General features: G+C 47.3%; 3 protein-coding genes, 1 long non-coding RNA gene and 1 pseudogene across 4 annotated transcripts; 2 read left to right on the top strand and 3 right to left on the bottom strand.

The window, feature by feature from the left end:
* Positions 1–15274: 15274 nt before the first annotated feature.
* Positions 15275–16216, bottom strand: LOC142428909 (small ribosomal subunit protein uS5 pseudogene; annotated as a pseudogene).
* Positions 16217–19346: 3130 nt separating this feature from the next.
* On the bottom strand, positions 19347–41050 carry CUTC (cutC copper transporter). The gene is made up of 9 exons (XM_075535105.1): positions 40891–41050; positions 39091–39162; positions 35722–35781; positions 32992–33201; positions 32305–32340; positions 29534–29667; positions 24263–24290; positions 20459–20564; positions 19347–19812 (listed from the first exon to the last, which is right to left on the bottom strand). The coding sequence occupies exons 1-9, from the start codon at positions 40949–40951 to the stop codon at positions 19698–19700; spliced, it is 822 nt and encodes a 273-aa protein (XP_075391220.1). The 5' UTR covers positions 40952–41050; the 3' UTR covers positions 19347–19697.
* A 66-nt stretch (positions 41051–41116) lies between these two features.
* On the top strand, positions 41117–56420 carry COX15 (cytochrome c oxidase assembly factor COX15). Its single transcript, XM_075535104.1, has 9 exons — positions 41117–41351; positions 42586–42776; positions 46313–46435; positions 46882–47068; positions 50432–50599; positions 50916–50997; positions 52089–52243; positions 53441–53554; positions 54420–56420. Exons 1-9 carry the CDS (start codon positions 41262–41264, stop codon positions 54549–54551), a joined length of 1242 nt encoding a protein of 413 aa, XP_075391219.1. The 5' UTR covers positions 41117–41261; the 3' UTR covers positions 54552–56420.
* A 4457-nt stretch (positions 56421–60877) lies between these two features.
* ENTPD7 (ectonucleoside triphosphate diphosphohydrolase 7) lies at positions 60878–101316 on the bottom strand. Its single transcript, XM_075535103.1, has 13 exons — positions 101198–101316; positions 100811–100913; positions 98548–98730; positions 81343–81548; positions 80953–81103; positions 74752–74855; positions 72637–72693; positions 68254–68387; positions 66430–66596; positions 64957–65281; positions 63495–63580; positions 63174–63335; positions 60878–62173 (listed from the first exon to the last, which is right to left on the bottom strand). Exons 2-13 carry the CDS (start codon positions 100816–100818, stop codon positions 61942–61944), a joined length of 1815 nt encoding a protein of 604 aa, XP_075391218.1. The 5' UTR covers positions 100819–100913; positions 101198–101316; the 3' UTR covers positions 60878–61941.
* Positions 101317–101458: 142 nt separating this feature from the next.
* Positions 101459–102947, top strand: LOC142428926 (uncharacterized). The gene is made up of 2 exons (XR_012780406.1): positions 101459–101809; positions 102036–102947. It is a non-coding gene; the product is annotated as an uncharacterized LOC142428926 (long non-coding RNA).
* The last annotated feature ends 11232 nt before the right edge of the window (positions 102948–114179 follow it).

Below are 114179 nucleotides of genomic sequence, written 5' to 3'. Positions count from 1 at the left end.
TAAAACAGGATTCACAACAGTGTCGCCGCCTCTGCTGCTGCTGCTGCTGTGTTGTGCGAAGCCACTCAAGTCGGGTCAGAGTCACAGTGGTCCTCTGTACAACAGCAAGAAACACTGCGCGGTCCTGCACCAGCCTCCCAGTCTTTCCTATGTTTGAGTCCAACGAGGCAGCCAGTGTCCTTCCAGCTTGTCACCACCACCAACAAAGTCTTCCTCTGTTTTCCCTGTCCTTCCCCAGGGACTGGTCTCTCCTGGCAAATCCAAAGCACAGGAGGCGAAGTCCAGCCATCCTTGCCACTAAGAAGCACTCTCTCAGGCGGATCTGTTTGTTTTGTGGGCAGCCTGTGGCACTTCCTACATTCTTTGCCAGCAAACGTAATTCGAACACCTAGATTCTTCTTGGGTCTTCCTGTGCTTTTCGGAAGGCAGGTTTTGCTTTGGTTTCTGGTCTTTGGGCAGTCTAAGATCAAACAAAACGAACCAAATTCACGGCCATAGAGCTGCTTCTGATCCATAATGACTCCATCGGACAGGGTCGCAAGATTGTAACAGTGTGCAGGAATAGAAAGCCTCTTCGTTCTCCCTCAGAGAAGCCGGTGCTTTTCAAACTCCCGGTCTTCTGGTAGCGGCCCAACAAGGAACCACTACGCAACCAAGCCTCTCCCAAAGTCCTTTCAGCATTCTTCACCGACCCCGTGATCCAAACGCACCAGGTCTTCTGACCTTCCTTACTCCTTGTCTGACGGCCACACACATAGGAGACCGTTGAAAATATCAGGTCTTTCGGGCAAATGTACCAATACTTAAAGTGGTCTTGTGCTGCAGATTTCCCCAATACAGCATCTCAGTTGATCTCTCGACTGCTGCTTCCATAACATTGACTGTGGCTGTTAGGTAGCTAGCATAGAGACTGGGGCATCCATTACGCATACTCAGAGGTTTGAGCTCTGGCCAGGGAGGGGTGGTACACCCAGGTGGGCGTTACACCTGGATTGGCCCATCTAAGTCAGGTGAATTTGATTCAACCCATGGGGTCCACCAATATTGTTGACCACGCCCCCCAAGGGGGCCCCTGAAAAAGCCAGAGGTTTTGCTCTGGGCTCTCTTACCCAGCGGCTATTACACAATGCAGCACAGTCGGGCTGCGGTCCAGAGCGCCGAGCCACAGTCCTGAAACTGTGCCATGGACTGTCTGGCTTGTGTTCCATTTACTGTAGAACCAGAAATTGCTACTATTCTCTATACACCTATTTGGATCACAACCCAGGCTTCAGTGCGAATTCTTTCCCGCATGGAGCCAAGGACCAAGGCATATCTCTCCCCCTAGAGATCTAACATAATTTGGTCCCATGTGACTCGGATATATAAGTGATGCTGTTTCCAGCACTTTTGGGGACAGCTCTTAATACAGCCCCGCAGCCATGATCCTCCAGCCAGAAATTCCAGTTTCCCTACAGGTTCCCCGAGCTGCCAGATAGACGTCCCTTCCCTTCAGAGATTTGAGAGTCTGCTCCTGCCAGCAGGCGTCTTTGAAGGCCATGGGGCCACACAAAGCAGTGGCCCTCCTAGCTTGTGGTCTAGAAAATGGTCCGACCCAATGTCAGCTGCAGTGACTGATCTTTGACCCCCTCCCTTGGGCAGAGACACTTGCCTGAGGCCTCAGATTCATAACACCCCAAAGGTGCATGCTGAAGCTGCAGTTATTGACCTTGAGCATCAAGCTCTCAATAGATTCCTTGTTGTGTGTTTTCTAGATGGGATTTACCAGCTCGACACCCAGGAATTTCCCCCTTGGATGTATCCTGTCCAATTGGGATAGATTTGATCCGGAGAGGCTAGACAAACAGAAGCTGATTTTGCTTTGCAACGCTATTTAGCCACAATATCTTTTAGAACAGGAGACTCATGGCCAGCAAATGGTACACTCTTCCTTCCAACCCTGATTCAGCTAGAACATTTTTGTGGAATGATGGGGAAGTGAGCGGAGATGCCATAGTTAGAGCATTTTTCCTCTTGAGGAGCAGGAGAGAGACCTTCGCTCCCAGTGCACCCAGGACCCCCTAAGGGACCCTGGATTTAGGTGCCAGGAAGTTTGCAGAGCAGTTACGTGTGATGAATGACATGTATCCCATAGGGGAAACTGCTGTACCTTTAACTGGCTCTGCTTGGAATCATAGTGAGCCTCAGGACAAGTGGGCATGGGAACATTTCCTGATGTGTATCACAGGTGGACTAAAGTCAGGTAGGCAAAAGGCCATTAATTATGCAAAAGTGACAGCGATTCACCAGAGACCTACAGACTCTCCTGTAAGCTTTTCAGAGTGGCTAAAGGAGGCCCTGAAGAATCATACTGCTGTAGATATAGAATCCTACGAGGGGCAAGTCAAAATCAGGGACAAGTTTCTCACGGGCCGCACCAGACATTTGCAAGAAGTTCCAAAAACTAGTGCAGAAACCTGAAGGAGCTACCCTAGAGGAGATGGTTGCTTGTGCTAATACGGACTTTTACAAGGGGGAGCAGGAAGAGGAGTCTCGGGTCCGGGAAAAGGAGAAAAGAAAGGACGTCCGGCATGCCCAGGTATTGGCTGCACTTAATAACTGACGCCCATCGAATGCTTCCCAGGTTTCTCGGACCTTCGAATCAGATACCAAGTGCTGCATTTGTTGGTAACCGGGTCACTGGGCTAGGAACTGCCTAACCAGAACAAGCTTCCTCGAGCACCATGTTTCCATTATAAGCAGACCAGCCACTGGACTGGCCTCTGTCTTAAGGCCAAAAACCTGGAGGAGGGGCACCCCCAGGCCAATGTGCAGCTGCTAAAAGAGGATGATTGAAGGAGTCCGGTCTGGACGGCCCAGCAGCAAGAAATAGCTGTTACTGGTCTGGAGCCTAGGGTGAGCATCGATGTAGCAGGTAGGTCAGTAAATTTCCTTTTAGATACTGGGGCCACCTATTCTGTCCTTACTTCCTTCCCCAGACTCCTGGCACCCTGCACCTGCTCCATTCTGGGAGTGTCAGGAAACCCTGTAGTTAAACATTTTACTGAACCCCTCAGATGCCCTTGGGATAACTTCTATTTCTCTCATAGCTTCCTAGTGATCCCTGAATGTCCAGCTCCTCTCCTAGGCCGAGATACACTGTCCAAGCTACACACCTGCATAGTCATCAGGCCTCATCCTCGTCCCTCTACAGCTTTCCAAATATCCCTCACAGTGGAAGAGCTGCAGATTCCCCCACGGGAACTGTGGGAACAAGCCATAACCCCTGAAGTTTGGGACACAAGAGTCCCAGGCAAAGCTAAATATGCTACCCCTGTAAAGATTTTCCTAAAAGATCCTACCCAGTTCCCCATCAGCAACAGTCTCCTTTGAAACCTGAAGCCATCAAAGGATTACAACCCCCTATTAAGGTCTGTCTAAATAAGACAGGCTGGATGAACTATCTGGAGGAAAAACAACAGGACCAACAGTTCGGGGGGATTTGGGATAGGGGGAGGTAGGGGGGTAAGGAAGTGGTGTTAACAAACCCAGGAACAAGGGAACAACATGGGATCCAAATTGGTGGGGTGAGGGGGCAGTGGCAGGCCTGGTAGGGAATGATCAAGGGTAAGGTTACATAAAGAAGAGGTATAGCTGTAACCCAGGTGGGGACGGAGCATGATAGTGGGGCAGGAGGAAAATCAAGGGAAATAGAGGAAAGAGCTAGGAGGCCAAGGGCATTTATAGAGGTCTAGTCAAAGACATGTACATGCAAATATATATATGAGGATGGGGAAATAGATCTATGTGTCTATATTTATAGGTTTAGTATTAAGGTGGCAGAAGGACCTTGGGCCTCTACTCAAGCATGCCCTCAATGCATGAATACTTTCTTCTATTAAATTGGCATTCAATGATGCTCACCCTCCCGACACAATTGCTGAAGCCAAAGCGGGTGAACAAGTAAATGTGGTGAAGAAAGCTGATGGTGCCTGGCTATCAAAAGAGATAGTGTCTGGGGTCTTAAAGGCTTGATCACGTGGTCCCAAAGGGATCAGTTATCAGGCATCAAAGAACAAAAAATTCTATCATTGGCTGCACACCTCCATGATACGATTGCTGAGGACAAATGGGTACATATGCAAATGTGGCGAAGAAAACTGATGGTGCCCAGCTATCAAAAGAGATAGTGTCTAGGGTCTTAAAGGCTTGAAGGTGAACAAGCTGCTATCTAGCTCAGAAGCAACAAAGCCCACATGGAAGAAGCACACCAGCCTGTGTGATCACGAGGTGTCAAAGGGATCAGGGATAAGGTATCATCAAAAGAAAAAAAAGTCTTACCATAGTGAATGAAGGGGGAAGTGCAGTGTGGAGACCCAAAGCCCATTTGTTGGCCACTGGAGATCCCCTCACAGAGAGGTCTAGGTGAGGAGATGAATCAGTCAGGGTGCAATGTAGCACTGATGAAGAATACAGCTTTCCCCCAGATCCTGGATGCTTCCTTCCCCCCAACTACCATGATCCGAATTCTACCTTGCAAGTCTGGATAGAGCAGAGGTTGTACACTGGTGCATATAGGAGATGAGGCACAGGGAATCCACGGTGGATGATACCTTCAGGACCAGGGGTGTGAGGGGCGATACTGGGACAGTAGAGGGTGAGTGGGTTGGAAAGGGGGAACTGATTACAAGGATCTACATGTGACCTCCTCCCTGGGGGACGGACAACAGAGAAGGGGGTGAAGGGAGACGCCGGATAGGGCAAGATATGACAAAATAACAATCTATAAATTATCAAGGGTTCATGAGGGTGGGGGAAGCGAGGAGGGAGGGGAAAAAGAAAAGAGGACCTGATACAAGGGGCTTAAGTGGAGAGCAAATGCTTTGAAAATGATTAGGGCAAAGAATGTACGGATGTGCTTTATACAATTGATGTATGTATATGTATGGATTGTGATAAGAGTTGCATGAGCCCCTAATAAAATATTAAAAAAAAAAAAAAGAATCTGTAGAAGAATCTTGATCAAAAAAGGGGGAAATGCAGAACAGAACTTCAAATTTCCAGGAGCTCCAGATTTCTAGAGCCACCCACACGGGCTGGATCAACTCCTGAAACTACTGCCCAGAGGCAGTCTTCAAACCTTAAACAAAAAAGAACCTCTGACGGCTTCTTAACGTCAAAGGTGACCTTAGCTTGAATGGTGAAAAACAGCTGCCTTAAAAGCACTAGGCCTTTTGGAAAACTATCCATATATGGGATCACATGGACAAGAGAAACTTGAAAGATTAGATTGGAACCTTAGGTGGAAGGAAAAACTCAGAAAAAGAGCGTGAGAACAGTGGCACAACTTCAAGGTCAATGTAAATGACTTGTGCCCGAAGAACTGGTTGACTTTGGTGTTTGTTTACCCCTGCATATCCCCAACAGCAAAAACAAACAAAACTAATTTTAAAAAGATAAAGCCGTAGGAGAGAGTTATACTCCAGAGACAGGATCACCATGAAGTAGATCGGATTATACAAGCACTGGTTTGGTTTGGTTTTGTTTGGTGGTTTGGTTTGGTTTGGCTTGGTTTGGTTTGGTTCATATGGCAAGTTCCCATGGCTTTCTTAAATAGAAAAAACAAAACCCATCAAATAAAAACTCCTATCTTAAGCATTCTAAAATTTATTGTCTCATTTAATCCTCAAAACAACCCTGCAAGTTGGGTATTCTTATTCTAATTCTACCACTTGGGAAAGCAGCGTTAAGTATGATACGTCACACAACTTACACAGAGTAAGTGCTCCTGTCAGCATGGCAGAAACACCAACAGATGTACTCGTGCTACGTGCTGGGTAGGGCACATTGAAGAAAGAATTTCTCCTGTGGAGAAGAGGTTGAGTTAGCAGACCTCTAAGATTCTATGAGTCAATATTCACAAAATGTGCACAAAAGACAAAAATGACTTGATAGTTCCCTTTACCTAAGGATTGACCATGAAGAGCCCTGATGTCATAGTGATTACCTTTTGGGCTGCTCATGGCAAGGTCAACAGTTCAAAACCATCAGGGGCTCCACAGGACAAAGAGGAGGTTCTCTATTCTCATAAAAAGTTAGTCTCAGAAGCCCACAGGCGTAGTTCTACTCTCTCCCATAGGGTTGCTGTCAATCAGAACTGCCTTGATGGCAGTGAGTTGGAGTTGGGAAGGATTCACTATAAGATTTCCTTAATCACAAACTTTCCTAGCCCTGAAGATGTGATCTAAATTCATAATCAAATGTATATTAATACTCAGGAATGCTCCCGTGCGATCCCATAAGGCACACTTGGAATTCCTCCTTTTAAGTCTTGGAGGAATTCAGACAGAATGCTTCTTAGGAGCAATGGTGCTGAGACTTCATCTGACTTGTGTCAGACATGTTATCAGGAAGAGCCAGTCCCTGACGAGGGACATCATGCTTGGGAAAGTCTAGGGTCAATGAAAAAAGAGGGAAACCTTCAATAAAAGGGATTGGCACCAGGGCTGCAGTAGTGAGTGACCTCAAACACAGGAACAACTGTGAGGATGCTGCAGGACTGGACAGGGCTCTGTTCTGTTGTACCTAGCGGCACTGTGCGTTTCACACAGGAAACACCTGTAGAAGACTGAAAACTAAAAAGGAGTCGGAAAACCTGGATTCTGGCCTTAGGTCTGCTGTCGTGGGCTCCTCTTATGTCTCCAAAGCCTTTCAAAACCTTCTTACTGGCTCAGTGTGCGGGTGCTAGAAGTAATCAACTATGTAGACATGATTCAGGAGGAAGAAATGGTGGATGGGGATGACTCGGCCACAAGAAATGTGCTGTGTCATTTCTACTTACCAAGTAGATGTTGACTAATCAGTGGTTGTACATCAATAAACTGAAACTCTATGAGAGCTCAACGTTCAAGATAACTAGAGTTATATCCTTGTAGTTAATGATTAGAGATTGGGTTCATTAAAGTTTTCTTTCTTGGGAAACATTTAAAAAGAGATGTCCAGATGTAAGTGGTAATACAGAAAAATGTGTTTGCCTTCATGTCGTCCATTTATGTTCCTAAAGAAAACCTTTAAACCTGTAAATATGAAACAATAAAAACAGTTGCTACCAAATTCCCCCACCAATGAGAATCTGAACATTTTTGGACTCTGAAAAATAGTTTTAGAATACCCAGCAACCAACAAAGATATACAGATAATTAAATTAGCATGAACTTTTAATATTTCCTTTTATTGTAAACCTAACCCCAAACCAAACCTGTAACCCTCAGCTGATTCTGACTATCAGTGCCCTATAGGAGAGAGTAGTACTGTCCCCCAGGGTCCCAAGGAAGAGGCAGCCGCATCTTTCTCCCGCAGAGCGGCTGGTGGGTTGGGACCACTCATGTTTTGACTGGCAACCAAGCCCTTCACCCCCTGCCTCCCCTCTTTTTATTATTAAAACCTACTACATCGTGAAATTCTTCTGGAACTGCAAAGAATAGGATTAAATAAAGAGTCACTGAGGAGCTGATACCAACGGCTCAAGTTAGAAAGAAAATGTTTTGGAAATGATGGTGGCAACATATGTACACATGTGCTTGATACAATTGATGTGTGGATTTTTGTAAGAGCCCCCAGTAAAATGATCTTTAAAAAAATGACAATAAAAAGAAGGGGCCAGAGGGGGATGAACAAGAGAAATGTGGGTTAAAGAAGAGAGCGCACAGTGTAAAATATGAAAATTAAAATAATGTATAAATTATCAAGGGTTCACGAGGGTGGGAGGGGACAAAAGAGGAGCTGATACCAAGGACTCAAGTAGAAAGAAAATGCTTTGGAAATGATGATGGCAAAAAATGTACAAATGGGCTTGATACAATTAATGTATGGATTGTTATAAGAGCCATAAGAACCCCTAATAAAATGATTTATTAAAATTAAAAAAAAAAAGAAGGGGCCAGAAATAAGAGTCACTGTCCAATAAATATGGAGCCTCTGACAGATAACCAACTCGATACCCTGGGTCCATAGGCAGCTTTCCTTGGTAGTCCCTTAATACTGAATTCTTGTGTGTGTGTGTGTGTGTGTGTGTATGTGTGTGTGTGTGAGATTTTTATATAAAGGCTAATTTTACAATACTGAATTCTTTTTCAAATAAACCTATTTTGTCTGATCCTATAATTTGTGAGCCTAAATTATTCTCATCTTTAAAAAATAGAAGGAAAATAAATAAAAGTAGAATGATAAATTAATAAATCATACAACTTAATAGCTGAAAATACAGTAACACATTATATGGAAGAAACTAGAGGTGATGTGGTCTAAGGGAATTGTCTAAATCAGCGCCCCCCCAAGACTCGAAGAACAGGCCTAAAACTGAAAACATCAAGACAAAAAAAACTGTTGGGCTGTGACATCGTCAAGCTTCTGCATATTTGCCTGTGTGTTTACACACACTCACATGTATACCTCGACATTTGGGGCAAGTGCTTTTAATTAAAACTTGACCTTTTTTTGCTGTCTATTTAGGGATGGATCAGAGAGGGATTGCAAGTGGCAATTTGCAAACAGCATTTGAGGTAAGAGGCTTGTCGTTCATTGCAAACAGACCTACAACTCGGAGTCCTCGAGCAGTGGAGGCTGCGTCCCTGCAGCATCAAGCACGTCTCAAGCACATGGGTCTGCACTAAGCCATTTGCATCCCTTTACACTTTAGTTTAGGGCCATATTCTCAACGTGACACAGATGTTTGCTCATTTTTTCTTAAAGAAAAGTGTTTTCATAATAATCAATGATTAAATAGGCTTTACGTCAAAGTCCCTTATGAGAGGCAAAGAAGGACATATACTGGTGAAAGGGTCAATGTACCAAGAGGACATAACAGTAACAAATATTTATGTACTTAGCGACGGAATTCCAAGATATGTACACAAACTAGTAGAAATGAAAAGAGAAATAGATAGTTCTACAATAATAGATGAATACTTTAACACCAACTTCAATGATAAACAGAACAATTAGAAAGAAACTTAACAAAGATACAGAAGATCTACATAACAAAAAAGTAAACCAATTTGAATTCGATATACACAGGCCACACTACTCTACAGCTGCACAGTGCACAATCGTTTCCAGTATAAATGGATCAGCTTTCAGAAGCAATCATTTTTTAGGACACAAAGCAAGCCTCCCAATTAACAAGCATTGAAATAATTCAAAGCATCTTTTCTCAAAACACTCTTAAGAAATAAATAACAGAAAGACAAGAAATAAATGACTATGTGAACATTGAATGTTACCTTTTAAAAAAAATACTTTTATCAGGGGCTCTTACATCTCTTATCACAAGCCATACATTCCTCCAGTGTGTCAAGCACATTTGCACATAGGCCGCCATCATCATTTTCAAAGCATTCTCTTACCACTTGAGCGCCTGATATCTGCTCCCCATTTGTTCCCCCTCCCTCCTCTATCCACCCTCCCTGGTGAACCCTTGATAAGTTATAGATTATTTTTTCCATATCTTACATCGTCCTCTGTCGCCCCTCACCTACTTTTCCATTATTTGTCCCCCTGGGAGGGGGTTATAGATTGATCCTTGTGGTTGATTCCCCCTTTCTCCCCCCACCCTCCCCTAATCCTCCTGGTATCTCTACTCTCCTTTTTGGCCCTGAGGGGTTTATCTATCCTGGACTGCCGGTGGTGCCCTTATCTGTAGCAGTGTGCATACTTTGGTCTAATCCAATTTGTAAGGTAGGATAGAGGTCATGATAGTGGGGTGAAGGAAGCAGCAACGAACTAGAGGAAAGTTGTGTGTTTCATTGGTGCTATACTGCACCCTGACTGACTGATCTCTTCCCTTGACCCCTCTGAGGGGATGTCCAATTGTTTACAGATGGGCATTGGGTCTCCACTCCACGGCCCCCCGCCACAATTCACCTTGGATATGGTTTTATTCTGGGTCTTAGATGCCTGATACCTGATCCCATCAACATCTCATGATCACACAGGCTGGTGTGCTTCTTCCATGTGGGCTTTGTTGCTTCTCAGATAGATAGCCGCTTATTTATCTTCAAGCCTTTAAGACCTAAGACCCTATATCTGGGAGATATATATATACACACACATACACACACACACACACATATATACATATATGTACACATATATATATATACACATATATATACATAATCACCATCAGCTTTCTTCACCATATTTGCTTATGCACCCATTTTGTCTTCAGCCATCATGTTGGGAAGGTGAGCATCACAGAATTCCAGATCATTAGAACAAAGTGTTCTTGTGTTGAGGGAGTACTTGAGTCAAGGCCCAATGTCCATCTGCAATCTTAATTCTTAACATATAGATATGAGTACATAGTTCTATTCCCATTATATATAATATATATATTTTTACATATGTACATGCCTATATTTAGGCCTCCATAAATGTCTTTGCCTCCTGGTTCTTTCCTCTATTTCCTTTTTACTTCCCTCTTGTCCCACCATCACGTTCGGCCTTCATTCAGGTTTAGTGATTCCTCACTGCTACATTGCCCTTGATTGAGCCCCACTAGGCATCTATGACATTCTTTGCATTGATTTTGGTTCACTTGTTGTTCCCTTGTCCTTGGGTTGGCTTCCCCTCCCCTTCCTTTATCCCACTTCCCCTTCTTCCATATGCCCCTCCCCCCCAACCATTGGTCTTTTTATCTCCAAATTATTTATACCACCTATCTTATCTAGATAGACGTGCAGATACATCAATAAGTGCAAAAACCAGGCAAATCCAAATAAAACAACAAAGAACGTCAAAACCAACAAAACAATAACAACAGCAGCAAAAAACAAACACAACAACAAAAAGAAAATCACTGACAAAACTGGAAAAGCCTATAAATAGTTCAAGGTCTGCTGATTGGTCTGGGGGTTTCATCAGTCTGCTCCCCCTGATGCCCTGCTGCACGCCCTCAGTGCCTCGCCCCAGCGTGATGGGGCCAGACCGTGCACTCCTCCCGCACTGTGTCTCCAGGGCTGTCCCCCTCAGCACCATGGTTCAGTGCAGGATGCCGTGTGCCATGGTAGGGCAAGCCCTAAGGTCCCCAGAGACAGATGTTTTATGTGGTTGATCTAAGAGAAAGAGAAAGATTGCTGCTGCTGCTGCTTCTTCTTCTTCTCCCTCCTCTTCCTCCTCCTCTTCCTCCTCCTCCTCTTCTTCTTCTTTTTTGTATCCAAAATGGGTTTATTGAGATGGCTCCTCGCTCATCCTGAATCAGGGTCTTTTAGTGCTTCTTCTGAAGGCACATCCTTCTGGAAGCCTTGCTTTTCCTCCTGTAGACTGACAGAGAACAGCAGAGCACCCAACACATAAAACTACTGTTTGTGCATGCCTGTGTTAGTCAGGGTAGTCTAGAGAAACAAATTCATAGACATACATATGTGTATAAGAAAGAGATTTATATGCAAGAGCAATTGAACATTGAGAAAACATCCCAGCCCAGTCCAGATCACGTCCATAAGTCTAATATTAGCCCATATGTCCAATACCAATCTATAAAGTCCTCTTCAGGCTCATGAAACACATGAAATGACACCGAATGTAGAAGATCACAGGCCAGTGAGCAGAAAGTCTTTGGATCCAGTGGCATTGGAAACATCTCAGCGCAGGCAGAGGTCGCTGCTTGGCTTCTCCAGCACCCAGGGCTGCATCAGGATGCGTCCATGTATCTTGTCAGCTGCAGTGTCTCCCGGGGTGTGACCAGAGAGAGTGTCTCTCCTGCCTCCCAGGAGGAAGTACTGGATTTCCCAGGAGAAGGCCACGCCCACACAGAGGCCTCAGTGGCTATGATCTGATTGACAAGCAAGACTCCACCCCTACACTCTTAATCCTCAAATTGACAAATGGTTATATATCTCCCACAATGACTGAAGACCGCGGTGATTTTATAGCAGCCTGCACATTTGACATCCATGAAGTAGGAATTGGGGCTCTGCACCAGGTGGTGCTTCTTGTGTTTCCTCTTCGGGAGAGGGATGGAGGCGATCCTTTGTAAGAGGCAAGGTCACGTGGGGAGGTCGTCACCGCAGGAAAGCAGAGAAAGAAGGGAAGGGGGGGCGTCTCTTTTTATGAGTATTTTACGAGTGGAGCCTGGTGGATAGGTTGAAAACGCTCCTTGGCTCATTTACAGGTGCCCTATCTCCACAGAGACGACAGTCAATACTTGGGCAAGCTCAAGGTTTAAAGTACATTCTCTAAATTAGATGTCTTTAGGTTGGTTGGACTCTGACTGGCTTCAGCTAGTTGTATGGGTGCTGAAGGGCCGTGAGCCCGAACAAGCAGTGCCAGCGCAAATAGGCAACGCAGCACTTTCTGGACTCGTATCCACACAGGACATGTAGAAAACGAGAGAAAGTTGTGATCAAAGGATCTTCCAGACAAAGAAGCCACCGGCAATCTTCTGGCGTCTTACCGGCCCAAATTCCTGACAAGGAAAACAAGGTTACCTTCAGATGCATCACGTCTGCCTAGAAGCTGTGGGTGTCAGTCAGCCTTCCCGAAAGAACATGGTTGCCTGACAAAGGGTGACTTCCGCAGTACAGTTAAGGGCGGGAAGAGAGGAGCAAAGGAAGCTGAAGTAGGAAGGCAAAGCTGACCACTCAGAACAAACCCTTAGTTTGCTGGGGGGGGTCTTCCAGTCCAGACTCGGGATAGTAAAGGAAGCAATGGCTACTACTTATTGCCTATTATAAAAAGGATTTGAACCAGCTGACAAAAATACACAAAATAATGCAAAGTCCGAGTAAAGGAAAAAAAAATAGGGAGCAGATGGCACAGGGTCCAACCCGTTCACCAGAGGCTATTTTGTGAGATCGTATGTATGTACGCGCTAACGGCAGGTTGCAAACTTGACTTGGAGTGGACTGCCTTTCAGTGCAAGGATGGGCACCTGTCACTCAGCTCAGTCATGTCACTTTTGCTTGCAAGTGATAGAAGCTCAGAACTGACTTAAAACAAAGGGGGGGGGTGGATTTAACAGAAAAATTGGTCAATTGGCCTTTTTAAACATTTTTAAATTCTTTTTTTCCTAAATCACTTCATTGGGGGCTCGTACAACTCCCATCACAATCCACATGTATCCATTGGGTCAAGCCCACCCGTATATTTGTCGCCATCATCATTTTCAAAACATTTTCTTTCTATTTGAGCCCTTAGTATCAGCTCCTCACCATTTTTCCTCCTCCCTCCCGAGCTCTTGACAACCCACCAACTATTATTTCTCCCTGTCCCACACTGATAGATGTCTCCCTTCACCCACCCCACTGCTGTCCAAACCCCAGAGAGAGGGCCACATGAAGATCACTGCGATTGACTCCCACCCTCTCCCTACCCTCCTGGCATCACCACTCAACATCAGTCCCGGGGGGTTCATCTGTCCCAGCCCCCATCTGCACCCGTGTACAAGCTCTGGTCCAGCTGGACCTGCAAGGCAGAACTGGGGTCACAACAGGGGAGTTGGGGGGAAGCACCAAAGAACCAGAGGAAAGCTGCATGCCCCAACTGCCACACTGCACCCCAACTGACTTGCCTGCCCTCTACGACCCCTCCATAGGGAATGCCAAATTGTCTACAGATGGGCTTTCCACCCCGCACTCCCCCCCTCCCCCTCCCGCCCATTCACAATGATGTGATTTTTTGGTTTTGGGTCTTTGACACCATTGGCCGGTCTTTAGGCACAATTCGATCTCTGGATCTCCAGAGACTAAACAATGTGCTCAAGACATGTGCCTCTGTGCCGCCTTCCTTCTCAAGGAGCCTCTTCCCACTGGGTGGCAAACATGGTCGCATAGCGCTAGGCCTGTAGTCTTTATTGTCAGTAACTCCAGCAAAAAGAAAAGAAAATGTGTTGTTAGCGCTCCAGTGGACAATACCTTGGTTCTTGGCTCCATACACGGAAAGAATGCACGCCAAAGCCCGTTTCGTAATCCCAGTGGGTTTTTCTGAAGGACAGGACAGGTTTCAGGTCTTCCAGCCTCACAGGATACCTGCTCTCCCTGGGAAGTGTATCAAGTCACGCCGAAGCCGAGCTGGGCTTCACGACTGGCTACCAACAACCACGTGGTACAGAGCGCCCACACATGTGGGACGAAGGGGATCCTGAGTGGCCAGAAGCCCAAGAGTCCCAGAGGCTTAGCGCATGTGGGCCAAAAGTAGGCCCGGAGCGGGTGCATGTGGGCCTGGAGTGGGCCCTGAGGAGGCTCACCCAGGTGGCACATGTGTCCCTCACTCTCTGACCACTAACCAGGAGCAGGGTAAGAGAGCAGCCTTCCCACAGCCAGGATATTGCAAGCCTCCAGCTGGGGAGCCGTGATTGATGACATGGGTTGACCCCATTGGCTGGGTTAAGCCCACCTGGGTGATGGCATGAGCCTGAGCCTAGTTTGGCCCACCCAGGTGTATCTGCCACCTGGCTCGGGGGCTTGAGTAAGAGCATGCTCAGTTTGGGGTCTTCATAGGTGTCTGATGGCTGCCTGATTTCTTTCCAACCTCCTCTATGGGGGTCTTTGCAGGCAAGAACAGTCCCCGTGCCTAAATCTAGCGACCTAACAATGTTTCCCCAGGGAAAAACAAAACATCTTTATTAGGATTCTGAATAGGCCTTGAGTTCCCATCTCTGGACCAGTAAATGTGGATAAAGAACCGAGGCGTTCCGCCTGGCTAGCTTGCCTCGGGATCCCTCCGCTGGGCTGGGGACGTGGGGCTACGTGATTGATACCCACCTCCTCTTTTAGGGTCCGCTTCAGGAAGGGACGGGTGGATTGCTTATTCTTCGGGTACTTTAGTTATAACTCTGGGTTTCAGACAACAGATAATCAGTTCATTGAGAGATAGAAACTAAATAAGAAAGCAAATGTCTTGCTTCGCGTCATTCTAAAGCCTCCTCATACAAAATAAAAAGCTTCCAGAAATGTGGAAAGAGGCTTCAGAGTTCTGTTACCTGTTCATTGTGTTTTCCCACAAGCTTTTCGAAGTCCACTGGCATTTGCCTCCTCTTTGTGAAAATGCGTTTCCTTATTTTTTCTTGGAAGTGTACACAGCAAAACAGCTTCCTGCTCCACATTCCCCGTCGGCTGTTTCGTGAGGCCGCTTGCACTCCTCCCATCACGCCAGTGTTCTCAACATTTCTTTCTAGCTGTTACACTCCCATTGCCTCGTCTCAAGCTCCCCAGCTTTTTCATGTATGCCTTTTCTTCACCGTCTGTTTGCATGTATATATATATTTAAAAACGGATTGAAGTACTCACGGGTGAGATTATTTTATTTTATTTTTGGCAGGCTCAATTCACATTATTACATTTTGTATAAAATTGACTATGTGGTAGCCACAGCTGGAGCCTGGGTCCTCTGCATGGAGACTCTGGTGTGGGTCTTCACAAGATGGTCAGTGAATTCCTGGTAGGGAGACTTGGTGAACACGGTCTCTTTCCAGAGGTCAGGGGTCAGATAGCTGTAGGTCTTGGAGATGGCATCAAAGGTGGCTTTGGCAAAGTTGCCCAGGGTGGCTGTGCAGCCCCTGGCCGACGTGTAGCAGTCATCAATCCCTGCCATCAGCAGCAGTTTCTTGGGCACAGGGGCTGAGACGATGCCCGTGCCCCTGGGGGCAGGGATGAGTCGCACCAGCACAGACCCACAGCGGCTGATCACCTCGCAGGGGACCGTGTGGGGCTTGCCGATCTTGTTGCCCCAGTAGCCTCGCTGCACAGGGACAATGGACAGCTTGGCCAGGATGATGGCCCCTCGGATGGCGGTGGCGACTTCCTTGGAGCACTTGACACCCAGGCCAACGTGCCCATTGTAGTTCTCGATGGCAACGAAGGCCTTGAACCTGGTGCGCTGGCCGGCTCGGGTCTGCTTCTGCACAGGCAGGATCTTCAGGACCTCGTCCTTGAGAGCCATCCCAGGAAGAAGGCAGTAATCTCAGACTCCTTGATGGGCAGGGAGAACAGATAGATCTCCTCCAGGGACTTGATCTTCATGTCCTTGACCAGACGACCCAGCTTGGTGACAGGGAGCCACTCCTTGTCTTCGGCTTTGCCCCCGCGAGCTCCGCGGCCTCGTCCACGCTCCGACCCCAGGCCACGACCCGCGTCCTCGCAAGCCACTGCCGAAGCCGCCGCAGAAGTCGCCGCGAGCTCCGGCTCCCCGGGCCCCCTGGTCCTCCAGGCCCTCCCGCTGCACCGGTGTCATCCGCCATTTGGTGTTTTCTCGGAGAAGAAGGCGGGTGATATTATTTTATGAGTTAACTTATTTTGCTAAAAGGTGACTTGAGGTGACAGTTTTGGTTCAATGCTTAAAGATCATCTCTGGATGCTTAAAGACCATCTCAGGAATTCCTGCTGTCTCAGAGGGGCCATTAAGTATAGATTTCTTTTTAATTTGGTAATTTGAAGTTCTCATTCACATTTCCCACTTCCTAATCGAGTCTGCCTTGTTCCTGATAAGAACCTTCAGTAGGGATAGGCGAGCACCATCTAGTGTTTCTCAGGACAGAGACAGCTGTGGTTCATGAGTCCTCTAGATAGGTTCCTTCTCCTATAGGATCTTTTGTTTTGCGGTGGAGTAGGGTGTCAGTGTGTCACCTTCAGGTATTAGAAGATCCAGGCCAATCTAATCTAAAACTTCTCTTTCACCCAATTAAAAAAAATCATTTTATTGGGGGCTTGTACAACTCATCACAATCCATACATCAATTAAATCAAGCATGTTTGTACATATCTTGCCTTCATTCTTTTCTAGACATTTACTTTCTATTGAGTCCTTGGTATCAGCTTTCCCCCCCTCCTTCCCCCCTCATAACCCTGATAGATTGTATATTGTTATTGATTTCAACTCTTAACACCGACTACTGTCTCCCTTCCCCCATGTTTTCTGTTGTTGTGTCGTTCATTGTAATCGGTTCCCCCTTTCTCACTTCCCTCTTCCCCCTACCCTTCTGGTATCACTGTTCCCCCTGTCCTGAGCTCCCACCCCTTTCTATACCTGTGTATATGTTCATATCCAATTTTTTATATCAACTTTCAGATGTAATTTGCCCATTGAAAGTGTGTAATCAATGGTTTTTAGTATATTTGAAGAGTTGTACACACACTATCACAATCCGTTTCAGAATATTTTGATCACCCCAAAGGAACTCACCTATGTAAAGTCTCACTCTTGGTTCGGGAACCAGCTGCTCCTTGAGGAAGGAAGTCAGTCTTCCTTTCTGTCTCTCGTTGCTGGGCTCCTCCTCCTCTAATTCAGGTTTTCCAGGATTGAGGCAGGAAGGGGAGCACCAAGGGAAAAGACCCATTTTACTGGGACAAACCTGGCCAATTTGTCCCGGACTGAGGGACTTCCGGGAGCATGGGCTTCCAATTCGAAAACTAGAAAAGTCCAAAGCAAATGGATACTGGCCAATGGGGTCATTTTGTGTTTCCCAGAAGACACAAAAGAATGGCATGCAGTGAGAGAGCATAGGTGGCAAGTAAAAATATTATCAGGTGTGTTGCTCTCCTCGATCACTTTTTAGTCAGTCAGCTGGACTATTTAGAAAAAAGAACAAATTGCTTGCTCATTAACAGGCCCATAGAGCATGGGCTTCTCTTCAGCATCTGGGGAAGACTATGTCTCAGCTAAGTAAAATATATTGAAAACATTCCTGGGGAAAAACTGAAATCATTTTGAGAGAGATCTGTGCAATATCCTTTTAATGTTTAAATAATTCTAATAAAATGGGATATATATAGGCTGCATGATTCCTTTTAACATCGTTATCAATGACATAGCTTCCAGCATCATAGCAACAGACAGGCCACCACGGTATGCCAAACTTCTTGCAAATGCTAAACTGCATTAAGTTGCAGACGGCAGAGAGGCAATTGTAACATCGAATATCCCCTTATCAGTTTGTTGTGCTGCGGTGGCTTGCCGGTTGCTATGCTGCTGGAAGCTCTGTCAATGGCATTTCAAATACCAGCAGGGTCCCCCACGGGGAACAGGTTCAGACTTAGACTATGAAGAAGGCATCGCTGTCCGCTTCTGAGGGGACACTGGCACTGGGACTGAAACAACCGGCCTAAATGTAACATTTGTGAGGATGGTGGGGGAGCAAGTCGTGCTTTGTTCTGACCTACCTGGTGGTGCAGTGAGTTCAGACTGACTTGATGGCACCTACCAACATGGGCAAAACAGGGAAGGAATCTTCAAGGGAAGATGGTGGAAACACACAATCACTGCACTAAAAATAACTCAACATTCAACCATTTCAGAAAGTAGCACACGGTCAAGAACCAGTGCTACTGAAAGGTCGGAGCTGCATTGAAAGCACTGGTGATAAGCAAGGCCCCGGGGAGTGATGGAATATACATGGTGTTTAAACAATGGCCACAATGCTGGGGGTGCTTGTTAAATAAAATAGGGATGACATCATGGCCTGTTCTTAATCATTCCTGGAGGATCGTATCGTGAAGGCCATGCAGGAGCAAAAGTTAGGCGAAAATACAAAATATGATTATGCGTTATATTTTGTGTATTTGTGCCTGGATTTCAAAACCAATAATTAAATGAAAAAGAAACAAAGATCTAAAGGTGAGGAGAGGGACAGATTTAAATAAAAGCAAGAGTCTTCAGAGGCACATCTGTTAGGACCCTAATCTGCGCATACCATGCATGGAGGCTCCATGGCCTCCCTGGGAGAGCTCTTCACAGTGAGCTTCGCAAACCCGCCCAACCTTTGAGAACCAGCCCTGCTGACAGTGTGTGCTCGATTTAAAGTGAGATTGTAAGCAGAAGAGTTACAGATACAAAGCTAATGACAAACTTATAGGAAATGCATGTTCTAGTACTACAATCGAGCCCAGCGTTCTCAACCTTCCTGTGACCCTTTAATACAGTTCATGTTGTGGTGATCCCACCAACCATAAAATTATTTTCATTGCTATTTCATCACTGTCATTTTGCTACTGTTATGACTCGGGTGCGCCCTATGAAAGGGTCGTTCAAGTCCCAACGGGGTCATGACCCACAGGTTGAGAACCGCTGGTCCGGCCTGTGACCTGTTAGAAGAAATGACTACTTTGAGAACACCCGTCTCCCAGCTCTTACTGTAGGTCTTGAGAGATTGGCAAAGGGGTCTTGAATCACACTGAACTCCAGAGATCACTTTTCCTGTCTAATCTAGGAACGTTCACATCCTGCTCTGACGCTGACACCTCAGCACCTTGCCCAGAACCACGTACCCAATGGATAGATGATAAGAGAAAAGGAGAAAACAAGACATCATCCCCTTCATACTTGGCTGCAGACTGTACTTAAGGTAAGAAAAACACACGAGACAAAACGAGAATGGAAAGTTTTATTTTACAAATGAAAAAGCAAGATACTACTGTTGAATTGACCTTGAAGCTACACTCTGAATTCATAGGTTGCTCTTAACTTTTTCCAGTTCCCCAAGTAACTCTGTCACCATCAGCAGACGAGGCGCCTGTCTGGGAATTGAACCCTGGAGACGGTGGCTGGCAAAGGGACTGACTACAGCTGTTTCAGGGTATTTTTCTTCTTCTGAAGCATTCTCCGCGGCATGTGAGACTTAGAACAAAGACTATGACTGTCCTGGCCACAAAAGTTATGTCATGGTCAACTCTAGACAATACTTCTACCTTCACTCTGTAATATCCATGCTGCTCAGGGAGGCCTGGCTACACCAGGCTATTCCTTGCAATAGCATTCAGAGTCCTGACTTTGGTCACATCTGCTACCTTTAGAGAATACTCTGAGTTTGAAATTGAGGCTCCCATGGAAACACAGGCATTTCTGCAATAGAAAGAAGAAAGGACCAAATAATTATCAAAGTAGTTAGAAAAAGCTTTCGCTAAATGAATTTCCTAGTAGTACATTTCATGTTACAGGTTAGATGACCGCTCAAGCAATATGCTTCTTTAACATATTGCTATTTCCCAATTCATAAGTAAAAATAATCAACTACCAAGGAACTCAAGTATAATAAAAAACATATACAATCATTTCAAGTCCTTAACAGTGGTATCTTTTTAAAGAACTGACGATGGGTGGAGAGCAGCGGGCAGGGCAGGCTGACTGGAGAGAAAAGGCAGGAGGGATGCGGATGAAGGGGACGTCCTCCTCCTCACAGCACGGCCCTTTCTTTGCGAAGGGAAAGCACAGGCAACTCTGACACTCAGCTGCTATAAAACTCACGAACCGGTCTCGGTTCGGAAATACCTTCCGGAGATAAAGGTTCAATGTGTTTAGAAAAGTGCCCCTGCTTAAGGCAAGGCAAGAAGCATGGCAGGGATGTTTTTCGATGGCATAAATGACTGCAGTACTCCGCCACTCATCCCAACATTCCATTACTAATCATGCCATTAATTAAGGTGTCCCGATTTGGGCAGGAAAGAGTAATCTCACCCCTTCGTGTATGAGTCAAAGAACACATTTTTACCGAAACTTCATTCCAGAGTCTCTTGCAGACCGAGCAGAACAGTGGAACTCTGTAGCACCGGAGCCTTCAAGGATCCTTTGCAGGTTTCTGTCCGTTATGCCACCCCCTATTGGAAAGCATGGGTAATGCAGTAAGCCGGCAGATTTTGGATAAGACTTAATGGATAGTCACTGCTTGTTCTAATGCAAGTTCTCGCGAATTCAAGAGTAACTGTCTCCCTAACGATGCTAGAATGAGTTAAGAATGATAAAGGACATGGGCTGTAGACGAGGGCTCTGGAGAAGAACTGTTTAAGTCACAGACCCCATATAACAGAATCTTCTTTGCCCATTGGTTGACATAGCAACGCTATGCACTGTCATGACTCTGAATCAAGTAACTATTCTGTGGCAAGGATTCCAGCAGGCACGAAGAAAATCACTGCGAGCTCCATCTCTGTTCTCCCCTCTGCGAAAGCAAAATCAAACCACACAAAAGAACACGCTTGAGGCAACCAGAAGAGACAACCTTGCGGCCATCAAATCCCTGCTGACTCCTAGCCACCCTGCAGGACAGGGGAGGACTGACTGCCCGCTGTGACTTTCCCACACTGGAACTCTCACGACAGTGACCAGCCCTGTCTCTCTCCTCGGAGAGGCTGGTGGTTTGGAACTGCTGAACTGGCAGCTAGCAGCCCAGGGCACAAGCACAGCCTGGAGGCAAGTGACTGCGAGGGGGGGGGGGTGCTGGAGGTCCAGGATTCGAGTGGGCTCATCTCTTTAGAAATATGGACAAGGCAGGGCGTTATCACGATTATTTATTACTGCATGGTGCCATCTTTTACTTCACAAAGAAGCCGATTCTACTCCATTAGCACTGCACCACCAAGTCCCTCATGATGCGTCATTTGTTCTGCTGGCCAGCCACACACGGTTACATGCTCTCAGCCATTAGAATTAAACCATCACTTGAATTATAACATGATATTAGAAACATGACAGTCCTTTACTCGTCCCTATATTCTTCTCACCTAATGAAGGGATGTACTCAGTAAATATATTTAAGTTACTAAACATTTACTTCGTAACTCAGGCTATGCAGGTGCTGAAGTAACGAGTCGGATTCATTAACTTGGAGTTCTTTTCTCCCTTAGTGCCGCAGCATCACTGACCTGAAGAAGTACAGGGCCACAGACGATGACGGCAGCTCCAGACTAGCAAGCTTAGTCTCCCAATGCAGCTCTTCATAGCTCAAGAGTGATCTTAAATTACTTCTTAACTCCATTTTCCACCAATAAAAAGGGGGACTACTGTCTATCAAGCACTTGGTGAGGATTAAAATGAGAGAAATACCGTAGATTGTTTCCCCAAACATATAACAAAATAACTGGCCCCTGAAACACACTTTGCTTGGTTATCAGCAGCTTGAGAATCAAGGTAGTACATTTCCCAAACACAGACTAGTAGAGCGTAAGAGTTGAAAAGGACCACATAGGACCACTGGTTCCATACCGATAATGACACTGAAGCCCAAGGATGCTGCACGTTTCGTTATGGAAGCCCCAGCGGGCAGCTACTATGTCCCATTCATCTTACTATTGCCAGCGATAACCATAGGTTAAGCAGTCAAGCTGACTTGTCTAGGACTCTTTCACCTGCATGGACATATTTCTCAGAAACTGCAATTATTTGTCTATTCTGTGAATGCTTCGGTAAAAGGATTATTTCATATTTGTTTCTGCGTTTTCCTATTTGGCACATAACGGCATATAACTAGCATTCTCCTTGCAAAGTTGTTAAAGAAATTAATCCCAAATATTTTTGTACATCACATTTCCCATTTTAATATTAGAAGCCTATGGAGGAAGTTTGTTGTATAATCCTGCCCAAAGCAACTCCTTGTACATAGGAGTTATCGTAATTACATATTAAGCTAACTCTTTATATTAACTGTCTAAATGTGGTTATTAGCTGTCAACGTGGGAAAGAACAAAGGAACTGACATCTAGTCTTTAACAGACCCATACCAGATGCAGCTCTCTCTCGTGTTCCCTGATTAAAAGACGTTGCTATTGTGTGCTTTTGAGCCCATACCGACTCACCGAAACCCTCGGAGCGAGCGGATCGCCGTGGCCTTTCTACTGGGGTTCTGCTGCGGGGTTGAGCTGGCAGCCTTCCTGGCTGGCAGCCGGGCACTTAACTACTGTGCCGCCAAGCCCTCTCGATTGAGTTTCACAGAGAGTGCGTGTTTTCAAGCTGCTCAGGATTCAGGGACTTGCTATGGGTCAAAGACTTTCTAAATCTCTGACAATATACTTCGTCTTGGTCTCTCCTTTTCTAAGTTGCCTTTTATCTGACTGTCCCCATTTACACTCCACAGTCATTCTTCACATCACTGATAAATGAGATGCCTGGTGACATGATGTAAAATAAAATACACAGAATAACCACAAAATATTCTGACCAAAAACATTTAACCAAATGTGATCTTATGATCTAACCATGATCTTATACATAATAAAAAGACAAGAAGATCCAGTTCAATAGTAGCAAAAGCAAACTATCTGATAAATCCAGCAAGTAGGATGTTCTGTAGGAGAAGTGGCCCAGTTTCTATTGATGTCATTTTTCTTAAGCAAGAAAAAGAATGTCAAGAAAGAAGAGTATCTTCTCTACTAAACACACTAGGCATCTCTGGGATGTACTTGCGAGCGGGACTCGCATCCAACGGTCACTCTGTGTTCACCTTTGGAGGAAGCACTAGTGACTGACTGGAAAGAGGGGGACATTAAGAGTGGTAACGATCCAAAGCAATGCTTGTGGTCTGATGGCATGACAGTCTGAACACAGGGCTGTAAACAAGCATTCTGGGAGAAACTGAAGAGAGTGAATGAATATGGACTGAGCATGAAGCAGTTCTTTTTGAAAAAAATCAGTAAGTAAAAGCAAACCCACTGCCATCAAGTTGATTCTGACTAAGCCACCCTGCCTGCAGGTGTCCAAGGCTGTCCCCCTTGGTGGGCGCAGGCGGCCTCACGCTCTCATGTGGCATGGCTGGTGGGTTTGGATCACCGACCTGCTGGTTAGTAAGCCAACACTTACTTACCTGGCAGCATTAGTCGGGCTCTTCGTTAAATGATATTAAGAATCAGCATTTTATAGTAAAGTGGTTATATAGAACAATGATCTTATGTTTTGAGAGCTGTTTAGGGATAATATATCAATTATGCCTTTGGTTCAGTTGAAAAATACCTCAAGAGAAAATGATGACGGAAATATAACCAAATGGTACATGAATCATGTTCTTTTTACTCTTTGTTTGAAAAATATAATAACAGAGGGAAAAAATATCTTCTGTATTTGTCCCACTGATTTCTGGCCACTTTGTCTGTTTCTTTAAAAACTGTTCATTTCTAATAAGAGATAAAAAGGTGTTCATTTCTAATGAGCCGCTATGTAGCTGATAAAGTTTCGCCCTCCAGCACACCAGCACCACCATCCAATGCCGTAGCGTTGACTTCAACTTGAGGAACGCCTGTGTCTCGGTGGCTAATTTTATGGAACTAGAGGAACTAGATCACCAGGCCATTCTTCCGAAGCACTTCAGGGTGTACTTGAACCTCTAACCTTTGGGTTAGCAGCCAAATGTATTAATCATATGTACTACTCAGGAATTCCAGTTCCATCAGAGATCCCAATATTATACATTTTACTCAATGTCCTCTCCAAGAACCATGTACTAATAGTTTCTCCCATATTTCCCTGTCTCCTTTGTTGTTCCTCCACTACAAGGTCAGTGTTATGGCTAGTGATTGTAAATAAATACCTGGCATTATCACAATCCTGCCTTTTGCCTGAAAAAAAAAAAGGAAAATTTAATAACCTTTTCTTGAACGGGATAATAAGGCAGTGACAACAGAAACATGAGACAGTATATTAAAGTTTTAGAATTACTAAGAATATCCAATTTTCAACCGATCTCTTTTTGAGCCTTGGGCAATCAAGATGTACAATATAATAGTAGCTCTTTCTAGCCAGAAAGTTTATTATATTGCTTTAAAGACTTGCACTACTATAAACAGAAATAGAAGAATCAATATAAGTAGTAGATAATCACATAACTTCCAAAAAAGTAATTTGTTAAAGATGATACTAATTTAAATTTGGAGTTTTTGGTATTCAGTGGGATGATAGTAGTGAAATTTAAATTAGGATTTTCTTGAAGAGAAAAAACGTAGGCTAATTCTAAATTAATAGGTGGTTGGGAGACAAAAATTAAAACTCAAATCTTGTTAACTATATTTCCTCTAAGTATGAGGATCTTATCAATTAAATAAAGCTATGAGTCCATTTAACTGGGTGCTAAGCACCCAGTCTGTTTTTTAAGTCTCTTTTAAAAAACTTTCTAATTTTAATAAAATTAAGTATATAAAAGCATATAATTGTTGATAATTCTAGAAGATTCTAAAATCTCTTTACTTTTATTAAAATTTTAATCCAAACTTTAATTACTTAAATGAATTTTACAGGAGAAAGATGAGGCTGTCAGCTCCTGTAAAGATTTACCATCTCAAAATCGTTACACAGGATTACTATGAGTCAGAATTGATTTGGGAACGGGGGCAGAAGTTCGATTTAAATAAGCTTTGGGAACACAGACTGAAAGACAAAAGGAAATCACCCCATTGTAAAATACTTACTTGATGGAACTATTAGAAAGCAAGTAGGTTACAATGACAGATAAAAATTACATATTATGTCAAGCTCATTCATTTATAGAATAAACTCGATCAAAGTATACATCAATGAAAAATGTTCATGTTTGTATTCCCTGACAGGTATTTTTAATGCCGGATCAACCACTCCCGCCACTCGTCAAAATTCGAAGTCGCCCGCCTCACCTGCTCAGCCTGTACCTGTACTCATGGGTGGAGATAAAATCTTTCATTGAGTGCTACTGAACATTTTTTTGGTGTTGTTGCTATTTTATAGCAAAAGTTCTACCAATCACACAAAACTTCCACACAAAAATGAAACATTCAACTCTAATGTATTCAATAAATATAATAAATGCTGAAAAGATACTAAGTTCTACATTATATCCACTTAAGATAAATGCAGAAATGGAAAGATTGGCTGAGTGTGGGAGGAGAAAATCGGCGGGAGGGTGGCGTGGGGGGGTTATGGCAGTGTACAGAGTGAGAAGTGGGGCAGAAGAGGTCAGAAGAAAACAGAAACAGACAGAGGAATGATGCAAACATTAACTCGCACAAGACACAACCAACGCAAAGAAGGAAGAGGAGCAGTGACATAAGCAGAAGCCGTGAAGAGGAGATACACTAATGGGAGGGAAGGTCACGAGGAGAAGAAAGAACCTTCTCCTACTTTTCAAATGCGGTCTAGCGTCTTTTAACACGCTCCACTTACCTATGTGTGTAACCCTAAGGTATGCACTCAATACGGGTGTCTGTTCAGTGTCATTCTGTAGCAGCAAAAACTCTGGGAAACCAACCCAACACTCCCTGCCATGGAGTCGACTCCAATTCACAGCGATCCCGTGGCACCAGGTGGAACTGCCCCTGGGGGTATCTGGGACTATAACCCTTCACAGGAGCAATAGACCTCATCTTTTTCCTAGGGAGCAGCTGGTGGCTTCGAACTGCTGACCTAGGAGTTAGGAGTCCAATGTACAGCCCACGATACCACCAGGCTCCTCACAAAAGCTAGACAGATTGGAGAAGCCATCCTGCAAAACAGAATTCCATTTTTCCCCTTGGTTATAACAAAATGAGGACAAGAAATAATACACGTGGAAGGAAAAAAGAGAACCAGAGATAAATGAGTGACTTGTAGTAAGTTGTGGTAGGCGCTATCAAGTTGGCTTCAAGCCACACCACCCATGTGCAGCACAGCACACTTCCCTGCCCGGCACTGCCCTCCGTGAACGCGTGTTGCAGTCACTGTATTAATCCATCGGGTTCTCCCTCGTTTGTGGCGGACCCTTGACTTTGCATGTCCTTCTCTAGGAACTGGACACTCCTGTTAACAAATCCAAAATCCATGAGACAAAGTCTCTTTATTCTCTTTTCTAAGAAGCATTCTTCCAAGACAGATTTTTAGACAGCTCATGTTACATTTGATGATATTCTTTGGCAACACCAAAGGCATCAATTCTCTCGTGGCCGTTCTTACTAATTTCCCGGCTCTCACATGCAGATGAGCTGACTAAATGCACCATAGCTTGGCTCCGGAACCCCTAAGTTCTCAAAGTGGCATCTTTAGCTTCTACCACTTTAATGAGGTCTTTTGTAGCAGATTGCCCAGAGAAATATGTCATTCAAAAATCAATGATGAAGTGCTATTTCAAGATGCGTATTATATCAAAGTGTAAAAATGCATATTATACCAAGGTGTTAAAAATCTTTATGTACAGTATGAGTCAACAACATAATTATATTTTTCACTGAACAAAATTAGAACTCCTGAGATGAGCAATTAAATGACAGGGATTTCAGGAAATGATCAAAAGTGACCTCAAATTCTAACTTCTGGTATATTTGTCACTGAAAACTGCACAGTATTTCATGCAAACTGGGTTACATGCCATGCTTGGAACAGCAGTTCCAAAGTTACTCTACCCCCAAACACACCATGTCTAGCTTTTGCGATGCATAAATCTGCTGCACAAGGTCTCTGCACCATGTTAGAGCGCAAAGATGTCACACAAGTCATGTATTTTCTGTCACCTCTTACACCTATCAGAATTAGATAATAAATAAGAAAGATTGCAGAAGACTTGATGCATCTGCATTATGGTTTGGTGAAAAATGTTGAAAAGTACCATGGAATACCAGAAAAATAAACAGATTTGTCTTGGGCGCAGTATTTCAGAATGCTCATTAGAAGCATGGATAGCAAAATTTCATCTCATGTTCTCTATGCATATTCTCAGAAAAATGCCTGTCCCTGGGAAAGGACATCATGTGCGGTAGAGGGTCAGTGAAAGAGTCAGGCCCTTAATGAGGTGAACACAGTCGTGGCAACATTGGGATCAAAGCTAACGGTGAGCTTGCCGCCGGCCTAGAGAGTGTGCGTCCTGTTGTGGTAGGGTCACGATGAGTCAGAACTAATCCGATGGCGTCTAACAATTTCTCACGTATCGACTCATTATCTAACACTTTACATTTAGGACAATAATACAAAATCTGCTACGTGACTCTTTTGCTCAATGAAGAAGGCCAATATACTAGTAACACTGGCCGGGGTGGTTAATACCAGGCGTCCATTTAGCTGGGCCCTTAGTCTCAGTGGGTTGACAGTTAAGTAATGATATAAGTTGACAGCTGGCTAATCATGTATTTTGATAGTTGTGGGATAACATAATTTCAAGTTACACAATGGTGTAATCATCCTCTATTTTGTGATCCGATGCAGAAATTCTCCATTTTCATATAATGACCTAGTCTTTGGAACTTAATCATGTTGAAGTGCTTTGAAAATTCTGTAGACAGTCATTTTGTAAATTTTTCAGAAAATCTTCGTCTGAATAATTTTTTAAACTTCATCAAACTGATCTACCATGGAAGTATCAAGTGCTACTGTCCTGAGCACTGGTTTTAAAAGTGCTAGACACTGTGCTGTTAGATATCTGATGTGTTCTCCCTCATTTCTCTAGGAGGGAGGAACCATGATTACTCTGACTTTGCAGGGGAAGAAACTAAAGGCGAGCTGGCTACATGTGTCGCTCCACATCCCTGTCAAGCAACGATAAAGCCAGGATTCAAACCAGCCCTGTTCAATCCAGAAGCCTGGGCTTTTCCTCAAATATATCATGCTGGTAATTACCTCAAGAAGTTAATAAATGGGAATATTTATAGCCCAGTACTTCTGCCAACCAATGATTAACCTACAAAACACACACAATGTTCTGAAATGTAATACAAGGCTGTGGCAATTTTAGCTACTCTATGCTCAACTCTATAATAAGTAACCTTTTAAAAATAGAAGTCTAATTCATCAACAATTCTATTTTAAAACACTCCAGGCTTCCCCACTGAAACAAGGAGAACATATAGGCTGTTTAACAAGATTTTCAGGGTCTAGCAGACACACATACACATACATCTTTGTCACTACCATAGTAAAAATGACCTATACCTATCCACTTAATAAAAACGTACGATCGTTAAGTCTTAAGTTAGGGAAACCACATCATATCCTTAAGCAAAATTTCTGAAAATTATTTTCAGGACTATAGAGAAGTAGAAGTAAAATTATTTTCCAATAATTAATTAAAATAATTTTCACATAATCGGATAGCAACACAAAAGAAATATTATTACTAAAACAGTAATAATAATATAAACTAACATGACTAAGATCTCTATGCCAAGCACTGGCTGTCTTACATACTTTATCTCATCAACCTGCTCAGCAACCACACAACGAGTGATTAAAGTGTTCTCTGTTTCACACATGAGGAAATAGGCTTAAAGGTTAGTAACCTACTCACTTTCTTACAATAAATAAGTGCTAAATCTGAGTCTCAAACCAGAACTCCCTGATCTCAATCTACATATTGTAGATAATTTAGAACCTCAAGAAACATACACATTAGTCATCCTTTGCTCTACAAATGGAAGTAAGGTTCGTCACTTACTTAGGAACAAGAGAACAAAATTGTTTCCTTCTATTTTAAGAGACACAGAGAGATAAAAGAAGAGTATTATTTTGGTTTTGGAGTATCCCTCCAAACAACAATTATCTCATATGGGATCTTGAGTGTACATAGGCTGACAGTGGGAAGACATGGTATAACATTGTGCTGAACTAGATAGCAAGAGAGAAGGAAAAATCTGCTGGGATTATTGTACAAGTTAAGTCAGACACTTAGGCACAATCTATAATTTGTAGAGCCTTGGTTACTACAAAGCACTCACAAGAAAGAAGTAAGGATTGTAGAACTATATTACCGCCTACTTGTTTGTCTGTTTGTTTTCCTAGAGAATAATCATGAAATCAGTAATTACTTTCACAACTTCGCTGAACAGCAGAATGTCAGGAAGGACCACAGAGGAAGGAAAGAAGCTGTGTGTACCTGGTCCATGAGTCGCTTTATCATGGGTAGCCCTTCTAGAGCGGAACTGTCACACCCACTGGTCAACACCCGTTCAAATCCCAAGCTTAAGAGGGTCTCTAGAGCTGCCACTGGATCACAAACCATGTCAAAGGCTGAAATACATAAAATTAATTTGAATTTTGAACATATAAACTAGACCTGATTTATACTAGTTCACAAGAGCCAATTGTTCAAAAACTGTTCATCGGTTGGTTGCTTAAAATCAGTCAAGATGGCATATTTGTGCTACAGAAATAAGCATATCACATACCATTTTAAATGCCACATGCCATTTTATACATGATCATTTTAGATGATAGACATTTTAATATGTAAATGTAGGCTAGCAATAGAAATTTTATTATTTTCAGTAGTTAGACATTCCTCTTTATTATTTATTTACTTTAAAAAATCATTTTATTGGGGGTTCTCAGAGCTCTTATAATATTCCAGACACCAATTGTATGAAGCATATTTGAACATATGTTGCCATCATTTCCAAAACATTTTCTACTTGAGTCCTTGGTATAAGTTCCTCTTTTCTCTACCTTTTCCCACTCTCGTGAATCCTTGATCAATTATATATTGTTATTATTATTTTCATATAATATGCTGTTGTCTCCCTTCACACACAATTCTGTTATTTGGGGGCTATATATCCAGCCTTGTGATGGGTTCCCCCTTCTCCCCTCTCCCTCCTACCCTCGTGATATTGCTACTCCCACTACTACTGTTCCTAAGGAGATTCTCAAAAATTCCTCTTTAAAAGAAATCTACTTAAGAGACTATTTAGATAAAAGGAAATAAGTGAACATAGGTATCACTCTGGATGGTAAAAGTATACATGTGATATGGAAATGACTCCAATTTGAGAAACCTCCATCGACAGCTTCCGGCAAGCTAGACAAAGCCGAATAAAGCGAGTTCTAGGAAAGACCTAGATCCATTTTCACTCTTATTCTTAACAAGTATTTTACACTAATCTACTTCACACACTCAAGGCTCCTAGTTCGGGGACAACTGTACAACAGATGACAGGAGGACTCAGGTGCAGTCGACTTGCTAAAAAGACCTCGTTCCCTTCTCAGAATCATCAAAGCACAGAGACCACTCCTGAGGTGGTGTTCAGCACAGTCCAGGTCCTGGAAGTACTAATCTCTGGCCAGACTGCACAGGTCCTGGCGGTCCTCTGGAACAGACTTGCTAGGGCATGGGGGGGGGGGGCTACATCTGCTACTGAGGATTTTCCTTCTGGGGTGGTGGCACTTTATTATCAGCCACCCCACTACCATATGCTCTTGTTTATGGATAGGGGAAAAATAGTGCCCAGGACAATGTAAAATTGATACAAAATTTAAAAACATTAAAATCCTTTTGTTAAATTTATAATGGGAAGAAAAAGGAAAGGACAGAAACTAAAGGCACTCCTTGGTTTAAGAAAAATAAAATTATATTAAAAATAATAATTTTTGAATTATTTAGCAAGTCAGAATCTCAACTATAGTTTCTATTTTTGTGAATTATGTTCAAGCTTCCAAACTTTGGACAGGAGGCTTAGGGATGGTGCCTCAAGGTACTGACTCTTCAGCAATCTACTCTCTTATAGTTACTGGTAGTTTAAATATTAAGTCAAAGAAAATGGTTTTCTGACAATGTCAACCACTATGTAAAGAAACAAGTGTAACAAGACTATCCCTAATATCTATGGTTAGATGCAAATGCAGATAACCAACCTTATCTGAATCTTTCAATGCTTATTCAGAAGGTAAAATTGACTCTTTTACCCATGCTTGGCCTTAGTATATAAGAATCATAATTACCTTATTTGCATAGAGGAAGTATCTTTTTCATTTGAAATGAACAGCTATTGCGCATTAGAGTGGGCATCTGTGTATCATTTACCCAGAACCTACAGCTCCTTTCCCTCTTCCTGGTAATACGCTTGGTAAAGTAGAGGGTCCGAGAAAAAGAGGAAGGTCCCCAGTGAGCTGGACTGACATAGTGGCCGCAACAATGGGTTCAAACGTAACAATTGTGAAGATGGGGCAGGACCGGGTACTGTTTCATCCTGTTGTAGGTAAGACTGTTAAGAGTTGGTACCTATGGCATTGAATAAAAACAACAGAAATATCCAATTCTCTTCTTCGGGTATTTCAGGCACCTCCAGGGAATCTGTACTTATCTGGGAAAGCTGACCTTACACGAGCTCCAGTAATGACTGTCTGCTGAGACTGCACACCTCGTCCCACCTGGCTTATTCCTCTTGGGGTTACAGACACGCTAAGGCAGTGGTTCTCAACCTGTGGGTCGCGACCCCTTAGAGTGGTCGAACAACCCTTTCACAGGGGTCGTCCAATTCATAACAGTAACACATGACAGTTATGAAGTAGCAACGAAAATAATTGTATGGTTGTGGGTCCCCACCACATGAGGAACGGTATTGAGGGGCCTCGGCCTGAGGAAGGTGGAGCACCGCTGCTCTAAGGCGATCTCAGGAATCTTGCTTGCAATGATGGACAGGTACACGCACTTGCAGGCATGCAGTGTCCACTTTCCGCAACTTTACATAAATTTTATCATTTCCCAAAACTGTGCTTCTCTAAATTTACTACTCTTAATCCTGAAACCAGTCTCAGAGACACTGACCAGAAGCACTGCAGATCTACGGAATGGTATTGTGTAAAAGGTAGCCTTTGGAGAAATTAGAAAACCGATACTCCCGCGAATCCTCTGAAATGGAAATGACTCACCTCGGTGGAAAGTGACTGGAAGAGGACGGCAAATGGCTGTTAAAAAAAGAGCAACATGAATGAGGACGTACGGAATTCTCCAACCTAGATGGGATTCAAAAGAAGGTTCGCGCCCTGTGATGTGAAGAAAATGAATTAAAATACTCAAAACACTCACACGACTTCTACCTTCCCCTAGTCTCTGATTTCCATATTGGGGGTGGGGCGCTGTCCAGTTCTTAGAGACACTAAACAAAAACGAGAGGATCTGGCGACTACAGCGTGCAACCTGTCACATGTTCCTTTGAGAAGCTTCAAGACACCCTTCAGCCTAGTTGCATAGCTTGCTTTGGTGCTCTCCACACCCCTCTGCCTCCCCAGCTCTAACAGCTTTGGAAGTGTGGGGTGTACAGGGTAAAAGGAATCCAGGCAGACCCCCTAAGACCCTTGAGAAACACTAGTGGAACCTGAACGGAGTAGAAACGAAGGAAATTTTAGATAGCTCTGCCACATCTATCCTCCACCCCAAGCATCCAAACAAACCACTACTTTTCAAAATGGGCAGGCTCGTGTGCACAGCAAAGCCCATCTTTGATCATGTTTCACACACGCGCGCCGCACACACACATGCACCGCACATGCACACACAGGGCATATAAATTCAACCACCATTAGAGGTTCTTTGGTCTCAAGACACGAAATTCTCACCCATAAGGGACACACAGAGTTCTTTATCAATGTGTCCATCTTCAGTCAGTGCCCCAAATACCACACCATCGGCACCGTACAGCTTGGAGAGACGGATGTCAGTCTTCATCACCTCAATCTCACGGTCTGAATATAAAAAATCCCCTCCTCGTGGCCGAATCATCACAAACACTGGGATCTGGACACATTGCTTCACGACTTGAAGGACGCCTACAAGATTAGAATGCACCTGTGAGCTAGAAGCACAAGGATGTGATTGGTCTTCTAAATCCCCTTTGGCATACCACTGCCAAAAGAAAAGGTGGGATGACTGAAGAACCCCCCAGAAAGATGGCTCTACAGGGAAGGGAGACAGTGAGAGAAGAGAAACATGCATGTGGTGGAAGTTAAGTGAAAGGAAAACCAAGGGTTGAAAAACAAGAGTAATCGGGAAAACAGACTGGAGATATCACATGTTAAAAACATGTGTTAGTTAACTCAATACAAACCTAATGGCTCAAAACCCTTTGACTAGCATGTGGCATCTGAAAGTGTAACAGCTCCCAGGCTCAGTCGGCTGTGTACCAGTGGATTCCCTGCCATCGAGTTGCTGCTTTTAATCGGCGGCAGCAGCTCTGTTTTAAAAACTACAACAGAGATCTTTGGAGCCTGAGTGGTGAAAGTGGTGTGCAGTCAGCTGCCAATTTATAGGCTGGCGACCCGACCTAGAGAAGAAAGGCTTGGCATCTACTTCCGTGGGGACCACAGCCAGGTCTCTTGTGGAGCAGTTCTGCTGGGCCGCACGGGACTGCCATGGAAGGAAGTGACTGGATTTTAGTTTTACAGTATTGTTAAATTGGTCCAAAGGTTATGACCCTTAAATACACAACAAAATCTAGCAAAGACTTCTTTTGGAAAGATATATGTAAAAGGGAGCAAAGTTTTATTTATTTATGATTTTATTCAAAATGTCTGAGTCCACAAAACCAAACTCACTGCCATCGAGCCCATGCCAACTCAATGCGACCCTGGAGGACAGGGTAGAGCTGCCCCTGTGAGAGTCCTAACGGAGGAGAAAGCTTTCTCCGGGTCAGTATGGAGAGAAGCACTGGTGTCTGCCCCAGAGACCCAGGAAGACCCATGACAAGCGCTACTAGTTGCTTGCATCCTAGTTGCTAAAAGAACGCAAATGTTGCATGGGATAGCAACAGTTCCACCCCAAGAAATAGGTCACCATTGGACCTGCAGAAACAAAAATGGTACTGGTTACAGACCCAGTTTAGAAAGTTTACAGTGGCCAGGGAATGCTCCTTCATGCTAAAAGACTGCTGTGTAAACGAGTATACGTCTATGGCAAAAAAAATGCATCAATCTCAGAGTAGTATATTTTAGGACTCAGAACATTCTTAATAGTAATGTCTGTTTGTAGCCAAGGCAGAATAACAGAGACTACATTTACGTGCACATATGCACATGGGCGCACCCCACCCCCAACCCTGCCTATAACACCCAATGGATAGTTACCATGTATGTAGCAGTGGTTTGCAAGACACGGGACCTCACACAACCAAGGGCAGTGATTTCTGAAAGATGTGAATCAAATGGGGTGAGTCTTATAATTGACTTACAATACAGCACTGGGAGTTCCCAGGTTGCAATGCAGGGATAGAGAACGCAGGTAGAGCCCAGAGAATCCTCTGAATTGAGGAGACAGAACTGAGATTTCTGAGAGTCCAAAGGAGCTAGAGTTTGCAGGAGTGTCCCAAGCAGGAGGAAAGAATTCGAGAGATCTCGAATATCCAGCTAAGTCGATGAGCGCATGCGTGCAAGGAGTCGAAGGAACAGTGTCTGGCCCTCATAACTGCCTGTTCCCACCAGCCAGACAAATCATCAAGGTCCGTGGGAAAAGTGGTAGAGTACACAGAAGAGTCTTACCTCAGTGGTGGGGAAAAATTAGTTCTAAACTGAGCCTAGCAAATCTTAAAAGCAAGACCAAGATGATGAAATTGTTTCCAACCTCACTGCATCCCAGAATAAAGATCAAAAACATTCAGAGGGGAAAAATAACTCTAGTCGCTCATGAACTTAAATTCACAATGCCCAGCATCAAAAAAATGACCAGACAGGAAAACACGATATACCGAGCAAGCAAAAGCAACTACAGCTGATACAAATATTCCAACTAAGCGATAAAGGTCATTAAACAAGCTTTTATAATGATACCTTATGCTCAACAAGTTCAGAGGGACAGGGGAAATATTTTTCTAAAGACTCGAGTCAAACTTCTAGAAATGAAAACTATGTTATGTAATATTGAGGAAAAAATCTAGATGGCATTAGCAGCAGGTTCGACACTGCAGAAAAACAAGTAAACCTGAAAACACAGCAATAAAGACTCCACAATGAAACAGAGAAAAGACACGGAAAGGGGAACACAAGAAAAGCAGCTCATCAGTGAGCTGCGGGACGACTTGAAGCGGCCTTTAATATAAATGAAGCTGGAGTCTCTGAAGGAGGACGAGGAAGACAGGAGAAATATTTGGATGTTGAAATATTCAAAACATAAGGAAAACCGCCAGAGCCAATGTTAACAACTTTGTGATAGGTGAGGAGAACAGAATCTATTTTATCAAGATTTTGATAGACAGATGTTCCATTATTTACAACTGTAAGCATGCCAAACTGATCATGTAAAGGACCTCACAGAAACAGAGTATCAACAAATGCTCTTACCCAATGCTGGAGACTTACCCATGCTGGGCGTGGTTCCTCCCTCCAGTAACCCAGAGCATAATTCAATCCGACCGGCACCTGTGATGAAAGCAGGACTCAAAAATTACTTGTCTAGAAGAAGTTTGTACGAAATGGCAAATTATTTACATTTTCCTCTCAAACGCAAAACAAAGTGTCTTAGAAATGTCTGAGAGAAACTGAATTGTAAAACTAACCCAAGTACATTTTGTTACCCACATTAGTACTGAGAGCCAAATGTGAAAAGTTAACTCAAGCTAAGCTAAAAACAAAAAAAAACAAACCTGCTACCTTTGAGTCAATTTCAACTCATAATACTACACCGAGATTGTATACTGAGGCTATAAATCTTTACGGGAATACAGAACCTCATCTTTCTTCCGCCGAGCAGCTGGGACGTTTGAGCGCCCCCTTGCAGTAAGCACTCCAATGCCTACCTCACAGTGTCACCAGGCTCCCAAACGAGTCCCTGAAAATCTGTCTCTCCAAGGGGGAGCCGATCACAAGGATCTATAAGTAGCCCCCTCCCTGGGGGGTGGACAACAGAAAAGTGGGTGAAAGGAGACATCGGACAGTGTAAGACGTGAAAAAATAATAATTTATAAATTGTCAAGGGTTAGTGTGGGAGAGAGGTGGGAGAGGGAGGGGGGAAATGAGGAGCTGATACCAAGGGCTCAAGTAGAAAGCAAATACTTTGAGAATGATGAGGGGAACAAATGTACAAATGTGCTTGACACAATGGATGGATGGATGGATGGATTGTGATAGAGTTGTACGAGCCCCCAATAAAATGATTGTTTTTTTAAAAAATCTGTCTCTCCTTCCAATGAGAAGTGGCTTAAATACATGAAGCTCTAAATAAAAGAGAAGTTTCTGGATTGACCAGAGTGGACTCTCACTCTTTGTTGATACAGAAATACATTCACCGTTCCCAGGGAATCTTTACTATTCTCAATTTCAAGAAACAGGTGAGCTACTTTTAACTTGTTTAAATAAAAATATTTATAAGAAAATGCTAGAAGCCAAAGAACCATCAGTCTACTTGGGTCCTATCAAAAGTTTCAAGAACCAACTTGAAGAAACTCCTGCCTCTTCAAGTCTTACAGCATCAACCAGGAGAGTAACCACAATGTTACAAATCACGTCTTGGATCAAATATATTATTAGCTTCAAAATAATCTGGAGTGGAGGGGACTAAAAGTAGCAATATAAATCAGAAGTCTGTGGACCGGCCAAAGGCCACTCAAAGCTTGTTTTCCATAGAGGCTACAAGCTAAGGATGCTCTGCTGTTTTTTAAAAATAGCTTTACTGAGATATAATTCACACACTATACAATGCACTCATTTAACGTGTTCAACGCCTTTATTGTATGCACAGAAAAAGCAACAAACATCACCACAACTGATTATGCTGTCAATTTCATCGCTGCCCCCCAAGAAACCGTATATGCTGTAGCGGTCCCCTCCCCCTCGCCCATGCCTGAGACCTAGGCAATCCCTAACTGACTTCCTGTCTCCAGCCATTCGCCTGTTCCAGGTATTTCCTATGACTGGAACTGTACAATATGTGGTATTCTCAAACTGATCTCTTTCACTCAGCATGTTTTCGGGTTATAGCATGTATCAGTACTTCATTCCTTTTAACGGCCAAATTAAAAAGTGTTTATATATACATATATAGTTAAAGATTGTTTATTTTTTTTAAAAAGCAACTAAGACCAAATGTGGACAGCAAAGCAAATTTTGTGTTTCAAAGTTTGGGGGGAACTCCATTATCTTGTAATTCCATTTTTCCATGAACTTTTGGAAACATAGCAGAAGCAGGGAACTGTTTAATGGGCTCTTCTAGCCAAAGTCTGTAACTCCCACCAAACAACCTTTTCCTGCATGGGTCTGGTAAGAAGGTGGGGAAGATACTGATAGAATGTACCTGTAATTGTGAACAGGGGTGGAGTGAGTCCTCTGGACCCTGAGATACCTGCACGAACCTCTTGGGTCCGGGAGGTAGCTGTACCATCAGAACCAGGAACCAGAGCATGGACCAGAGGGGTGGCCTTCCCAACCCACGAGCAAGTAAAGCGGAGTTCTTCCGTGCAGGAGGGGGTACCTCGGGCACATAAACCAGGGAGTGGGGTTTGCCGCCCAAGGAGCTGGAGGGGAACGCCTACAGTGGAGTGGGATGCGCCGTGGGCATGTGCTAGCAGGTCTGAAAGAGCTCTGTGACATGCCTGATGATAAGCCCACTCCGAGCATTTCTCACTGGCACCACAACATTCCTCGCAGAAGGGTCACAGGAATCGGTGAGCCAGACCGTATAGCACCGATGAAACACACGACTTTCCTCCAGTTCTTTAATGTTTCCTCCCCACCACTACCACCACCCCCACTATCAGGACCCCAATTCTACCTTACAAATCTGGCTAGACCAGAGCTTGTACACAGGTACAGGTAAGAGCTTGCAACACAGGGAATCCGGGACAGACAAACCCTCCAGACCAATAATGAGAGTAGTGATACCAGGAGGTTAGGGGGAAGGTGCGGGAAGAAAGGGGGGACCGATCACAATGATCGATGTATTAAACCTCTCACCCCCAGGGGGGCAAACAACAGAAAAGTGGGTGAAGGGAGACAGCGGTCAATATAAGACATGAAAAAAATTATAAATTATCAAGGGTTCATGAGGGAGTGAGAAAAGTAAGCTGACACTAAGAGCTCGAATCGAAAGAAAATGGTTTGAAAATGATGATGGCAACATATGTAAAATGTGCTTGACGCAATGGGTGTATGTGTGAGTGTTATAAGAGCACCCAATAAAAAAGATTAAAAATAACCTTTAATCATAAATTTTGCCCATGAGTTCTATATAGCCATTGCCATGGATATTAGAAACTAGAGGGGTAAGATAAAGAACACCGATTAGGCCAACACACAAATGTTCAAATTCTACATAATTAGATTATGTGTATACGCACCTACACACAGTGCTAAAAGTCCTGATGAAAATGGCAACCAGTCTCTGAAATCCTTAAATCAACGATCATGCGAAAAGTTACATCTTTGCAAAGTAAACAGTAAATGGAATTAGTGATTACGATCACGATAGCAGACACTTGACTCAAAATGAGATCTCTCAGGGGAGATCAAGTAGGTTCCCAACAGTGTGACCCTGTGCACACACAGACTGAAACACTGCTCCATGCTGTGCCATGCAACATGCTGCTTCTCATCAGGTTCACTAGCTGTTTGTTTTTGAAAGGGCTACTAGGAGCCTCAGAAATCACAGGGGTTCCCAAGGTCTGAAGTTCACAGGGTTCATTTGAAGACTCTGAAAGGGATTGCGGCTAACTCATCTCTCTAAAGTTCTCTTACCTCCTCTTTCTGCATTCACAGCTGACTCCACTGAATCAACACACACTTCCATGAGAAATCCACTCTCCGCTCCTAGAACACATGGAGAACCATGAAAATTCACGAAAGCACTGCCCACCCAGAACAAGCTAATACGTTTACATTTTGCTGCCAAAATGCAAATGTCCAATAATAACATGACAAACACCCTGGAACCCAAGGAAGCAGTGAAGTACTAAGTTCATTATTAAACTGATAAGGTGAAGCTACACACAAAGACACCCGAGGCTTCCAAAAGTTCGTGGAAAATGAAGAGACAAAATTTTTCCATGGACTTTTTGACGGGCCCCTCATCTGTTCAAGCAATACTGAGAAAGATATACAATGAGTGGCCAATCTTCCTTCTCAGATTCCTTCCGTGCTTCTTAAAACTTGACAACATATGGCCAGGAGTCAGCCCTTATGTCCACCGTGCTGATGGGCACGGTTTCAAACAGCCATTAGATTAACAGCTGCGTGCAGACCATCAGTACATACTAAGGCCAGAGGTCGCTAGGTGTTGAAATCCACTAGATAATAGTGAGTTTGGGTTTTTTTGTGTGTGAGTTTTCCTTTAAAGATTTGTCTATTTCAGCCCTCTCACAAGCAGAGTGGCATGGTGAGTTAAGCAGTGGGTCCCAGTTCAAACCCACCCGTGTCTCCACAGTAGAAAGGCGAGATGGAGACCAGACCGATCTACTCTGCCCTCCAGCGTCACTGCTGACTCTGCCACAGAGTCCATTCGAGTCATAGTGACTCCAGCGGACAGGGAAGTGTCGTGGGAGTAGCCAGGCCCGTTTCCGAAGCTGTAACTCATTGCTGTAACTCATTACGGGAGCAGAAAGCCTCGTGTTTCTCCCACAGCGCCACTGTTAAAGAATTTACTTACAGGGGATGAGTTATCTGCCATGTCAGACGGAACTGCAGACACAAGCAAGTATGGGAATCCCTGTCCTCCAAGAAGCCAGAGAGCAAAAAGATTGCAAAAACATTGCCACTTTTCTTGTTTTTAGAAAATAGAGTCATTTTCGTTTTTCTTTAAAGTTATTTTAAATGTTTACATGTGTCGTACTGGGGGTTATTTTCTAACAAATATATTTTTTAGATTCCTGAGTTTTCATTTCTAACACAACTCAATCCCCGTCAATACAAGCTTTGATGGGCTCCTCCGTGAAACCAGGAGGGTAAGGCGGCCGAAGAGGCAGGCGCGTGAGGACCGCTAGTGTGGAGGAACCAGGAGGAGGAGGAGGAGGAACTTGGAGGAGGGAGGAAGATGGGGGAGGAGGAGGAGGAAGAGGAGGAGGAACTTGGAAAAGGGAGGAGGGAGGAGGAGGAGGAAGAGGAAGGGGAGAAGGAAGGACGAAGGAAGGAAGAAGGGTTTCACAAGCTAGCTTGGTGCAGCCACCAGCCCTCCCGCTGGGGTGGCTGGGCGGCGTTGGGAACCACCCCGACCCTGTCCTCGCAGCGGTCACCACGAGCTAGTCACTGCACTCAGCGCCTGACACTGAACTGTGGCAACAAGACCCGGACTGGCATCCCCAAAGATCAGGAGGCGGAGGGAAGTCGGCAACTCGCGGGAGCGCCGGGGCTCGAACGCACGTCAGGTGGCGGCGCCGTGGGCCACTCCCGCGACAGAGCCCTTTTCCCGGGCCCCGTGTCCGCCCGCTTGAGGCCGGAAGGAAAGCCGAGGGCACTTGGCGGGGCGGCCGCAGGCCAGGGTCCTCGCCGGCCCGCGCCACGGAGCCGAGTCCGGGGGTGCCCCCGCCCCGCCCCCTTCCGCACCGGCTGTCCCCAGCGGGATCCGCGCTCGTTTCCGCTCCGAGGAGCCCCTCTGCCTCTTCATGCTCGTCCGTCGTTCTAGCTGGTTGCCACGCCGTCCCAGCGTAGGCGCGCGCGCCCCGACAAGCGCGTCCTCAACGGCCGCGCGCGCCCCGACAAGCGCGGCCCCGACGCCCGCGCCCCAGCAGCCCCCGCGCGGGCGCAGCGCGCGCGCAGGCGCAGTCCGTGCTCCGCGCCGGCGCGGCCTCGGGAGAAGAGCGGGCGCTCGTGCGGCGTGCCGGGAAGGTGCTCTTCCCTTCGGCGGCGGCGGCGGCGGAGGAGAGGAGGCCGCAGAGGGCCAGGGGGTGGAGGTGGCTTCGCGCGCCGCCCTTAGCATGCAGCGGTTGCTCTGGCCACCCCTGAAGGCCTGGGCCGGGAGCCCGAGTCTCCGGCTCCTGGTGCCCGGGGCGACGCCTAGGGCCCAGGTACTGCGCAGCACCCCGACTGCGATTCGCGGCCGTGGGGAGGAGGGGGAGGAGGGAGTGGATCGCCCCGCCTCACACACCTGGGGCCCCAGATGCCGTGGATTCAATCCGGCCGTATCACTTTCCCGCTGTGCGATAACGTCCACGTGCCTTGTCTGGGCCTCACATTTTCCCCTCTGTAAAATGGGGTAACAGTACCGACTTCGTAAGGTCCTTGCGACGATTAAAAGGTTGCAATCAACCAGCGCTTAGTATAAAACGAGCACGATCATTTTTACCTGTATATTTGATTTTTGCTATTAAAATTAAAAAGCCCTCCAAATACTCAGGGTCCGAACGGAAACCTCCATTCCACAAAGAAATTGGACACATGTCACTCACGGGTCAGGTTAGGAAGGCGCTTTAGAAGCAGAGGAAGAATCGGAACACGGGTCTTTGGACTCAGACGGTGTATATTCATTAAATTAATAATTACTGAGTGGTTATTACGGATTAGGAATGGGAATAAAAATACGACAAAGTTCCTGTCCTGGAGAAGATCAGAATTCATTCACTTAGTAAATTAATTGGCCAGTTGTTTACTAAGGCCTTGTGGGGCGAGCACACTGACAAACGAAGGCAGCAGGAGGGAAAGGGCCAGATTGGCCAGACTATCTCCAGCCTCTTAGCTTAGTAGGAAATACAACAACAGACAGGAACCTGAAGGTGTCTGGGGAGGCCAGAAAGTTTGCGAGTAAGTTCTGTTATCCTTTAACTTCACCTAGCACTGTGTTAGGTGCAGTTATAGGATAACTGATTGGGGCACGTCCAGGTGCTTTGGGAGAGTAGCTGAGAGCACTTGGTGCAGACCTGGGAAGGACTGGGAACATTGTCAGGGGAGGTTACCCTTAGGCTGAGCTCTGTGGTCGGAATTCTCAGTCAAGGGACCAGGCAGGAGTGTTCCAGTCAAACATCGGGTTTAAAAATCTAGAGAAGAAAGAAAACAACCCTGATTTCGTGTGTGAAGTTAAGTTCAAGCTAAGGATGCAGAGATTCGGTGTACTCCTTAGTGTGGGGGATGGATTGGAGAGAATGGGAACAGACCAGGGAAACCAGTTGGGTGGTAGATGCAGGAATCTACAGAAGACGTTTACCTGAGAAATAGTGTAAGGACCAGGTGGGGGTGGACCGGTGTGCATATGAACAGAGCGCGGCCTTTCCCCTGCTGCTGTAATTTGTCTGTCTTGATTCTCAGTGTGGTTGCACCTGTGGGTTCAGGCGCCCTTTGAGGCCAGGACAATACAGCACCATCTCAGAAGTAGCCTTGCAGTCTGGAAGGGGCTCAGTGTCCCTTCCCTCAAAGGCTGCCGAGCGAGTGGTGGGCCGATGGCTCCTGATCTGCAGCGGAACAGTGGCTGGAGCAGTCATTCTTGGTGGAGTAACTAGGTGAGTAACTGCCAAGAAGTCATGTGGTCATGAATAGAATCAGGATGCTTAAGGGAGAGGGGACCATAGAGATCGTCTAGCCTTGCACACACATTTTATAGATAGAGAAACAGTTCCCAAAAGGAACATGTTCTTTTTTTAAAAATCATTTTATTGGGGGCTCATACAACTCTTATCACAGTCCACACATACCTCAATTGCATAAAGCACATTTGTACATTCGTTGCCTTCATCATTCCCAAAACATTTGCTCTCCACGAAAGCCCCTGCCATCAGCTCCTCATTTTTCACCCTCCCTTCCTGCTCCCCCTCCCTCATGAAGCCTTGATCATTTATGAATTATTATTTTGTCATATCTTACACTGTTCGACGTCTCCCTTCACCCTCTTTTCTGTTACCCATCCCCCATGGAGGAGATATATATACATCCCTGTAATTGGTTCCCCCTTTCCACTCCACCCTCCCGGTATCGCCACTCTGACCACTTGCCCTGAAGGGATCATCCATCCTCGATTCCCTGTGTTTCCAGTTCCTATCTGTACCAGTGTTCATCCTCTGGTCTAGCTAGATTTGTAAAGTAGAATTGGGATCATGATAGTGGTGAGGGAGGAAGCATTTAGGAACTAGAGGAAAGTTGTATGTTTCATCGTTGCTACACTGCACCCTGACTGGCTTGTCTCCTCCCCGCGACCCTTCTGTAAGGGGATGTCCAGTTGCCCACAGATGGGCTTTGGGTCCCCACTCAGCACTCTCCTTCATTCACAATGATATGATTTCTTGTTCTTTGATGCCTGATGACTGATCTCTTTGACACCTCGTGGGCTTTGTTGCTTCTGAGCTAGATGGCCGCTTGTTTACCTTCAAGCCTTTAAGACCCCAGACTCTATATCTTTTGATAGCTGGGCTCCATCAGCTTTCTTCACATTTGTTTATGTACCCGCTTTGTCTTCAGTGATCGTGGTGGGAAGGTAAGCATCATGGAATGCCAGTTTAATAGAAGAAAGTGTTCTTGCATTGAGGGAGTACGTGAGTGGAGGCCCAATGTCCATCTGCTATCTTATTACTAACCCTATAAATATATGCATATAGATCTATTTCCCCATCCTCACATATAAATATATTTACATATGTACATGCCTTTATTTAGACCTCTATAAATGTCCTTTGCCTCCTAGCTCTTTCCTGTTTCCTTTTACTTTCCTCTTATCTCACCATCATGCTCAGCCTTCATTTGGATTTCAGTAATTCCTCTCGGTTACATTACCCTTGGTCATGCCCTACCAGGCCTCCTACACCCTCCTCATCACCAATTTGGATCACTTGTTGCTTCCTCGTCCCTGGGTTTGTTAACACCACTTCCTTTCCCCCCACCTCTCCCTCTCCCAAAGGAGCATGTTCTTGATGGCTTGCCTTGCCACAGAACAGTTTAGAGTTGGCTTATTCCCTCTGCTGCTTCTTCTTTTTCTTCTTTTTAACGCTTGTTTGAATTAAACCCGAGTATAAATTTTACTCATCACGATCATTTCATGTCTCGTAGGTTACAGATCATAAATCATGGTCCCCTCCTCTCCCCCTCCCTCCCCTCCTCTCTCTGCAGTTTGTTGCTGTTTGTTGTTGTTGTTGAACTCCAAGTCATTTCCCCTTGTGGGTGGTCCACATCTGGATTTTGTTGATTGCAACCCATGGCCTGGTGGGACATGCCCTGTTTAGTCTAGTCCTTGTTGACTGGGAGTGGCTAGATCAAATTCCTCGCGGGGGTGGGGTCAAAATACTTCAGAGGTGATGTCCTGTAACCTTCATCTTGTCTAAGGTTAGCAGCAGCCACAGGTGACAGTTCCTAAGAACCCGTTGTTTCATTGTGTTCTTGTTAGTTGCGGGTCGGCTCCACCTACCACAGGACAGAATGGCAGTCCTGCCCCACCTTCTGGTATGCGGGCACGCGGAGCCCACAGATGCGCTGGCTGTGTGCTTGGAGTCCCTCCAGCCTCGGGCTTGTCTCCCACATGACAGCAGGCAGTGTTCAGTTGTGATTCTGGAGGTTTTCATGGTCTCGTTTTTGGAAGTAGATCGCCAGGCTTTCTGCTTAGCGCATCTCAATCTGGAAGCTCCACTGAACCTGTCGGCCAGGCACACGCCTGCACGCGCTTATTTCAAGTACCAGTAGCCTTGCTTTGGGCATCGTCGCTGTCAGGCTATCACCGTAAAACGAACCGACAGATGAGTGGGGATTATTTCACTAGAGTTGCACGTTGTCATTTAATTTTTATTTTTTATTGGTTTGGTGTTAAAGAGCAAGTCTCCTTATATCAGCCATTTGGTACAACTTGATTATTTCCCAGTTTTCAAAATAATAAGTTCCCTCCAATCCGAGCCCCTCCCCAAGGGACCGATGAGGTGTTTGTGTTTTCAGAGATCATTGTACACCTTCCATATGGAGAGCACGTTCATTGTTGGCCCATGCACCTCATGTGCGCCATTGCCCCAGGAGACTTGACTGTTGCTATGCTGCTGAACCAGTGTCAGGAAGCTTCCAGGATAAAATGAACTCAGAGTAGAGACCTGGTCTCTGACTTCTGAAAATCGGCCCTTGAAAACCCTGTGGGTCATAAGCCACTGTGCGAGGAGTGGCCCGGGGGGAGGGGATGCGGAGGGGGCACAAGCTAACAAGCAGGAGCTCGGAGGTTTAAGTGTCGGGTCGGTTTTACTCCCTTGCGGTGATGGTGATTTCCTCAAAGGGTTTCATTTTTGTCGGGAAGCCTTCTAGGTCGCCTCCGGGGCCTTGCTGACAGGACCCCAGTCACCTTTGACAGCTCCTGTGCTGTCCAGTCGCATGAGCTGGTCCAGGCTCATCTTACACGCTTCCTGCCCCGGCCTAAAGGCAGCCTTTTCTTTGAGAAGCCCAAGCTCTTTTTGGTGAAAACACTTTTGGTTTTAACAAAGCACTTATTCCTCAGATCCCCACCACAGGCCTTGCACTCCTTACTTCTTTTTAGGATACTTTGAGATTACCTTTTTATAGGTTTTGTGGGCTGTTCTGGGGAAATGAAGCAAATGGGAGTTTGTTCTTCCTGTAACCTCTCTTCCTCGTGCAGGGGATGTCGGCTGTGCAGGTAGGAAGCATTCCTTTCGTCGAAGGGTGGGTTTTTGCCCATCAAGGAATGCTCAAGAAGGAAGTGGGGAGAACGTGAGAAAGGATGGAGAAACAACTCGGGCAAAGAAATGTGGGCTCAAGGGCCCCTGTTTTTGACAAAATTATAAGCAATAATACGGAGAGCAGATTTGGGGAGCTGATATCAAGGAGTTCAAGAAGAAAGAAAATGTTTTGGAACTGATTCTGGTAGTAACTGTATAATACTGCTTGATGTGATTGAACTATCCGTAAGAGCTCCCAATAAAAGGATTTTTAAAAAACCAAAGGAAGCCACGATGTACTTACCTTTGGACAGTTCTGTTCAGATCCACATGGCACTGTTAACGCTGCTTATGAATAATCCAGCCTGGTGGGCACACTCTTAAAATGTCTTTTCCACCCTCAGGTTGACAGAGTCTGGCCTCTCAATGGTAGACTGGCATTTAATAAAGGAGATGAAGCCTCCTTCCAGCCCAGAGGAATGGGAAGCAGAATTCCAAAAATACCAGCAATTTCCAGAATTTAAAATGTAAGTCCAGTCTTTGCAAAAATCAAGTTGACCATCCCAGTCTTTTGCAACTTAAATATACCAGATGGGTGGTGGTGCCGGCAAGTTGGTTTCAGCTCCTAGCTAACCTGTTTACAGCAGAGCCAGACACTGCCAGTCAGTCCTGCACTCTCCTCACACCGGCTCTGTTCTAGCTGTTCCACTGCCGTAACCGCCGTGTCAGCCCCGCTCATTGAGGGTCTTCCACTGTTTCTCTGCCCTTCTCTTCTTGCCGCTCCCCTTCTATAGTCAGATGTCTTTATTCCTTGATATTTGCTAAATACTTTTTCGTGAGGTCCTCCCTCTAAACCCCAATTGCAAAGTGGTCCTGACGTCCCTGAGGAGGAAAGAACAAATTACCAAATCACATGGCCAAGAATCTCTGTGTTGATGTTGGCTCTTCTCTTGTGACTGCCCTCTTCACCCAGCTTGAATCATGATATGACGTTGGCAGAATTCAAGTTCATCTGGTACATGGAGTACTCCCACCGAATGTGGGGGCGCCTGGTAGGCCTCACGTACATCCTGCCTGCTGCCTACTTTTGGAGAAAGGGCTGGCTCAGCCGTGGCATGAAAGGACGTGTTCTTGCTCTCTGTGGCTTAGTCTGTTTCCAGGTGAGAATGACTCAAGTTTGGGAACGCAGGGGTACTCCCTGGGGTTTGACGTTCACCTTATTGGTAAGGAATTAGTGACAGCATAACAGTAGGGAAGAGCATGACTTTGAGTGTCCCCGTGGGGCAAGTTAGCTAACGTCTGTAAACTGTAGTTCTCTTTCCTGTAAATGGGGGTCATGATGTTGTTTTGGCGCCATTGAGTCAGTTCCAGCTCTTAACAACCCAGCTCAGAACAAAAAACACCCAATCCGGTGCCATCCGCACGATTGATATCCCTTAGTGCCTACCATTTAGGGGGTGTGACTAATGAATGAGATGTGTATAAAGTGTGCAGCACCTAGAGCAGTGGTCCTCAACCTTCCTGACGCCACGACCCTTTCATACAGTTCCTCATGTTGGAGTGACACCCCCCCCCCAACCATAAAATTATTTTATTTTTTAAATCATTTTATTGGGGGCTTGTACAGCTCTTATCACAATCCATACATCCATCCATTGTGTCAAGCACATTTGTACATTTGTTGACATCATCATTCGCAAAATATTTTCTTTCTACTTGAGCCCTTAATATCAGCTCCTCATCTTAAAATTATTTTCATTGCTACTTTATAACTGTAATTTTGCTACTCATGAATCGGGGGACCCCTGTGAAAGGGTCATTTGACTCCCCCCCTCCCCCCACCCAGCCCAAAAAAGGGGTCGCTATCCACAGGTTGAGAACCACTGGCCTAGAGCCTAACTAGTCAGCACTCAGCTGATTTCTATTCCTGGGCCTCGAGAACTGGATCATCTCTCCCATCACACTGCCCTGCTGGGCTCTCATGGCCTCCTGTTTTCTACCTGCCTGCCGTGTGGAGAGGTGGGATCCTGATGCTAGAACGACTCCACAAGCAAACAGGAAAATTCCCAAAGAAAAGATGCAGCCTGGGACCTTGGCGGGCTGGAGGGTATGGGTTGGAATTGGAATCTGCCCTCCCACCTGCAGCTTACATCATGTGGTTAGTAACCGCCCTGATGTCACCCAGGAAAAAAACCAGCGTTGCTGGAAATCCACGCTGCTATTCCACCAACGGCCACTGGAGGGCCACAGCTTCCTATCAGTCATACTAGTCTGGTGCCCAGTAGACCCACTGACCACGACACCCTCACTTCCGGGGCATTGCCTCTGCTTGGTGGGACAACAGAAAGCGGTTTTCGTGCTCACCAGAAACATAATCGCCGACAGCAGACAAGTCATTCAAGTTGAAAATCGCCACTTCCAACTTTCCACACCTAACCTGTGAGAGTCCACAGTCTTCCAGTTCAGAGACATTGGAGTGTCCCAATCAACCAGAGCATGACATTTCCACAGGGCTTTTCATTCCAACACTCAGTCCCCAAAGCTGTGAGGATCTGTCAGTATGGGCATCTCAAAGCGCAGGTTACGCATTCATTCCAAAAGAGATTCACACCCGGTCACTGCCTGAAAAGGAAGAAGCCATTCCCTCTGATCAGAGGGAAAGGGGCCAGCCAGGCTAGACTCCCTTCATACTGTCCTTCCCAGCACCCAGCGCCAGGCCTGTTCTGGTCAAAGACACTCCTGAGGACAGGTGTGGGGAAGTCACCTGGAGGAGACTGCATCATCTGCTGGCTTGCCTCAGGGAGAGAGGGAGGCTGACACCGCAAAAGAAACGCGAAATGGACCACTGGGCTCCCGAGAGTTGCCAAAGTCACTTCTGGCTCACCGAGTCCATCCATAGAGTAAGCTGGAGTTTACACCGACAGGGAAAAGGCATTGGAACTAGAGCCCTGGAGTCATCGGGAGTTTGGTTTCCTGATTTGCTTTTTAAAATATCTGATGTCATCAGCCATTGAGCTAAGCGTTATTTAAACAGTTCTTTGTATTTTCTTGTATTGACAAGTTTTTTTTAATGTTCTTGTACTCATAAAATGTATGTAAATAAATGGTTAATAGGGAAGAAAAATCACATAACTGGAACAATTCTTAAGGAAGAGAGTTTTGAAAGTCTGAGAACCAAGCAAAGGAATCTGAGAAACGACACGGAGGTATGGGACTCATGATGGCAAGGTCCCAGAGCAAGGCTGCAGCCTCAGAGGAACCACACTGTGACCAGGAGGAAGCTAGTGAGTTCACGTCACTCAGAAAGAATCGAGTCAGTTACAAAGGATTAAGAAGGGAGAGAGGAGAAAGAAATGGAAGCAACAGAAACAACAAGGAGTTAAGACATTAACACAAGCCTAAGGTTGCCAGTTTGAACCTAGCAGCCGCCGTGTGGGAGGTGGATGGGGTAGTCTGTGCCCATGAAGATTTATGGCTCTGAAAATCCTGTGGAGCAGCCATGCTTTCCCCTACAGAGTCGCGAGGAGTCAGAACCAGCAGTGCGTTCAGTTGGGGTTCACAGTAACAACAGGAGTGAGTCCCTAGGTGGCACACTGTCAAAGTGCTCCGACACTAAGCAAAAGGTTGGCAGTTTGAACCCACTCAGAATCACCTTGCAAGAGAGGCCTGGCATTCTGCTTCCTACAGGTTAGAACCCTGGAGGGCCAGCTCGACTGAAGCGTGTGGGGTCATTGTGAATTGAAATCAACTTGAAGACAGCTGTTGGTGGTGACTAGAGGAGGGTAGGCGGAACAAAAGGAGGGTTAATTCGAGTAAAATAGAACCCCAAAGAGAACAGAGCGAGCTACAGAAGGAAGAAAGCTGGGGCTAAGGAGTCACACGGTATTGTATGGCCTTTCCATGACCTGTGCCTTTGAAATTCAGGTGATTTGAACGCCCAGGGTAATCTTGAAGCCAGGGCACAAAAGCTCAAAAAGATTTCCTGAAGATGTCTGTGTGTGCTGTTCTCTATCTGGATTATACTTCATCAGAAAGTTAATCTAAACGACTGGGAACTGGAACATTTGAACGACGGTGCTGGCAAAGAATGTGGAACGTACCTAGGACTGCCAGAAGAGCCAAAGTGCAGCCAGAATGCGCCGTCATCTCACATCCTCGCATTTGGGTGCGTTCTCAGGAAACACTAGCTCCTGGCAGAGGACACCATGCATGGTAAAGTAGAGGGTCCAAGACAAAGAGGAAGACCCCCCCGCGGGTTGGACTGACACAATGGCTGCAACAATGGGCTCAAACAATTGTTACGGTCAGAACAGAACCAGGCAGTGTTTCGTGCATAGCAACACTGGGGTTGCTATGAGTTGGAGCCAACTGGACAACACCTAAGCTGTAGAAATGTGGCTTGGGATGCAGAGACACAGGAGGATCTAGACAAGAAGGGGCGGGGATGGAGTACTCCCTTCCCCTGAGCGAGTCGTTAAGCAGTCAGTCTCACTCTGCTTCACTGGCCTCTCCTCTGGTCCTAGGGTCTGTTGGGATGGTACATGGTGAAGAGCGGATTGGAGGAAAAGCCCGACTCCCACGACATCCCTCGAGTCAGCCAGTACCGCCTGGCGGCACACCTGGGATCAGCCCTTGTGCTGTACTGCGCCAGCCTGTGGACCTCGCTTTCGCTGCTGCTGCCTCAGCACAAGGTAAGAGTCAGGCTGAACACTGTTGCCATAACTGCAGGGACACTGATGGCCTCAAGGACATGGAAGTGCTGGTTCTAACGGGAAGGTAGGTCTAGGCCAAAACCCAGGGATTCCCTGCAAGGAACGTCTGTCAGTGTACAGAAACTAGACATGTGCAAAGCTTCGGGAAATACTGGCCTTTAAAACTGGGGAAAGGTTGTAGACTGCAGAGAGAAATGTGCAGATGTTCTCCTGAGCCGCTGACTACAGCACATCTCTGCCAGGCCCCGTTGGTCCTGCAGGTCAGCCCATCTGAGGAATTTTCTTTCTTGCTTAGTTGCCAGAAACTCGTCAGCTGCTTTGGCTGAGGCGGTGCGCTCACGGAACGGCGGGGTTGGTGTTCCTGACCGCGCTCTCAGGTACGTCCTCGGCCAGCGTGGCCTGGCTCTTCCTCACCCCCTGTCCTTTGGCAGATGCTTTGCCCCTTCCTTCTCCGCCCTGCGTGTCATTTCACAGCTGCCTCCCTCGTACCCACCATCTTCACTCTCTGCTCTCTAGTCAGGGAGCAGAAACACTGAGCATCCCCTTGAATCCAGACTATCGTGGTTCAACTCCTGGCTTTGCCACCTCGGAACTCCATGACCTGCAGGATGTTTCTGGGCCCTGATAACCTCATCTATGAAATGACGATGATGACAATAGTCTGAGTAATAGATGTGAAGTCTCAAGAACAGTACCTGGGCAAAGACTACCGTGTGCACGCTGTTGTGATTACCTGACACCAGGATGTGCCAGACAGAGGCCTGCTCTCAGGGTGGGGCGCAGGAAGGCAGAAAGACCAGCATAGGTCTTTCCCAATCTTCAGCCACACCGTGGCTTCAACCTCTGATGCTGGAACTGTGCTAATATAGTAACCACTGGCCTTGTGTTGCTATTTAATACGGTATTCAAAATGAAATGCTTTAATTATAGGAGTTAGTCCTGTGGTCACCCTAATCACATTTCAGGTGCTCCGTAGCTACCTGTGGTTAATGTGGTTTGTTACCAGGATGTGGAACAGGACAGAACATTTCCATCACTGCATGACTGGGAGCAGTGGCTCGTGTAGCATCATGAGTGACAATCTGTTTGCAAAAGTGGCCTGGGATCGGAGTCCTAAAGAAGTAAGGGAGTAGATTGTGCAGGCTGTTCGGATTTCCAGAATCGGTCAGTAGTTTTCAGTCGAGACGAGAGGGGCATCCACATCACAAAGCATGTTTTTCCAAACGACGAGGCCTCTCCCTGCAGAGAGGAGGCTTGCCCCAGTCTCGGGGAGGAGCAAGTGTGGATGCACACTGGTTGCGTGTGTTCTTCAGTTGCCATGGCGATTGTTCTGTAAATTCCCTATTGTAGATCTGTTGTTCTCTGTGCCTGTTGCCTAACTCAGGGGTAATGTGCTCTTCCTAGGTCAGCCGTCATCGTACTGGGTCCCTTCTCCCGTCTGAATCAGTCCGTTTATCTTGCTGTACAGGGGCTTTCGTGGCAGGGCTGGACGCTGGCCTTGTGTACAACTCCTTTCCCAAGATGGGTGACTCCTGGATCCCAACGGACCTCTTTACCTTCTCCCCCATCCTGAGGAATGTCTTTGAGAATCCCACCATGGTGCAGTTCGACCACCGTATCCTGGTAAGACCAGCTAGTGGTTACCGTACTAAGCGAGGGGGCTGGGGCGGTGTTCACGGGTTTCGGGTGTCAGTGATGCGCTGTTGGCAACAAAGAAGCCCTGCTGTCTTCTTGGAAGAAATCCTAGGAATAGTCCTCGGACCTGACGGTTTTGTGTTAATCGCCCACATCTCCTCCAGCCGAACTCTGCCTTTCAGGATACTGTCAACTTCCTACGTTGTGGTACATGCACAGGCCTTCGCCCTCCCTGGCGCGCGACACGTCACCTCGTTCAGTCTTACACGCACCGGGCAGTGTCGTTTTGGCAGAAGTTTGGAACAAAGAGTACAAGGAGAGTGGTGCTAAGAGGCTAGCTGTCTGAGCCGACCCAGAACTCCGAGGAGCCACGAGTACCGTGCATGCTTGTCATTTCTTAAGCTCATCCTTGTGAAGGCCTGCAAGGACTGTGTTAAGATGGGCCTGGTGGGCATGACAGGTTGGCGCCGGGAAAGGCCGGCACAGGGAGACTGAGAAGCACTAGTGCCTTCACCGCCCCCCGTGTGTGCGGGGGAGGGGCCAAGAGAAGAGTGGCGAGGCTGAGGAGGTGTTCCGGAGCAGAGGGCTAGTGCGGCTGATGGGTAGAGTGAAGACAGGTCCAGGGAGATCCCAGGTTCCTTAGGTGGCACGGCTTCAGACAGGGCCACCGTGAGTCAGATGGTGGTAACTAGAGAATTGATATGTAAATGTTCACACAGCTGTGTAGTTCAGATTCTTGCCCTGACTCTAAGTTAAGCCTCAACCCACAAGTTAAAGATTTCTTAAAAGATGCACAGATGTGGTCCTTGAATGAGCGCTGGGTTAAAGATAGGAAGTGATCCTTCGGAGCGAGGCCTGTGGAGCCTGCGGTGATGAGTAGACGCAGAGTCCTGCGAAGGGAAGGCGGGGAGCAAGTGACCTCGGGTGGACGAGCTTCCCAGCGCCACGGGGTGCTTTGAAGTAAGTAAAGCCTAGTTGAAATTGTCACTACGGGCAGCTCTGAAAAGTGAAGCCAACATGGAGGTGTAATGGAGCAATCTCTGCGTTGGCGGCGGCAGCATCACGGAAATGGGCAGGGAGCCTTCTGGCCAGTCCCAGGCCCTTGTTCTGAAGGGGTTGGAAACCAGCAGGGTGGGGGAGTGTTTACTGCTGCCCAGGTGACGAGATCATCCGCCCTTCCCACAGGGCATCAGTTCCGTCTCGGCCGTCACAGTGCTGTACCTCCTCTCCCGGCGGACCCCCCTTCCTCGGAGGACCAGGACGGCAGCCTTGGCTCTGCTGGCTGTAGCCTACACCCAGGTACAGAGCTCTTCTCTTTCCAGCTGAGCATGTCCCCCAAAGTTGTGAAAAGAAAAGCAGCAAGCTAGGACACCGTGTTGTTTGTAGCCAACTAAAAAATGAATAGCCAGAAAATAAAGGCCATCTCTCCGTAATTCTCCAGTACCCCAAAAACCAGGTTCCCCAAATTAAAACTGGAGTACCACTTTGTGTGTTAGACTGGGAAAACACTAAAAGCAGCGATGACCGGTCCTGTTATGGGGTGTAGGAAAATGGACCCCTTCATCTGTTGTTGGTGAGTGGTAATCTTTGTTGAGGCCAGGTTGGCACTGTCTCTGAAAGTGGTGAATATAGAATGCTTTGGCAAATGGACTGAGTGGTGCTGCCTGCCCTAGAGCTATCCTAATGCACCAAGAGCTGTGTGCCAGGGAATTCCCTGTGGCCTCATGACACTCGTGAACACGTCAAGCCACCCCCACCCGAGGTTGACTAGACCGCTGAGCGGGCAGCATGCTCCAGAATGCTATACAGTAAGTAGGGAAAGGCAATAAGGTCTCCAGAGTCACTGCTCATTGGGAAAAAGCAAATTTCAGAGCAGTGTCCTTTTAAAAGCACCAAGAAATTCCCCCTATAAACATTTCTACAAAAGTGCCGGTGTACAGCACTGAGGACAGGCGAGCTTCAGACAGGGGAACTGGGGCAGGCGGGAAGGATCATTAACTTCTGGGTTTCTCGGTCTTGTTTCTCCTTTACACTTAACATGAGAAAGGAAAACTACCTTCTTGGGGTGTTCTGATGAGCAAATGGGAAGGTTTCTGCATCGGGCACGCCTTGCCCAGTTGGTTGCAGCTCTGAATGTCTTACTGCTTTCCTTCCTTTGTACCAGGTCGGCTTGGGCATCAGCACTTTACTCACGTACGTTCCCACCCCTTTGGCAGCCACGCACCAGTCGGGCTCCCTGGCTCTGCTCAGTGTGGCCCTCTGGCTCATGAACGAACTCCGACGCGTCCCCAAATGAGGAGCAACTTCCTCGGGCTGGAACCAGTCTCCGAGAGCTCTTAGAGGTGACCGTGAGAACTTGGGCTGGTCTAAGCGGGGAGCCTGGCCCACCAAGTGGCTTCCACGTCACTTCAGACTTTGTACCCGCCGCTGTTGAGGCCACGTCTCTGGTTCAGAAATGTCCATCACATGTGGTTTACATGACAGACTCCCCTTTTAATAGATTATTTCTCCAACTGAAAATTAGGGTCCATGAAGAGAAAGACACGTTTGCCATTTTTCTGCCCTTCCTGGGGCAGGTGCTGAATGTTGGCGGGTTCTTGTTTCTTCGGGCATGATTTCTGTCTGGGCTCCTGAGACCCGAATTCTGCTTAAATGGCAATGCTTTCCCACCTCCACTCCCCCGAGGTGAAGCTTTAAAGGGAAGGATCGGCACGCCCTGAAGTAGCCAGAGAGCTCTAAGCAGGAAAGAGCCTGCCCTGTCTGCTGTCGCCAGTTTCAGAAATGGGCAGAGATTTTGACAAATTAATGTCTACAGACAAGAAGTTGGTTTACAAGAACTTGAAAGAGGAGGCCGCTGCTGGGTCAGAAGAATAGAATCGGCAGTTTCCGGGATGACAGAGAAGGAGGTGTGGCTGATGGAGGCTCAGGTGGCCCCGACTGACAACATCTTCCAGTGATGAGCCAAAGACTGTTCACTTCGGGTGCTGTGTCTGCTTGTTTCTAACTGTACGTCTGTCTTATGTGATATGCACTACACATTGTTGCAGTACATAATTTGCTGACCTTATCCTCATGCCAATCTCCAAAGACAAAGATCAGATTTATAAAAATACCAATAATAAAAGGTACTAATAAATGAGAACTTAGGGAAAAAACCCACAGCCAGCAGAACCAATTTAGGGATGGTATCATTGGAAGGGAGCCAGCCTAAGTCGGGGACTGTCTGTACATGGGAGTCTATGGATGTCTAAACACATCATGAATGAATGAATGAATTGTGATGCTGGTCGCGATTGAAATTACACAGGGCTTTGTAAGGGTCAGCTTTTTGGTTTAAGCTGTCATTTGGAGGAAGGCATCAGGAACACCTGGTTTGAGGAGGGAATAGAGCACAATGCCTGCACAACCCAGAGCAGCCCTGGACTGAGATCACGTAAATGAGCCATTAAACAGGTTACAGAAGTGTTGGGTGGAGAATCCTGGCTTTATAGCATTTTCTATACAAATGACGTGAGCATGTCAGTTGGGCACAGGCTAAATATGAACTAAAAGGACACTGACAGGGCGTGTCAGTAGAAATGTCACAGCAGGACGTGTACAAGTGAATAAATGACCGTCTTGGAGACTCGGAACCCGCCTCCATCAAGTTCCACAGTGAGTCCAACTGCAGACGAGTTTGAGCACCTGTGTCCTAACGGCCTAGTCTACATAGAGAATCCTGACCAGCTTGTTTCCATCCCATAGAGTTGCCTCCCTGTCCTGCCTCATTGACATCTCTGTTAGTGTGATAAGGAGCTGGGTGGTGCAGTGACAACGTGTTAGTTAGCAGTTTGAAACCTCCAAGGGAGAAAGATGAGGCTTTCTTCTGTAAAGTGACTGTCTCGGAAACCCACAGGGCAGTTGTACCCTGTCCTAGGGTTGTTGAGTCAGCATTGAGCAGATGTCAGTGAGTCTGGTTTTTCTTGGTAGTGTGGTAACCTCTTCTAAATAGAATTGTAAGAAATGCTGTCGCCCGCATTGGGACGGCTTCCCACATGGTCATCTCATCCACAAACCCAGATTTTTGTTGTTTAGTAAGACAGTAGAGGGCAGCATGACCCAACCCAAAGAACCAAATGCTAATACTTGTACAGGCTTCTCCAATAAGGTAGCAACTCATGACTAAGTTCAAGTTTCAGATGTTTGATGTCATTTTTATTTTATTAAATATGATTGAATACGTGTGGGAAGATGGGTCTGGTTACATTTAGCTCTGTAGCCTAGCCAGTCTCGCAAATCAGTCAACCAGATTTGTCGTTCATGTATACTAACAATGGGTCATGATTACCCCTAACTCTAACTAAAGTGATACTGGTAGCAAAGACCCAAACTAGCGTTCCTCCTCCTGGGGTATCCAGTTGATCTGCAAGCGTCGTCTGGTGCAGGCCCAGACCAGGTGGGTTTTGTGTCAGCCAAGGCCTACACCCACCCCCACGTGAGGGATCGTGCATGGCCTCTCGTGCATTGCATAGCTTGTCCAACACTGAGTTAGTCTTTATCACAGAACTGGAAGAGCCGTGTTCAGGACCAACGCTTCACGGGAAATGGGCGCGCACACAGTATCTGCAGCCCAGGCAGCCTGCGGGGGTTCTGTGAGAAGGGAGCCTCTGGGCTGGATCCTAGTGAGGCCTTCAATCCACTCTGAGAAAAACCCACTGCTCACAGCAGAGTAATGGAGGGGAGACCGCATATGCTTCTGGACCTCACCGAAGGGCAACAGAAAACCAGAACTCAATCGGCCTGGGGTCCCTCCGTGCAGAGAAAGCCACTTAGGAAGCTAATGAGGTTCCGAACCGTCACAGCCCGCTTCACAGGCCTGGGTGCTCAGGAGAGGAGCCACGGGGCTGCCAGAGCTCCCGTGGTGCAGAGCAGTGGTCGGCCACCAAAAGGAGCCTGATGGCTGCCCTGCTTTGAAGAGGATCAGGAGTTCTTGAGCTTGCCCGAAGGCATGCACACATGGCTATAAACTACCTATGATAGGTATTTTCCGTAACTTTGGTATTTGTGAAATTGGCAAGCAATGATTGAATACACCTTAAAAGTAGAATGCCCTTGTATCAGAAAGTCCCTTTCACAAACAAAAGGATCCAATTGTGCAGCCTTCCAGGGGAACGGCTGTGCTGTTCCGCTCAGGGCACTAGCTGTCTGGGCCCTAGGGATACACTAGGCAACGGGGAAACATGTCAGGATGCAAGGGAGTCTCCTGGGATGTAAGGAAGGCGATGGGAAGGAAACGAGCTTCAGATGAAGCTGTAGCAAGTCACCTGTGTGAGAACCATAGGTAGAAACCACAACCAGAAGACAGGCCTCCATCGTTTCAGTTTAGATTCAACCCAGGCCACGATGGAGGCAGGAATGGAGCCATAGAAAATCCATGCACCCTAATCCCGCAAAGTACTCGGTTTCAAGCATATTCACTTGTTGGCAAAGGAGGCAGAAAAAGTTTGCTGTGTTACTTATTCATCAGGAGGGTCAAAACTTAAGGTTTTTAAGTCCTCCTTTACTGTAATCTTTTGTGGCAACAAAACCCTCGCAGGTTGGAGGGAAGCATCTGGCCCAGTGACAGTGAAGCCGGAGAAGCTAAGGGAATAACCGGAGGGAATTCTTAAGCCCAATTCAAAGCTACACCACACACCACCGGCGAGAAGGAAAAGTCGGATACTAGCTCTGAACCGCTTTGAGAAGGGTTGTAAAGACGGCAGAGAGAAACTTGGCTGCAGTAAGGAAGCCTGGACACTGCCCGGGAGTTAACCACCAAATTCCTATTCAGGGAGAGCCAGTTGGCATGTCCTCCTTAAGTGAGGTTGGATTGTAACCACGAACTGCTGAAGAGAACTGTGGTTGAAGCAATCTGTACAGAATGAAGCAAGTTGTTCGAAACTCGGACATGTAAACATTTTTAAAAGGATTAGAAGTTTGGACAAATCTAATCAACCTCAGCCTTATTACCAGTGGCTATGGATAAAATAGCAGGTGACCATGGCTTTGGTGGAGAGCCTCGTCTTTTAAGCCAAAGGGCCAGAGCCCACTTCCAGCCATTGTATGGCTTTTCCATCTCTCTTGCTCTAGGTCCTCGTAGTCTCCTGTTGAGCTACCTCATTTGACAGATGAGAAGGGAGCCAGAGGGCACGTGGCATGCTCTGCGGAACCAAAGCCAAGATGAGCAGCCCAGTCTGCAGTTTGCTAAACCCACTGCTCCTTCCATCACACCATGCCACCTACTTGTCTCTCTGCCACCCGGACGAAACATTTAAAAAGCAAACTACAAAACTATTGGGAAGTCGAGTGGAGAGGAGGCATCTGCTTAGATAAAACCAGTAAGGAACTGTAAATGGGGATGTGAAAATAAATGTTAGTGCTTGAAAAGACGAATTCAGGAAGTTCAGGGCAGACTGTCAGTCAACAACTTGCCAATTATCACTGCCCTTGGCCTTTGGGATTGAAGACAGCTCTTAGACTGAGGGAGGGCCTGAATTTTGGAAGACATCCTCCGGAGAGTAAATGAGGTTGGTGGGAAGTGGCTCAGATTTCCTAGGCCCGTGAAATGCAAGGAGCGAAAGTGCAGAAAGATAGTATGCGTTGGCTTTGTGATACCACCGCTTAAGTGGCTGTGGTACCACCACTCAAAGAACAAACATCCATCTTGGAAGAAGTACAGCCAGAGTGCCCTTCGGGGGAACGGAGGGCAAGGAGGCTTCCTCTTACGTACTTTGGATGTGTTGTCGGGAGCCACCGTTTCCTGGAGGACATCATGTTTGGTAAAGTGGAAGGGCAGTAAAAGAGGAAGGCCCTCAACAAGATGGATTAGCACAGCGGCCGTGGGCCCTGGCGTAGGAACCATTGTGAGGATGGTCCAGGACCGGGCACAATTTTCGTTCTGTTGTGCAGGGGTCACTATGGGTTGGCACCTAACAACAACCCCACACAATTGGGTGCTTTGCGTACTTTCATGCTGGTAACAAGAACTCACTCTCTGGACTGAGCTGGAGGACAGATGGTACGACCAGGAGACTGATAACCCAGCATTCCTATGGGCCACTGGCTTCCGTCCTGACATCTGACCTGTCCCCAGAGTGGCAAATAAAAAGAATTTTAAAAGTTCAGGTCCACTATTAATGTTAGCAAGAAATAATAATTCAAGGAACCAGGATACAGTCAAGTTTATAAAAACCATTTTCTCCACAAGGGACCATTCAAAATGTAAAATTCATAAAGAATAGAAATCTGGGAGGTGGTCAAAGTATGGCAAGAAAGGATCCTATTATTTACAAGATGTCACCTATAAATAAATTTTCATTATAAACACAATACCTAAGTCATTGGCATGGGAAAACATGTCTTGTGTCTAATGACATTTCAGTCTGCAGTTGGAAACCATGGGGGAGGCAAACTGCCCTCCGCATTTTCACACTGTGGGACGCTCGAATCCCCACCCCCTACCCCCATGGCAGTAACAATGACACCTAGACAGCATCATGCCGGACCAGGAGTAGACACAGCGCTGTCAGAACAACTGAACAAAAACTCAAAAACAAATTAGGAATACATCGGTTTCTATTGGGGCGGGGGGTAGATAAACATAGGTATCCAGAGTTTCTCAACTAAAAACACAATAGCAACCTGAAAGGTTGTTGTAATGATTAGAAAGCACAAACTAGTCTTACCAGAGGGCCTGGTACACACGAAGTACTTGAACAAGCGCCGCTGTTCTCGCCACAACTCTCCTAAGAAGCGTGCTCTCGCCACTGGGTCAATCACAGCTCTTCTTCAAGTTCATGTGGAACACAAAGCGGGGACCACTGTTCAGTCAGTCAGGTTCTTTTTGACTAGGCCATTCTCGCACAAGAAAACCAGAAAACAGCACTCGGAAACCAAGGGGCAAAGGTTGCCTGGGTGGGCAGTGGCTAGCCAATACAGATTGTGACATTATGTATCAGCAGTCTCCATTCAGGCCAGGGCTTCCTCATCAGGGCCCAGAGAATATGAAGTAAAAAATACCCAGGTAATCTCGAGGTCTACATACTGAAAGGAAACTGCTGTGACAGTTCTCATGGAAAGGAACAACTAGGTCCAAAAGAAACCGCAGTCCTCTGCACCAGGTGCACCTGCATCTGCTGGGAAGAGAGGCCAGGCTCCCACCTACAACCAAGCAGCAGGACACGCACTGCCACCTCCATTTTTGTCTGGCAGGTGAGGTCTTTACCCTCTTCACTTAGAGATGACCCCAGCTCTGGGAGTCCCCCTGGCCCCATGTCCACAGCCCCCAGGGGGAACAAGGGAAGGAAGGATACAGAAGGCTCCGAAGGGAACTGCTCAAGCCATTTAAATGCTGGATGTGGGGGAGGAGCCGATCTCCTGAAGGGGAGCTTTGGGTGGATGCAAATGGCATTGTGATGGCTGCCTGGACCCCCCCCCCTCCCATTGGTGAAAATGCTGGTGGTGACTGAACAATGGCTTTAACACAAGTTCTAAAGGTTGCAGCAGATGCATGTTTGTTCCAAAATGTGACACTTTTCAGACAGTCCAGAAGTCAGAGACTGAAAAATTCCTCTCTCTCACAAAAACAAAAAACTTCAACATGAATAAATAGGAGCTTTCGTTTTATTGCCTTTGCCCACACTTCTATTTCTCTTGCAGTCTTTGTAAACAACCTCAATGCATTCCTCCGCAGACTACATATTGATCTTGGTAGTGAACGGGAGGAATTCACTGAATCTTCCTGCTCATCAAACGAGGCTGGGAGGACCCGAAACAACCGTGCCGGGCCCGGAGCCCCATCACAACTCTCCTATCCTACGAGCACAGAAGGCTCAATGCCCTAACCGCCTGCCTGTGAGGCACATGGACACAGAAATCCTGTCTGCCCTGGTCTTACCAGGGACCCTGTATGTTCTTGTCAGAATCTTGGATAGACCATTCATTTAGAAGGGGTTCTACCCTTTTACACACATACACACACACACACAGGGCCTGAATCTTGGATAGGCCATTCATTTAGAAGGGGTTCTACCCTTTTACACACACACACACACACACACACACACACACACACACACACACACAGCCTGGGCCACACCCACAGTGGCTGCTTTGTCAAGTCAGCCAGGAAGCTGTGTGCTATTTTGGTGGCTTGAACGGCAAAGATTTGGTCCACTGAACTGCAAAGATCTTGGAACCCGACAGAAGGCTGTGGATGTCCACATAAATTAAATCTCTGTTACAGAGAAAGGAGCAGCTGCACTTCCTGTGATGTCTGACTTGGCATCCGATGCTCCAGGCTTAGGTTCAATCAAGCTTCCACCAAGGTGCTGCCCAATGCCAAACTTGATGCTCCAGCGAGGGGAGAAAAGGCTAGATCCCCAGGACCGGACCTCTCGGACAGGGGAGTAGAGCGTGCCTCGGTGGGGCTCCAGCTGCCCCCCTTTGTTTGCACCCATCTCTCAGGGATTGTGGCTCTTCACAGTTTGCATTATAGCTTCTCTCAGAGAAGAGGCCCTGGGATGCGTGGAAGTCATCAAAGTAGAAATCCCACGGCCGGTTACCCAGAAGGTCAGGCAAAGCAGCATCTGCAGCCAGGGCAGGAACATGGTGGAATTCCGTGAGCAGCAACTCTGGGGGAGTCAAGTTTCTTGAGTCTTGGTCTAGCCTCATGGCTCTACCTGTACCCCAATCATGGGCACCACTTCCTCAATCCACAGCAAGTTCAGTGGCGCTGAGGCTCGGGCTTGTCGGTGGTGGATCCGGCGCAGCCGCAGAAGGTACAGGATGATGGCCAGCAGCACCACCAGGATGCAGGCGAAGAAGAGATAGTGGTTGTAGACAAAAGACAGACGAAACCAGCCACCGTGCATTTGCCGGACACCCTCCTGCCGCCTATCCCTAGGGAGGAATTTGCAGGGGGAACATATTAGTCCCAGCAAGAAATGACTGATCTGAAAGGCCCCCTGGGGTCCTCTCATTTAGTCAACCAACAGCAAGCAGCTCCACACAGCAAGCGAAGCTGACGAAGGTCACGTTACAAATCCCAGGGCTGCTGGGGCGATTCCTCCCCAACCCCGCCTTTCACGGCCTACAGAGGAGAGTCTCCTAGACCAACCCCCTCCAGAAATGAGGGATACAATTAGAAGGCCCTGAAACACTCAAGTCAAAACAACCGAAGACAAGATTGGCCATCTGTAACATAAAGTCTTGAAATATGCTTTGTAAATATGGCACTAATGAAAACAGGGGTCCCCTGAATCCAGTCAAGAAATCAGAGTACTCTGAATCTTGAAAAAGAAAAAGAGGAGCTTCTCTGTTCCTTAGAATTTAGAATATATCCGAAGGAAGTTCTTCATCAAGTGCACTGTGTTCTGGGAAACGAGAAGAATTTGTGTAAACCAAAGTGCAGTGGTCTGGCTACCTGGAACAGGAGCCAATGCGGTGACCTTGATGCTAGATGCAATTTTGTTTTATTTGGCCTGCCGAGTGAGCGCATGAGTGAGTTTTAATATGACTTCTCCAAATGCAAGGACTTCATAGAAAATACAGATTTTTCTGGCTTCTCGTGACAAATTGGCCCTGATGGAGCAGCACTTTCGCACGGCAGCCATCAGCTCGATAGTTGGGGTCCCCTCTCTCCAGTTTCCCACGACTCCCTGCCCCTAGCCTACTTCCCTGCCTGCCATCTCCTGCCTGGCTCGGAGGCCCAGGGGCCGGAGATGAAGGATTCATCCTCCTTTCTCTGAAACCGTCCGGGGGTGAGGGTGTGTGACCAGTGTCCCAAGCATCTTATATGGCAGTGATGAGGGCCAGAGGGAGCAGATGGTCACTTCAGCAACTTATTCTGAAGGACCAACGTTCTCAGAGCTCCAGGTGCCGGTGCTCAGCCTTGCTTTACCTGAGTGGTAAGAATCGTGTTTTATACAGAATGGCTCCCAGTGTCCATTGCACCTCTCGGTCATACACCAGCTGGGCCGTCCGCAGGTTTGGGTAGTCATAGGGAAAGTGGAACCCCTCGTGAAGGACTTGGTACACCCAGGCCGACTTAAAACACTGATACCTGCACAAAAGAAAAAAAAAGAAAAGTTGGGGGGGGGAGCATTCTAATTGTTTCCTTTGCCATAAGCCACTTCACACCCTGACTTAACATCCCCCGCAGTTCATTCCAGCGGGCGAGGACCCCCTGGAAGACTCGGCCCCGGGCCCGGGAGCTACTCACTTGAGGCGGTGCTCGTCTGCGTGCGATGAAAAGAGGCCGCTCTTGAAGCGCCGAGTGAGCGCCGTCCAGGTCATGCCACAGTAATCCTGGGGGGAAACGTGGCCCAGACATGGCGCAACGTGAGATGCCAGGCACACTCAAAACCCTCAGACCCCGTCAGGGTGGTCATCTTTTCAATTTTCTCATGGGATGCTGGCTGCCAAAGGGACACTCAAATGGCACGTCCGCTCGCTGGATGTTGTGTCCTGTCCAAGGCCAGTCCCAGAGCTCGGGGCACGGTGACTTGAGTGGGCGGAGAATAGTTTCCCCTGGCCTCCAAGCGCAGTGCCAACGCAGCCTGAGGTGGCCCTTGAGCTCGGCAGCTTCCAGGGGGCAGGGAGGGGCAGCAACCGCTGCCCTCTTCCGAGACCTACGTAGTTTGGGATCAGCTGGACACAAGCGCCTCACAGGGCTGGACAGGAAACTCAGCGAGCGGTACATTTACGGGACTGGGGGAAGAGCAACTCAGAAGAGGAGGGTGAGGAGGGCTGGACACGGTGAGCAATCTACCAGAGGCACTGAGTTGTGCGTGTAGAAATTACTAACTGATGCACGCTCTCCGGTGTTGAAATAGAATTTCAAACACACACACACACACACACCTGCCTCCATGTTGTAATTCTCATCCAAGAATCACTCCTTCCCTTTCATTCAACTACTATTTACTAAAGGTTTCAGTTGCCATGCTAGGGGCCAGCAAGAAAGGAAGCAGACCAAAAGCCCTGTCCTCAGGAAGCTTCTATTCTACTGGTGGGAAAGTAACAAACACACACACACCACTGACCTCCACAGAGCCTGACTTGAGGACAAAGCGCTCAGAAAAACGAAAGCAGGAAGGAGGGAAATGGAATGTCGGCGTGGGCTGCCGTTTCAGCAAGGTGCCCAGGGAAGGCATCGCTGGGACGTATGTGAGTCAAAATAAAGGACGGAAACACAGGGCCAAGTTACATGGGGCCTGGCGAGGCACCTAAGTTATGACTCAGGTTGGCTCCGCTGGTTGGTTTCCGAGAGAGTTAACATTTGAAAGTTGTAGACGGACTATGACGATATAATACGTTAAGTCTGGAATTTGAGGGGAAGGCCCAGGCTAGAAATAGAAATTTAGTCGTGTATTCTTAAGACTCCCAATTTCCAATGTCCTTCCAAGGATCCGTGGTACCACACCACTCTGACCCAGACTTGCCCCCCTGTGTGGCAGCACAGGAATGGTTGAGCTGGGTGGCAATTTGAGGAACCTGACACCCATGGGAACCCAAGCTTCATTCACTAGAAAGCAAGGGGGTGGAGAAGGTTCTCAAACTCTGTAAAAAGGAGGGCTCAGCGAGGCTCTGAAGAGAATTGATGAGATCATCAGAAGCCCTGTGGCCGGCACGGGCATGATGTTAGGCACGGTCCTGAGTCATCTCTCTTGGTGAGGACCTACCTGAGCAGCCTTGGCAAACGAGGGCCCGTGGTAGCGGCCACCAATGCGCAGCACATCCTCGGTACAGTAAAAGAACTCGGAGAAGCCATAGAACTCGCTGTTGTTGAAGTCAATGGGTGACTGGTAGATGCCATTCAGCGAGGCTTGGCTAGTGTTGGAGCGAGCCAGCAGGGGGCTCAGCATGGCCCCACATGTCGCCCAGTCTCCTCTGCCTCGAACATGCAGGACTTGGCTGTTCCGCTCCACCACATCTGTGAGTCCCACGGGCAGGCAGGGGTCCAGAAACGGATTTTCGGGACTGAGGCCTGTCTTCTGGCCCAGCAACCTGCCATAAGGACACAAACAGGCTGTGACACTCTCATCCAAGTCTGAGGATACCACGTGCAGCACAGCCAGTGCGCTCCTGCTCCAGGACGTCCCTAGACGCAAGGGCAGAGCTGGACGGTGCGGGATGAACTTAGTGCACCAAAGAGAGGGAAATCTGGTGCTGACTCATTTCACTCGACCTTTCAGCCATGGGATACACAGTTCCCAGGGTGACAGCCAGACTGGAGCGATGAGCCCGTGTTCTCCATTCGCTCTTCATGCCCACAGGCCTCGGAAAAGGATCACACTGTCCTGACCGGGGTTCCCGAAAAAAACGACAGAGGAGGCCCGAGGAGAGGGCGTCCCAAGGAGGGGAGTTCTCAAGCGCAGGGAGCATCGGGCTCTGAAGGAGACCAAGAGGGGCTGGGGATGAGCTGGAGCCCCCTGCGGTGAGCAGGAATGGAGGGACAGGTGTTGAGTCCTACCGTGGTCTCACACAGCTCTGGTTATTTACCTGCCTAGTGCCAGCTTTCTTAAGTCATAAAGAAATCCAGATGCGGATGCGGCACTGGAAGGAAATTAAGCGGAAGTCAAACTTGGTCAATGACAACTGACCGCTACAGTTGCTGTGCAGAGACATGCTGAATAGCAGACTTCCTGGATGAAGGTGCAGCCACAGATGTTAGGCCTAAGGAAGGGAGAGAAGGCATGGTGGCGTAGTAGGTTCCCTTGTGGGCTGCTAACCGCAAGGTCAGCAGTTCAAACCCACCAGCTCCTCTGAGGGAAGAAGATAAGGCTCCCGACTCCGAAAGACTGAGTCTCCGAAACCCACAAGGGCAGGTCTAGCCTGTCACACAGGGTTGCTATGAGTCGGAATCAAAAGGTTGGCAGTGAGTTTTTTGCTTTGAACAACAAAGATCCAAAAGTGGCCTCACCCAGATCCAGTGGGATTGCCAACATAGGGTTTCTAGGAGCTGCTGCCGCTGCCACACCAGCTGAGGTGACAGGGAGGAGGAAGAAACAAGGGCTCAACTCTCTCAGTGAGAAACAAAATGACCCAACCCACTGCCTTCAGGCAGACAGAAGTCCATGCAGTCCCAAATGTGACTCTTCCCCTCACGCTGGCCACGCGCTAGTCTTCGCAACGCAGCCCCACGTCGGATGTACCTGTTTTTGTGAAGTGTTTCATTCAACACAAGGTCTTCATAGCGCTGCCGGGCAAAGTTCCCGCCAAATCCCAGGAAGGTGGTGACGTAAACCCTGTAGACATGCTCGGTGTGTTGGGCATCACAGCCCAGGTTGAACTCGGCCAGCAAGATCTTGGCAGCTTCTTCCTAGTAGATGGATAGGCACAAAGGGGACTCTGGTTTGGATTGGCTTCCAGAAAACTATATCCTTACTACGTTTGCTAAACCTCCTCTTGAAAATACTGCGACCCTCTGAGCATTCTGACGCAAGGGCCTATGCGTACAAGACTGTGTAGAACAGAAACAAGCAAGCAAACCAAACTGGAGCCTGACTGCCAACGAGGACAGCACTGCCTGAAGGCATACAGGAGACAGAACGATGATAGAGCGTGTCTGGATTTGCATGTCCTTCACGGTAGCTTCCAATGGTTCGTAATAGGGATGTATTACTCGTTTATAATCAGGCAAGACACATTTTAGTGAAAAACAAATGTGTGGACTTTCTGGTTTCATCATGGGATCTAGTCTGTGGTCTTTCCTGAAGCTTTGCTGGAGAACCTGGGCTTGGGGGGTCGGAGGTTCGATCTGATGGCACCTCCCGTGAACAGGTGCTCTGTTTCTCTCCTTTATCTATTTGGGCCTCAGGGGCACAGGTCGGTAAGCATCTCCCTCCGTGTCCGGCACATAACTCACCTTTTTCGCACGGCATGGCATTCGCAAGCGGGGCGGGCCTCTGCTCACACTCACGCTGCCGTCTGTTCAGGCCATTTGTTCTCAGCGGGGGATGATTTTGCCCGCCTGCCCCTGACCCAGGGGATATTTGGCAATGTCCAGAAACATTTTTGATTCTCCCGACTCGGGGTATTTCTGACATCACGTAAACACAAGGCTGCAGCTAACTATCTGGCAGTGCACAGGACAGCGAGCAGCTTTGTTGCCCAAACGTCCCCAGTGCCAAGGCTGAGAATGCCGGCCTCGACCAAATGACAGCACCGTCAAGGTCTGCCTGGTATCTGACATCTCGGCTGTCCCCTCCGACGGAATACGAGCTTCCAGGGAGCACTCGGACACGGCCCATTCCTCACACACAGTGGAGGCTTGCAGATTATCTGCATTCCTCTCTCGGATAAAATGTTCCCCTCAAATCACATTCTTTACATTCGAGGCAAGTGAGAATCCTCAGAAGCACAGGGATGGATTCACTACACGGGGATCACTGAACAACACGTGGCAAATCCTTGGCTCCGTGATTTAGGTCCATTGTCCTGTTTCATCCTGGTCACCCTGTGACATCAGCCATTGACTTGAACTTGCTACCACGTATCGAATCCTGGGTAGTCTGCTAAGCGCTTTATACCCGTGGGTCCGGTCACCCTCATGATCTCGTGCAGTCCCTGTAACTGTCCCCTTTTGATGTAAGGAGACCTGAGTCTCAGATAATGGAGCCACCCAAGACCACACAAGCTAACACGGCTCTGAACAAATATTTGGACTCAGCAGGTAGGTCCCAGTCTCAAGCCCTTTCTATTCAAACACTGACATTCCGAACCCAAACCCCCACACCAAACACACTGCCAACGAGTGGATTCCAACCCATAGCGACCCTGGGGACTGAGCAGAACAGCCCTGTGGGTTTCCAGACTGTCACTCTTAATGGGGGCAGAAAGCCTCATCTTTCTCCGGCACAGCAACTGGTGGTTTTGAACAGCTGACCTTCCAGTTAGCAGCCCAATGCGTAACCCACTATGCCGCCTGGGCTCTTCTGACATTGCTAGGTAACTCATTTCCCTAAAAGGCAAAATACCTGTTTTGGAGAAAGGTCAGAGGTTGAGGTAGGAACTTCATAAGCAATCTGGAGAGAGGCCCCTCCCATATCCAAGATCCCTACTGTCCTTCTGCGTCCGGTGGCCAATTCCTGGGGCACTTCAGTATCTGATTCTGAAATAAATCAAGGAACAGAGGGCCCTGGTAATTAAAGACCCAAGTCAATCCCGAAAGGGAACAGCAACACAGCAATCTCTTGCAAGAATGAAAGCAAACCACAAATCCATCTATCGCCATCAACTGTATATCACTCAGAAGACCATTATTTCAAGTGACTTAGAACACGGTGGTTGGCATGGATTTGGCAAAGGTTGCGTTCCATATATATTTTACACAATTAAAAATAAATGGTATTTTGACTGTGCAAGTACATCTCTAGTGCCGTGCTTCCCAAATGGGTGATAACACCCCCAGGGGCCGACAGACTAATCCAGGAGGGCTGAAAAAACAGGTGCCTACACTTGGTCCTGGATTCTGGGCTATAGTACAAACGTTTTCCATTGCAGTGGGGTGCTAATTCTTCCCCCCTGAAAAAGGGGGCAGTGGGCCAATTAAGGGTCAGCGTCTCTGCTCCAGTGGACTACATCCATAGGGCAAAATAAACAAATATTTCACCTGCATTCTAAGTTGTCTTATTGTTAATGCTATTACTGGTGTTCCCATTAAACGTGTGTTGTGGAACAAAGAAAACAAATGCCCATGTTAATGTCTTTTAAACAAAAATTCCGCATTAGAGGAAAAGTATACAAGTATGAAATCAAAGAAATTAAGCAAAAGCCTTATCTTAAATGTGAGTCAGAAATACCATTTGAACTCATAGTTTATTTTTACTCTTCAGAAAAACCCGTATTTCCTGTCTCTGTTCATTCATTGAAAGGTCAAAACACTGCTATCAAGTTGATGCCCACTCATAATGACCCCAAAGGGCAGGACAGAACTGCCCCTGTGAGTTTCTGAGACTGTAACTCTTCATGGGAGTAAAAGACCCATCTTTCTCCCACAGAGTGGCTGCTGGTTTTGAACCACTAACCTTACAGTTCGCAGCCCAACACGTAACCACTATGTCACCAGAGCTCCTTGAAAGGTCAAGAAGCAATTACAGTTTAAGAGTCATGGGCACCCTGTCCCCTAGCCCATGCCCTCCAGTAACAGTTTCCACTGAAAAATCAGGAGTCCGAGAAGAACATCAGGCCTAGAGTAGACATTATCCATGGACTATCTTTTTTTAATATTAAAAACATTTGTAAAAGATTGCACATGAATTACACTAGACATTCACTATAACATGTATGTGCTTTTTAAGATTATATTTAATTTGAATATCTTCATTGACATGTAACCTGCTTAGCACTAGTTTAATATAGTAAAGAGTTACACAATGCATTACTCCCATCAATTTTAGAACATTTCTTCTTCCTGCCTTCATCATCATTACCTCCATTTCCTCCCCTGCCACACACTAAGAAATTATTAATTCAATTACTGTCTCTAGAGATTGACGTATCTTGGATTTCATATAAAGAAAAACATACTAAAACAAGCAAACAAAAAAAACAATAACAAAACAGGGAAAATTCTCAATAAAAAAAGAAAGCGGAAAATAACTAGCACAAATTTAAAATGGGTCAAAGGGAGAACGAATGATACAGTGTTACGTGTTAACCTACCATATATACTCGTGTACAAGCTAAATTTTTCAGCACCAAAAATGTGCTGAAAAACTGGGTTCGGCTTATACACAGGTCAGCGGTACCCCACCGAGGTGTAACATCTCGCTGCCCTCCCTCCAGCACCCCGAAGTAACAGGACAAGCGCCCTGTTATCTCATGGTGATTGCCGTTTCTCCACTGTTTATTCAAAGCTCCGCTGGCACTTCAGGGCTTTGAATGTTTGTTTACTCACATCTAACCAATCAGAGCCGTCCTATGACGTGTATCTTTGAATAAGCCTTTTAAAGACCGTGTGCGAAGGATGTGGCATGAAGGGATGCCATCTGGTCAAGCCCGACTAACAAAAGGAGGAAATCTCATGAAGCCTGACATACAGTTAACATCAAAGTGGGTTCGAGATGCATGGGAAGACCTTCCAGAAGACATGGCGCGACGTGGCTTCCAGAAATGTAGTATTAGTAATGCTGTGGATGGCAGTGAAGACTGCGCTCTGTATGAAAATGACAGCAGTGATGGTGATGACGGGATCTCAGTGAGGACAGCGTCTATGATGACCTCACACCAGCTGAAGCTCTGCATTGGGATACGGATGATGACGAGGAATCCAGTTTTGAAGGATTTTAACTCTTTACATTTTAGCTTGGTTGCTGTTTGAGCTCAGGGAATAGTACTCTTAAGGTATCATTGTTGATACCTTATTGTTTTTTTTTGTTGTGTTTTTGTTTACCTTATTGTTTCTGTTGAACCTATTTTCCACTTACTGTGCTGGTTTACTAATGTTAAATGACTTGTCCTTTTACTTAGGTTTTTTATTTAAAATAAATATTTAAATAACCCCACTGATGTCTCAATTTTTAGTAATTTTATTTTCATTTGTTTTGATTATTGAAACTCACCAGTAGCTTCTGCAAGTTCCACCCTAGGCTTATACTCGAGTCGATCAGTTTTTGTGGTTTCCCAGGTGATAATTAGGTCCCTCGGCTTATACTCGGGTTGGCTTATATTCAAGTATATGCATAGTACATCTGCATGAGTCCACTTTCGGACCCACTCGTCCCAAGAGCAAGGCTAGTCACAGCCCTGGCCGGCCCATGGTCGGTGGGATTTGTCAGGCTGAATCCATGTGGAGGTCCTGCCGATGGGTTTGGGGCTCTGACTCCTCTGTAAGGGTGAGCATAGACTAGCCTGCTGTACCATCATCCACATTCGCTCCCCAGTTCACTCCACCCTTCCCCGCCAGCCCCTAGATAATTATTTATCCATCTACTCTCTATACCTTGACCTATCTTGGATTTCACATACAGAAAACCATCCAAACCAAACACTAACCATCAAAAGAAAGCAGGAAATACTAGAAACTAAAACAACTTTAGAATGGGCCAAAAGAGCGCTCAAATGATAAGGTGTGACATTTTAACCTAACAACATCTGACAAGGCCCCCTATCTGAGAGCAAGGCTACACACATCTCTGGATAATGGCTGGGGCCTCCAAGGTCACCCATCGCCGTCAGCACAGTGGGTGTTCGGAATCGAAGCTCTGCGATCTTCCAGATTTGGATTATATTGTTTCCGGATTTGGATTACATTCCCTCTTCTGGATTTAGATTATATTATTTACAACACTTGGGTTCAAGCATAGGAACAACTGTGAAGACGGAACAGGACCGGGCAGCGTTTCGTTCTGTTGTTCACAGGATCACTATGAGTTGGAACCAACCAGATGGCACCGAACAACAACCAAAACACTGACAATCCTAGGCTCCCACCGGCTGGGGTGCTTCTGTGTGGACTTGGTTGACACCTCACTTGTTTTCAGAGACGTCTGTACGACCCCGGGTGTTAGTCTCTCTGACGGCCGGGCACCGTTTGATTTCTGCATCACACTTTGCTATGGCGCCAGTATCTTCGGTGGTGTCTTCTTGAAAGCTAGTATGGAGTATGGCCCTGTCATTGGAACTACGTGTTCTCAGATCAGGGCTGCGATTCACCATGGGCTCACAATCCATCCATATAGTTATGGTTTATCTGTCTCTGGTTCACATCAAAGCCATCATCATCACTTTACAATTACTGGACATTTTGACCAAAGATCCTACAGAAGAATTCGGATCATGGGCAGGAGCAGTGAGGGAAATGTGGAACAGAATTTAAAAGTGTTCACAAAACTCAAGGCGTTCTGGAGCCTTTTCAGTCTAGATGACTCCCCCAAATGATTGTCCTGCGATAATATTCACACCTTAATCCTTAAACCCAAACCATCCCAAGTCTCCTGTCTATCAAACAATATGAGCTTAATTAGTAAAGAAGGCCTGGGTGAGTACTGAGATTTTCTAAGTGGGATCCGACAGACCACGGCAATCGGAAGCTTAGAGGGCCCGAGTTCATGTTCAAGGGGAAGGAGAGATTCAGAGAAAATGGTGTGTGAGTCATCCACAACTTGAAGGCTATACTAGACGTCACTGAATCATACAGAGAGAGAGGGAGGAGCTGGTGTTGGGTTCTGCTGCACACGCTCAGCAACATAACGAAAAGCTAAAGAGGAGGCAAACGAGGACCAGAAAACACAAGTTTGAAATGAGAAAAGAAAGGAAAACAACTCAAAATTAGTACTGACAGGCTGACACACCCACCATAACTTCAAGTTTACCAGCTCTTTTTTCAAAGAAATGTTAGAGTAAGAAATACTACTCACCGTCTTCATGGTCGAATCTTCCCAAAACGAAGTTGATCCCAATCCATGCATAAACCCCTAAGAAAAGAATATAAAGGTTCTTGCTTATTCTTTACGGTTGAGACCATGTAGACGCCTACCCGAGCTGCTCTACTTTCTTTGGAAATAAGTAATCATACGCTTGATAGATGGACTGAAAATCTTTTTCCGTGATTCCTCCCGCCTTAAAAAGTATGTGCATTTTCTGAATGGCTGTATGACCTTATTTTCTTTAATGAAGAGGAAAACTATATAATCTTCAGGCAAAATTAAGTAAGTACGCTCCAACCTTTGTCTCCACTGGAAGCAAACACACACTCTGGAAAGAAGGCAGGGAGCTGCTTTCTGAGGACTCTAAAGAGTAATGCAAATCCCACCGAAACAGCAATGAGTTCCCCTTTTCCCTCGGATGGTGCCTGATTCAAGGAAGCTTGGACCATGGGAGTGCACACTGGGTGTCTAACAGAAAGAGCTCCAAGCATTTTGTTTTCTGGTCCAAGGAGCGGAAAAGGAAACCGAAGATTCAGAAACCGGGAAGAAAGTCACTGGATTCCTTTTCTTGATCCCCTTTTCTGCCATCCTAACCCTCAGGCGATCCCACAATGGGGACCCCCATCCAACGCTGAGGGTGGTGAATCCTCTCTGACCCAAGGAACTCTAGTCCCAAGAGCGTGGGGCAAACCCCTAGTGCTTACCTTTCTTCTTGGGCAACATCTTTCTTACCATCTGTCCCTGGGTGCAGACACGATTGGGAGGACCACATTGCAGGAGTGGACTAACTGCAGCCTCAGCCTTCTCCCCAGAAGACCATGAAAGTGAAGCCCAGGGAAGCAGAACAGAAAGAAGGAAGAGCGTAGGCGACCTAGTCTCTAAAGGGGCACATGAACCCCTGGGGGCAAACCTGCATGGATCTGATGCACGGCAACAGGCTGCAGGCTTTCAGACTGAGCTGATGTCACTGCATGACCCTCAGCTTGGCCAATATGATGAAAGCCACTGACATCATTGTCCACTGAAGAAGGGCCAGAACTTGAGACCCGAGTTGCACTAAGCTGCACGCCTGCTAAACTAAAACAAGCATACACACAAAGCAGCATTCTCCTTAGGATCTAAGCAAGACCCAGCGCCTCATGATGTAATATCCGAAATGTCCAGGATGCAAGATAAGATCACTTAGTATACAAAGAATCAGGAACATCTGAACTCAAACTGGAAAGGTTAGCCAGCAGACGCCGACTCCAAGGTGGCACAATGTTGGCATTACCAACGAGGATGGCACAGCCGTTATCATAGCCAAGAAAGGCAAGCAAGCACTTTGTGATAAATGGAAGGAGAGAGCGTGTCAGAAAAGACAGAAGAAGAACCAAACGTGTATGTTAGGACCGAAAAAGATAATACTGACATTTTTAAATGTCAGTCTTTCCCCTCGAATGAACTGCAACTAAAAGATACATACGCTTTGCTCCTCTTTTCTAAGAGATTTCCCTGTAATTCAGTACACACATTTAGGCTGTCAGAGACCACCCCCGACAACTCCACCCAAAAAACTCACACCCACGGAGTGCGGGTTTTTCGGGAAGCAACCACACAGGACACTGAGTGCAATGAAGGGCACGTCCCTGAGTGGGATGGGTCACACTGGTGTCACTCTCACTCCGGCGTGATTCCCAGCAATGTGGGGCTGTCCTCTATCTTGGAGTCTGGTATAATTATCCGCCACTTTGTAAGATGACACAATGACCTCCCATTTTATGTGACATGAACCCTCCCCTCTCCGTGTGCTGCAGGGAGTGGGATTCGAGTGGAGCTGCCCCACACAAGAAGGCCAGCTCTCACATCAGCTCCGGAAAGGCTGTGGCCAGCCTTTTGGGGGAGCAGCAGCATTGATGCGCTGCTGACGGGCAACACAGTCAAAGGGGTGCCTGCCAAGGAAGGCCCAGCATTTCTTACTCGGGTCCAACAACCACAGGCAACAGATTTGGTGGCTATGCAGCGGTGATTACGGAATCGCCCCGGATTTGGTGGATCAAAATCAGGTGTATAAAGGAATCTAAAAGCCCAGTAGAGAGGCCAAGCCACGGTTATGGGAGACAGTACCTTCCTGCTTCCCAGAGATCACTTCGGCCTGAGACTGGGAAAAGAGGAAGTCGAACTCCAGAGGTAAATCTTTCACGAGGTCAGCCAAGATGGCCAACTGCTTCCTGTAAGAAAGAACCCAAAACCCCAAGTTAATTGTTAAGCTTTCTTATCACAAACGGTCTCACCTGGTCCTTTTGCTTGGCCTTGGGCGGGCCTCGATGTTCCCTCACCTGGCTCCTTCAGCCCACTCCTTTTGGCAACAAACCCCTTTGATATCACGGCTTTAGGCTGTTTCCAGTGTATAGCCTACCGAAAAGGCCATGTGGCAGTGGTAACAATGGCTTCCCTTCTCCTGCTTCAAAACAAGACCGGTTCTTGACCCTCCCAGGCTTGACCCTCCCAGGCTGAGTCTGAATAAGGCTCAGGACACCACAACACTGTTTCATAATTATAAAGCAGAGCTAGCGACATTATTTCTACTGACTCGGAAAGAAAGGCTTTAAATTAAGACTAATTCATCCTCGGCTCTTCTTGCACACCAGTCTTTACATCACCACACAAAGAAGTATTGTTTGTTCCACAAGTTTTTACAGACTCCTTCACATATGTTAATTATTAACTTTTTAATCTCTTTTTCCGGGCTTCAAAAGTTGAGTTTTTTTTTTTTAATATAACTCACTTGGCAAACCCAGTTCAGGTTCAGACTCCAAAGGTCACAATGTCTCCCACTTGGGGAATAACAATTGAGGTTTAGCGTCTATAGTACTGCTGCTTTTCCTCTGCCAGGAGTATTCTCAGGGAGCCCCGGGAACAGAGTGGGTAACACACTAGGCTACTGATTTCAAGGGTCAGCAGTTCAAGCTCACCAGCAACTCCAAGGGAGAAAAAGGAGGCTTTCTGATCCCATGAATATTTACAGCTTTGAAAATCCACAGGACAGTTCTACTCTGTCATAGAGTTTTGCTATTAAGTTGAAATGGGCTCTAGAGCAGTGGCTTTCTTTCCTTTTTATAGATCAGTAAAACAAACAAAGAGCAAAACTGTAAGGAGCAACGTGATTCTAGGAGCCTTGGTGGTGTAGTGGATCACAAACTGGGCTGCTAGCTACAAGGTCAGCTATTCAGAACCACCAGCCACTCCAGGGAAGTAAGAATAGGTTTTCAACTTCTGTTCAGTGCAGTAACCCACCACAAGGAACCCCAAGGTGACCATGATGTATATGTTAAATGTAGGCACTTTGTCAACGTTCCTTAGCCTGAGTGCAGCCATTTTGTATTGACCCAAATGTGGCCACTCGGTACCTACTATCGTTCCTTTTGTAATTTCTGTAACTGCTGGCCGATTGCATTTACTTCTGAAATTGCTGGTGTTGCTGGTTACATGTTTTGATTTTTGTAAGTTCCTATTTTTGTAAGTTCCTATGTAAGTTCCTACAGCATGACACCACCTGTCCTTGTGCCTTGTTTATGCCACAGTATAAAAACTCCTCTCGGGAAAACATCTTTAGCAATGACACATCCGACCAAGGCCTTATTACTAAAATCTACAATACACTGCTAAACTACAAGAAAAAAAAAAAACCAATTGTCCACCTAGGAGGTAGGCAAAGGACCTGAGCAGGAGTTTCTCAAGGGCAGAAATCCAAATGGCCAATAAATATATGAGAAAATGTTCCAGATCTCTAGCCATAAGAGAAATGCAAATTAAAACAACTATGAGATACCACCTAACAACCTCAAAGATAGCCCAGTTCAAGAAATCAGAAAGCAACAAGTGTTGGAGGGGATGTGGAGAGACAGGAACTCTCATCCACTGCTGGTGGACCTGTAGGTATGTAGAGCCATTATGGAAATCAATTTGGCGATATCTAAAACAGTTGGAAATTGAGCTACCTTATGATCCAGCAATCCCCCTACTGGGCATATACTCAGAAGAGACCAAAAACAAACCACGGCCAGACATCTGTGCCCCAGTGTTCATCGCAGCACAGTTCACAATTGCAAGGAATTGGAAACAGCCCAAATTTCCATCAGCAGACGAATGGATTAAAAACTCTGGTACATACATACAATGGAGTATGACGCATCACTAAAAAACAATGATGTTATCAACAAAAAAAAATGATGAACACATGAAGCATATCGCCACATGGGAAAAACTGGAGGAAATTATGCTAAGTGAAGTAAGCCAAGTACAAAAGGTCAAGTACTACATGAGTCCGCTGAGGTAAGCTCAAAAAAATATATATTCAAAAGGGGCATAGGGAAGAAGATGCTGTATACATATGTCCCTGGGATGAGGCCCCGGTAATATGGCAGGGGCCAGACTAAACCCAGGGATACATATGGGATAAACATGGCAGCCTATTAAAAGGGAGGATGGAAAAAGGTATGGGTAGCCGCGGGAACAGGGCACGAACCCACACAGGGGGAGGAGGGTGTTGATTGTGTTTCCACGGGGAAAAAGACAAGACTTCAACCCGGAGCTCCATGACAAGAACGCAACACACTGACATGAAGCAGGGAACCGATAGAGAGGCCTGAGGGGCCGGCCCCATTACCAACTAAGTGTGCAGTACCACCCTCCCCCCAAGAAGAATTCACTTCAGAGGACAGCACTGACGCTACAGCTCAAGGAGAAGGGAAGGGGGACTGGTCTGGTCAGAGCACACAGGAGCCAACGAGGGGGCATAGGGGAAAAAAAGAAAGAGTGATGCACATCCTGGCTCACCAAGCCCTGAGAACAATGTTCCTGCTCAGAAAAGCAATGCACAGAGACGACCACAGGGCCGGTCCCACCTTGGAACACAGCACTCCTCATTGACCCAGAGCACCATTGGGGACAACACTAGAGACACACAGTGGGAACTGTGCCCACCATGAGCTCACCACGCCGAAGCCAGCCTCTGGGGGCAGGCAGCAGAGTAGCGGGGGAAGCAGAGCAATGAAGTCCCCAGGGATAGAGGCGGTGCCAGGGCATGGCACCCCATCAGACTTGTCTGAAAAGCACCTGGGAAGGACAACAAACAGACCCTGAACTATTCATACGTTTGTGTGTGTGTGTGTATTGTTGTTGTTGCTGCTGTAGTAGCTATTGTTTTACTTTCTGTTGGTGCTTTGCGGTACTCAGTCTTGTGAGGGTACATAGCAGTCTACCTGGAAGGGATAGGCGGAATAAACAGCCAGAAGAGAGAACAACAGGATAACAGTTCCGGGGGGACCTGGGGGTAGGGGGGGGGGCAGGGGAAAGGAAGAGGGTGTTAACAAGCTCAGGGACAAGGGAATAACAAGTGATCCAAAATCAGTCTCAAGGAGGGTATTGAAGGTCTGGCAGGGCTGGATCAAGGGCAAAGTAACCGAGAGGAATTCCTAAAACCCAAATGAAGGCAGAATATGATAGTGGGAAAAGAGGAAAGTACAAAGAAACAGAGGAAAGAACTAGGAGGCAAAGGGTAGTCAAAGATATTTAAATATAGACAATATAAAGATGTAAATATATTTATATACGATGAGGGGGAAATAGATGTAGATATATTTATAGGTTTAGTATTAAGGAAACAGATGGACAGTGGGCCCCTGCTCAAGTACTCCCTCAACACAAGAACACTTTGTTCTAACAATTCGGCAGTCTGCGAGGTTCACCTGTCTGGCACGATTGCTGACGACAATGGATGCACAGGCAAATGTGGTGAAGAAAGCTGATAGTGCCCAGCTACCAAAAGACATAGCATCTGAAGTCTTAAACACCGGAAGATAAACAAGCAGCCATCTAGCTGAGAGACAACAAAACCCACATGAAAGAAGCACACTGGCCTGTCCCGACTAGAACACTGAGGACAAAGTGGGTGCATAAGCAAAAGTTGGGAACAAAGCTGATGGTGCCCGGCTATCAAATGATATAGCATCAGGGGTCTTAAAGGCTTGAAGACCATCAGGCAGCCATCTAACTAAGAAACAAAGCCCACAAGGAAGAAGCACACCAGCCTACCCCGACGCGAACACTGAAGACAAAGCAGGTGCATGGGCAAATGCAGTGAAGAAAGCTGATGGTGCCCAGTTGTCAAAATATATAGAATCTGGGGTCCCATAGCTGGAAGATAAACAAGGGGCCATCTAACTGAAAAACAACAAAGCCCACATGGAAAAGCACACCAGCCTGTGAGATGACAAGGCATCGAAGGGATCAGGTATCAGGCATCAAAGACCAAAAAAAAAAAAAAATTCATAGCATTGTAAATGAGGGGAAGTGCAGAGTGGGGACTCAGGGCCCATCTGGGGGAAATTGGACATCCCCTTTCAGAAAGGCTGTGGGGAGGTGACAAACCAGTCAGAGTGCAGTGTAGCAACGATGAAACATACAATTTTCTTCTAGTTCTTGAATGCTTCCTCCCCCCTACTATCATGATCCCAATTCTACCTTAATAACCGGCTGGACCGAGAGATGTACACTGGCATGGATAGGAACTGGAAATACGGGGACTCCAGGACAGATGAGCCCCTCAGGAACAGTGGTGAGAGTGGCGATATCGGGAAAGTGGAGGGAGAGTGAGGGAGAAAGGGGAAACAGATGACAAGGTCTACATGTAACCTCCTTCCTGGAGGACGGACAGCAGAGAACCGGGTGAGGAAGATGTCGGATGGTGTAAGATATGATAAAATAATAATTATCTATAAATTATCAAGGGTTCAGAGGGGGAGCAGGGAGGGAGGGGAAAATGAGGAGCTGACGCCAGGGGCTCAGGTGGAGGAGTGGGCGTTTTGAGACCAAGCTCACTGTCAGACAGGTGTTGGTAGAACCCCTTGGAAAACAGTCTTGAGCCACCCGTCCGGTCTAGACCTTAACTCAGCCCCAGGGCTTAATTTTCATCCAAACAACAGACAGGTCTGTGAGGGGACAAGAACGCTGAGCAGGGACACACGCCTTAGAGCAGCGGTTCCCCACCTTGCTCAGGCCGCGACCCTTTCATGCAGTTCCTCGTGGTGGTGAGCCCCCCAACCATAATATTATTTTCGTTGCTACTTCATCACTATCATTTTGCTACCGTGATGAATCAGGCGACCCCTGTGAAAGGGTCATTCGATCCCCAACAGGGTCGTGACCCACAGGTTGAGAACCGCTGCCTTAGCATCATCAGCCCCTGGCGAGCAAACGGGCAGCCGCATTTCACCAAGGGCACGGTTCAGAAAGGCCAAGAAAGGAGGAGGAAGGGAAGCAGGAGGCCCGGGGAGGAGGTGGAAAGACTGACGCTGCCGTGTGTGGACCGGGACCAGGGCTACGCAACAAAATGTGTGTCACTCGTGGACGGGGACCTGCTCGGAAGCGCACAGGGGGTCGCAATGAGCAGCAGGGACCTGCTGGCACGGAATACGAATCTAACAATGGGTAGAAGGGCCCTGTGAGTTCCCGAGACTGTATCTCTTCACAGGAGTAGAAAGCCCCGCTTTCTCCCTCAAAGCAGCCGGTGGTTGCAAACTGCTGGTCTTTGTGGATTGCGGCCCAACTCCTAGCCACCGTGCCACAGGCCTCCGGGGACAATCCACGGAGGCAACAGCGAACGCGGATTCCCACACTCCACCCTGGATGATGGCTCCAGTTTTTCACTGCAGGGGAGGGGAAGGGTGCTGAGTAATTTTTTTTTTTTCTGAAAAAGGGATGGTAAACTAATATCGTGAGGACGCGGTGCCGTTCTCCTGTACCTCGGGTCACAGTGAGGGAGGACCAACTTGATGGTACTACCAACAACAGGCCCAACGAGCCTGGGAACCCCGCAATGCAGAAAGAGCTTTGTATTAGCCTTATGCACGGAGCAAAGGGAGGGATTCGCCGGCGATTCCAGGCACCCGGACCAGGCTTCAGAGAGCACGGCGTTCCCATCAAAGCCCTCCTACCCTCCGCTGAGTGCTCAGTCTCTCGGGCAACCTTCGCGCTACCCTCCTGTAATTATGCGTCCTCTTGGGGTGAACGGACCGCCATCTCATAGAGAGCTCGGCTCCAGAGAGCCAAATGGCGTGAAGGGATGACTGGTGTGCCACTCGGCTACAGGTCCACACCTGAGCTCCGTGGCTCAGGTAGGCGCCATGCGGTCCCGCCTGTCAACCACATGTGGCGGTCCCACTCCCGGCTTCCCACCAGGGAACCACAAAGGAAGACGCGTGGGGTTGGCCTTTCAACTCCCGTGTCGTCCTTTGTCCGGGGCCTCTCTGAGCCAGTCTGTCTCACCTCTCGGGAAGCAGCCTCATGCCTGCTGTGCACAGGATGTAAAGGGGGGTCTCCTTCTGCTTCTTCACCGGCACATGAGCAGCAGCAAAACTCAGCAGAGGTCGAAGGTAATCGCTGGCATGTTCCGGAGTGTCCGCCATTGCGGAGATTCCTTAAGGAGCGTAAAACACCTTCTTTCAAAAGGCGTTCACATAGATGCGGAAGATTCAGACCCCATACGTGTCTTCCTTAGGGCCCGAAAGACATATGGACTCGTGGGAGGGCCCGCTAGCAACAAATGAGACAGGACTCCCACGACCCAGACTTTCAAGGAGACTGTGGCTTTCCTTCCCCCTCTCCTCTGCTCCCCTCTCTCGTGCCCAGAGTGATCAACAAGGCTCTGACTGGTACCTGGCTTGATTTTTTTCACCACTGGCTGGCTGTTGCGGTCTCTCATCTGCTTGATGTCCAGCAAATCATGAGGATTCCCATTATGTCTTGGCCAAAAATACACAAAAATCCGGGAGCCGCTGCTGCCACAGTCCACAACAAGCCCAAAATTCAGATCTGGATCTTCTGTGTCGGTCGCTTCCAGATCGCCTACTCGGGCCAAATACCTACATCAGGCAGAAAGAAAAGACATTATCACAGTATTGATCACATGCCCTCGCATGTGAGGCAACGCCGGCGTCGCCTGTCTACGAAATTAGATCACGATATTAGGGTCACAAAAACTAGAGACCTAAAAGAGTCCCCAATCCTGGAAGTGGCTGGTGTGAGCAAACCTTTTACAAGCACTAAAAAGTTGCTGGGTTCCCACAACATTAGTGGTTTGTTTGGGGAAGGTTCTGATTCTCCTTACAAGATACCGGCCGACAACAAGAGGATGAAACAAGTAAAAAGTGCTTGGCACCAAACACACTAAAAGTTGCAGTCCCGGCTCCATCACCATCTTTGTTGTGTGACCATCAGCCAGTTACTCGACTTCAAAAATAATGAAGAAGTCACTTGACTTCACTATGGCTTTTTCTCACGTGAAAAATAAGGGCAGCAATACCACCTGTGACAGGCTTTGTGTCAACCTGGCTTCAGTAGCTTGTAGGAAGTCCTCCTCTAGAAGGTGCCAACCACAGCCTGATGACGCTCCTGGGGCGCATGGCCTGTTTGGTATTTATCAAAAGAGACCCTGTAAAGCACACGCCTTCTGCTTTTCTGCCTGCTGGCCCGGACCCTGCTCCTGGTGTCTTGGAGCTTAGGCCGGTCGCCACCATGTGGACGTGCAAAGCCTGCCACGTGCCCTGTCTTGGGATGCACTCAACTCTGACTCCACCAGCCTGTGGTCTTCCCATTTCAGGCTTCGTTCTCCTGCCTTGCCGGTCCAGTGGCTCTGTGAATTGGGAAGGGTCTCCAGTGCAGCATCTGACCTACAGACCTGAGCCGGGCTGAGCTGCTCGCCCGCCCTGTGGTTGAGTGGGCTGCTCTCTTGATAGGAATTTCTTTCTTATACCGACACGATACCACTGGTTTTGTTTCTCTGGACGACTCAGCCCAACACACTACCTGTCCGCGGAGAGAGAAGGTGGGGAGAGCAGCTGGCGGGGTGCTGTGGGGTAGCCGCTGTTAGACATGCTCGCCATCATTATCGGGAGAGAAGACAGGAGACGTCTCTTGGGGGAAAAGGGGCTGAAAGGCTCCGAAAGAAAAGAGGACTAAGGGCCGGGGAACTGTTTCTGTGTGCTGAGGCTCTAAAGGACGGTCCCCCTGCTTCCTCCCCCGCCCCACTATCATGATACCAATTCTACCTTACAAATCCGGCTAGACCAGAGGGTGTACACTGGTACAGATGGGAACTGGAAACACAGGGAATCCAGGACAGGTAATCCCTTCAGGACCAGTGATGAGAGTGGTGATACCGGAAGGGTGGAGGGAGGGTGGGTAGAAAGGGAACCAATTACAAGCATCTACATGTGGCCTCCTCCCTGGGGGACGGACAACAGAAGAGTGGGTGAGGGGAGACGTCAGACAGGGTAAGACATGACAAAATAATAATTTATAAATTATCAAGGGTTCATGAGGGAGGGGGGGAGTGGGGAGGGAGGAGAAAAAATGAGGAGCTGATGCCAGGGTCTTAGGTGGAGAGCAAATGTTTTGAGAATGATGAGGGCAATGAATGTACAGATGTGCTTCACACAATTGATGCATGTATGGATTGTGATAGAGTTGGATGAGCCCCTAACAAAACTATTTTTAAAAATAAATAAATAAAGGACGGTCCCCAGGAGGCTGTGGGTCTGAAAAGTACAAGCATCACCAAGTCCTCTTCAGATACTTCAGGGAACCCTTCTCGACCTTGAGGCTAAGATCGAGTGCAGATGCTTCAGGGATCCGTCTGAACCAAAAACAAAAAGAGGGGGGAGGCGGGCGGGAACCAAGACCAAGTGAGAATGACTTTTTAGCTTCTTATACCAAAAAAAAAAAAAAAGGAAAGCCCCCGTGGTCGGCGTCCAGGAGTACGTACTGTGTGGAATCAAAAAACACCCACAGCCAGCGCCCTTCCACTCGGACGCACTGGCCTTACAGGGAGGGCAGAGCTCCCCTGTGTTGAGACAGTCCACCTTTACAGGAGCAGATGGCCTCTTCTTTCTCCCACAGAGCGGCCGGTCGGTTTGAACCATTGACCCTGCAGTCAGAAATCCAACACTGAACCCACCATCCGGCCAGGGCTCCTTTACCGTATGGTTGACAGAATAAAACTGATTCCTCAGTTCTTTTAAATTTGAATGCGTACTACTAAATATGCATTAATGATACTCTAAATAAACCTCCTGAAAGCAATGCTGCACCACGTTCTTGGGAGCCACAGCTTCCTCCTAAGACCCACCCACGTACCCACGGCTGCCTTTAGAGCAAACTCCTAGGTGCCCTAGGCCTTCCATTGAGTACTGCGGCTGTCAGGGGCTGCTGAGTGACTCGGGCCGTCAACCCTGTGTGCAACAGCACCAGACACTGCCCAGCTCTGTGCCATGGCGAGGTTTGAGATCACAGCACCCCTCAAAACGAAGCTTGAGGTCTGGTATTACACCTTTTGTTGGGGGGGGGGCTCTTTTGAAAAGAAAAATGATCCAGAACTACTAATACAAACGGGGCCCAGGCAACTGAGGGACCCTGAAGCATAGGTCTCACAAGCGTTATGTCGACTCTCCCTTCCACCAAAACAACAGGCCGTGTGCCAACCCCTGGCAGCAGTCTAGCCTGCGCTCCCTGGTGGTTTCGCATGGCCAGTCAGACCACCAAGCTCCCTCGTACCACCGACCCCAAAAAAGCACCCTGATAGCTCCGTGTCAAAAAGCACACGTCGAGTTCTGAAGTTTCCCTAAGTAGCACTGATGATTGGGCCTTTGCTATTCCACAATGCAAAATACATTTCTGTTTTCTAAACACACACACACACTTCAGAATGTCACGATGCTGCTGTACCCCACTCCCGCAGAGGGCAGAGTTGGAATGCAGAACGTTCCTGGATCGGCAATGGGAGGGGGTGGTGGGACGTGACCCACACATTCACTGCCATCGAGTCAGGCTGGGCTCAGACCCACCTGACAGGGCAGAGGAGAATGGCCCGCTGGGTTTCCCAGGCTGTACGGTTTTACAGGGAGCAGGAAGCCTCATCCCACTCCCAAGGAGCCTCTGTCAACTTGCACCTGTGTGTGGAGGAGCCTGGAGGCATGGAGGTTACACCCTGGGCCGCAAACCACAAGTGTGAAACCCGCAGCCACTCCACGGGAGAAATCCTGGGCTTCCTACGCCCGCAGAGTCACTATCTCAGAGACTCCCCGGGGGGGTGGGGGGTTCTATGCTGTCTTAAAGGGTCGCTGGGAGTCCACATGGATCCGATGGCAGTGAGCTTCGATTTGAGTTTTGCACCTGTGTGCACGTGTAGGGGTGGAGTGATGCCCCCTGCGAGGTGTGGCCTTCCGTATAAGAGAGGCCCTGGTAATGTCCCCTTCCTCCTTGTTGGGGCTCGGTGTCTGCCTCCAGGGGCCCCATGTGGGTCACCCACCCCTGAGAGCTGTTGCCTTGCCGTCTTCCCATCAACCACCCCAGAGCCTGTGAGGTCCCTGCATCCCCACTTCACCTTTCTGAGCCTCTCAACCTGCAGTGACGTGAGTCTAAGCGGGGGCTCCAGCAAGCATCGGACCCACGGGCCAGGGATGGACCACGCTGCGATGCCTTCTGGATGGACAGTTCATTCTTATTCCTGTATGAGGGTCACTGGTTTCGTTTCTCTAGACAACCCAGCCTCGAACACAGCCTCACACGACGTCCCCAGGGCTCCGGGGAAAGCGAGCAGGTGGCAGAAATCTGTTCCCTTGAGAAAGTTGACAATCCTACAGATCTGCTCTTATCACATATTTTTCCACCCTAATCACATGGCTGGCCTGGCCCAGGCTCCCTGCCTACCAGTAAATGCCTACCAGCTCTCTGCTTTCACAGGGAAGCTGGGCAGAAGCCTGGGTTGAAGCTACAGCAGTCTTGCTGGGCTGGCAAGGGGCCACAGTGAAAAAGAACCAGGCAAGCTAATCTGCCCAGCCCGGTGCAGCTTTGCATTACCAATCCCAGCAACCTGTCTACTTCACACACTTCACAGATTTTCCCCCCTTCCCTTCTCTGAAAACCACCCACTGCATGTCTGACAAGATTCTGGTCCCATCTTCTGTTCACTGATTTACAGCAATGGCTCTGAGCCTCAGGATTCTTGGGTTGTCTTTAAAATGAAGGCGTCAATACCACTACCAAGTACTCGGAAAGGGGGCCCACTAGAGGATCTTGGATAGACAGGGTAGAGACTATGGAACAAAACTCAAAATCAGAAAAGAGACTGGCTTCCTGGTATGACACAGATTGGTGGACCCCTATGGCTATGGCCCTTCCTTAGCCATTCTTTGGGGTTCAAAATGAACTTGACTCCTTAGCTCAGGTTCCAGCCAGACAAGTCCCAGGGGGAGCAAGAACACTAGAGTGGTACCCGCACCTGAGAATAATCAGCCACTGGAGCTCACAAAAGCAAAGTTCAAAGGGTGAGGAGAGAAGAATGGAAACGGGAAATACAGGGAGGAAGTGATGCTACATCACGAACAACGACATGAAACAAAAATGTGGCTGAATGGTTCCTCTGTGAACCATCACTCAATTCACAAGAAAAAAGTTATTTACAAAAAAGAAGTGATCGTGTCCAAAGACTTTTTGTTGACAGTGGGTTGTAGCAACCTATATTTAGAAATAGAAAATAAACATGTTTTCGATGTGAATTCCTTTAGCTGTAGCAAGAGACTTCTTGCACGCTACAGTAATATATGTTTACAAAAACTCACCGCGTTTTCTAAAGCAAAATGAATCGGTGAGAAGACTGGCACGGTTGTTGAAGTTTGCAAACCTTTTCAATGTTTGAAAAAGTACCTGTGACTGACTGCACGCAATCTATTAAGATAAGTTGCTTTGACTGAAATGTACAATGAAATTCCAATTTCATACTCATATGTAGTTGGAGAAAGGAAGAGCATTTCAATGGCCTTTCCAGATCATTGTGAATCTTCTTCCTGACTAGTCCACCACAATGTGGCCAGTGGACTGGCTGCATGTGGAATCTAACACTCAAGGCGCTATTCAGATTGTTACACTGAAATCCTTTGGTCGATCTAGCATTTTGAGTGACACCTGTCCGTGAAATATACTGAGACATCATCTATACATACTGGAAAAGACTGACTCTCCGAATTGTACAATCCTCTTAACATCAATGTATTTCATTCCACGATATGAAAAACAACAACCACATTCAACAATATCACTACCAATCTTACCAAAAAAGTTTCCAATATTGAGAAGTTAACCAAACTCCCAGCAGAATGAACCAATCTATCTTACTAAGAAGTATGCCTAGAATGTTAGTAAGAAGTATGCCTAGACTGTTCCTGAGAAGTGAGGCTGGTGAGACGTGGTCTCACATACATTGGCCATTGTTCTCAGGAGATACCGGTCAACGGAGAAGGACGTCATGCGTGGTGAGCTTGTGGGTGAGGCATAAAGAAGACGGCCTGCAATGAGATGAACTGACACAACGGATCCAACAATGGCCTCAAACAGCAGTGGTTGTAAGGCTGGCGCAGGACTGGGAGGGGTCTCATCCTGTTGAACGTCAGGTCGCTGTGAGTTGCCCTTGACTTCATGGCACCTCCCAACAACAACACCCAAGTACAGTGGGAGCGACAAGTTTCCCCGATGTCCAATGGTTCCTCGAAAGCTCCCAATTTAATCCTTGGCTAGGAGGACTGCGTGCTGGTTTGCTTGAAATGGCAGGCTGGTCTCATTCATATCCCCCCAAAAAATGTCCATACACTACCAGCCCCTGAACACCATAGTTTGTGTGAAAGGCCTTTCTTTCAAGCAAAACGGTGTTTGATGGCACTGGCAGCTGGGCTTTGCCTGGATTCTATCACCGCACTTCAGTCTTTGTTCACAAGGAACATTACCAAGGAAACCCCGCCCCGGCGGTCCCCCCATGGCGATACGTGGCGGTGACCACTAGAGGACGGCTCGTTCACTCGGGCGCCTTGATCTCCGTTTGTGCTGAGGCAGTGGCAGTTGTCCCTCTCCTTCGCTTCTGTAATGAAGTCAGATCGGGTTCACATGTTCCGATGGACCAGTCTCCGGGCGCCCTTGATGCGTGGCTTTGAGGGCCCCCATGGTGAAGCAAACTCCTTCTCCACGCCATTCACAGGCTTCGAACTCCCCATTCCTTCCCCTTTGAGACCGCTTCCCAGTTCTCACAAGGCCTCTACTCAACGCTGACTCCACCCACCTCTTCCCTTGGATTTGAAACATCATCATGCTGAGTGACGCCACCGCTCCCTTTAAGCTCTAAGCCTCTCTCCCCTGGCTGGGCTGGAACCACCAACCTTCCCCTTTGCAACCCTCAGTAACATGTCTTGATGCCGTCATAGCCCGCTGGTCTCCCTGAACACTGCCCAGGGCGTTCCAAAGTATTCTGTCACCCGCTCTGGTTCCAGCCCAGATAGGCAACTTGGCAGCTCTCATTGGGATCAACTCAACTTTGCTTTCCCTGCTTTTAGAAGCAGAAAAATGCCACTGCGGGTATTAACCAGAGAGGAGGATAGCACCAGATGGCGAGTCGGTTACATGTCCCAGATGAGCCTTTGATCAACTGCTGCAGGCAGCAGGAAGCCCCTGGGTTTTGCTTTTATTTTTTCTCCCCTTTATCTTGCATGTAACGGAGAAATGGAAGAACATTTTCCTCTCTGGGAAGGAGTAGCATTTCTTCTTTCTAGAATCTGACCTCTTCTGACCCAATCAGGCTTCTTCCCTTTACAACCATCTGAGGGTCTTGCTTTGTCTAGGCCCCTAAGGCTGCGGCCAGCTGTAAACGGTCCTGAGGGCAAGATGGGCCTCAGCAGGGACTCCACGGCTAACACTGGCTGCACAGGGCGCACTCGGAGTCCCTGCACAGCCCCAACAGTTAAACACTCATCTACTAAATGAATAGTTTGCAGTTCAAATCTACCCAGAGGTTCCTCGGAAGAAAGGTATGGTGATCTACTCGGGAAGATTGCATCATTGAAATTCTGTGGAGTTCAGTCCTACTTTGAGACAGACCCACAGGACTGAGTCAAAGTCAGCTTGATCACAGCTGGAGTGAGTGTGTGTGTGTGTGTGTGTGTGTGTGTGTGTGTGTGTGTGTGTGTTCGCCTTAGACATTGGAAGCAGGGACTGAGAACACACAGACTATGGCTACTGAAACCTGGCCCAGTGAAACTGGTGGCAAATGCTCCTGAGCTGGTTCGAGAGGCCGGAGTCCTAGCTCAAACTCTGGAGCTTCTTGTCATGTGACCCGGGGTCGTGTTGCCGGACCAAACACAGGAGGCTTAGTTACACATGAACTACAGGTATTCAAGGATGCCCCGTGCAACCCATGGCACAGCCTGACACAAAGAACATGAACTGCTGCTCATGTATCCTTCAAATTAAACTGGACCTCCGAGACGTGTATGTGCTAAATCTGGCATCTGGAGCCCCAAGTCCCGGATCATCTTGGCTCTTTCCCTTCCTCGTCGAGAAAACGGAGTCAGACAAGATCAAAGGTTGTCCCATAGTCATGGCTATAGCCGCTTCTTTCAAATTAAAATGTCAACAGAATCGAAAATGTTTCTGGTGGGAGGGGAGACCCCCCCCTGGAAGTCACTCATTCTCCCTACCTTTCCACAGCACTGCCCACCCCTGAAATCCTGATAGCAAGCATTAGGGAGTGAGACAGAGCTTCCCAAAGGATGATCACCATCCCAGCCAGTGCTCCCGGGGTGCTTCCCATGACCGACTGCTTTGCATAGCTTATTTTGCATATCACGAGGACTTACGACATCCTGAGCAGGAAGCGCCAAGCTCCTCGCATGTGTCACGCGCGGGGACAAGCACTGAGAGATTCAGAAACACGCTCAAGCGAGTTCAGAGCCAGAATTTACGCCCAACCGGTTTAGTTTACCACTCAGTGTCGGGCCCTCCAGGGCCAGGGTGAGCAAGCAGGACCCGGGTGACTTTTTCAGTCGTGCCTGGGACAGTTCCTGATTCCTCTTTTGGGGTGCAGTGAGATGGGCAAGCTCCAGAGGTCCTCCTGCTCCAGCACCCTGTAGATAATGTGGTTCTCAGGAATCTCACTGAAGGATGGAGAAGACCTTGACTTTCCTTCTCAAAATTGGGGGGGGGGGGGGGAACAAACGCTTCCCTAATGACCAGTCCCCTTATTTTCCATGACAATTATTTGGTAGCTACACTCAACCTGCTTTGCTGATACCATGCTAAGCCAATCCCCAAACAGGACCTAACGCCCAAGAGAAAGGGCCCCAAAGCTTTGGGTATCCCTCACATCCGCCTTCCCAGAGGAGGCCTGGGCTCCCCATCACACCTACTCCCCCTCTCTCTGCTGGAAAAACATGATCCGTCTGTGTCCATGGGAATAAGGTGGCCCGCTTACACATCACTCAAGGTAGAATTAGAAGACCGTGTCTTGGTGCTGCCGTGATCCTGTACCATTTACAGCACGACAGATATAACTAACCCAACGGCTCCAACTGGCAAAATCAACACTAATGATAACACTCTGGAGTTCAAACAGAACTCGGAGATCGGCCCAAACTCAATCAGAGCGGCCCCCATCGACGATGTGGGGCTTCCATGTCCTCATCACACTCTCCAATGCTGCTCAGTGCTCAGACTCACTGAAACAGCCGTGCCTGGCGGGTGACAGCGGCGCAAGCCCGGCGCGATCGCTGCCTACATCCGAGATTCATCGGAGCGCTCGGGCGCAAGCGTCATTCATAGCTGTGCTTGTGAACCAAGCTAAAGTCAAAGAAGTGAATAGAAACAGTCACGACGGTTTCGTGGTGGCACAGTTAAATGCTTGGTTGCTAACTGAAAATCTGGCAGTTCAAGGCCACTCGGCAGCTCCAAGAGAAAGAGCCCTCTACTTGCATCTACTTCCATAAAGGTGACAGTCAAGAATCCTCAGGCGGCAGTTTGACCCCAACACATGGGCTTGCCGATTCAGCATCAACTCAATGGCCCCCAACAAAAACAAAGTGAAGAAACGAAATCCCGTCCATTTCACCAACAGACATGCTCCACATCATAAGAACTCTTCAGTTCATCCTCCTATCCCCAAGTTGACCATTTTTGATCTCCACCAAAGCATTTTCGGCTTGCTTTAAGCAGAACGGAAAGGCCTAAGACCAGTCGTGAGTGACTGCTGGCCCAGAATCTCTCGGTCATAGCCGTCCCCGGGTGGCCATGAAGCATGTAGGCACAGGCATTTCCAGAGCTGTGCAAGAGACTCTTTAGAAGGGTAATTTGTCACAAAAAATTCTCTTCTCCAGTGAAGGCAGACAGTCACAACCAACTGCCAGCCAGCCCGCCCATTCGGACTCCCAGTGGCCGGCAGGACAGGGCAGCACTGCTCCCTGGGGTTCCCGAGGCTGGAAATCTTGTGGAAGCAGATAGCCTCGTCTTTCTCCCAGAGAGTGGCTGGGGAGTTCGAACTGTTGGTCTTTCCGTTAGCAGCCTAACATGTAACCCACCAGGCCGTCGGGGCTCGCCAAGGATAACAGCAGGGGCGATTAAACATGAAAGTTAAAAAAGAAATGTACTGAGTACGGAAGATTTAATCCACAACAGTTTACTAATGCTAGTCTTATACCATTTATATGCATGCATGCTGCAATTAACATGAAATCTTAGCCATTTACCCAGCATCCAACGGAGGACCTACCACGAGGTAGACTAGAGGAGAATAACAGGGTGTTCTCATGACGATGGAAATGGCTGATCTCTGTACCGCAAACGCTCCAACTCCCTGCCATCGAACTGATGCTGGCTCATGGTGACACTGGAGGACAGGGTAGAACTGTCCCCCGTGGGCTTCCGGCACTGCAACTCTTTGGGGGAATAGAAAGCCCCATCTTCCTCCAGAGGAGCATGGTGGTTTCGAATTACTGACCTTGTGGATGGCAGCCCAACTCCTAAGCACTATGCCACCAGAACATCCGCTATGCCATCCCTCACATCCGCCTTCCCAGAGGAGGTCATCTAAAGTATGACCAGTACAATAAACACCAAACCAAGCTCACTGCCATTAAGTCAACACCGATTCATAGGAACCCTTTAGGACAGAGTAGAATTGCCCCTTTGACTTTCTGAGACTGTAGCTCTTTGCAGGGAGTAGCAAGTCCCATTGTTCTCCTTTGGAGCAGTGGGTGCTTTCAAACTGCTGACCTTGCAGTGAGCAACCCAATGCATAACCACTATACATCACCGCTCCTTATCTAGTACAGTAGAGGAACTCAATTTCAATTTGTTTCAGATACTTAACTGAAATGTCAATAGCCACTCATGGTCCACAGAATGAACTACCATGCCAAGTACGGCAGTGTAGATACGCAACAAATAGGAATATGTACTTAATTTATCTAGACGCCTAGATCAGTGTTTCTAAGCCTTCCTTATGCCGCAACCCTTTCATACAGTTCCTCATGTTGTGGTGACTGCCCCAACCACAAAGTGATTTTCGTTGTTACTTCATAACTGTCATTTTGCTACTGCTATGAATCGGGTGACCACAGGGTCAAATGACCCTTTCCCAAAGGGGTCTCGACCCACAGGTTGAGAACTGCTGACCTAGATGAATGTAAACTATGGATGAAGCCCGAAGACGTCGAAACAGCACATCTTATAAAACATGGCACATATCACGTAATTAGTGGATTAGGAGACCTGACTCAACCAATCTTAAAAAGAGCTCTGGTTTCTAGCTTGCCTGACACCCCCTTTCCTACTCGCCCTCATAAGGAGATCACTGAAGAGGTGGGTACCACAGCAAAGCATGGTGAAGAAATCCGATGGTGCTTGGCTACCAGGAAAAATACGGCTGGGCTCCTTTGAGCACTCCTTCGAGGTAAGGATGGCGACACTTGGTCTTACGTACTTCGGACATGATGCCAGGAGAGACCAGTCTTTGGAGAAGGGCACCATGTCTGGTAGAAGGGCAACAAAAACGAGGAAGGTCCTTCGAGGAGGTGGACTGGCACCGTGGCCGCCGCAATGGGCTCAGGCAGAGCGACGATGGTGAGGCTGGCGCAGGACCGGCCGTGCTTCCTTCTGTTGTGCACCAATAACAACACCGGGCGCCCGAGCGCCTGGAAGAGGGCATTGTGCTTGGCAGAGTGAAGGGGCAGTACACAGAGGAAGGCCCTTGGCATGACAGATCGGCGCAGGGGTGGCAACAATATGCGCAAACGATTGAGGAGGGCGCTCTGCTGTACAGAAGGTCACCTAGCATGAGTTAGAATTGACTCAGTGGCCCCTGACACCAGCAACAGGGCCGACCCCAAAGCCAGATGCTCATGTTCTGTCAGGTCTGGAAAATGTGTGTGTGTGTGTGGGGGGGGGATCACTTTAGATTCAAATGTTTCTTTTCCATGCAGAAATCCTTACATGTAGGGGGACTTTGACAACCGTTACCTTACCTTTGTACGTAATAAAAACACAACGCTGCAAAGCACGATTTTAAGTAGCAACACCTCAGTTACTAAAACTATGGACGAATAACCCATGTTCTCACGAGCACAAGTGCTCAATCAAAGGTTCCCCGACCGGCTCGGTGCGTGCCTGGAGGTCAGTGTGTTCCGGCAGTCCAGCACACACTGTGCACTGCCCCAACTACGGATGTAATTCCACAGTGGAAACGAGGACCAACTCAAATAGGGGGGGGAAATGTTGACGTGCATTGAACATACAAACCACAACCGCCTGTGGAAGTAATTGTTGCACTAAAGTGATGAGCGTCTCCCTTCCTCCCGTCATTTGCATGATCATTTTATCCTCAGCTCCTGCTCACCGGCACCTAAGCAGCAGCCGCAAGAGTTGGAAGGAAAATGTGGTATGGAGGTGATGAAGCCTCTGATCTTCCGTGTATGATTACAGGGCAGAGAACAGGGTTCAGAGGGGGGAAATCCTTGCTATTTTATTCAGAGAACCAAACTGTTTTGCATATGAAATCCCACAGGTGTACAACTTGGGAACCACTATCCTGGTCAAATGAACATGGCAACTCCAGGTGCCACGGGAATTGTTGACATTTCTAACAAGCCTTTGATATTTCCCCCGTTTTCCTGGGGAGCCATTCATTGCCTACCTTGGGAAATCTCCCCTATTCACTGACTTTAATTTAAAAAGAGAAGGAGAAAAGACCACAATTTGATTAGTACCTGCTCAGTGTCCAGTCGCCCTGGTAGCATAGTGGGCTATATATTGAGCTGCTAACCTCAAGGACAGCAGTTCGAAGTCACACGTCACTTTGTGGGAGAGAGATGAGGCTGTCTACTCCTGGAAAGATGTAATGTCTTGGAAACACACAGGGGCTTGTCCTACCCTGTCGTTAGGGTCGCTGAGAGTCCAAATCAACTCGATGGCAGTGCGGGCTGTGCCAAGCAGTCCTAGGTGCCTTGTTCATTTCCCCCAAAGGACAGGCTCCTACTGCGTGTGTCCCTGCACTCACTCCGACTCAGCGGTCCTGCGCACACAGGCTGCAGGCCTTACGGAAGCAGCCACTGGGTCCTTTCTCTTGTGGGTTCAGACTGTGGGGCTTTCCGTTCGCAGCAAAGCGCTTAATCTTTGCTCCACACCCCCATCCCCCCCCCCCCGCGGACTGTTCGGACACAGAGCGACCCTATATGTATATATATATGTATGTGTGTGTATGTATATGTAATGTATATATATGTGTGTGTGTGTGTGTGTGTGTGTATATATATAGTTTCTGAGGCTGTAAATCTTGGGTGTCGAACGACCCTTTCACAGGGGTCGCCTGGTTCACAACCGTAGCAAAATGACGGTGATGAAGTAGTAACGAAAATAATGCTATGGTTGGGGGGGTCATGACCACATGAGGAACGGTATGAAAGGGTCATGGTATGAGGAAGGTTGAGAACCGCTGCTTTAGAGGAAAAGGCAGCCTCATCTTTCTCCTGAGGAGCAGCTGGTAGGTTTGAACTGCTGGCTCTGTGCTTAGCAAGCCAATGCTTACCAGACGGCGCCACCAGGGCTCCTTTAATACCAGGACTCTGAGACGGGTAAAGACAATGAGGCTCCAGGGCACTGAGAAGCCAAGATCGATCGTAAAGTCCATGGCACATGCCAGGCGATTAGTTGACGAGGATAGCTGACACACGTCTTAAACAGCGGGGGCGTCTCTCTTTACTGACACCCTCACAGCAAACGATGGGAACTGGCTGGCCTGAAACGCTCTGCACCACAATATCCACCAGGTAAATGTGCCCAGTCCCACAGCCTGACTGCGCTCAAGAGTCAAGAAGAGGCCCGATTATTGGCATTTTTAAAGATCCTCAAATGTTTCAGAGATACAAAAGTTGAAAACTACTGAGCTAACGTCCTCATTTTCGTAAGTTACCAGGCTGCGAACTAATGCGATTTTAACTATCGATGTAGAGCTGTTTATCACTACAGAAATGTCCATAGAAATGGGTTGAGCTACTGTGTTTTTTAAAAATTCATTTTCTCGCTCTTGCCTCACTGTCAAGATGGTAGATCTTATAACTTGTCATCAGAGTACCTGAATCTAATGACTATCCCCTCCCCAACTGTACTCTTAATTTGTTGTGTTCTGAGACAAGAGACAAACTAATTGGAACACCATATAAAATGAAAGTATCTTATCTTATCAATAAAATGCATGAGCAGTCAGAGAACAGGAAAGTTGTGATAGCGTATTTGGTTACTCCCAGGCTTCTTCTGAACCCATGAGCCTTTGTTCCAAATTCTGCACAGATGAATAAAAGCCCTTATCTCATCAGGGTACTCACTCAGGTCAGCCACCCTACCTAGAGTATTAACTTGGTGAGTTCAAAGGGCATGTTCTCGTCACCACTGGACCTCAGGGTCGATGCCACTGTGTGATGCATCTATCAAGTTCTCTGGACATGTTTGCTTCCAGTATGTCTCAGATCAAGCTCACTGATCGGAAGTGATTTGTGTGACCCGCCAAGACCGCGGTCCTTAGTCAGTCTTCAAGTCTGGAAATGAGCTGACCTGCGGTCCAATTTTCAGCCAAACAATGGACAGGTCTATGTGCGTGCGCGAGGTACACACCCCCTCTAATAACCAGCCACTGGGGATCAACAAGGCGGCATTTACCCAAAGACAAAGCTCAGGGGGGTTCGGAAAGAGGGAAGGATAGAAGCAGAGCACGGGGACCAAGGGTCCTAAGTGGTGTTACAGGAGGGATCGCAATGAATGAGGTGAAAGGAAATGTGGGCGAATTGTTGGTGTCAATTAATGTTCTTCTCTGCAAGTCTTGGCATTTCGCAGGTAAAAAGTTAAAACAAAGAAAAATAAAAGAGTCCTGGAAGCTGCCACAAATGCTGTTTGATGATATAGAATAAAGTGTGCTGATGTATACATAGCCTGACATTAAGTATCAAGGTGCACTAAGCTACCCACCTGCTAGGCCAGAGCCTTCCACAATGTTGCAACTTCGATAAACTCCTCACAACAGGGCAGTCTGTGTGTCAATGACCCCTTAGCTCCACCACTACCTTTTTCAATGAACTCAATCCAATGGCTTCTACTTGGCGGAGCTGGCCGCTTGAGGATCTACCTCGTCACAACTCCTGCCGAGCTCCATTCCAGCGGAGCGGCTGCTGCCAGGTGCCGTCACAGAGGCCGAGCAAAATCGGTTCCCGTGAAACAAGCGCTTCATGTTGCTCAGGAAGCCAGACAACATAGGTGGTGCCGTTGGGTTCAGTGTTGGGACTGCTGACCTCAAGGTGAGCGGTTCAAACCTCCCTGCCGCTCCGTGGGAGAAAAACAGCTATATGCTCTTGTAAGGACTTACAGTCTCAGCAAGCCCTTGACGGCAGTGGGTGGTGCTGGGACAGAGAATAACGGTAGGGGCTGAGCCAGTCAGGTAGGGATTCTCTGAGAAGGTAACATTGAAGAGACCTGGAACAGAGAGACAGAGACAGAGAGAGAGAGAGAGAGAGAGAGAGAGAGAGAGAGAGAGAGAGAGAGAGAGAGAGAGAGAGAAGAGAGAACATTCTAGCCTGAGTATTAAACATCCAAGGCCCAAGGCAAGAGAGAACTTAGTCTGAAAGGCTGAAGCACAGGGCTGAAGTGCCAGCAGAAACACTGTGCCCGGAGAGAGAGTTTAGAACTTACTCAAGGTGTAGTGGAGACCCACAACAAGGTTTTAAACCAGAAGTTCACGGAATCCCATTTGATTCTCGAGATGACAAGAAATCGCCCCCTGCCCCTGCATTCTCATGCACAGGTACCAAGTGCACGTCACTCCACTTCCCACCTCTCTCCTCTACCTTTACGTCTCTGAGTCTTACTGCCACTGCGCAGATGCTAGCAACCATCATCAACTTGCACCAAAGATTCCAATTATTCTCCCTCTTGGCCCCCTGGCCCCGCGCCAGGTCTTCCTCGACAGTGTCTCCCTAGCAAAGTTTCCTTCAACAACAACTCAGATGGTGAAGGAGAAGGAAAATGATTAGACATATTTCTTGAGGAAAGGCACCAAAGAAGTATCTGTATCCTGGGGCCTCTGATCGCCTGGCATATAACAGGTGCTCGATAAATGTTTCACTGACTCACTGGGAACCGAACAACCCAGAAATACTAAGGGAAGTAGGCATGCGTCCTAGTTCTAGGCAAAAAAAAATTTTAAAAATAATAATAATTCCAAGGGAAAGATGACTGGAGGCTTCTAGACAGGTTCTCCTTCAGTCTTCCAAGACGGACAGACCGTTCCTCTCTGCGTCAGGGCAGGAGTGAAGATGCACGTGGACGTGCAGAACACTAACAGAGGGGATTATCCTCTTGCCCCTCCTCTGGCCATCAGGATGAAGCAGCAACAGAGAGAAGTCCTGGGGCCATCCAGGAAGACAATGGAACACATTTACAATCCCTGCTTGAAGTGGCCGAGGCAGCGGAGCTCATGCCACACTGAGACCCGAGGCCAAGGCAAGGAGACCATGAGCAGGTGGGACAGAGCAGCGGGCGGGCTTTCTGGCGCACGGAGGCAGAAGCAAAGGGACCGCCTGGCTGAGAGACTAAGGATGAAAGAGAGCTGGCTGCTGGCTGACAGAGGTGTTGCTGTGGCCCAGCGACCGTATCCTCACTGTTTGCTGGTCCTGACTTGTGCTTACTTCCCTGAGAAGCCTTCGTACTGTGGAGCATCGTCTGTGAGATTCTCGAACCCGGAGTGTCACAGGAGGGACCGTTGGTGCGGAAAGAGGGTAAAGGAAGATGGAAGGACAGAGGCATGTCTGACTTCTGCCTCATGGCAATAGGCCTTGCTTGGGTGGGTGAGTAGTTGGCTTCTCCTTCTCCCTTATGGGACCAGAGGAACTCAGATAGGGCCTCCGCGCCATTTATTCAAGTAGTGATGTGCGTATTAATACTAAATCCACTGCTACTGAGTTGATTCCGACTCACAGCAACCTTATAGGATGTGCAAAGCTCCTTCACAGGCTTTCTGAGGCTGTACATCTTGACTTCCGCCAATGACCTCATCTTCCTCCCAGAGCACAACTGGTGGATTCAAACAGCTGACCTGTCAGTCACCAACCCACCACTTAACCCACTTTACCACCAGGTCTCCTTATATGCGATAGAATACTAGACAAAGTACATTTCAGAGCCAAGAATATAACGAGAGACATTTAATAAAGGTCAAGGGGTCCATTCCTCAAGAGTACATAATAATCCTAAACATGTACACATCCAACATGCCTCAGCCCACCAATCCAAGATCCCAGAAAGATGCCTTTCAGGGTTAAAAGGAGTTAGCAAGACTGAATACTGCCCAAAGAGGGCTTCAGATCTTCTGCACTGCAATAACCGGCCGCCGCTGTACCAATCAGAGTGGGAGGTCCCCCGCAAAAGACCGAAGGTCGTAATGAGTTAAGCCGTCTGTCAGACTGGTTATGGGCTTCGCATCAAAGCTGATCGAGGAGATCAAAGCTGACTCACCTTTCGTATTGCCGGTCTCGTGGTAAGGACACTGCCCGGTGTCGAAAGTCCACCATTAGCATCAGTAGAAGGACACAGGACACGAAGAAGAGTCCCAGGAACGCCACTCGCTGCCGGGGAAACGGGCTCACCGTGGGCACAGTGAAGTACCAGGAGGCTGGGCAGAGGTAGGAAAAACTGATCCTGAAATGCGACAAATTGGAAAGAGTGGTTCTCATTTGGATAAAATGCCCTTCCTGATGAAAGCAAGAACGCAGCTGGCCGGCAGGACTCAAAGGAGCCCGTTCGTCTCAGAGGGTAGAAAACACCTCCATGGTCCATGGTGCCACTACCGTACCTATCAGAGAAGCCCTGTCGACTCCTTTCCCAAGGGGCACACTTTTGGGGTGCAGGCCAAAGACTTCATCTCACAGCAGTGAAAAGATGCTCAGTTTCCTGGGCAACCTCAAGAATCACAACAACGACAACTATGAAGATGCAGAAAGTCAGCAAATTCAGCCAAGCGCTTTTAAAAAAAACAAAAAACGAATCGACAATATATGCAGATGTTACAAAAGAAAGTTCAAAAAGGTCTGAGGAAAAGTGCATGTTGGTCGTGATGACCCCCCACCTGGTGGCAACCACTGTTACTCAGTTTCTACCTGCTTCGTGAAGGATAGTTTAGGTACACACAAGCATAAATAAGCAGCATGCATATGGAAATATGTATCTACATGTATGTGTTACGTGTGTATATGTTCATTCCTTTAGTTTTACACAAATGGTGCACACCATAACTACTGTTCTGCATCTTGGTGTACACGTACACACACACTCACAATTTGACAAGTATCCCCTATGGGTATATAATATGCTGATACACATTCATCATTTTAAAGCTTGAGTATATTCATGTATAGATTCAGCTGATCACGTTCTGAAACTGTTTCAATGATCACGTTCTGAAACTGTTTCAAAAGAACCTCAGTCAGTCTGTTTCCAAAAGTTCACTGCAAAAACAAACAAACAAACTCTGTTTACATCTTCAAGGGGTACCAATTGCTATTAGCCTCAGACTCCTGGCAACCTCATTCCCATCACAGCATAAGTGTGCTCCATGACTGATTTTCTAAATTAGCTCATCCCAGGCACCTCTGGGTGGACCCAAATGTCCAACTTCAAGGTTAACCCTAACTTCCAACCCTTAAATCAGTAATTAACACCTTTGCACCCAAACCAAATTCACTGCATAGGGGTCAATCCCAACGCAGAGTGACCCTACAGGACAGGGTAGAACCGCCCCTGCAGCTTTCCCAGACTGTAACGTTTGACAGGAGTAGAAAGCCTCATCTTTCTCTAGCCGAGTGGCTGGTGGTTTCAAACTGGTGAACTTGCGGTTCGCCGCCCAATGAGAATCACTACACCACACCTAAAACACAGAACCAAAGCCATTTGGCCGAATCAAACCAAAACCAACTGGTCATCCAGTTGGTTCCCTACAGAGTTTCCAAGCTTGTAAATCTTTATGGAAGCCGACTCACAGGTCCTTCTCCCAGGACACAGATAGTGGGTTCAAACCACGGACCTTTTCCCTTGGCTGAGCACTGAACCACAGTCAACCAGGACTACTCCCCCTCGCTGAGCTGAACTCAACCGGAAACGCAAAAGAACGTTACAATCTAGCACTTGCTGGGGCTGATTGCACACAGATGCTTCACCACCTCATGGTGATTGGAAAGGAATATTTGATCTGCCTTCAAAAGAATACAGATCCCTGGTGTTTGATGCATTAGGAATTGAGCTGCTAACCCCAAGGTAGGTGGCTCAAGCCCACCTGCCACTCTGCAGGAGAAAGAGGAGGCTGGCTGGTCTCATAACGATGTAGTCTTGAAATCCTGCGGAGCAGATCTACTGTTCTATGAAGGTTGTTATGAGCTAGAATCCACTTGATGGCTGTGGGTTTGGTTTTCCAAAGAAAACAGCTTTGATCTTGCTTTCAATCTGACCAGGATTCCAAAACCAGGGCACCCTCTGGGCAAACCGAACCTGGAACATCCTCCCGAACCCAAACCAAATTCACAGCCGTAATCAATTCTGACTCACGGAGACCCTAAAGGGCAGGGTAGAAGTTCCTCCCTGTGAGCTTCCTCTTTCAACCACAGAGCGGCTGGTGACTTCTAAAGCAGTCAGGCGGCTATTACACCACCAGGGCTCCCAAGACCCTCCAACTTGACTTTCACTCCCTCTGAGCCCCCAATCAGGGAGACAAAATGTGCAGCCTTACCTAGCCATGGGTTCCCTTCCGTGGTCTCAACGTCTGTCACCTCCTTTTCCTTCGGCCCAGAGACTGTGGCCTCCCTGTCCCAGGCATCTCTCTGATCTGCTGCCTGGAAAGAGTTGGTTGGGGTTCAGTACCATCTCCAGCAACGCCCACGAGACCAGAGCTCCGCGAGAAGGTCACGATCCATAGCCCATCTCGGGCTCCCACTCCGGATCGCCCACTCGTGTTCTCCGTGCCCAGAGGACCGCAGCCCCGCTCCTTGGGGGGGTTGGGGGGTGTCGGAGCCTCCTCGGAAACCAGCTATCCTCGAGGAACCAGGTGTCCCAGGTGGCGGCGCCGGGGTCCCCGCTTCCCCTCCCCGCCCCGCAGCCCGCCCGCGCCCACACTCACGGGATCGAGCGCCCGGCCGGCTCCCTCGGCGCCGCTCGTTTGGCGCAGAAGTCGCTCCCCGCGCCCCAAAGCCCAGCCGGAAGGAGGGCCCGGGCAGGCGGCGCAGCCACGTCCCCAAGGAAACCGCAGGGAGCCAATGGCTGTCGCGAGCCCGCCGAGACGCGCCGCCCTCCGCCCGCCCGCCCGTCCGTCCGCCACCGCGGCCAATCCTCACGGGCGCGGGCCCTCCAGCGCCCGCCCCGGCATTTCGGGCCGCTGCCAATCCCGGAGGGCGCCGGCCTGCGGCGCTGCCCCGAGGGGCCGGCCGGTGGGCGCCCGGGGGAGCGTGCTGAGCGCCCCGGGGTGCCAGCGGCCCGGCCCGGCTTGCGGACGCCCGGCGGCTGCAGTGGTGGGTCCCGGAGCGTGAGCGGCGGAAATGCGCCCCTTTCCTACGATCTACCTGCCAAACCCATGCTCCAGCCTCATTGTTCTGTCCCAAGAGGAAACCATAAATCGGGAGCGAGGGCGACCACACCAGAGCCCTGGCCCGCATTCATTCTGCGCTCATCCGATGGCCGCCGCATGGCAGGCCCTCTGAGCCGCTGTGTCCGTGCCCTGCAGGAATAGAGAGAGGTGAAGATGGTGTTTCTTTTCTTCTTTTTTAAAAATCATTTTTGGGGGAGGGGGCTCCTACAACTCTTATCACAATCCATTGATCCATTGTGTCAAGCACATTTGCACATTTGTTGCCCTCATCCTTCTCAAAACACTTGCTTTCTACTTGAGCCCTTGGAAGATGGTGTTTCTTTGACGTTTTTTGTTCTTCCTTGCTTACACCAGCAGTTTCTTTCCTTTCCAGGAGGCAGCCTTGGGAGCAGGACAAAGTCCAAGCTTGGTCAAATTCAACTCCCCCTTGCCACGTCATCCGCGGCGCCCTGCTGCCTCCCTCGCAGCGCACCTTGGTGGAATCTGTCTTAGGCTTGCCTTGGGACCGTTGGTGGTACCGTAGGCTGCGAACCGTAAGGTCAACAGTTCGAAATCACCCGCGCAGCTGAGGGAGCAAGCTGTGTCTTCTACCCCCATAAACAATCGCAGTCTCAGATATCACTGCAGCTGGTCTACCCTGTCCTATAGGGTGGCCATGAGTCAGAAGCCACTCAATGATAATGACAGCATTGCGACAAAAATCATAGAAATATGTATTAAAGCAAAATGTGAAGCTATTGGTTCTCGGCATATCCTCCATCTAGGTCTATACCCTTCTGAAGGCAGTGATGCCTTTCCAGAAGAATGCCGCACTCTCCAACTTCGGTCAAAATGGCAGTTTGGGATCCGCAGGGAACTCAAAATGGTTTTCCTTTGAAATGCTCTGAGTTTGGGCAAGAAAAAGAAATCTAAAGGGGCAAGATCATCCCTATAGGAATGGGGGGTGGTGGTGGTAAGCTTTCCCACTGTAATTCTTACAGGCTACCTCTTCAGAAGAATGAGCAGTGCATTGCTAGGGGGTGTGGTAGGGGGAGAGGGGGGGACCCCTTGGTGCAACGTTCTTGATCTTTTTCTCACCAGTGTAGTTTTCGATGTTCATAAAACTTCTTCATAAAAAGCCCTGATGATCAGTGTCCTTTGAAAAAACATCTATCAAGATGATCCCGTTTGCTGTTCCTGTGGGGCGGCATTCCCGTAACTTTGCTGCAAAGCTCCAATGCTTGCAGAGACTTGTCGCAATAAACTTGTTTAGAATAAACCCATGCACCCAGCAACTGGAAACCTATGATGGTGTGTGTGTGTGTGTGTGTGTGTGTGTGTGTGTGTGTGTGTACAAGGAGGAAGCTCAACCAAATTGGGAGGGGTGATGAGGGAGAAGACAGTAGTCATGAGAGACTGAATAGACAGATGAACAATGGTCAGACCACATAGGACAATAGAACTCTGAGCCAAACCACATACAAACATATGCATGTACACATGCGTGTACACATAGATCTCAAATTTGTCATATAGGAAGTGCAGCCAGAATGCAAGAATGACAAAACTCCTTCTCACATACTTTGGACATGTTGGCAGGAGAGAGCAGTTCCTGGAGAAGGGTATCCTGTTTGGGACAGTCGAGGGGCAGCGAAAAAGACCTTAACAAGCGGGCTGGCACAGTGGCTGCAACGTTGGGCTCGAACATAAGAACCATTGGGAGGATGGCACAGGATCGGGCAGTGTGTCCTGCTGTTGTAACCATGGTTGTTGTAAGTTGGAACCAATTCAATGGCACCTAACAACCATATGAGGGACCAGGTGACTTGATTGGTTTGGGTGGCTGGCTTCCAGTTTCTAGCACGTATGACTGGCAAGCCGACCAGCCTTTCCCGTAGATGTTTAAAGACCTTTGTTGTAATCTTGAGTGTCGTAATCTTGTCGTAATCTTGTGGTAAGTGATCTTGAGTGATTTGAATGGGTTCTCCACTGTAAAGTTGATTTCAACTCCTAAAGCTCCTGTATCACGTGGAAGGTTATCAAGAATAATAAGCCCTTGCCAAGCCAATACATCAGCTTCAGCAACCAGGCTGTCACGGAAGTTTTTTGTTCCACGTCAGAGGGGTTCTGCAAGCTCCTTCATCAGCCTCCTGTTGGCCGCCATCTTGGATCCTCTTGCCTTTCTTCTTCATAATAACTATCCTATTCGGTGTGAATGAGCTCTAGTAATGCTGTTGGGGAGCACTGGGCTACTAAATAAACCCACCAGCTTCTTCGAGGCTTTAAATTAAAAAAAAATTTTTTTTAATAGTTCAGAGTCTGTTTGTTGGCCTTTACGAGTGTTTTCTAGTCAAGTCTGATGGGGTGCCACACTCTGTCTCCAAAGTCTATTTTTTGGTATTCCTCGGGGATTTCATCACTTTGCTCCCCTGGCTTAAATCTAAAATTTACAGACAAGGTTATCTCCTCGGATAAAGAAGCACAGCCACAGAAAACCGATCCTTACGCGTCGCTATGACGCTGAATTCACTTGATGGCTGTGGCCATTTAAAATAATAAGATTGAAAAGAAATTTGCATTTAATCTCAATAACGTCTTAATTGATATAAGTTTCTTTGTCCTTGTGGTTTGAACCATGCTGCCTTTAATAAGGCCATTTGCCCTCTAGCATTTACAAAAGTAATTCCTCTCTAATTAACAGCTCACAGGGGTGGGTTCAGAGGTTTCCAGTTGGCAAGGCCCAAAATTAAAAGGTTGAGATTATTTTCTACCTCATTTGCTGTAACTCAACATGTTGAAACAAATTATAGAAACGCATATTCCCAAACAGGTTTCTAACTGCTCTTTAAAGACGTGTACAATTAACCTTTGTAATTTTCTCAAGATGTCCCTGATACTACCCAGCCCTGAGCAAACTCGGCCAAACCGGTCACATTGTCACTTGAAAGCACTGCTTCATTTCCCTTCATCCATTTTCTTCCCCATACTCCATCCCACCCTAACCTCTAAGGCAGCGGTTCTCAACCTATGGGTCGCGACCCCTTTGGGGATGAACAACCCTTTCACCAGGATCACCTGATTCATAACAGTAGCAAAATTACAGTGATGAAGTAGCAATGAAAATAATTTTATGGTTGGGGGGGTCACCACCACATAAGGAACTTTATGAAAGGGTCGCAGCCTGAGGAAGGTTGAGAACCACTGCTCTGAAGGAACCTAAGTTTGCTCACCTCTCTTTCTGTGTCTCTTAGTTATCTCATTGTCTAAAACCAAGATCTTTCTTTCCCAGCTCATCTTACGAACCCAAACCTGCTCCATACAGATTCCCAGCCTTGCTGAGACAGCCCATGATTCACCTTCAGCAGAAACCTGGGAGTCATTCTAGAACCTCTTCACTCTGCTTTCCCCATTCCATCCAATTAGTCACTGGGTGTTCTAAGTTCAATTGGCTGAAGTTCTAAAGCTTCTCCAATATCTTATGATGTCATAGACAGAAGAACTTCTATCATTACTGGTCCTATGAAAATGTAAAAATAATAAGATCATAAAAAAAGATGTCGATAGATTTGTAAAATTCTATCAAAAGGACCAATTCTCTCCATGTGTTTGTGTGTAAATATACATGTAACGAAACATTGAACCTTTCAACAGTCTTCAAATGAGCAGATCAGAGCCATGAAGGAAGAAACTCTTTAATTATAAAAATAGATTAATCTGTGGGGCAGGCCCGATCCCAGCTACGTTGGCCCCCCTCCCCAGAAGAATGCGCTACAGTACACAGCACTGCAGATATAGCCAGGGAGAGTGGTGGGTCTACCCAGACCACAGGGAGCAAACTAAGAGGGAAAGAGAGAGAGCTGGACTGCATCTGGGCCCCCAATCCTCGAGCAGGACGTTTCTGCTCAGAGCAGCCAATGCACCGAGAAGACTGTAGGGGCAGCCCCACCATGAGACACGACGTCCCCTCACTGACCCACAGCACTAGGGGGACAGCACTGGAAACACGGTGCAGGAAGTGTGCCTGGTCTGATCCCCCACACACTGGGGTAAAACACGAAGTGAGCTCAACAGAGCAGCAAGGGGAGCAAAGCAACGAAGTCGCCAAGAAATCCCGACAATAGACTTCTGCCTTAGAGGGCAGGGCTTGGCACCTCATCAGGACCAATCGGAAAACGCTCATAAGGGTCAATAGACAGACTCATGGGCTTTTTTGGTTTAGTTTTTGTTTTTCCATGTCTATCTATATAAGACAGTCAGGATTGTTTACAATCCCAAGGAAAAAACAAACGGGACTGGTGGTTCTGGGGGACATGGGAGAGGAGAAAGGGAGTGGGGAGCCAACAAACCCAGGGACAAGGGAACAACAGAGGTCTAAAATCAATGGCGAGCAGGACATAGAATGCCTGCTGGTGGGATTTGATCAAGTGCATTATGGCAGAAAGGAATTGCTGAGAGCCAAATGATGGTTGAATGTGATAATAGGACAGGAGGAAAGTAAAAGGAAATAGAGGAAAGAACTTGGGGGTAAAGGCATATATGGAGATATAAATATGTGCATTATATGTGTAAATATATTAATATATAGCAATAGGAATATAGGTCTATGTGCATATTTATATGTTAAATATTAAGGTAGCAGACGGACATTGGGCTTCTATTCAAGTCCTCCCTCAACACAAGAACACTTTGTTCTAATAACCTGGCACTCTTATGATGCTCACCCTCCTGACACATTCACTGAAGACAAAATAGGTGCATAAGCAAATGTGGTCAAGAAAGTGGATGGTGTTCAACTATCAAAAGATGTAGCATCTGGGGTCTTAAAGGCTTGAACTTAAACAAGTGGCCATCTAGCAGGGAAAAAACAAAGCCCACATGGAAGAAGCACACCAGCCTGTGTGATCATGAGGTGTTGATGGGATCAGGTATCAGGCATCAGAAGACCCAAAACAAACAATCATATCAATGTGAACGAAGAGGTGTCAGAGAAGAGACCCAAAGCCCACCTGTAGACAATTGGACATCCTCTCACAGAAGGGCCACATGGAAGGGATGATTCAGATAGGGTGCAGTATTGCACTGATGAAACACACAACATTCCTCTAGTTCTTTAATGCTTCCTACCCTCACCCCCCCCCCATTGCACTATCATGACCCCAGTTCTGCCTTACAAATCCAGCTAGACCAGAGCATGTTCACTGGTATAGAAAAGAGATTTCAACACACAGAATCCAGGACAAATAAACTTCCCAGGAACAGTAATAGGAGTAGTGATATCATGAGGGTAGGTGGAAGGTGAGGGGAGAAGGGGAAGACAGGGAGAACTAATCACAATGATCGATGTGTAAATCCTCCCCACAGGGGGACGAACAACAGAAACGTGGGTGAAGGTAGACAGCAGACTGTGTAAGATATGAAATAATAATTTTTTATAATTATCAAAGGGTCACGAGGGTGGGAAGGTGGGGGAAGGAAAGAAAAAAAGAGGAGCTGATACCAAGGGCTCAAGTAGAAAGAAAATGTTTTGAGAATGATGATGGCAACATATGGACAAATGTGCTTGATACAATTGATGTATGGATCATCATACACGCTGTAAGAGGCCCCAATAAAATGATTTATTAAAATAACTGAAATATTTAATAAAATAAATGGATAATTCAATAGCTGGCAGCAGTTTGAACTGGTCATCCTGCCTCCAAACCATCAGAAGGCCCCTATATGCTGATATCCTGGTCACATGCTGCTTCTGGTTTAAAATCTCTCCAGAGTCCAAATTCCTTAACATAGTATGGCCCATCCTACAAGCTGCCTACTCCCCCAAATGATCATTCCCCCTTCCTTCTTATTAAAAGAATATTAATTTTATTCAAATGATCATACTTTTATGCTTGGCCATGTGCCTGAAGAGCACTAGGTCTCAACTCAGCCTCAGAAACGAACGATTGGTTTAAAGATGGACTTGCGATGCAATTCCAGTCCACGATCCGCAGGGATGCAATTCCAGTCCACGATCCGCAGGGAAGGCCGCCGATGGGGGAGAGAAGGAAGGATACTTCTGGGAAAGATCTTCTCCATCTTAAAGAGAGAGTACAAATCTAAGCCAAGAAAGGTTTATATAAAAAAGCTCATGATGGATATTTATATAAAAGACATAAGATAAGGCCCTTTATCTACTTCCAGATATAAGCTTAAGATTAAAAGGAAGATGGTGGCATAAATAAGTCATCCCTTTAATCCTCCCCCCACAAATACAAGAAGGAACTGGTGCCTAGCTGTGAGGGCCTCAGAGTGGCAAGCAGAAGAAAGTATGGAAGAACTACGGAATCTTTTCTCCCATTATCCCTGCCTCTACCTCCAGCCCTGTACAGGGGCCACCAGGGAAGTGGACCCACAAAAAGAGCCCGTTTCCCTAGCTACCACACCCCCTGCCTGTTCAAGAAGACAGCACCCCAGCTGTCGCTTTAAAATCAACCAGGCAGATCTCACTGAGGGGCTCTCAGGAGTGTGCCAGGACCTCGCCTTCCTGGACACTGTCAACTGCAAGTCTACTGTGAATTGCTACCGAAGGGCCCCGTGCTGTGCTGTGGAAGCTGCTTCCCGGGTCCCTACTGTGCCTGCCACCCACCCCCCAGGGGTTCAATTTGCATCAGTGCGCCCCCCTCCTTCCGCTGACTGGAGGCACTGTGCGAGAGGAAGCAGGCATCTTGAGTCCGGCTGCACCCACAGCCAACCTCCTCCAGAGGAGGCTCTGAGAGCAACCAGCCGACCTCTGTGGAGGTCCATTACACGTGTGCCAGCACCTTTAGCCGTAAGAAGGGTCCTGCCGTGACATCTGCTCTCAGTTTCTGCACTCTGCCTGTCTCCCCACCCACCCCAGGGCCTCTGGCCTCAAAACTCACAGGACAAACCACTCAGGGAGCCATCGCAGGTCAGAGTGCGCCCCCTTCTGGTTGGGGCTGAGGACTGCCAACTGAGGTGGCTGTGGTGAGAAGTAGGCATTGTTGGTGGAGTTAGACTTCTAACCAACCAAATAGAGAGGGGGGACTCTGCTAGCAAAGCACTGCAGCGTCAGTCCTGAGCACTGGGCTGGTAGAAGGCTATGAACACAGGGAAAGCCCACAAGTGAGGTGCAGACTCCATCTGGAGGAAGTCTCTTGGATCCCTCCTGAGCACGAGCCAGGAAGGTGAACAGCCCTGTCCTCCAGCAGAGGGCATTAGGAAGCGGATTGCCACCAGCTCAGGGAGGTGCAGCTTCCCTTAGGGGCTTGCCTGGGCGTGTCCTCAGAGGGGATTTCAGTACTGGGTTATCGCAATCCTTGAGTCATGTCCTGACTGCCTTGGTCCTGGGGAGCCCTGGACCAGTCTTGTAAGCGCTTGTGCCTAATCAGTCACGGTTCCCGTAAACAACTTCCTCCTTTGCCATGAGACCCAGAGAACTGGGTGATGCTCAACAACCAGTACCGAATATTTTGATAAACTTCTCCATAAAAGAATCCCGATCAAAAGGGGAGAAATGCAGAACATAATCGAAAATTCTCACAAGCATTAGACTTTCTGAAGTCCTGAAGGATGAGTGTATGCCAGTCTTTTTGTTCTGAGATCATCTTTAAACTTTAAGCTCAAAATATCTCTGACATCTTCTTTTGTGTGTGTGTATTATTATTATTTAAATCATTTTATTGGGGCTTCTGACATCTTCTTAAAACAGATTAATAATTTAGCTTACTGGATTAAAATGGTCTGCCTTGCGCATTATGTTCTCTGAAGAATTATCTACACAGGACCAAAGGAGCCCTACTGGTCTAGTGAGTTGCACACTGGGCTACTAACCACAAGGTCCGCAGTTTGAAACCACCAACTGCTCCTCTGGAGAACTGTAAGGCTTTCTACTCCCATGTGCGGCAGCTCATGTCTGTCCTATGAGATTGCTGTGAGCTAAAGCCAACTCGATGGCAGTGGGTTGAGTTTGGTTATAACATTAAACTGCTAAGTTAAACGTCATTGAAACAGCCTCACCTATGGACACGTTATCTGAGACACTAACTTTCTTCTCCTATTTTTAAGTCCGTTGAATCAGGGGCTCTGATGCCTGCAGTCTCCTGATAAACAGAAAGGTGACCGAACCGAATGTGCAAATTATAGAACAATATCTTTGGAGTCCCATGCGAGTAAAGTTTTGCTGAAGATGATCCAACAATGTATGCAGCAATGTATTGACAGGGAGCTCAGGTGCACACAGGATTCAGAAGAGGACATGGAGCAAAGGATACCATTGCTGATGCCAGATGGATCTTGGCTGCAAGCAGAGAATACCAGAAAGATGTTTACTTATGTTTTATTGACCGTGTCAAGGCATTCTACCAAGTGGATCATAACAAACCATAGAGACCCTTGAGAAGAATGGGAATTCCAGACACTTCCTTGGCCTCACGGGGAACGTGTGCGTGGATCAAGAGGCAGTGTGCCAGCAGGACAAAGGAATAGTGCAGTTGATTTCCTGACTGCTGTTTTCTGGAGTGTTGGTTGTGGAGCCAAGTAAAATAAATCTTTGACAATGTCAATCTCTTTATCATGATTTCATTAAATGTGATCATATTTACTTTCTTTACACTGAATTGTTATCCATACTGAAGGCTGTATTTGATATCCATCGGTAAATGCTTCAAGTGCTCTTGGATTTCAGCAAGCTAGATTTTGCCATCTGTCAATCACAGGTTGTTAACAAGCCTTCCTCTAATCTTGATACCATGGTCTTTTTCAGACAGTCCCGTTTCTCTGATGATTTACTCAGCAAACAGATTAAATAGGTGTGGGGAAAAGATACAGGCCTGATGCACACCTTTTATGGTTTTAAACCAAGCAGTATCCTCTTGTTCTGTTTGAACTACTGCTTCTGGATCTATCTACAGGTTCCAGACGAGCAGACTTGGGTTCTGGAACCGCCATTCTTCTCAATGTTATCTATAACAAACAACAACCAAACAAATTTCCCAGCCATCAAGTTGATGACAGCTCATGGTGACCCTAAAGGACAGGGTAGAATTTCCCCTGTGGGTTTCTCATTCTGTTTACAGGAGTCAAAAAAACAAAACAACAAGGACAACCCCCCAAATCCTCATCTCTCTCCTGAATCGCAGCTGGGGGCTTCAAACTGCTGGCCTTGCAGGTCACACGCCACCTCGTCACCACGATGCCACCAGGGCTCCTATGTTATCCATAGTTGTTATAATGGTACACACAATTGAAAAGCCTGTGCTTTCAATAAAACAAAAGGAAACACCTTTCTGGTATCTCTACTTTCAGTCAAGATCCATCTGACATCAGCAATGCTATCTGTGGGTCTATATCCTCCCCTGAATCTGGCTTGCATTCCGGGCAACTCCCTGTCTCTAGAACGCAGCAACCATTGAAAAACTATCTTCAGCAAAATTTCACTTGCATGTGACGTGAGTGATATTGCTTGATACTTTCTCATACTGTTGGGTTGCCTTTCCTTGCAATGGACACAAGGTATATTACTGAGTCGTTATGGGGCGGGGGAAATGGTGAATCACTGCTTAAAGGATCCTAAGTTTCGCTTTGGGGTGATAACTAACTTTTGAAAATAGATGGTGGTGATAGCTGGCGATATGATGAATATAATTAATAGTTATTCAATTATATACTTAAAATGGAACAGCTTTTTGTTATATATATTGTACTACAATGATGTCTTAAAATGAAGCTAAAACTTGAAGAACAATCAGGAAAATCACAAACATAACTCAAGATGTCGGGGTTTGTGCATTTAGCCCCACATCAGCTGCTGTAATTATTTTTTTTTTTTACTAAAAACAATGGTGTTCTTAGCACTTACTGCCTTCCTAACCCTGACTAGAGTCTTTGAGAATGAATACCGCTTGTATAAGAGATACAGTAACATACCAACCCCAACCAAAGCCCCTGCCTTAAAGAGGATTCCAAACTCCTTCATCACATCTACTGACATGAACAATACAAGTCTGATGCCTTGCTGATAGCTTCTCTGCTTTGTATGTGAAGGAGAAATTGAGTGTTACATTATTTGGTAATATTCAAGGAAACTTTTGTATTCCTAGACATTTGACTTAAGCATCTAACACAACATACAGCATGGGCCTGATGCAAAGCTATCGTTAGGAGAAGAGGAAGTGTATTTGTAAGATATCCCCCAACGTGACTGTGCACACCAAACAAAGCACAGTAGTCTTGTTTTTTTGTTTGTTTTGTTTTTCCCATTTCTTGCTTTCCAAACCCAATTCACTGCCATGCAGTCAATGCTGACTCATGGCAACACTATAGGGGAGGGAGAGGAAGCAAAGGACAGCCTCCCCAAGACTGTGGAAACGGCGGTCACTCGACATTGGGTGGGACCCCAGTGGTGTCTAATGAAAGAGGACCCACACCACCATGTGTTTAGTACCCTGATGTCCCCTTGTATTAATACGACAGGTTTTTATCTGATCGGCAAAGACCTGCACTTGTAAGACATGATGTAGGAATTTCCTCCCTCACACCAACCCCCACGCTCAGGATAAACAGAGTTCAATTTAAGAAACCAACCTGTTCAAGGACAGCTCATGGATTGCGGCTCACAGTTGGACTACACTCACATACACCCCTCAGAGCAACAGTATCTTAAATTCTAAGTCATTGGTTAAATAACTGATGTTCTTCACGTGATCTCCTTATACCCCAAGGGGATGGGTGGCAGTGTTTTTCTTTTTGTTTCTTTGGTTTTTGTTTTTTGTTTTGGTCTTGTTGGTTTTTCTGTTTTGTTTTGTTTGTTTGGATTTGTCATAATATGACTGACTGCCAAAGCAAACCAGAGAGGTTGGTAAGCCAGGGACAAGCAGATGGATTCTGGGCTCCCTCTACATTCAAGAACAGTTAGTTTTGTGTTTTGTTTTCAAACAGTTAGTTCTTATAGCATACTCGATACTCAAGTTCATGAAGAGATCACTGAAGACACATAAGTGTGGTGAAGAAAGCAGATGGTGCCCGACTGTCGATTGGAATAGTGTCTGGGGTCTTAAAGGCATGTATGCAAACAAGCAGCCATCTAAGTGAGGAGTCAACTAAGTCCACATCAAAGAAACACATCAGCCTATGTGATCCAAAGATGACAATAACAAAATCCAAACAGGGTGAAGGGAAAAGTATCAGAGCTTAAAATGTGGACGCCCAATTTGTAGAAGGCTCTGGGGGACAGTGGGAGCCCCAAACCCATCTGCGGGCTCTCTAGTCAGATTAAGTCTGGCAGACCCCTCTAGCCACAGGTGAGGGACTCGAACAGCTCTACTGTCAGACAGAGATTATGGCAAACTTGATGATGGCGAATCAAACCATGGTATAATATGATACTGGGCCAGTTGACCTCCCTCCTGACCCAACCTGAATTTGCTCTAGGCTCAAGTATTTCTTGCTTGTTCCATGACAGAAATCTCTTCTCTGCCTTTTAAAATATTGATGATGGTCTTTTCTTTCTTACTCTTTATTTTTATCTTTATATTATTATTTTCTTCTGGCTGTTTCTTTCTCTTATTTTTTTAGGTATTAAAAAAGGTTGAATTGACTTTCCTTTCTCTCCATATCACAAGGGCCTTGGCTTTGATTTGTACTTGTTATTCCGAAGGCCCCAGGCTGCCAGTCCTCCTCCAGGGGAGAAGCTGGGGAGAGATGCTGTGAGCAGTTTTTGGGGCCCTCTCGTCAGGGTGGGAGTGATTCTTCCGTTCTGTGTACTCCTACTTTTCTCCCTTCTGCTTCAGGAGTCCCACAAAACAGTCCTTGCAGTCCCTGAGAAGCTGCCCTGGACGCCCACCCACTGTACCCTCCCCGCTCCTCTCGATGTTGTCCACTCCCCGCTCCTCTTGATGTTGTCCACTCTCCGCTCATTTTTGATGTCGTCCACTCTCTGCTCCTCTTGATGTTGTCCACTCTCCGCTCCTCTTGATGTCGTCCACTCCCCGCTCCTCTTGATGTCGTCCACTCCCCGCTCCTCTTGATGTTGTCCACTCCCCGCTCCTCTTGATGTTGTCCACTCTCTGCTCCTCTTGATGTTGTCCACTCTCCGCTCCTCTTGATGTCGTCCACTCCCCGCTCCTCTTGATGTCGTCCACTCCCCGCTCCTCTTGATGTTGTCCACTCCCCGCTCCTCTTGATGTTGTCCACTCTCCGCTCCTCTTGATGTTATCCACTCTCCGCTCCTCTTGATGTTGTCCACTCTCTGCTCCTCTTGATGTCGTCCACTCCCCGCTCCTCTTGATGTTGTCCACTCTCCGCTCCTCTTGATGTCGTCCACTCTCCGCTCCTCTTGATGTCGTCCACTCCCCGCTCCTCTTGATGTTGTCCACTCTCTGCTCCTCTTGATGTTGTCCACTCTCTGCTCCTCTTGATGTCATCCACTCTCTGCTCCTCTTGATGTTGTCCACTCTCCGCTCCTCTTGATGTTGTCCACTCTCTGCTCCTCTTGATGTTGTCCACTCTCCGCTCATTTTTGATGTTGTCCACTCTCCGC

The sequence above is a fragment of the Tenrec ecaudatus genome, chromosome 16 (assembly GCF_050624435.1).
Source record: "Tenrec ecaudatus isolate mTenEca1 chromosome 16, mTenEca1.hap1, whole genome shotgun sequence".
Taxonomy (NCBI): Eukaryota; Metazoa; Chordata; class Mammalia; order Afrosoricida; family Tenrecidae; genus Tenrec; species Tenrec ecaudatus.
Note: the sequence above shows the minus strand (reverse complement) of the source record. Positions and strands in the feature narration are given on the sequence as shown.

What these genes read in the sequence shown, in the direction of transcription:
- CUTC (XM_075535105.1), bottom strand. Translation starts at nt 40,951, where the DNA reads ATGAAGAGGCAGAGGGGCTCCTCGGAGCGGAAACGAGCGCGGATCCCG. An exon ending in AGGAACCACGCCCAGCATGG is followed by an intron (nt 33,202 to 35,721) that starts GTAAGTCTCCAG and finishes CTAATCTTGTAG; the next exon opens with GCGTCCTTCAAGTCGTGAAG. An exon ending in CAGGATTGTGATAATGCCAG is followed by an intron (nt 20,565 to 24,262) that starts GTATTTATTTAC and finishes GCTTTCCAATAG; the next exon opens with GGGGTGGCATAACGGACAGA.
- COX15 (XM_075535104.1), top strand. Translation starts at nt 41,262, where the DNA reads ATGCAGCGGTTGCTCTGGCCACCCCTGAAGGCCTGGGCCGGGAGCCCG. An exon ending in AGTTCGACCACCGTATCCTG is followed by an intron (nt 52,244 to 53,440) that starts GTAAGACCAGCT and finishes CCCTTCCCACAG; the next exon opens with GGCATCAGTTCCGTCTCGGC. An exon ending in TGGCTGTAGCCTACACCCAG is followed by an intron (nt 53,555 to 54,419) that starts GTACAGAGCTCT and finishes CCTTTGTACCAG; the next exon opens with GTCGGCTTGGGCATCAGCAC.
- ENTPD7 (XM_075535103.1), bottom strand. An exon ending in CGAGACCGGCAATACGAAAG is followed by an intron (nt 81,549 to 98,547) that starts GTGAGTCAGCTT and finishes TGCCTGATGTAG; the next exon opens with GTATTTGGCCCGAGTAGGCG. An exon ending in GATCTCTGGGAAGCAGGAAG is followed by an intron (nt 72,694 to 74,751) that starts GTACTGTCTCCC and finishes TTCTTTTCTTAG; the next exon opens with GGGTTTATGCATGGATTGGG.